Genomic DNA, 140,814 nt, shown 5'->3' with positions numbered 1-140,814 from the left:
ATTGTTTGGCTGATAATATGCACAGTTTCGTCCTGCCCGCTAACTTTCTCCGTGAGAGCCTTGAAAAGCATCTTGTAGCTACTAGGATCGAACTGTCCGCAAAAATCAAGAGACGAAGATGATGAAGATGAATGTGCTAGGTGCTCAGAAACGCTGCCATTAACAACATCAACATTTGCTGAAACGGAACCAGATAAGTCCCATGAAAGCTCCATCTGGTTTTTATTTACCAGTTTCCTTGGATTATTACTGGCAGAAAGAGCGCTAATTCTCAAACCCAAATCTGTAGTCACAGAGGTTGCTGATGTGGGAGATGCTTGACTACCGTCAGCCACGCTTGAATTGGAAAAACTACGAGGAATCCTGAGATCACCTAAATGATGACCTTCTTTTGAAGGTTTTCCCCAATGTTTGACATTTTCAGTGTATGCAGCAGAAGCTACAGAAGATGGCACACCGGATTGTGTTGCTGAAATCTTCTGCAGATCAATGGGGACATTCCTGCATCGACCTTCATCAATTGGTGCATTTAGATTGTTGCTGCTATACTTTTCGGCATCATTCATTTTGTCTTCTACCATACGAAAACCGGCAATAGAAGGAAACTGAGAAGGATGAGTGTTTGATCCTGGTAGTTGAGGATGATGGAGACGCTGGCATATGCTATCCCATTTCTTTTGCAGGCCTGCAATTTTGGCACTCAACATGACTCCATCCTCTCTTGTCTGCACTGAAGAAATCGAAGCTGGTTTTTACATGGGTATGGAAAAGATTCTTCACAGTTTATTTGATTATGTCTTTACGAGTTATAAGCATGTATCTTTGACAAAATTTAACTGTTAAATTCCTCATAAAAACCAATCATCCTTGGTTCCCATTAAGAACACGGGCATGATATGTTACGTGCCATAAACTTTAGAACAAAGCTGGGAGCTATATATACATTTCTTTTGAAATGGATGTTAAATCTAGATTATGCCTCGAAGAAATCACATAAATATAACCATGCAGATGTGAGATGCTCACAAATTCTACTTCGGAGGAGAACTCTAGTTAACTAAATATACAATTATTTACCAATTTCAGAGGCTTAGTATGAACACAAGTATGTTTACACTCTAAACACTTGGCATGTTTTTCACTCATAGACTCATAGTCTATATTGCGCTGAAACTTGTCGAGTCCTACGTTTTGGCGTTTCATTTCCGGAAACGCTTCTAAATCTCCAAAACTTTTTTATACCCAATTCTAGTAAAAAAATATTGTTTTTCCGTTTCCATTTCAATGTTTTAAGTTTTAACGTTTCCGTTTCCATTCACCATAGAAGCAATTCTTTTTTGGACAGCATATAAAAGCAAAACGTACCTTCACATCAATTCCTTTGTTTGTGCCGATTTCAGTCATTTGCAACCAAGAAGGTAAGTTAGATTGGTAATGATCTGCTACTGAAGCAACAAATCCTCCATTTGCAACAGCAACTACTTCCTGTTCACACTTCTCATTGCACAGATGACAGCGAGGTATGCATTGACTTAAGGAGCTATTCGACTCCGTCGATGTGGAAAAAAAGCCACCGAATGGAACAAATGATTCCATCAGGCTGCAAGTTTAGCAGAACAACTATGAGTCAAATATCGAAATAAACACCTCAAAGATACACCAAAACTAGATATTCCATCTAAATTGTGGTTTATTCTAAACTTCTTTTCTCCAAAACATACAAATCGACTATAAAACCGCGACTATATTCTAACGTTATACTAGTAAACAAGCAAGGCACTCGATGATCAATGTCCTAACTATAAGGCTTATATACACTTCATGCTCTAGGCATAAAATTAATCGAGTTTCTAGATGGTGAAACTTAGAGAAATGGCATGTCTCAGGCAACCGAGTTTCGCGTAAGCTATATTATCCGAAACTTCCAGCGACACAAATAACAAACTCTTAAGACACCGGCTCTCTTTCACGAATCCTCATAAAAACCAGCTTTATACAATTCTAAAACAGACATTAAAATAATATAATCCATTGCAAACAACAAAGACATAAATAAATAAACAAACCTATTTTATATTCACTACAAAACAAAGCATGTTCCCAATAACAAGATTATCCTAAAACTGATCAAATTCTCATGACAACAATAAACAAATAAACTCACAACTTAGATGCATCATATAATAATATTAAAACTCTAAAAAAGTGCAAGAATTTTTTTAAACCATCTCACCTTGACCTAGGATAAGATCCACCCATTGAAGCTCTAAAAGAACTTATAGGTAAAAGCTGCAAATCCCAATCCTTTTCAATTGAAGCAAATTTCCCAACAAATTTCAAATAACTCTCACAATTTTCAGTTGCACCCATAAACCAAATTTTCCTTTGATAAATTTTTAACAAATTTGTCAACTTTTCAACTACATATCTCACTAAATTTTCATCATTTTCATCATTGATGAACACCTTCAAATCACCAAGATTCACCACCAACCCGGGTCCTAAATTTCGCTCTATAAACCGACCCATTTCGTCAAATTTCGCATCCAAATACCCTTTATCAAGAATTTTACTCACAAATTTTGAAAAATCAATTTCCATTGAAATTAAACTTAACCCATTTAACTCCATAGGTAAAAAGTTCTTATCTTTTCTCTCGAGTAGCTCAGTGAAATTTGCGAGTGTATCGAAAGCTGATACACCCACAAGCAGAGGATTCCTCCCTTTACTTCTGATCAGAATCTCACTGATTCTGACCGAATTTTCATCTCCGTTGAACAACCCGGTTGTAAATCTCGAAAACGGGAAGCTAAATGCCCGACCCGGATCCGAGTTATTCGGATCCAAATTGCATAAGAACATAGGCGGACCTTTATAACGTGGGAGTTTATAAACCGGACGGACAATAGCAAGCTTAATCTCGGAGCTCCGAAAACCGGACTCGCTGAAAACCCGACTCACAACCGGGTCATCAAGAATCGATAAAACTAAATTCTGCAGCTCAACTTTTATACACGTAATCGACGTAGTAGTGGTAATACTCTGCTGGTGATATAAATGAAAATTTTCCGGCTGCCGGCGCTGGTTCGCTTGAGATCGTTTTATGGCGGCCATGAGTGAGTTGGAAACGGGCGGGTCATCAGCGAGTTGATTCGACGGGACTCGGTCGAGTGAGACGCTTAGGCAAAGCTCTAGGGCTCTGAACTGGAGACGTGGGCTGTATGCATTGTTCTTGGCGCGAAGACACGCGTCGCGTAGGATGGAAATTGAGGGGATTGTTAAGAGAGCTGAAACGGCGTGGAGTGACGTCGTTTGGTTGTGTCCTCGCCGTATCGCGACGGCTACTGCTTCGTCGAGGATTTGAGCGGATTCCGGTGTTAAGCATTGCCTGGCTGTTGTCACCGGCGTAGGCATTGCCGGTTAATAAAAAAATGTTTTGTTTTTTTTGGAAGTAAAATAATGAGTAAGAGATAATTTTAATTGAGTTTTAAAAAGAAATGATAGATTTGTATAAATATTGGGGTGATGGGGACTGGTGGGGACAGGTGGCGGTGGACGGAGGCGGAGGAGGTGGAGGTGGTGGTGGTGGTGAGAATAGATTCTATGAAATCTAATTTAGAGATCTTCCAAAGTGTTGTAGAGAGAGAAAGTTAGAGAGAGATGCTGTGTCCACTTACTTTTTAGGTGGGGCCAAGTGTTGACAGTCAACGTCACTGTCGGATGACGTGGCAGTTCTGATATGGAGTATCTGATGTTTTGGAAGGGTCAATTGAGTTTAAAATTAAAAGAAAATAATGGATTGAGTTGACTCGTTAATGTGTTGGATAACTCACTCTTGATAAATTTTTTGATTGGTAAAATTGTATTTGAAAACCTTAACTTATAGTTTCTTTGATCCAGAATCCTAAACTTTATTTTTGTATTATCTTGATTACTCAATTTTTTTTTTTATAAAACAAACATATACAAGTAGGTAATAACTTGTTTTTTTTTTTTAACAAAAGCTAAAAGGTAATAACTTGTTAACTCTATTAAGGCTTAATTACTTAAAAAACCCTCACCTTTAACTTTTTTTTCGTTTATACCCTGACCTAGGAAAATTGTCACATATACTCATGACCTTGTCTTTATGTTTCACCTCTACCCTCGAGGTATTAAATTTACCTCTTTTCATTTGAAAAAAAGTTTAAAATAGTCCTTCATTTTTAGTATATATTCTAATTACACGTCAATGTTATTAACTATACAAAAATTGAATTTTTTTTGAAAATAATAATATTGGCGGTTTTTAATTTTAGGATTTATTTGAGCGTTTTTATAGATGAAGTATTTGTTTGCAATTTTTTTATTAGAAAAATGTATAAAATAACCCTTATATTTAGTTATTTTCAATAAATCATCTTTTTTTTTAAATTTGGGGTAGAGGTGAAAAATAAAGATAAGGTCATGAGTATTTGTGACAATTTTCCTAGGTCAGGGTATAAATGAAAACAAAATTAAAGGTGAAGGTTTTTTAAGTAATTAAGCCCTCTATTAATGAGTATGTTTGTTTATTGGTGCACTATTTTTCTTGTTTTCTTCTACTTACATCAAAAGTGTTGAGACCTTTTATACAAGATTGTTATCCCACACAACGGATATGCCACGTTATCTTTATAACAAGCCAAAATTATTTGCGATAAAAATCTTTATTTATTATTTATTTTTTTATTATTAAATATTTGCACATGACTAACGCCTTATTGATTTGTTGCACGAATGACGTGGTGCACCGTTGCGTTGTATAATTATTCTTTGTAAAAAAATTCTTATGACATGACTTAAATTCAAACAAAAAACACAGTTTAATATCTTATCCAATGATCAATTCTAATTAAAACACCTAACTAAATGGACATTAAAAACGTCTCATACTTTTTTAAATAAAGCAAGTTAAATTAAACAACAAATATCTATTTTACATTTTAAATATGGCATAGAAACCAAATAAAGTCAAATCCATAATTTTAAATAAAAACACCTTTAAAAAATATTGTCAAACTTATTTTCCTCATCAACTGAGTTGGCAAAAATAACTAGTTAAAATGGTAAAAAAAACTATTAATCACATACGGTTTTTGACTTTTGAATCCTCTTGTAAGAACCCCCCCCGATGTTTAAAAACTCTCAAAATACCTGCTGATGTTTGTGGCGACGCTTAAAAAAACACCCTGAAACCAAAAATTACCAAAATTTATTAACATAGGTGACATGTCGGTGATTTTCCTACTCGGCGTATGCATGTCTGTTGACACCTCACCAAAATTCCAAAATATCCTAATTTTTCAACTCAATCAAATCCAATCAAACCACTCACCCCCTAACTGCCATCGCCGCCTCCACTATTGGAAATTGTTTTCTCTTCTTTGATTTGTTCTTCGAAGGAAAAACATATCCTAGGTGTTTCCTTATGATGAATAGAGGTCGGAAGGCGGTGGATGGAAAGCGGCGGGTGGCCGTCAAGGGTTGAGTGGTTTGGTTGAGATTGATTGGGTTTGATTTTTTAAATTCTTTAATTGAATTTAGGATATTTTGGGTAATTTGGGTTTTTTTGTTGAGGTGTCAGTTGATATGTCCTATACATATCTGACATGGGAGCAGAAAAATCGCTGTCACATCACCGTTTAATAAATTTTTATAATTTTTGGTCTTATGGTTTTTATAATTGTATTTTGGGTAATTTTTATAATTTTTTGGTCTTAGGGGGTCATTGATATTTTGGGTAATTTGGTCTTGTTTTATATTTTATACCGAATTTGAGGATTCTTAAATCTAATATATGTATTTAATAATTACTGATCTGAACTTGTTTTGTGGAAGCAAAGGTAATCTGAGTTAGTGAGCGAGTTGGGAATGGGAAGAGGTCACTTCACAATGTAAAGGTAGAGAAAGACATGGTGCACAAAGAATACCCAAGTTGCACCCACCACCGCACACATACCATTCATCATCATTATCAGTATCACTCCCCACTCACTCACCAAATCTTGCAAACTAATTATTTTGAGTCTTATTTATTTATTTTATACATTAAGACAATTTATTTTAATTTCAATTTAATTAAAATTATGAAATTTCTCTCTTTTTAATTGGATTAATCAAATAAAATTATATAAAATTCGTGTATGATATATTCTAACTTAATTATTCTAATTCATAAAATTAATGGAACGAACTATTCAAATTTATCTTTATAGATATACCAATGAATAAAAGTACATAATCAATAAACTAATAGTTATATAGTACGTGAGACTTGACAATTTTAAATATAATGATATGATACAAAATTAAATGTGTTTATATTTGATATAAATAGGTTATATTACAAACGGATCAATCATTTTATAACACTGTTAATTTTATATAAATAGTTAAACATGCATAATCCATTACAAATGATTAAACATTGTTTAATTTAAATTTTAAATCTCTTAATTATATTTTACACTATATAATTATAATATAATTTATTTAAATAGGCATTGTAAATCAAAATTAATAATTATATTATTTAAATAACTAAATATATTTAAACATGTTTTTTTGATGGAATGATCAAATAAAATATCTAATTAAATTTATTTATATATATCGTATCATTTAACTCGCATTATAAATATATAGTAGTTAATATATATATAAATTATATCGTATTTATATTTAATCTATTTGTATTTTGTGGTTTGACACATGATTCTTATACAATTCGAAAAATACAAATTGTAAAGGGTAAAGGAAAAAGGTGTTTGATTGAACATGTCGTTTTGTTGGTATTCCTTCTTTTGTTTACTTTTTGCAATTCCCTTTTAGTTGCATTTTGCCTACCCTAAATACCAAACAACTACCTTCCTTCTTCCATGAATAAAATGACCTATCTTCTATTTTTTTGATTGGGTTTAATTAAATTTTGTAGAGAAATTAATCACACTGGGGCGGCTATTTTTTATAAAAAAATTATAAACTTTTGTGAAGATTTAAATTATAAAATAATTGACTAATAAAAGCATTTAAGTACTAGGACAACTAAGATAATAAGTCAGATAAAATGACTTTTAAAATCTAAACATTTATGTTTTTTTTATCAATTGCAACTAAATTTTTTAATTTTTAATAACTGTGTCCAATTTTTTTAAAAAATTACATGAGTCAAATTTTTAAATTTTATATTATAAACTCAAACCATTATATCTTTTATCAATTATAAAAAAATTAAAAATATTATCCAATCTTAAAAACGGTTGCAAAGAAAGTTTATTTGCAGTTAGTAAAAGGTATAAAGAGTTGGATTTAAAAAAATAAAATTCAAATTGGTCGTAATTATAAAAAAACTGATAATTATTAATAAAATATGCAAAGATTTAGATCTAAAAAATATTTTAACTTCCTATATATATCATATTAGACCGACTTTCAAATAACTATTACTATAACCAAACGAAATTTTATTTCAAAAAGTTGATTCAATTGTGCAACTCAATTTTGACCAAAAACTACACAACTCTACTTCTAAAAAATTATTTATTTTATTTTTGATAAATATTTTTTATAGATTTAGTTTGAATTAGTCATCTTTGTATAAATATCAATGTTGACAATAGTCAAACAAACCTTACAATTATTTGATTTGTGTGCTAACATTTTAGAATACATAGAAGTGAATTAGAAGGGTCTAAATTATAAAATTAGTGAGATTCATTAAGAAAAGGAATTGAAGTGTCATTTTCAAATAACAAATAATGTAGCCAAAGAGACATACATTCTATTTCCACCAAACAGCCATGAATGATGAAAAAAGTTGTAGAAAGCAAATTTATGATAGAGAAAGCAAATAAAGAATCTTAGAGTGGAACATTTCTTTGGTATGCAAAGAATCTTTCACTTCTATATTTCTCTTTTTCTTTTTAATCTTGCTAAATATGAAACAATAATAATTATTTATTAATTATTATTTAATTTTAATAGAATATAAATTAAAAAATCAATAAATTAACTGATTCGGTTTGATATAATAAATATATATATACTTTAAATATTCAATTTCGTTTGATTTTAAAGAAATTTATTTAATAAAATTTCAAGTGAAGTTCATGCTACTTATGTATAGAGACGGTCATTTTATTTATTAGATGCTGATTCGTTGAGTAAATTATTTTATATTCATGTACAATGGCAGAAATATATGTGCATATGGAAATATTCTTAAATTATAAAATAAATTTTTTTATTAAATTATTCTCATAATTAATAATTTTTCTCATTAGATAATATCCCTCAATAAAAAAAATCAACTTATTAATTATTATAAATAATTTTCTCTCTCTTTGGCCTAGCAAATATATATTAAAAAATCATTTCCGATAGCCGGTCACTAAATTTTTTTTATTTCTTTAAATTATGCTATACTTATTTTTGTATACTCATTTATGTTTCTTTTTTGAGAAGACTCGTCTATATTTTCTTATTAAACCGTTTCTGCACTTAAATAATTTTCTCATTATATTATCTTTCTCATTAATTTTTTAACAATTAATAATTATAAATATATTTATTTTTACATACTAAGTATAAAGTTTTCTCTCCTCTCTTGACTTTCGAGCAAAGGATTAATCCGGTTTCGAATTTGTATTATGGATTAAATAAATCTTTTGTAACTTTTTTTAGTCAATCAGATTTTTACAGTTGTATTTTTTTGGCCAGATAAGTCATTTTAACCTTTTAATCAGTTAATTAAATCTCAAACTCTCTTAATTTAAGTTAAATAGCTTTTAATTTGTATACTTTAGCCCTACGGGAACCACGATGCCTCCCCCTATCCCCTACCCAAACCCTAAGCCAAACACCTTCAACCACCAAATTCCGGCCACCTCCAAACCTTCTTCTGTTCATTACCAACACACCTATGATAACGACACGCTACTTCGAGAATTATCCAGACCATTGGTTTTATTCGGATTTGCAGCATGCTTTCGAGAAATTTGGGGTTTTCGGCAAAGTCATTATAACGAGGAGAAAGAACAGGATGAACAAACGATTTGGATTTCTTCATATCGACAGGAATCAATCTATTGCTGAGGTGGTTAGTCGAATGAATTCAGTGGCGATTGGATCCTTCAGAATTAGGGCCTTTGTTTCAAGGTTTCCTAAACCTTTTTTTCACGTCAATAAAGGGAAAAAAAAGGAATTCATGCAAAACCCTAGACCTGCAAATAATCAAGATTTTTCACGCAAAACCCAAGCTACTTACAGACCAGTGAAGGATTCAACCAGAGACTCAAGATCGTACGTTAATGTTCTTCTAAACAAACCTGTGATTTATAAATCTCCATCGCTGCCCAAGGAATCAACATTGAATTTGATTGTTTCGGTTTCAAATATTTTAGACCTTCCTAAGGTGAAGTTGGCCCTCATGAACAATGGATTCTCCTTTTCGTATATTTCGTACCTGGGAGGTCGTCAACTATTACTGCATTTTGATGAGTCTGCTCACTTGGAGGAGTTCAAGTTCAAAGCTGCAGATTTTCTGCCGTCCTTTTTTTCAAATATTCAGCCTTGGGATAAACATTTTGTGGCCAAAGAACGCTATACCTGGATAACGTTCACTGGGATCCCTATTTGCGCATGGAACGCAGATTTTTTCACTATGCTAGGGAATCGTTTTGGGGATGTTATTTCAGCTGAGAATATGTTTTTAACTAAGGAACGGATGGATGCAGGTTCGCTCCTCGTGTCTACAGCATTGCCTTTCATTGATTGCTCTTTCCCAACTGTTATAGATGGAAAGGAATTTGTGATTAAGGCTCGGGAATCAGACTTACCAATGGTTTTGAAGTTGGAAGATAATGATACGGCAGATTATTCTTCGACAAGCTCAGATTCAGTTTCTGATAATCCAGAGATCCCTCCGGGCTTCAGATGTGCAAAGACTACTTCATCTACTGCAACTCATCATCCTATTGGCAGCCCAGTTTTTATTCTGCATTCACCCACCACTACAGCAAAAACGAGTTCAGCAGCTAAGGAGACAGATCCACCTCCAGCTCTTGATAATATTACGATCAGGAAGAAGTCTAAACAATTATCTAATGGAGGAGATGCTATGTCAGGAGAAGCAGTTTCAAGGCGTGTAGATATGATGGCAGGAAACACAAAAAGTAATTGTGTCCAGAAGGTTAAGGAGGCTAAAATACAATCTGATGTAGAGGAGGAAGTTCAGAAAACTTGGAATGTTGGATTTGATCTGGGATTGTTTGAGGAGGAGAACAAAGAGCAAATTATCTCTCTTATCTCCCAGGGAATTAAGAATCTCTCTTAGGGAGTTTTCTTCTCCAGGTTATCTATTGCTTATGTCTTGTAAATTTAATTTTATTTCTTGGAATTGTCGAGGTGGATTGTCTTTTGCCAGGAAAAATCGATTTATCCGTTCTTTGGTTTCTTCAAATAATTTATCTCTTATTGGTCTTATTGAGACCAAGAAAGAAATTTTGGATGACTTTATGATTAGGTCTCTTTGGCCGAACCTTGATTTTAGTTACGCTTTTGCTCCTTCTTCTGGTGCTTCAGGAGGTTTACTTTGTATTTGGAATCCGAAATTAATATCTCCTTCTAGAATTGTCAAAGCTAATAGGTGGATTAGCTTGGATTTCAGTTGGTCTAATTGTAACATTAGATTTATTCTGGTTTATGCTAGCAACTGTCCTAGAGATCGGGCTACTTTATGGTGTGATATTCTTGCTGAGCTCGATACTGATTTGCTTTGTATTTTAGCTGGTGATTTTAATGAGATTTTGGAGCCTTCAGAGAGACTTAACTGCAGCGGTTACTCTTCATCTATGCTTGATTTTTCAGCTTTTATTTCTTCTTCTAATCTTGTTGAATGCAGTCTTCAAGGCAGGTTCTTTACGTGGCATAACAGTATTTCAAGATCAAAGATAGACAGATGTTTCATGTCTCCTTCTTCTTTTTCAATCTGGCCGAATGGGGTTCTAAAATCCATGCCTAGATCTTACTCTGATCATGTTCCACTTCTCTTTTGCTCGGACATGGAAACAGATTGGGGACCTAAACCGTTTAAGTCTATTAACGCGTGGTGGAGTCACAAGGAATTTTTCTCGTTTGTGGAAGCTTCTTGGCATTCTATATCAGTTCGGCTTCTTGCAGCTAATTTGGTAGTGAAGTTAAGGGAGCTTAGACATGTTATTAGAACTTGGAATCGTGAGGTCTTTGGAGACTTGAATGTTAAATTGTCTACGGTGCAGTCTGATATCTCGGTTTTAGAAGCAACATCAGATTTTCAAAGTCTTTCTGAAGGAGATGGATTGAGACTTGTTAGTCTTAATGCTGAGTTTTCTAAGCTTTCAAAAAACATTGAATCTCTCTGGCATCAAAAATCAAGGGTTAATTGGAATCTATACGGCGACAAGAATTCCAAGTATTTTCATGCAGTGGCCTCTATACATTCTAAAAGCAATGTCATTTCTGAAATCACTATTGATAGTGTTAGCTTCAACAATCCTTCAGAGATTAAGCACCGGGTTCACCTATTCTACAAGGATCTTTATCGGCATTTTCCAGCTATTCAATTTTCGTTGGCATCTCTCCCTATTCGGCCTCTCACAGATTTGCAGTCTTCTTCTCTCTCTGCCCAATTTACAGAGGAGGAAGTCTTTGCTACTCTTTTGGGTTGTGACGATAATAAAGCGCCAGGTCCTGATGGCTTTAATTATTATTTTTACAAGAAGGCATGGAAAATTCTGAAAGGGGATATTATGACTCTATTTCATGAGTTTTTTGCTACATCTTCCTTTCCTATTGGTTTAAATACGGCATTCCTGGTGTTGATTCCGAAATTTCATGGAGCTTCTGAGATAAAAGACTTCCGTCCTATTAGCTTGATCAATGGAGTTTTTAAATTGCTCTCAAAGGTTCTGGCTAATAGACTTTCTCCGATTCTTCCTTTGGTTATTTCTGAAAATCAATTCGGATTTATTAAAGGCAGGAATATTCATGACTGTCATATGATAGCTTCTGAGATCATTCATCTTGTTAAGCGCAGAAGAGAGCAAGTTTTTCTTATTAAACTTGACTTCAAGAAGGCATTTGATACTATTTCTTGGCAATTTATTTTGCAAACGCTGCATAGGATGAATTTTGACAAAAAGTGGATTGCTTGGGTTTCTTCGTTCTTTGATTCAGCTCAGCTGTCAGTTCTTTTGAATGGCTGCCCAACGGAAAACTTTTTCATGGGTAAAGGAGTTCGGCAAGGGGATCCTATTTCTCCTATGTTATTCGTTTTAGCAGTTGAGAACCTGCGAGCTATTCTTGTTAAAGCTTCCACTTTGGGCCTCTTAACGGGTATTCATATAGATGGCTTGACTGATCCGGTATCTATCCTGCAATTCGCGGACGATACTCTTTTATTTGTCCCTAATGATCTGAGCATGATCCATAACCTGCTGCGTATTCTGAGGTGTTTTGAGCTGATTTCTGGCCTTAAAATCAACTACAACAAGTCTTCTATTATTGGAATTAATGTTGATCAAGCTTCTTTGTCTATAGCTTCTGACATCCTTAATTGCAAAATAGAGGAATTACCCATTATTTATCTTGGATTACCATTATCAGAAAGAACAGTTGGTGCTAGGCTGTGGGATCCGGTAGTTTCCAATTTTACTTCGCAACTCTCTACTTGGCGAGGTAATTTACTTTCCCCTGCGGGTAGACTTACTCTGATAAAGTCTGTTATTTGTAGTTTACCGGTCTATTTTTTGGGTTCTCTTTGTATTCCTCAATCTGTAGTTGTTTCTCTTGAGCGTATTATGAGACGCTTTTTATGGACGGGTAGTTCGGACAAGCAAGGATTTAGCAAGGTGGCTTGGGAGGATGTTTGTGTTCCGTTCAGTTATGGAGGTCTGAATATCCCCTCTCTTCGCACTAAGAATCAATGTTTACTTTTAAAATGGGTGTGGAAATTAATGGAGTGTGATAGGAATTCACTTTGGTTTTTAGTTATCTCTAACAGCTCTACCATTAATTTTTGGTTCGATATAGAGTCGGTTAATGTTTCGAAACTCTCTCATTTATGGAAAGGGATCTTGAAAACCTGTGTTAAAAATGCATTCATTTGGAATTGCTTTTCTGACTCGGTTTCAATGGCTCTGGGAGATGGTTCTCGTATTCGTTTCTGGAAGGACAAATGGCTCACTGAACCGCTGCACACCCGCTACCCAAATCTGTTCAGACTTTGCAGAAACAAGGAAGCTTTGGTGTGTTCGTTTTTTGACAGCAATAATTTCTGTTTTGGCAGATTTAATTGGTCTCGCAGGTTGAGGATTGGAGAAAACAGTCAGTTTTTATCTCTTATTCACCAGCTTCCATCTCCTGGGTTACTTTGTAATCAAACGGACAGCTTTGTTTGGAGGAATTCAAAGATTTACTCTTCATCTTCAATGGCAGCTCTGGTTGCCGCTGCTTCTTCAAGCCTTCATCAACATCATTCCTTCTTGGTTAGTCGGGTCTGGAAGGAGAATTTACCCCCTAGAATTCAGTTCTTCATCTGGTTACTAGCAAGAAATCGCATCTCGTCGAAAGCTTCTCTGGTTTACCGTGGCCTGCTGCAATCAAACCAAGCTTCTTGTGGGTTTTGCGGGGAGATAGAAACAGGTACTCACATAGTCATTCACTGCAATTATGCTTGGAAATTTTGGTCGATTATTCTTTCTAAATGTGGCTTCAGCTGGGTGTTTCCTGATTCTTTAGAAGGTTTCTTTGTTGCCTGGGTCTCTTTATCGGATAGTAGGCATCGAAAACTATGGAAGCTTATTTGGTTCTTTGGCATTTGGCATTTGTGGAAAGCAAGAAATGGTCGGGTATTTCGAGATGAGTTGATAGATTTGCATTCTTTGGTCTTCAAAAGTATTTGCAAAGCGGTTGAGTTTCTTCGAGATCAAAAGCATAGTTTCCCTTATTCTGGAAATGACGTTTTTCGATCTATAGATTTTTTCTGTAACTCCACCTAGACGTTTTTATTATTTTTGTCTCTTTTGCCTTCCACTACTTTGTGGTAGAGCTAATACATCGATCATTTATCTAAAAAAAAAATTTGTATACTTCAAACGCATGGTTTATTTGATTATGAGACACAAATTTAAATATTTAGTTGATACAAGTGATCTATTCGATTCCAAAATAGAAATTTAGCGATCTAGTTGACTAAAAAACAAATGACTCATTCGATAAGATACAAATACGAAAACCGGGTTCATTTTTTGTTCTTTGAATTTCTAACTCCACTCATGTACGTATATGCCACTAATAATTCTAGTCATTGTTTGGAGAAAATTAAATTTGATATAATATTCTATTTAAATTAAGAAAAATAGATTCAAAATAGTTAGAAATTAGTTGAAAAGAAATTCAACTTTTCTGTCACTAAAAAATTGAAAACTTTCTGTTCATTAGCACCATTACTGAGTAAGCTTTTCATATAAAGAATGATGGGATTTGACTTTCAATTTTTCTTTTTCTCCTTTAATGCGCATTATTTTGAATCCTATTCCCAATTTTAGTCTATATATACACATTTTCTCATTCTATATATATAGTTAGTGACTCAGTGGGTTCTATATATATTCTTCTTTCAAGTGATGATGATGACGATTTGACTCAGCCATTAATTATTGTATTTTGGTTGTGCAAATGATGCATGGTCCATGGATAAGTATTACTCTTTGTATACACACATTTTTAGTGGTATAATTATGTAACTAATTATTTCATGAATTTTTCATTTATTTTATTATCTTATTAGCTAGCATTTTTAGTACCAGCACCGTATGATATTCGGAGTTATTACTTCGATTGACCTGGAATGAACATGAAGAAACTCTCCCTAAAAATGTTTAAAATTACTCCATACCGAAGACTCAAATCCAAGACTTTTGAATAAGACGGAAAAAGTCATTGCCCCATTTCAATCTCATTGATACAAATTAGCTAGTACATTTGAATGTATATCATCATGTTGATCTCACTCGAAAAAGATGGATGAAAAAAGATATTAAAATAATTTTTCAGTCGCATAATCAAAAAATTATAAAAAAAAATAAAAAAATGATCGGTGATAGAAAAAAAAGGAAGCTAAAAAGATATTAAAATGAGGATGATTAAATATTAAAGAATTAGAGTTTATTTTTGTCATACATATATTTATGATAGTATCTCTTTATATAAGTTGTTTATGAGATTATTCTATTTTCTTACAGTTGTAAGTTATTGCTGCCGGATTAAGATAATAAGATAAGAATATTACATTAAAAATAATAATTTCAATACAATACAAATTAGAAATATCTTGAAATCTTGTAAAATCATAATTAGTGGAAACTAAAATAGAAATGAGCTCATGAATATATTCAATGTTGCTATCACTCGTGAGATTGAATTATCTGTCCAACTAGGACCAATGTCCATACAAGCTTGTCGCTAAAAGTGTAGATTAGTATAACCAATTATTATTATTTTGCCTTTTTCTCCTTTTTCATTGTTTCCCAAATAGACTTTGTTCTATTTAACTTAGTTTCTTTTAGTTTTCTTCTATTTAACATCTCAAAATTACTGGTTTGTTTTGTTATGATATAATTTAATCTTATATAGTACCTAGTAGTTCATTTTTATCCCTAATAATAAAAAATAAAATTTAATTTCAAACTTCAATCGCAACACATATATGAAAATCACGCTTCTCATATGTAAAAATTATTCGCCATAAATAAATACATTACCACCAATTAAATATAGATATACTAGTGCTTAAAACTAAATCCTTGGTCGAACCAGTATGACCGCTGATTTAAAGGCCAACCAGTTCAATTGGTTTAACAATGGGGATGTAGCTCAGATGGTAGAGCGCTCGCTTAGCATGCGAGAGGTATGGGGATCGATACCCCGCATCTCCACAATGCAATCAATTAGTAATTTTTTTACTAGATTGTGGGTTCAAATCCTCCTACAAACGCTCTCCCTCTCAATTATAAAAAAAATATTTTTTATTTTTAAGAGAAATCAAATTGAATTGACCTTTAATTTAAACCGGTTGAACCGACCGGTTTAGTTCTTAAAAAGTGACTGTATCCAATGATCCGACAACAAAATAAGTGAAATTTGGCACCATCTTTGTAGACATACATTAAGAGTTTAATTTCCTTATATATGAATATACATAAAAATGATTTTGCCAAAATTATAGTTCCATTTCGGAGAAATACATAAAGGTGGTAACTTAAAACAATTATGATCAATCCAGCTGCCATAATAGTTATTATTGGCCTACCAAGCCAGATTTTGCCTTGTGTTGTCCTATTTTTGTTATTACATTCCACATAAGTTAATAAATCTTATACAAATATACATAAATTATTTAAAAAACTACTTTATTATTATCTTGCTTTATAATTGCTAATAAATAGATACTTTGAAAGAGATATGGAGCAATATATTTAACTCCTTAAATAAAATTGTATCACCATAAATTTTGTATACTAAAATGTTTAAATTTATAAAAAATAATTAATTCAGTGATAAATTTAATATGATTTGAGGTATTACTTCCAACCGGTGGCGGACAGAGAAATTTAATATAAGATAGATAACACTGTACAGAAAATATATAAGGGGAATAAAAATAATAAAATATAAATTTAAAGTGGGCCAACTATAAATTTTAAGGTGACAATATTATATTATTTAATTTTATATTAATATCATTTTTAAATAATTAAAATGGACAATTGTCCAACATACTTGTTTCTAGGTCTGCCTCTGATATCAACTAACAACTAATTGATTGATACATTGAAGAAAAACTATGTTGGTGGTTTTTTTTTTAAGTAGTACATTAAAATTCATAATAATAAACACCAATACATGAAACTCTAATCTATCTTACTATAAAACAGCATGCCTTATTAGTGAATATACAAACTAAACAATAAAATTTTACCACAACTTGAGTTGATGTGATGACAATACCCCTATTTTGATCACCATTAAGTATTCCTAATTGCATAAGTATGCTGGATTATTGGGTCGGGTATCAGCCCGGTCCGGATTGGACTCGAGTACTAAATTTTTATATGAAGTACGGTCCGAGTTTTTATAGATATGTTTATAATAAGGGCCAATCCTGGCTCGATCTAAATCCGCTTGATCTCGGTCCATGAACATTTTAGACATAAATAGGGGTGTGCATTCAGTTAAACCGAACTGACCGAACCGAATTTTTTGGTTTTTTAAAAACCAAATCAAAGTTCTGAAAAAATTAAATTTTTTAAACCGAACCGACAGTTATTTCGGTTTGGTTTGATTTTCGGTTCAGTTTCCGTGTAAAAGTGACTGGAATTTTTTACTCCCAAAATCAAACCGAACCGACCAACCAAAATTATTCTACTTTTTCAAACCGAACCGAACTGAATTTGTCAGTTCGATTTGGTTATTCGGTTTCGGTCGGTTTTTACACACCTTAGACATAAGTAAAGAATATAGTGAACAACTCCTTTATCATCATCACAAATTATTTTTTTACTCGTTTGTAGTATTTATTCTTTTAATGATTTTATTTTTATTTTTTCAGTCACAAACTATTATTTTTTTCATTTTTATGATCGATGTTCATTAGTTGATCATCATAGTATTAATAAATATTATCGTTACATAAGATTAAGCATGTCAAAGGGTATAAGACCAACTAAAGTCATAATGGAGAATTAAAGACTTCTTATCTTTTAACTAGAAATTTCACATTATTCAAATTATAAATATGAAACAATTTTAAAGATGTCGAGACAATAACTCCGGACATCGTACGGTACCTGTACAAAAAAAGAGAGTAATATGTGTTAACCCTAAGTTAAGCAATATGAATATGTTTAAACTTGGAAATTTATTTCCTAAAATAGGTACTTTATATTTATATGAGATGATAAGACACTAATTTGATTACCAAAAGGAAGAGAAAATAATATGCCAAAGTCCAAAACAAGAGACATCTCCATTATTGTGTTCTAAAGGGCTAAGCTTCTCATGCCAAGAAACCCCACTTCAACAAAATTTAGAGGCACCCTTCAAATCACACTAACCTAATTATAATTGATATTACTATTAAAATGGCAATTGTTTCTCTCTCTCTCTCTCTCAATTTTTCTATTTTAAATTAAAAACAAAAGAGAAAGGAAAAAAGAAAAATGTCCTATTGATATTGTTTGCCTTGTCCCCATCAATAAAAATCACATTTTCATTTGGGTTCATTGCAAATCATCTAAGTTAAGCCAATTCATCCTACTATTTTATAATTTAAATGGCAATTCTCTCTCTCTCTCTCTCCCTCTCTCTTAATTTTTCTATTTTAAATAAAAACAAGAGAGGAAAAAAGAAAAAAATCCACCAAATCTTTTACCTTGCACATCAATGTAGAAAACACCTTTCCCACTTGTACATTCTCTACTATGAATTTGGTTTACTTGTGTCCTATTGATGTTGTTTGCTTTGTCCCTACCAAAAAATCACATTTTCATTTGAGTTCATTGTAAATCATCTAAGTTAAGCCAATTCATCTTACTAATTTATAATTTAAAGATTATTAGTAACCGGTAGCGGAACCAGAAATTAAACAATAATAATAAATAATGCCGATAACTGATAAAATGAATAAAATGAGACGATTGAAAAATGTCAAAACAAAAAAGTTTAATGGAAAATATTGATGCTAGAGAAGCTTCCGCTCATCGTAATTTTTTTGGCCCCAATGCTAGTATTAACCACTAAAATTGAACAAAAAATAATATGATATATTTTGACTTTCAAATATGTTACTAAAAAAATTATACCGACAGCGTCTGGATTTTTAAAATTTGCTAATTAATGCTTTATTTATTTTAAATTAATGTTTCAGTCTTTTAAAATACATCAGAAGTAAAAGTAATCTAAAATTTATTGATATTATTTTCCATTTTGATTCCACATGTATATGTATAGCATTTGCATAAATTATAAATATTTTTGCTAATATGGCAGTGAAACTTAAGTAAACATGAGAGTTATGTTATCATTTTAGCACACCGATGGTTGAAAAATGACTAAAAATAATTATTGGATATATTTCAAAAAAGTTAAACTACTACTTTAAAAGAATAAAAAACATTATGCAAAATGATAGATTCACAAAAATTCAGACACCAATTACAGTTTTCATTCTTAATAAAATGGATTAGATTTGTAATTACTAGTAAGATATGCCTATGGTGGTGTCTAAGCAAAATGAATTGATCCATGAACTGTGGAAAAAGTTTTTCTTTTCCACGTAAAGAAGCAATTATTGAGATGTTGAAATGTAAAAAAGAAAACTTGAATGATAAAAAGTGGACACACATGTAAAATAAAGTGGTGTTGGTAGTGGCTAATTAAGTGGACAACTAGCCCTTGGATTTTACCATAAATAGGAATTTATGTTTTTCTTATAGTGGAGGAACCTAGTTCTTTTCCTACTATTAATTTCCAAACTTTGACAAATTTTTACTTTCTCTAAAATGGATATACTACTTTTAGTATTAAATTAAGGGACTTATTTGCAAAGAATCCACTAGTTTTTAGAAATTTAGCCCACTTTAATTTGCCTCCATGTTGCTACTCAATTGGACAATGTATATGAATAATTTAATTAGTCAATATATTAAGATTTTTTTATTGAATATTAAGATGACATGTTATGACCTCAAGAAAGTGAAAAGACTAAAAGAATGCATTAAAAATGGACTATTTGTTATGGGCAAGTCTTGTAGATTCATATTAAAATTGGTTGTTTTAAATTTGTACTTAAAACTATATAGTTAATGCAATGTTTTTGTACCATTAGGTTCTCAAACTTGTTTTTTCTTCAATTAACAACTAATAAATTTAAAAAGTAACTAGTTGCCAATAATGGTTTTTTTGAAAAGCATAAACTACAAAAAAGAAAATGGACCAAAAAGTAATGGAAGATGAATTAGGCAATTTTTGGTCATGTCTAGCTATCTTTTGAGTTTGATTGCATGTACAATGTACATATTTTTACATGAATATCTCCCTAAAGGCCCTTTCCCCCCTTACATGCACCTAAACTGGATGATGGGCCGAGGCCCAACCCAACCAGGCCCATTTTTCTTGAGTCGGATTTGGACAATTATTTTTATTTCAATCATGGATTAGGTCAGAGTTCATTTTAAGTTTGATTTTTATGGACGAATTTGAACTTTTATAATAATCAAATTCTAATATAGGCTTAAAACCGAGTTCAAACCTGTAAAATATAACGTACGAACCATATTTGAATAATAGATATAAAGCTAAGGTCGGACTTGGACTTGAACTTATTTATAAAAAGTCAATTCCGGTCATGTTTGGTTCGAATCCATCCAGACCCAGCCATGAACCGTTCTACATGCACCACAAAATATTCTTGCAAGACAAATAGTTCATTTAACTTGAAAATTTGGGTAAATTACATGAATCATGTAATGATCAAATTTCTAGCTTAATCAATTACTATCACCCACCACTTAATTATTATTTTTTGGAATACCATTAATATCAAAAACATTACACATTTTATTGAAGAAATTGGACAAACTAAATATTTGAGTTTCCAACATTTTTCATTTACTTTAAGAGATAATACATAATTATTTATATCTTGACAAGCTAAATTACATACTCAATAATTGATATTTTTCAAATATTTTAAGTGGGAGAGATAAATAATAGCTAATTTTAAGACAAAATTGGATACAATGAACTTAAAAAAAATACATGACCAATAAATAATGAACTGTGTAGTGTTTCCAAATATGTAGGGTTTCATTTCACTTAACTAAAGCCTAAATTGGAGGAGGAGACTCACATTCACATAGATTGAAATGTGATAAGCAAAAAATTAGGTGAAATGTATTATTCAATTTACAAGATAGACTACTCCTTAAGGAAACTCTGGCCCATTATGGGCTCATTATGGGCCCATAAGATATGAGGAGTAATCTTACATGAGAAAGGAAATGAGAGCCCACAATTTTTGAAGGATGGCCCATGAAGTCATATATAGGTAGAGCAATGCTTGCAAGAGACCCTCTATCAATCAAGTGGACTATAAAAGATCAGACAAGATTGGTTTAAGGTTTAATTTCTTAAAAAACCCCCCACCTTGCATTTTTTTTTCGTTTATACCCTGATCTTGTAAAAACACCATTTGTACCCAATTTTGAGTTTTTATGTTTCATCTCTACCCAAAAGCATTAAATTGTACTCTTTTCATTTGAAAAAAAGTTTAAAACAGTCCTTCATTTTTAACTTATATACGAATTAGATATTAATGTTATTAATAGTACAAAAATACCATCTTTTTCAAAAAATTAAAAATAAGAATAATTTTTTTTATTTTTTTTTAAAATATTTCGAATTTTTTTAAATTTTTTTAAAAATATTTCCGACAAAAAAAATTAAAAATAATAATAATTTTTTTAATTTTTTATTATTTTATCAAATTAAAAAAATTAATTAATTATTTGGATGTATTTGATTATTTTTTAAGTTTAAGGATATATTTGTATATTTTAAAATAGAAAAAAGTATGTTTTAAACTCTTTTACAAATGAAAAAAGTACAATTTAATGCTTTTGGGTAGAGATGAAACATAAAAACCCAAAATTGGGTACAAATGGTGTTTTTACAAGGTCAGGGTATAAACGAAGAAAAAGTGCAAGATGGGGGTGTTTTAAGGAATTAAGCCTTGGTTTAATAATGCAACTTCCACAATTTATCTAGACAATCATCTTAAATCTTAGGCATAAATCACATTAAAAAGGTAACATTAATGCATATGATAATAATTAAAATGTTGAAAAATGAAATCAAATATGGGATATGGACCAAACATTGTTGTTAACATGAGTAATGAGTTGGTAAGACATTTTTTTAATCTAAATGCGATTACAAGTTAAAACTATATACAACCGTTTAAAATTTGAGGTAGAGTTTTTTTTTAATAACAAAAGACCTGTCCGGTTCAAATAAAAATTAATTTGCATTGAAAAAGTTTAATACGCTGTTTTATAATTGAGACTCTATTAAGACACTTTGGGGTTAAACTAAAAAAATAGTATAATTGTCAATTAATGGAAAGTTAAGGTCTAACCTAATTGTTAGACTACTACACTTGCATTCTAACATCTAAGATTTGAACCTCGTCTCTACAACTTTAAAAGGAAGATACAATGTAAATGTGTTGCATCTGTTTATCCAATTTAAAAAATTTACATTTTAAAAAATTATGAATGTTTTACAACTCAAAATGTAGAGATTTTCAAAGTAGACTTATATGTATGACATTGATATTGATATTTTTTCGAATCATATTTGTACAAGACATGTATAAAAAGTTATAAATTTTAGATAACCACAGTAGTCTAGTGTATTATAATTTATAAATAAAAAATTTCAGTGCTTTTAAATCTCTCATATTATTTATAAAAATTAAAAAGGATCGAATGTTTCAGATATCATTTAATTGTGCGAGAGAAAAATGGTCATTTGTTTGTTCAGAATTGCTATGTGTTTTTAAGCTATCATTTTTAATATTACAATATTTTGTTCCATACTATTAAGTAATTAATATACACCGTCCCAACATTCACATTTATCATAATTATCGAAAAAATATTCGTGTTTCGAATTATAAAATTTATAGTTCTTATCTGACATTGTGTTCATATTATAATTACAAAAGTCGCAAAAATTAATAATTTATTTTCTAATTAACCCTTTAAATTAAAACTTTATCATATAATATTAATGATATATTCATATCTTGATAAAAAGATTGGACTATTTATGGTGATCATATGCCACAAATGAATGGAAAAACAGCCACAACCACCATAACCAAAAATAGCCAAAAATAAGATGTGTTGGGTGTACAGTTAGATGGCAATAAAACTTCCAATTCAATGAAAATATTAAAATGAGTAGCTAGAACTTAGTAATCCATTCGATGATTGTGGAAGAAATAATTATTAATTACTCATACTATTAGTAGAGAATTCATTTTGTCTCTAAATTTATGAGTTATATAATTTATAAAACTAATTTTTATATATTTATTTGATATTTAATTATCATTGTAGGTGCTGAATAGTCTGAATTAGTATAATTCTTTTTATCAAAATTTCCATATATTAAAAAATTAAAATCAAATGTATGGTTAAACTAGAGAGTTATTAATTCCATATAAAAATCACCATATTTATAAGTTTTTTTTTATTTTAATCGCATCATTTAAATGTGTCAAATATACCTTTCGAATTGATATTTTTTTTATGGAAGTTGATTTTGTTGGTTTATTATTCAAACTCAATTAGTTTTAAATTTGATTCATCATAATTTAACAAAGCAATATTAAAAATTATTATTATGTTTTAATTAACTGAATTTGTTTAAAGATTTGATGATTGAATATTTTAGATTACAATAATATGGCATAATATTTATTAGTAAATTCAAAATAGAGTAACTAAGAAGAACATTTTTTGTTAAAAAAGCTGCATTTCCCATTTCAAAATTCATACAGGACATTTTGTGCTATTTTGTAAACAATAAAAAAATTAAATACTCATTTCCTATAAAAAAAACCAAAAACATTACCTAAAAATGAAAATTTTAATAAATTACTCATTCATAATTCATATTATCTATAATAAATTTTATTTAATTTTTTTGTTGAATTATGTTATATTTTATTATATTATAATTTTTTTAAAATATTAATTTCAATTATATTTAAACAAATTATAGATAATATATTGTTTTTCTATGAGCTTAACTTTTGAATATATTTAAATAATATGTTTCATAAAATTTCATAAATGTAAAATAAATTTAATTTATATATAGTATATTCATGTATTTTTAATATTCACACATTTATTTTCAAGTTTTTTAGCTTTTACTTTATAAAATATAATTTTTTCCATATTATTTTGATAGGGAAAAGGGTCATTTATACCCCTAATGTTTGACTCGAGGATCAAATAAGCACTTAACGTATGAAAAAGTTCAAATATGCCCTTAACGTTTTAGAAAGTGAACAACCATAACGTCCAATTTTGAAAATTATGCCCCCAATTTCTTATTTATGAGTCAAAATCGGGGTATTGTTGTTCACTTTTTAAGACGTTAGGAGCATGTTTGACCTTTTTTTGGCCGGTAGGGATTCATTTGATTCTATAAATAAATTTTAGGGTATAAATGACCCTTTTCTCATTTTGGTATGATGTTATTTTTCGCTTTCATTTTTGTGGTACTTCGTAGATTAATGGTATGTAGAATCTTTTGACCAACGGCTATATTAGATAAAAGAAACATCAATTTCAAATTTAAAGAACAATAATCAAAACATCCAAAAATATAAAAAGAGGAAAATAAAAGAAATGATGGTTAATAATATGGTATCAAAAAAGATAAAAAAAAGTGAATGTTTACTAAAATCACATGGAAAAGAGGATAGAAAGTGAAAAGCCGCTTCTGAATGTCACACTATTCATGGAGAAACAACATCATTCTATAAGGTGGATTGATTTTTTCCTTTTCAAAATTAATTATTATTCATGATAAGGAAATTGTGCCAATAAAATGAAAAAATTCCATGCCAAAAAAGAAACTGTACATGTGATTAATTATCAAGAAAATAAAAGATAAATTCCTCAAATAAAAATTATTTTTTGTAAATAAATTGTTTTTTATTAAATTTTAAAGTGATGGTAACTATTTAAAAAAAAAATTATATTTTCAATGAGAATTTTTTTTAAGATGATCAATTATTCACCATTTGTTGTATGTGTCTTCTCTCTTATTATTATCTTATATTTTTAAAAAAATATTATTACCATCATAAGAACATATATTTTTGAGAAGAGAAAAAAATCGCAATAAAATTAAAATGTTATTAGTACAGAGCAAAACAATATTTTCTCCACATAGTTACAAATTTACAATGGAAAAAGTCTACCACATTTCCGTTGATTTATGATTACTTGGAAATGGAAAAGTTAATACTACAATTTAACACTCATTTTCCAACTCATGAAATCAAAATACTTAATAATTACAATTGAATTAATTTTTAATCCATATTTTAAATCTATAGCTATGTCTATATATTTTTTATCTTAAAATGTTTAAAACCATGAAAAGACAATTTACAATTTCTGTTTCCTATAAAAATTATAAATTCTAGATAAAATCTATCCTAAAGTCTGTGTATCTTTTTTTATTTCGTCTTTAGACTTTTACCTGATTCTTGTATGTTCGAAAATAATTTATAAAATCCTTTTGTTAATAAAAATGCGAAAGTGTGAGGAAATAAGTAAAATTGTTTTTGAAAGTATAAGAATCAAATAATAAAAAAAATTATAAAATTATTTTTGAAGTACAAAGATCAAGTAAAAAATAAAAAACGCTTAGTATAAAATAAAAAAAGTATAAAGCACATGAACCTTACGATAGGTTAAACCTAAGTTTTATATGAATAAATAATATGGTAGTATGAAAATTTTGTAAACTTATCAAATCTTAACGGTTCTCAATTATGAGATCCGATTTTTAGTTGAAAATCATCGTTCCTTCATCCATATATATGCATGTTTTTCATTAAGAAATGATGTTACGTGGTTCTGTTTGTTGGTGTGTTCTAAGACTATTTTGTTAGAGATAAAATCTTAAAACTATAAATCTAGTTCATTCTTTTTTTTAGGGAAAATCTAGTTCATTCAGAAGATAGTTTTAACTTACAAACTAATTTGTAAGTTTCAACAAACTAATTTTCTTTCAGAATTTTTTACTATATGAGTTCTGCAACACTGAAATAGACAATATTAGTAGACTTATGTTATCATTAAAATTAAAAATTATGGATAAAGATTTATAATAAGTAGTATAATTTTTTAAAATTTTACATGTAACTGTTTTTTTTATCTTTATCATGTTGATTTAATGAAAAAGAAGAAGTAAATTACTGTTTTTTTGTATAATTGTAAATTACTAGAATTTGCCACAAAGACACAATCATTAAGATAAAAAAAGTCCAAGCAATAATTAAACTTTAATTAGGAAAAAAAACACTCCATGTAGAAATTGAAATTCCTTGCCCCCACTCAACCAAAAAAGCATCATAAAAGAAAAAAAAAAGCAAATTAGATATCTAAAAAAAGAACAAATCAAAGAATAATTCTTTAATCTTAAAAAAGTGGTCCCAATTTAACGACTACCCATTTACAATTAGACACACCACCAAGAAATCACAAAAACAATCATCCACGTGTACGTCCAAGACAAAGTCCACGTGTACTCAAATTGACCCCACCAATCGCCTAAACCCGCAAAAAACCTTCGTCACTTTTCAAAGGATTTAACTTGCAGTTTACTCCTTCAATTTACAAATAATACTCGACCAGTACAAATTTTAATTATATGCTCAATTTCGTCCTAGATTTGACTTTGTTTTAGGCCTATCATCCATAAATATCCCATTTTTCTGATTATTTTATTTATTTTTGTAGTCTCATCTTTCAAATTCTCAACTTCAGTATATTTTTATTTTTATTTTTAGTTATAGCCATTTATTTAGATTAAAGAGAAAAATTGTAAATATATTTTTAAATTGTTCACTTCTGAAATATTTTATAATAAAAATATAAATTGAAATAATAATATAAAGTAATATAAAAGAAAATTTTATTTTATTCCACTTTAATTTAAAAAAAATTACTATATTTATAACCGAAAATTAAACAATAGTGTAAACATAAATAAAAACAGTCGAAAATAAATATGACTATATTGAAAAAAATATTAAAATATATGTTAATTGGTAATTGCTTATAAGTTGAAGGATCAAATTAACAGTTAAGTCCTTTTCATAGTTGGTAAGAAAGACATAAACATAACACCTTATTGTCTTCATTTTTCTCTGTAAGAATTCAGAATCATAAGCGAGCATGCAATGCAAATAAAAAACCATGAACTTATCATTAATTTTCCCACTTAATTCCTCTTCAAATTCTAATCATAATCACAGCCATGGCAATATCAGAACACACGGAATCAGAATTGTCAGAGTCACCGCCAGCACTAGTAGTCAACCACCGCCACTCTGAACCGCCGGACATGGAGGCTGTGTTTGATTTTCTACGCAAAAATGGCTTAAAAGAAGCTGAATTTGCTCTGAAACAGGATATGATTGAGAGGAATGAACTTGGTTCTTTTGACTTTGAGAAATTCTTGTTTGTTTTGCCTCCTGTTAAGATTCCGGCGAAGCTCCGGTTGCCGGAGAAGGTTTCTGGCGGTGGTTTTAATGATGGGGGGAGATTGAATTCTGGGTCTGGTTCAGATGATGATGAGTTTGTTAGCTTGGGATCTTCTACTAGTGAGTTGTGCTCTTCAGGTATTACTAAATTTTAGATTTTTAATTCATTTTTATATTAGCAAATATTTAAAATTTTGCTTGATTATGTGAATTTTGATTATAATTTAGTTTTAAAAGTAAGAATCTATATATTTTTTTTAAGTTCTTTATTTAGATATTTAATTGATTTTTGTTCTGTTTGGTTGTGGAGGATCTCACTAATGGAGCTTTCTAGCAAAACCAACAAAAACAACAACAGTTGATTGTAATTTTCTTATTTAATTCTAGGGTTATGAATTGGTGTATTATTAGGAAATTAGAAACTTTTGTAAATGATATCTAAGAAAAAAGTACTTCAGAAAAGTTCATAGGATTAGAGGAAGTAGTTTGGTTGGACGAAATGATATAGGAATATCCGGTAACACGTCTACTAGAGTTTTGTATCGGAGTTCATAAGAAGCGGTGGTGAAGATAGTGTAACGGAGGTTCTGCGGAAAATTAACTCGATGCCGGATGATAAGGATAATGAAAAGTTAATGAATGTTTCTGGCTGATTGGTATAATTGTTCTTTCTGTATAGTTCTTTGCAGACACAGGATGCTGCTAGTTTATGTTGCACGGAATGGGAAAATTGAAACGAGAAATGCTGAAGCGGAAAAAAATGAAACAACGTGTTGTAAAAATTAGTTAGAAACGTAAAGTTTTGGAGTTTTACAAGCGTTTTGAAAACTGAAATGGAACGCCCAAATGTAGGAGTTGATAAGTTTCTGTACAGCATAAGTCTTATAATCAATGCATATTAATTTTGTTGCTAGTCACTTCAACATTCTACTGCTTTTCGGTTTCTGCAGAATTTACAAATCCATATGGACTTCGTTCTGCATCTCAGGCTAATTCAGAAACATCATCAGATAGATTGTCTGAATTTGGCACAGCACGTGACTACCCGGATTTTGATTTGCAAAATGACTTTTATTGGCACGATAATAACAATGAAGGAAGCTTCATGAGTCCTTCCTTTAACGGTGTAGACTATTTCGGCGGTCCAAGTGAGGATAAGTTTGTCATGACATCCGAGCTTGGGAACCATTTTGAAAATCCACTTGATCTTTACGGTAAAAATGAAGAATTTGAAGCAGAAGCAAACAATGATTACCTGGACAAGCCTTGTCTTTTTAATATTAAAACTGTCAAAAATACAATCGAAGCTCAATTACTTGACTACTATCCAGTAAAGCATCCGGAAGGAAACGTTGACGGACATGAAAGTTCAGTTTCCTTTTGTAAATGTTGTGCAGACAGAAGGGGGTTATACGGTGAGTGTCTTACTGATCCAATTTTCTCAAACTCCAAAGAAACAGATTTGAGTAGTTATCGGCTAGAAGTTGGAGATGATCTCACTGATTCAAAAACACATTCTGGAGATGGGTGGATTAAAAATTATAAAAATTACTCCGAGCTAATACCAAATGGAATTAATGACTATGAGGATGGAAATGTTAGAGAAGCGTATGAGCTCACGGCTTCCGCAGAAAAAGAGGACGCAGAAGTTAATACAGATGAGGTTTCGATGTTTGAAAATCAGGAAGATGAATATGAAGTATTTGATCTACGAATCATACACCGGAAAAACAGGTTAGTCGAAGATAGTTAATTCTCTGAACTTTCGTTGCATTGATGTTTTGTGCCCAGTGTTTGAATGTCAGTTGAACTAGTCTAAACTTTATCGGACTTCGCAAGCAAGTTGTCCATGTTTAAAATCTATGTAAATCTGAGACTTCCCTCCATAAATAAACAATTGATTATTATATTTTGATCTTGTTGTTGCACAATTCGGCTGATGTTGATATTTGAATTCTGTGCATTGTCGACTCGATATGTAAACTCAGTATATTATCCGTTATGCTATTTGCAGGACGGGATTCGAGGAAAACAAAGATCTGCCTATTGTTCTTAATACTGTCATTGCAGGCAGATATTATGTGACAGAATATTTAGGCTCAGCTGCTTTCAGTAAGGTCGTGCAGGCACGTGATCTTGACACGGGAGTAGATGTTTGTCTGAAGATTATTAAAAATGATAAGGATTTCTTCGATCAAAGTTTAGATGAAATTAAACTTTTAAAGCTTGTAAACAAGCATGATCCGGCTGATGAACGCCACATTCTGCGTCTCTATGACTACTTTTATCACCAGGTATATAATAAAGTCTTATGGTATTGTTAGAAATTGTAGTAATTGCAGCCATTATGTCATTGGCGGAATTTTTTTGAACTGCCGATAACATTTGTGTTGTCATATGTAGGAGCATCTTTTCATTGTTTGCGAACTCCTCAAAGCAAACTTGTATGAATTCCAGAAATTTAATCAGGAATCTGAAGGTGAACCTTATTTCACGCTAAGCCGGCTGCAGGTTAGTTCATTTTAGTCATTAAACTATTCTATTTTTGTAATTTAGAAATTTTAAAATTTTCCGTTTTAGAGAAGGAATTTCCAGAGCCAGCCTAGTCGATGATTGTTATTAAGTAATTCGGAAACCAATCCTTGAAAATGCGATTTCCGCAATTGTAAATTTAACAGCACGCGACATGTGTAACTGTGAGTCATTGACTGTTGCCACCGCAGGTCATAACTCGACAATGTTTAGAGGCACTCGAATACTTGCATCATTTGGGAATCGTTCATTGTGATTTGAAGCCGGAGAACATTTTAATAAAGAGTTATAGAAGATGTGAGATAAAGGTTATTGACCTCGGAAGCAGTTGCTTTCAATCAGACAACTTAAGCCTCTACGTACAATCTCGTTCCTACAGATCCCCCGAAGTCATTTTGGGTCTTCCTTATGACCAAAAGATTGATTTATGGTCTCTCGGCTGCATTTTAGCGGAGCTATGTTCCGGAGAAGTACATCTTAGCTTAGCTTAATTAATAATTATATTTCATTACATGTCAAAGTTTTAATCGCCTCTACTATCAAAGTATTGTTTCTTATCAGTAATTTAGTTAGCAAAGTAATATTTATATGTATCTGTCTCTTTACCAGGTTCTATTTCCAAATGATGCTGTCGTAATGATCCTCGCTCGCATGATCGGGATCGTGGGACCTATAGAGTCGGAGATGTTGATGAGGGGGCAGGATACACACAAGTACTTTACAAAAGAATATGACCTCTATTACGAAAATGAGGTTTGTCTTCTGTATGCTTCCTTGTTCACATCATTCTATGTTGTCGGAAATTTATAGAATCCTACGTTTTGGCATTTTGTTTCCTTTATTGAAGCGCTTACGATCTCCCTGCACTTATTGTGTTTTTGGCATTGGATCTCTGTACTTCTATTTGTCAACAGTGAGTTCTTACATTTTAAATTTATAGACATTGAAGTACACGTACTTCATTTCCGTGACAGAGGGATCTAATGTCTACAAGAATTAAAAGTTTAGAGACTTAATGCTGTCAAATTAAAATGTAGGGATTCAATGCCAACAAGTGGACAGGTGTAGGGATTGAAATATGCGCTTTTTCTATTTATACCATATTCTTGTAAAAAATGTTCTTTTGGCGTTTGAGTTTCCGTGCTGCATAGGCAGCTACGTACTGCATATTTATACATCTAATTGCTTGTCCAGGAGACAAACCAACTAGAATACATAATCCCAGAAGAATCCTCATTGGAACATCATCTGCAAACTTCCGATGTGGAATTTATTGACTTCGTAAAAAGCTTACTCACAATCAATCCCGTGAGTCGCCCAACTGCAAGCGAGGCACTACAACACCCTTGGCTTTCTTATTCATACGAATCCGATTTTTACTAGCTCTTACACTCTTGTTGACATGTGTTCGTCTTGTTTTCGATCTTTGACGAGATTGCATGACCGGGATGTATATTTCCGATATCAATTTTGGTTTTATGTGCATTCATACACTTCTTTGTCAGCACATAATTTATTCTGTACATATCTTCTTTAACCCCTTCGAGTCGTCGGAATTTGTACGAAATGTAACGGGTGATTGCTATAAAGAAAAGGCAGTATCAATAAAATACAGTATTATATGCTTTTCAGTTTTAATCTTTTTTTTATTTTCTTTATGCAGATTCTTTTGTGCCTTGTGTATAAAGTATCTTTCTGAAACAAAATTAAAGTAGGGTTTGTTTTTATTCAATTTTTTGATTTGATTCGGTTATTTTTTTATGTTGATTGAGTTGGTTTGGTTTCTTTTAATTAAAAACTATAGTAAATTGAAAACTGAACCAAAACTCTGTGTGTGTGTATATATTTATACCAAACCAATATATTTCGGTTTGGTTTGGTTCTACTCATGAATTTGGTTTATACAGTTTTTTAGTAACTTGGATTTTATTCGGTTTTGACTATTAGCAAATCTTCACCATCAACAAAGAGTTAGTTGAACCACTATTTTGATTGGTCCAACAATTCCTTCTGTAATTTCTTTTTAATTATATTTTCATGTTATATATATACACGTATATTACGCTAAACCAGCCGATTTGACCACAAATTTAGTCAAGTCCGGCGGGTTAAATTTGACTAGCTATTGATTTATAGTTCAACAGATTGAACTTTGATCGGTCGGTTCGACTTTTATAAAATTAAATATCATAGATTTTAAATGCAGCCCTATAAAGGGCTTAGAATAAATTCCTAGTGGGATGAAAAAATAATTCATAACCCAAAGAATTTTTTAGGGATTTTTGTGAGCAATAATACATAAAGCCAAGATGAGAAAAATAATGATTAAAACAGAAAAGTTTATTCTATGTTTATCTTGGATTCTAAGTTATCGATAATTTGATACAATTAGAAGTAAAGCATGAGATTTGTAGAAATTATTATATTAATAGTATTTTAGTTGGATGGATGAAGTAGTTATAATGGATTTTTTTGCAGTTATACTCGATTATTTTATTTAAAAATTCAACTAATTAGAGATTAATTGTTTTTAGAGGGTATATTTATTTATTTTTTGAATGGTCTATTTTGCTGATAGATGGGGCAAGAAAGACTTAGTCATAATTGTTTCCTTTTGGCTGCTTCGATATTCTTTTACTACAAATCTAAGTCCAAGTTGGCCTAAGAAATTTATAGATAAGTTAACTATGTCATTATATTGTTATTATTAAATAATTAAAGTAAAAAATATTTTATAAAATAATATACCATCACATAAGATGATATATTAATAAAATTTTGTGAAAGTGTAAGATTCAATAATATTATTTCAATTGAAATAAAAACAAAACTATATTTCATATTTTTTTTTTTGGTAAATATAACTATTACTATTATCCTTATAGTATTTTTTTTAATATTTAGTTTTTAAACATTAATGTACATTTCCAGTTTTGTCAGCATTCAACTGCTACAACAGTTGAATATGACTTCCCATTTATTTAAACATTTATTACAAAATATAAAATAAAATCAACAATCAGAGTCCCACACATTTTATCTACCAAATTGCTAAACAAAAATAGTTAATTTTATATAAAATCACCACCTTAAATTTTTTTTTATTTTAATCATATTTTTTAAAAATATAAAAAAAAATTAACACCATTAATTTTTTTGTAAATCTATCACCAATAAAAAAATACGATGTCTTTTCTTTTAAATAAATGTCATAATCTGACTAATACCCTAACTAACACAAAAAATACCTTCATCTTACTTTTTTTTTGTTGATTCCGGTTGTCGAATCAACAAAAACACGTCGAACTTTTACATTCGCATTCGTGATAGATTTACAACAAAATGAAAGATGGTGATTATTTGACATTTTCTAAAAGACATGATTAAAATGAAAAACGTGTAAAGATAGTGATGTTATTATGGAATTAAACCAAATAAGAATGAATAAAGGGTCAACGCGCCCCCTAAACTTATGACACGGGGTCATCTAATCTAATTTATACTTTTTTTAAGCAAATAACTCCAAAATTCTTTATTTCTGGATCAAATAACCCCATAATTGTATTTTTAAAACGTGTAAAATACCAACCGGAAATGAGAGATGCAAAAAAATAATTAGATACTTCCCTAATTGTTGCGATATAATTATCCTAAATTCATTTTTTGAAATAAAAATATAAATTATGGAATATCTGACTTAAAAATGAAGAATTTCGGAGTTAATTGGTTAAAAAAATATAAATTGAGTTATTGTAATAATTTTAAAAGGCACGTTGATTTTTTGTTCAAATAAGAATGTATTCATAAAGTTTTTTAAAAATTTATAAATGATATTAAGAAATATGTGGTTTTGCGTGAGAACGAGTGTAGGAGATCTGAGCTCATGTGGCATCAATTTATGACTAGGACAAGGAACAAAGTCATTTCTAAAGAGCCAAAAATAATTGTCTCTTCTGATTGGCTGATTGGATTCAATAGAAACTCCCTCGCTTGTCTTCTTTTAATGTTTTTCCCACCATCTCCTATAAGCGCGTGCATTACCCTTCCTCAATCATTGCTGCATTTTGCTTTTAAATTGGATTTTATTACATTAAATCAGCCTAGTTTAGCTGCGTTTTCAAACTTAAAACTTTAAAAATGCTTTTGTTTAAAATGTCCAACTTTTGTCCTAAATTTTAGGTTTCCTTACTTTTCTAAATTTATTTAGTTGCATACACTTTTTTAAATAATTAATTAAACATTTATACGACAGCTATTTATAATTTTACTAATGAAAAATATTTTATCTTTTCTATTTAAAACCAAACATATAAAAAAGTTAGAGTTTATTTATTTGAAAACTTCACTACAAAAATGATCATAATTATCAATTGGATACTTAAAATTTAATATAATGTCTCGAGTAAAATGAACCTAACACTCAAAACAATTTTAATATATATTTAAATTTGATCAAAACTAACAACAAACTATATGTAAATGTTTCCTTTAACTCATTAACAAAACACAACATGCCTTCCACATATACAATGATACAATTATTATTTTATTTAAAAATATTTTAAAGTCGAAAAATGGTCAATTCGATCCAATCATAAATCAAGAATGATTCCATTTAAAACGATACAAAATTTAAAAAATTAAATTTATTTTAAATCCATCTGTTAAAATTTAGAAATTAAATTAATAAAAAAATAATTTTAAACAAAAATAAAAATAATATATTTAATAAATGAATTTGATCCATCAAATGCAGTTTGATTATCGATTCGATTTTTAAAATAACATCACAAACTTCCACTAATAAAACAACAAAACTTAAACACTCAATCAAATTAATCAACTTGCAAGAAAATTCAACAGCCAAAAAGAAATTTAACCACCGCCACCAGTCCACCACGCCCCAATCAAAGCGTCTGGGCCACACTTTTAAAATCATATCTTCTCACCTTCTCTCTCTACACTAATTTTGTGATCATAATTATTTTTCCCTCACTACACATTCCCCGAACATCAATCATTTCTCACCGCCACCATAACCACCGCAGCCACCGCATCCACCGCCGTCAAACAGTAAAAATTTTCAATATGAGCGAGTTAACTCAGAGCGAGATAGTCTACTCACCGTCGTCAACAACTCGGTCAATTCAAGTATGGCGAACGCTATGTCAGTGGCTAGCTTTCTTCTTTCAGATCTTCCTTCAGATCCTCAGAACTTTAGGCCATCTTCCTCTGCTCTCGTCTTCTAACTCGTTTAAACCGTTGCCGGTCATCGAGTTGACCGAAACCGAAACCGAGACCGAGACCGAGAACGAGTCGTTGACCGATACTCTTGAGATCGGTTCTGGTCAGCATCATGAGTCACAGACTCCGGTCGATCATCATCAGCGTTTAAAAAAACTCACGGTAATGTAAATTTCAGTGAATTTTTACTGTTACTGATAAACGGTGTAGTTTTATAAGTAGACATTTTTTTAGTTTTTAGTTTAGATATTTGTTTAGTTTAGGTTTAAATACATAACAAATTTAGCTTGTTCTTTAAATAGCTAGTTAGATAAATTTATGGCTTAACTAGTTAGTTATTTTTGTTCATTTAGGATGGATTAAAAGAAGTGTAAAATTTTGTAAATTGAGCTTTGTAAACAATTCAATATTTGCAAGATAGTATGGATTTTGACATGATTTTGCAATAGCTCAATTTGATGAATAATTATATAACGTAATGGTTGTGCCACGTCATTCGTGCAATAAGCAGGATACGTTTGCAATATTACGATATTTAATGATAAAGAATATAATGATTGAATATTTTACTATCGCAAACATTCATGGGTTTAATGTAGAAATGACGGCACAACTGCTGCGTGGAATAAACACTCCAATTTGAAAGCAGTCTCTTATCAATGATTTATTCCAAACAAGTCCTTATATTTTTACGACTCTTGTTGGTTTTACATTCAATACTTGAACATTTTACGAGGTTGTGTAGTTTTAAGGTTATTGTTTGTTAAGTTTTCTTGTTATTGTTATGAATGTCATGCTATTAAGTTTTTTTGGGGTCTTTAAGAGCTTTGATGATTAGTAAGTTTTGAGTATTGTTGAGTGCTGAATGATGGGAATGGAATGGAACGCAGGTGGTTCTTGATTTGGACGAAACTCTAGTATGTGCATATGAGACGTCTAGTTTGCCAGCTATTTTGCGTACTCAAGCAACAGAAAATGGAGTTAAATGGTTTGAGCTGGAGTGTCTTTCTTCAGACAAGGTATTGTTCATAGTCTTACTATCATTTCTGTACAGTAAGTGTGTAGTTAATGTTTAAATTATAATGGTGATTATGTCGTCTTTTGAAGGAATCTGAAGGAAAACCTAAGATAAATTATGTCACGGTGTTTGAACGTCCAGGGTTGTCTGAATTCTTAAAGCAACTTAGTGAATTTGCTGATCTTGTTCTATTTACTGCTGGCCTTGAAGGTTTCCTTATTACTACTCATATTTAGGCTGCTGCTACATTTTGTCACTAACTTTGATTTTGTAAGGTAATTATTATCTATGCTTGATTGTAGGTTATGCTAAACCCCTCGTGGACAGAATTGATACAGAAAATGTATTAAGTTATCGGCTCTATCGTCCTTCAACAATTAGAACGTAAGTTCCTTTGCTCTTTTTTTCATGCATCTTTTCTTTTGTATCCATAGTTTTAAAATATAGACCCTTGAAATTTTTATTCTTTGTTAGCTTGAATAGTTTGATGTTTTAGAAAATAAGCCAGTAAATTCACTAGGATGGAAGGTTGAGCATACAAAGTTAGACAAGAAGCACGAGTCTTAAACTATGCATAGAATGACTTTGAGTAAAAATAGATAATAACATCGTTTCCTTTTTGCTAAAATTTCCATGTCTAAATTACTAATCCATACAATTTAAACTTGGTCAACATTTTTTTAAAATATTATATGCTTTTGAAACGAAATACTTTTATGAAATAGATATTTTCTTCTGCTAAGTGCTACATCTATGTTTAGTTAGTCTTCTACATGGTCAGACATACTTCTGAACTTTCGTATTAATTCTTGCAAGTTAAATCATAAATGTAAATTGTCTCTTGGGTTTTTTTGTTGGTCAAAATATGATTTGAGTTATTTTTGTTGTGTCTCGGTGATGAGATTCTTTGGGTTTGAATTAATTGTTACTTCTCAGAAGGATCATTTCTTTAGTGCTTTAGTAGATAATTTCTCTCGCATGGCTTTTGTCTGTAATCGATGTTCATGTACTAAGTCGATTAAGAAAGATCATGATGTCACTGCATAAATTAGGATGATGTCATGAAGTATTTTTTCATCCTTTATCGTTTTCTAACATAAATTGTAATTTATTCTAGTCCAGATTTTCTTTTCATACAAAATTATTGTATAACCATTAAGCATGAGTAGTTTTGCACTTTTAAGCTACAGATAGCTCTTTTTCATTTTGGCAAATTGCTCACGAATAACGTGAAACAGGCAATATCGAGAGCATGTGAAGGATCTCTCCAGGCTAACTGATGATCCTAGTCGAATTGTTATAGTTGACAACAACCCGTTTAGTTTCTTATTGCAACCTCTGAACGGAATTCCATGTGTTCCATTTTCTGCTGGTCAACCACATGATACCCAAGTAATCTTTACAGTCATACCGAATCATTTCTCAAAACTTATTTTCTTTATTTGCTAATAAGTAATAACCTCTCAATCTATCTCTTCTGTCTGATCAGCTTCTCGACGTTGTTCTTCCACTTCTAAAGCACTTGTCTACGCAGTGCGACGTCAGACCCGTACTCTATGAAAGATTCCACATGCAGGAATGGTTTCAGAAGCAGGGAATTCCCACTTCTAGTTGGACATAGTCGGATAAATCGGATTGTGTAGGAGACGAGATTTTGTATAGCATTAGTTCCTATGCTGGAGGCATGGCAAAAAAGACGAAGTTTGTGAAGTTTCGGAGGAGGATTCGCCCCGCTGCCTTCATCGGTTCAATAGGTACTATTATAATTATTTCTGTAGATTCGTTAATACTTTGATTCTTATTGTAATTTTGTTTATATTTTTTTTCTTCTATGAGTGTTTATGTATGTCAAAGTTGTGTAAATTGTACTTTATCAATATGATCATTGTTAGTTCACTCATTTGTTGCTCGCAAGGCTCATAACCTTACTGACTGCAATTGTTTTATTGATTCATGAATTATGTTGCACGAGAAATAGAAATGCCGAAATGGAAATGATAATGTTAGAATCCTTTCTAGTATAAACAAATATAGAGTTTCGGAGTTTCAGAATTTTATGAATATGATTCAAATTGAGTCAAACCGAATCAGTTTTTTTTAATCAATTCGAAGTGAAATTTCAAGAAATTAAAAGTTTTCAAACGGAATAGAACTAGTATATTTGGTTATTTTAGTTCGATTATCAGTAAATTAATTAAATTTCTTTTTTCGTTCAAAGCTAAACGTAAATTTTCTTATAATATTAAATTAAATTTGTCTCCATTCAGTTTGGTCAAATTGTAGACACCTTTGAGCATGGTCAATTTATGTCCTACATATAGGAAGAAGTTAACCAAGTGTAGGTTATCCCCTCCTATTGTTCTATACACCATTCATATAGCTGCCGCCGGTTAGGTTTCTCTCAGCCGCTGCTGGTTAGGTTTCTCCGCCCAACTTCAACCCTTCTAAATTCGAGATTAAAATGACGGGACAAATAGTATATTGATAGGGGATTTGAATCCAATGCTGAAAACAATCAACATATTGACCATATGGTAAGAAACATTGATTAATTGCAGTAAGAAACAATCAACAAATGTTCTCTCTAATTGTCAAGAACGAGTTATGATATGTGCGTAGAGTAGCTCGTTCCATGTATCCGGCAACCCTGGAAGACACCAATGTACACAATCAGCATACTTCAACGGATCGAATCTTTGCTCCGGGGACAGTAACTTGCCATCAACAGCTTGGTATATAGAGGTATGAGCATCTTTCCGGTATTCGGATGGTGTCGTTACATTCAGGAAGTAGACCGGTACTATCATCGATCGAGTCACGTTCACGGCAGTCCTGAAAAGCTGGTGGTTTGAGCCAACCTCCAATGATCTGGTCTTGTTCAGAATGGGTGTTGTTTCTTTAGCACATTTGATCCCATCAGGTTTGTCCCAATCCAAACTCCTATATTATTGAACAAGAGTAAGGGCTAATCACCCGAACAAATGTGAAACTATTGAGCTTTATAATTTACAATCCAATTTTTAAAAGTGTTTTTGAAAACGAAAATAAAAAATCTCGAAACATAGAACTCGAGAAGTTCAGTATGTTCCGATCCGTCCGGAGATTTTAGAAGTACTAGAGAAGATGAATTACTTGAGATGAGTAGGAGACATGCTGGTGAAGAAAACTGAAGTATGCATAGGATCAACATTGTTGTCTACCCAATTAGCCCATGTCTTCAATGTTCTCTCATATGCTATTGGCAATTCAATTTCATCATATGCCGTTGATCCTTCATCGAACGATCCTCGTCTTTCCTCATCAACTCCATTAGAAATATTAAATCAGACTCATGATCATGTCATTGAATATACGAATTAATTGTACTAATTAATCATGGTTTAATCATTTGAAAAAAGCCAAACGTGTACGTATTATTTTAATTCTAATTAAAGGTTTTGAAATTATCAATTTTTTAATCTATTTATCAATTTAAATTTACAATTGTAGCCATTTTTCAATTTTAATAGTCCATTCATCTAAAAAGACACATCTTTTTGATTTTTTTCTTCAATTCAACCCAAATCTGATATTTTTTCAATTGAAGCACATAAACATGATTTTGCTCATGTGACAATCATATTGAATGATTATCATCTCTGGATTAAATTGGATATGTTTAACTATGATAGATAATTATTGAATCTCAGCGACTATGATTGTAAATGAGTCGAGCTAATTCATTAGCTATTGGACATTGACTGAAAAAATATTTGAAATCGACTCGATTAATATCAGTCGAGTTATAGTTTGAACTGCTCAAGTAATCAAATGAGTCAAGCTCGAACTCTGAAATAATTTACACGGAAGGCTTGCGAGCCTTATCGAGCTTATCCAATTCTACAGTTTTACCGTTATATATTACGATATATTTCCTTCTACATATAATTAAAATTCAATTGTTATAATATCATCAAAATTATTTTTAATTATTTTTGGACCAATTTATTTTAAGCTCGAACCCAACTCGCACTCGTTAAAAACTCAACATTTTTACCAAGCTCGAGCTCGTGTTTGACTTTGAGTTGTTTAAAGCTCGACTCTAGCTTGAACTCGACTAATTAGACCGTGCTCGGATTTAAATATGTAAATACTCAACTCGGTTTGAGTCACTAGAATTACTTACTTGGGCAAATGACAATCTCTAGGCTGCCATCTCCAATTCTGATACAAAGAATCCAATCTTCCAGAAATTCACATTCATTTTCTTTATATAAAGGATGAGTTTTATTATCAAAAACCCATTCTCCGTCAAACAAATTACAATCTTCCATATTTTCTTGATTTTCTACACTGATTTCTTGATTTTGAAATACAAATTTGCTGCCATTTTCTTGGATTCTTGAAGTGAAATTTAAATGTGGATTGAATAAAAGAAATGCAAAGAGTAAGAGAGATAAAAGAATTAAGATTTGTATGAAAATTGTTCTATTTCCGCTGTTGTATAGAATACTAATTAAAATAAAATATTATAACTATTTAATGAATACTATTTTAATTATTTTTTATTATATGAATTTTAAATAAGATAAACCTTTTCAATAAATTACTATTTTTATTTTTACTTTATATCTTTTTTTTAATTATCTATAATTATAAAATTTGAGTACCAATTTAAATTTTTAAATAATTAAAACCGTCATCTAAAGTATTAAATAAGATAAACTATTTCAAACCAACCATTATTTTAAATTTTATTTGATAATTTGACGCGTCAAACTACGAGTCACGTGTGAAACATGTAAAATGAAAAGCATGGAGGGGGGGGGGCATGGAAATTTACTAAGACACCCTTTAAAATTTATTACTAATTGATGCTAAATTAAAAGTTATAATGTTATTTACTATTTAATTATAAAATTATAATATTTATTAGAAAATACAATTGGAAATTTAATTAAAGTAAACGACTACTCCTAAAATAAAGTAACTATTGTTTATGTAATCAAGGTAACTACTACATGCCTACAAATACAATTCATGTAATAAAATAAACTAGATATGTTTTCAATAAACAGTCATAGTTAATATATTCTACGTAGCAATTTTTTCTTTACTCCTAAAAGACCATGGTTCTTCCTTTTTAAACTAAAAACACATCAATTTGAAACAATTTGATAAATAAATATTTCTTTCATTATTAAAATTAAAATATTGTTAGATTGCCAAAATACGTAAACCACCACTGCTACTCACATAATAATTTATTAAATACAATTATTTATTAATAATTGATATGTTAAGTTAAAGTTTTATGATAATTTACAGGTTTACTATAAATTAAATTATTACAGGTTAACGATGCTGACTCTATTTATTGGTTCACTTTACTGAGATGTAAGTCATTCTTAATTAATGAATGAGTGACACGTCAGCACTGTGATTGAATTTGGAAAAAACATAAAAATTGGTGTATTTTTATGAAAGGTTTTAAAGAACGTGATTAGATTGAGAAAACATGTAAAATTGATATATTTTCATGACACTAACCCATAAATTTATGCGGTTAGGTATTTTTGGCATACATAAATTTTGATAATAATAAAGAAAACCCGAACTAAAAACAGATTTAATACGAGTGTGAGCTAAACTTGATGAAAAAAATAGATGTTCAATTCTAGTCCAGCGAGGGCTAGCCTTGATGGTTAAAGCGCCTCCACACCTTTACAACTAACATTTAACAATTGTGATTTTAGCAGTGGAAACTTTATTTATGTAGAAAAAGGAAATTTGATCCAAATTGATTAGGTACATGTGCGAATTAAACTCAATTATTTTAATTAAGCGGATTTAAATGTAACTAAAGTAATATTATTCAAGACCTTGATGTAATTATGATGAATACCATCAGAAGAACACAGTTCATCGGCACATAGGAGTCGTCGCCGGAAATGTTTTGTCATTTAAGTAAGAGTTAATCACCAAGTTGACATGATAATATTAAGCAATTCTATAGTAACATTTTGTATTTCCTTAAAGCTTGTAAATGTCGTAACTATACTTCACTGCCGACCTAAAGCTTGTATTGTAATTTTCTATTTGTAAATCATTGGTAAGATTGAAGATGTTTTTGTCTTAGTCATACTTGGTTTAGATTGATTTGAGCCCGAATTTTAGAACCGGACTGATATGATCGACCACCAGTTAGTGGCGGAATCAGAATTTATTTTCATTTTGTACTATATTTTATTGGGTTAATTTCATATAAAATCACCACATTTACACGTTTTTTCATTTTAATCACGTCCTTTAAAAAGTGTCAAATAAAATCACCACCTTCCATTTTTTTGCAAATCTATCATCGATGAGTAAAATTTGATGTCTTTTTCCTCCCAAATAAATGTTTTAATCTGAGTAATGCCCTATTAACACACAAAATACATTCCTCTTACTTTTTTCTTTTTGATTCCGGTTGTCGAGTAAATATAGATACACTGTTTAGTCCATTTCTGACATACGGTCGGTTCTGTTAAAATCAAGCTGAATTTCCAATAGCCGAGCAAACCAAAACCGACAAGAACGAAACCGAGATGGACAGAAGGTACACTTTAACCAAAATGGAATTGGTAGAAAAATTAATAAAAAAAATCAAAACTGAATCGAAAACCTGATTTTTTTTTTGAAATATATGGCAGTTTGGTTAAACCAACAAAAATATAAAAAAGATTATAAGATTAAAATAATCAAATGTTTGGTTATTTAGTCGGTTCGTATATTTTTGATTTCCCAAAGTTAGAATCAAAAGTAAACTGAATAATAAAAAAAGATAATAACCAAAATTGAACCAGGCTAATTTTTAACCGAACCAAACCGACATAATTAAAGTCATCAGTTTGGGCCGTTAAAATGGTCGGCTGAATATTTTGCTCGCCCCGTATTTTAGATGGTAGTTCGGGTTAACTTCTACCTTAGCTATAAATGATTCCGCCAACGGTAACCAGTTTAGCTTGATAAATAAAAAAATACAGTAATAAATATTTAGATTACCTATTTAAATACAAATACACAAAGATTTAACTAGCAAATGATTGAAGAGTTAATAAATGGATCATAGTTTAACTAGTAAAAAAAAGTAAACAATTTTTATGATTTAATCGATTCATTAATTTTCAATTTTCGCATTCCTTCTCTGCTCAAAAAAGTTGAATCTGGCTTTAAAGGAAGAACTAGACGACGTCGAGCTTTGATTCATGGTCAGACCAAATGAACCAAACGGTTCTATTCGGTTTTTAAAACACTGAGTTGAGCATTCTCTAATTTTATATCTCATGCTATACCAATTATTCACTTTATGTCTATTCTTGGTTTATGCTGTCTTCTTGCTAGGAATGCATATTTGCATTCATAGATTTTTCAATCTTGAAAAGAAGAATAAAATAGATTATAATAATTTTAGTAGGTTTTAGTTTTTATTTTTGTTTTGAAAAAGTTCCCTTTAGATCTGTCATTGCTGAAGACAATTTTTATAAACTAGCACAATTAATTAGTAGTTGTGACCTTTATCTTTAGAGAGTATGTTAAAAAATAAATTTTACATAGACAGGCAAAAAGAATCATATTAATAAGAGTAGTGTTGTTTTCAGTCTTCACAACTATTACAGAGAATAAAAATAGTTAACAAAATTGGCTGCAAAATAGAGATTCTTTAAAAATGAAAAACATAATTTCCGAAATATATATTTATATGTGAAACATATTTTACGGGGTTGACAAGAATTTTTATAATTATCAAAACCAGATTTAAGAGTGAGTCTCTATTGTCAGTTGAATCGATCAAACTGAATCGAATTTAAAAATCGTAATTTTTTTTTCCTGATAATTTATAGATATGTTTTTGTAAGACTATAGAAATATGGCAAAATGATTTATATCTTCCATAATTTAAAGTTTTTAATAAATAAATTTCTTAATATTTTTGGATAATTTAATCCATTAAGTTATCGAGGTTGAATAATCATACACAAATTCAAATTCAATCGAAGTAATGAAGTTTTTTTTCTTCTAAATGAACTAATCAAATAAATTCACATAGGCAATACGTTCTTATCATAATTTATAAAATTAACGGATTAAGTTATTTTTTTTAAATAATCTATCAAAAGAGTCAAGATTATAAATATATAAAAGTATTTTGCCTAAAATAATACATGCTTCATGTTCTTGTATTCTGCAACAGCTATGATTACTATCACTAGCTACTCATAAATTATAGTTGTAGCTTAAAGTTGATAAGTTATTTATTTGTTTATGTTTAGATAATAATATCTTTAAATATATATATTTATGTCAATTATATCCTTATTATATTTTGTAATTCTTCTTCAAATTTTTAAATCCATCACACTTTATGTCTACTTATATGAGCTGTTCCTCAGATTCCCTTACCAGAAACACCTTTTATTTTCTAAGAACTAAACCCTTTTGATTAGTTTAAATTAATTTTAATTAGAGTATGCTGAAAATAACATTTTTCCTACTCTTTTGAGTCTATAAACTTTGATAGTCCCTTGAATTGTGGACTTTAGAACTGGACTCTGTAAACTGTAAAGCATGCTTAAGATTATGCATACAATATGTATAAAAAAATAAAAAAATTAAAAGTATGACGATCAATAATAACTAATAAATTATAATTTAAATAGTATAATCGATAAATAGCAATTCTGCTAGGTCGTAAATTTCTTTTTTCTAGCAAACATTTTTTTCCTCTAGTTATTTAAAAAAATAAAAGGGAATGACAATATTGCGATAATGATGCTAATTTAGTAACAGTTTCAGAATTATTATAATAACACATAGTGACAGAGTCAGAATTTCTATATCGGGAGTCAAATCGTAATATGCACTATCTATAGAAGATTATTTTTTTTTAAATTGAGGAGGGCCAAATTGTAAAAAGGAAAAAAAAACTTCACGTACTAGTTTAGCTATTTTCCAAAATTCAGGGAGGGCCAAGGCTGTAATACCCCGTACGTTTGCCGTCGCCGAAGTGAGCAACGCAATTTAAATTAATAGTCAGAGCGACTAGAAAAAGGAGTTAGCGAAGAAATTAAGTAATTAAGAACGAGGATAGGTCGATATTGAAATTTAAAGAAGGAATTTCAATATTTGTAATGCCTAAATTAATTAAACGGGACGAAGGAAAAGTTGGAATTAAAAGTAAGATTAAGTCCCCGAAAAATTAGAAAATAGAATTTTATTGTCCGAAAAATATTAAATAAATAAATTATTGACGGGAATCAGTAATTAAGAAAATAATATTGATAATTTGGATATCAATATTCATAAAAGAAAAATAAGGACGAAAAAGTGACGGAAATCGTCGTTTTCGCTCAAATTGGAAAATTAAGCGTTTTAGCCAAAATTTGGCAAAATCGATTAGCGGAGTCTAAATAGTGAGTTGGCGGAAGAGTATTATTTATTTGGACATAAATAATACGAAATTTATCGAGATTTAACGATTGAGTGATTTTTGGACTAAATTGAGCAAAGGAAAAGCTTAGGACTAAATGTTGAGGAGGTGGCTTCATTAAGGGTTCAAGTGCATTTTTGCCATAAATATATATAGTTAATTATATGATTTAAGATCAGAATATACACCCATTTTCTCAGCTCAAACCCTCACCATCTTCATCTTCTCAACTCCATATGAAAACCAAACTTCAATTCACCATAACTTATTCGTTTTAGCTCGGTTTTGATCGATTCTTGCGGCAACGGAAAGAGGAGAACCATACCTAATGATTGAGCCCAATAAGTCAAGGTATAAATCTCATCTTAAGGTTAGGGTTGCTGCTGTAATTTTCTGTTTTGGTGATAATTGTTGAAAGTGATGTTATAAGCTTAGAATTAATAGTTTTGGCATGATTTTGGTTAAGTTTAAACTAAAATTAAGGGTGGTTGAGTGAGGTTGTGAGAGTTGTGTTTGGGTTGATGATTTGGTGAGATTAAAGGGTGTTTGGTGGCTGTTTTCCAGCCATGGTGGCCGGATTTCTCACCGTGCCGAAGCACGGTGAGTTGCTGCCGTGAGCAGCAGCCCTGGTGCGACGCACCAGGGCATTGGCCGGCCCCTCCCTTGTCAAAACAGGGGAGGGCTGAATTGAGGGGGAGGGGGCTGATGCCACCCTCCGTTCGTGTTCGAATGCGTAATTGTTTCGATAGTTAACGGAGTTACGAAACTAGGAATCGAACTAGACTTTAAAAACAGTTTTTGGAGTAAAATGTTAGTGAATTGTAATTGAAGTTGGTTTAAGATTATGACATGATTAAAAATGAATACATAGGTAATTATATTGAGTTATAGGCTGATTTAAATCGATTAAAACGTTGAAAGAATAATCATAAAATTGACATTTTAAACGTAGAACGTAAATGACGAAACTTATGTTAAAAGGGTGATATCAAAATAAATAAATAAAATGGTTATAGAAGGTGTAATAGGGCTGTACTAAGTTGATAATAAGGTTAATGACTTAGGGTAATAGTGGTGCTAAACGAATTTCAAATGTTGTTTTTGTATCGTGTTTGAACCGAGCAAGAATCAATAGAAAACGTTTAGCGAATTAAGTGCGTTTCGACTAAGGTCAAAGGGGTGAACCTAAAGTAAGGACACTAAGGATTGTATTTGCTGTTTTAAACTCAAAATTCTAAGGAAAAATATATTAAGGTTAAGCATTTTCAGATTTAAAAACGAAAAGGCGAAATTGACGTAAAAACGCGACGAAGTGAACTTGGACGTTTGAGAGGATTCTAAGGGATAAATTGAGCGTTATAGATAGGTTGAAGTTAAGGGAACTTAACTTAAGATATTAATTTAGTAGTTTTGATTTTATAATGCCAATTTAATTTAAATGCATTTTTTTGAACCTCGTTTGTGACAGACAAACCGAGAGGCGACGGGATCGACGGTTTTGGCCTAGGAGTATTCGGCCAAGACTAATGCATGTAAATGATTTGGATTGGAAAGCAAGGAGTGAGTATACTTTACTCTCGCGTATTATTACGCTATAAGCATATTATTAAATATTTTATTTATAAGTTATAAAAACACATCGCATTATATGATGATTTGTTGTGATTTGAGATTGTATGAACTAAATGGTTATTCTACCGTGAGATACACGGAGTATGAATTATTATATATACATAGATGAGTATATACATATGTATACTAATAGCTTATGTTTGATAGTTAAATTGTGAATTGATTTATTATATACTTGAGAATGAATTACATGTTTGGTGTTGGATCAAATCGTGTAGTGTTTTGTTGTTGTTTGTTCTATGTTTGAAATTTTGTATATCGTTTTGTTGCTATTTGTTCTATGTTTGAAATTGATGTGTGATCCGAAGAAACAAGCTACCTATTGGGCGTCAATAGGCCGTGTGATCACCGGTGTTTGTAAGAGTCTAGATATCTGTACTCAGAATTGTTTGACATGAGCTCATTAAATATTGATCATATTTATGATTATGAAATGGAATATGTTTGGGTATCGGAAAGGAGGATTATAATTTTGGTAGATACGAGGTAACTCGGTCGAACTATCTCGGGACCCGTATCTGGTGAGTAACTCGGTTGAACTATCTCGGGACTCACACCTTGGGATTAAGCAGTGGCATGATGTAACTCGGTTGAACTATCTCGGGACTATGCCACGTGGTAACGAGTAACTCGGTTGAACTATCTCGGGACCGTACCACTTGGACTACAATGATTTGATATGAGTACGATACATGTTAGAAAAGGTTAGGAGTTTAAGATTAATGTTTCTATCGGATCAATTCTTTGTTTGAAATATAATGATATTATGTTTGTTTAAATAAATGAATTTCAATTGCGATGTTATTTTTGTGATAATACCGTTAGTAAGGTATATCTCACTCAGCTTAAGCTGACCCCGTGGTTTTCAAACATTTCAGGTACCTAGACTTGGAGTGACTAGAAGTCTATCGTTTTGCCGGGAGTCTGTCTTGCCATGTACAGTCTGACTTCCTTGACCGCTGCAGTAGTATATTGTGTGACAAGTTATGACCTAGGATAATGTTATAGTGTTGGAAAATGTTTATAATTGCTGTTGTGTATAAAATGAATATTATAACAATGTTAGATATACATAGTCAGTGTTTATAAAATGGCTAGTAATGTTTTCATAATTAAATGCTTCCGTGTTATAACATAATTGCGAAAAATTTATAGTGAATTTCAGGCTTGCTACGGGATTCGGAACTACAATTCCCATTCTCTAGCGCCGGTCGCGGCCCTCGATTTTGGGTCGTGACAAAGGCCATCCCCAGCCCACCCCTTCCTCCGTTATTGATAACACGACAACATAGAATTTACAGTTTCGATTACTGCAAAAAAAAAGCTTATAGAATTTTGATTTTATAAATGTATGATGGTTTAAAAAATCAAATCTTTTTGTTTTATTGCAAATTTAACAGAAGTTTTTGATTTTGATAATTTGATTAGATATACAAAATTAATTGTATTTAACCAACTGTAATCATTGTTCAATACAATTCGACATGTATGTTTACTGATTTAATTTGATTAGATATACAAACTTTGAAACTTGGCAATATCAGTAACCAACTTTCATTTTTTGGCAAATTGGTACACCGACCAATCACGCAATGACATATGGCGGTATATTACAATGTCCACGTTAGTGTTTTTCGTGTTTGGTGTATCGATTTGCCAAAAATATAAAGTTGGTAACTAACATTGCCAAGTTTCAAAGTTTATATTATAATTGCAAATTAGGATAAACTTCATGTATGAATTTCCAATTAACCCTTTAAACTTTTACTTCATTTTGTATTTTTACACATACAATATCTAAAAATTAAATATTTGATACATAATATCACATATAAATTAAACAATTTTAAAAGTTGGGCTAGAATTGTTTTCAACTTTTAAAATTGGGCTAAAATTATCAAATTAAAAGTTTTGACTAGATTTTCAAAAAGTTAAAAAAGTTTAATTTTTTTATAGTCATTGGCCATTTAATAAGTTTTATTAAAATCATTGCATTAACAAGTAAAATATGAGGTTGGGTTCTTGCAATTATAATCTGGAATTATCAGGTGTGGGTTTGCGGGCGGTTCATATCTCAGAAATAATAATACGAGTTTCGGTTCAGTAAAATGAGTCCTCGTCACCCGGCATCAGAAATATAACATAATAGCAGACACTATTATACATTTTTAATTGGACTAATACTAGTATAATTATAATTACCTTAGCATGCGAGTAGAATAGTCAAAATAAGTAGGTAAAATTTTGATTTACGTTATATAATCCTTAATTACGTAAAAGTTATGATCTACATTATGAAAATTCTACATGTTACATAATTTGAATTTATTTTAACAAAAGATTAGGTGAAACTTAATTCTTTCTTTTATTAGGAAAGGTGAAACATAATCTATTTTTACTTGGAAGGGCAATTAAGACTGGTCAAAACTTTCTCATATAAGGAAACGTAATTAGATGAAATTAATCACTTATGGAAAAGATAATAACAATTATTTTTTCAAGTAAGCACGAAATGTCATTTAAATATCTTGAGAGGGTAATATTTACGATCTATACCGTTTATTGTAAAATAAACGGTGAAGATAAAAAGATACAACTTTAATCAAATTAATCTATACCATTTATTTTACAATGAATGGTGTATATTATGAACATGACCCCCTCAAATTTTAAATGTTACATGAAGTTTTTTTATGTGACTTTTATGTTCTCTTTTCATATATCAAAATTTTATTAGTGATCACCTGCTATATACTTTTGTCTAATTGAAAAAAAAAACATTACGATATTTGTATTAAATCATTAATTAATTTATTTATAATATTTAAATTACTAATTAATTATAAAAAATAGATAAAATGTGTTTATCTATTCAAAACTTTGTCATTTACCAATAATCATATTTTTAAGATCGTATTATATACACTATTATTTTTTAGACCATTACCAAATATATCTTCAATCGATTTTGATATGATGCGACACGATGTTATACACGCCATGTAAGATTAATTTTATACACATACGCGAACAACATCACGCCACAACAAATTTAAACTGATTGTGGGTATATTTGGTAAAAGTCAAAGATAATGGTAAATATAGCGCGACTTTTAAAATATGGTATATTTGGCAAATATAATAAAGTAGTGGATGTATATGGACATTTTACCAAAAAAATATTTTACATTTTTAAGGAATTTTTTTATACATTTTAATTTTGATACCATTCGAAATGAAAGCATCTAATTTGGATTTTAGACTTTGGTCTTCAATTTTTGGTCAAGAAATGGGAGTTTAACTCATGATGTCACAAATTTGAATGATATAACTTTACTTGATACACTAATTCTTCTAAATAAGTTGACCAAGATATCATGATTAGAAATATGGTAGAATTATGTGTGGCAGCACAGCCTTATATAACTCTTATAAAAAAATCAATAGATAAATGTTTCATGTGTCATAAAATAATATGACACAATATTTTTATTACAAAGAGAAATAAATATAAAATTTTCAAACTAGATAATATGTTTCTATCATTGTTTCAAAACTGAGTTGGTGGTCAAATCGGCGGCTCTTAATAGTTTTCTTTTAGATTTAATTATTTAAAAACCACCCAACTTGAACCTTTTTTTTTGTTTATACCCTGACCTAAAAAAATTCATTTATACCTGACGTATGTGTTTATGTTTCACCTCTACCCCGAAGCACTAAATTAACCTCTTTTTATTTAAAAAAAAGTTTTAAATAATTCTTATTTTTAAACATTTTTAAAGATGAAGTATTTTTTGTATTTTTTTAATAGAAAAAAGTATTAAATAATCTTTATATTTAGTTGTTTTCAATAAATATTCTTCTTTTTTTGAAATTTGGGGTAGAGGTGAAACATAAACACATACGTCAGGGTATAAATGAACTTTTTTCTAGGTCAGGATATAAACGAAAAAAAAGTTCAAGGTGGGTGGTTTTTAAGTAATTAAGCCTTTTCTTTTATCCTAAAAGGTTAGAAGTAAAATCCATCGATGAATAACATACAAGATAAAAAAAAAATTACAAAAATAAATTATATGGGATTTCAAATTTAAGAACAAATACTAAAAATTAACTGATTTATAAGTAAAATAAAATAACTGAAAAAAAAGAAAATCAAGAATATAAATCTTGCTAAAAGTGCATTCTTGACGCTTTTAAAATTATTAAAAATATATAATATATTTGAACTTAAAAAAAAGCATGCATAATGAGCAAATTTATGAAAATTGTCGTGTTTTTACGGTTCAACTAGTTTAATAGTTTATAGTAATTTACAGTCAAATCAGTTAAATTGTCGACTCGATCTTTAAAATACTATTTAGGTTGCTAAATTATATTTGATGAATGTATACACACATCACCATCTACTATTTTAATATTTTTTATTTGAAGTTCATATTATGTTCTTAGTATATATTATTAATTAATAAATGGCACAAATAGCTATGTTTGGATCACATTTTCTTCTACTTATTTTTCTTGCTACTAGAATCATAAGAATATTCTAAATTATACTCTAGTCTCTAGTCGTTTTTGACATGGTCAGAGAGATAGTATAGTAGATAAATAACTGCCATCAAGAAATAATTTTCAAGCAATTAGTTCCTCCTAATTTTGATACAATCAAAAATAACCGTTGTGATTTTCTTGACTCTCACTAATTTCTTCATCGAAAATTAAGGAATTAGTCATTTACGTATGAAATGACTACATCATCTTAAAAAGTGCAATTTAAACATGTTAAATTAATTTTCATGACCAACATAAATAACTAAGTCAAAGTAATTGTGGTTATAAGAACATCTTAATTTTTACAATAAAATATAATATTGTTATGCTACTAATTGTTATATCAGGTGTTACGTTATATAGTGCAATCCAATTAAAATCTAGTCCCATTACAACCTTAATTTATCGGATTTGACCCGACGACCCGACCCAAGTAGAAACAAGTAGCAGGTTTGGTTTTATATATTAGATGAAATATATAATTAAGCAAAGGTATAATCTGGTTTTTAAAATGTGGTGCGGAGTTAAATAACTCATCTTCAATTATTTTAATCAATTAAGGATAGTATTTTTAAAAATAAAAAGTACGGTTCATAGAAAGATATGATCAACTCATTGATTGTTGGAAACTTTCATTTTTCTATATTCAAAATACCTTTTAGGAGCATTACGATCTGCCGCTCAAATGGTCACTTATGAGGGTCTTATTTTTATTCTCTTGTGAGCGCGTTTGGATCCGTGAAGGGAATTGCTCGGATGTTCGCCTAATTTCCAACCTGGAAACAAATAGGAGGGAACTGTGGCATGGGAAATGTCCGTATCTTGTATTGTATAATTTTAATTGACCCAAAAACATATAACAATATTATTAATTGATCAAAATAAATAAAAATAAATAATCTAATTAACCTCGAGGCATAATTTAAAGATTGGATTGACCCTTTACTCTGTATATATTTGAATATCACACGAATGGCGACATATTCTCGAATGGTGGATATTTAGGAACATTTAGTGGATGATTTACTATATTACGTGGCGAACTAAATTCATACAAATTTTTCGAAGCACTCTTTAATCATTGATTATTACCAGTTATTTTATATTATTTTTTAATCTCTTTCGATATTATTTTTGTGTTAACCATTCCATCTCCATATTATTCTTGGGTCATCAAAAGTATTTTATTTTATGGAAACTTCTCTTCTTTCACTTACTTTTCAATTTCTCATTCACACTCAACCAAACAGCTCCCATAAACTTCATCTAATTCGACTCAGTTTTATAAATTTACGAGTCTTAAATATATCTACAGCAGATAATTTTTAAATTACTTTGAAAAGAATCTTGATTAACATGAACTAGATTATATTCTTGATAATTAATGTATAGTTAATCATTAAAACAAGATTTAGATAGAAACAAAATAACAACAAAAATAACCAGAAAATACTTACCATAAAATAAAATATTTTAAAATAGATAATAAAATCATTTTTTTCCCTTATTGGCTACGTGGTCGTGGAACAAGTACATTATGCATGCATGTATTTTTATTAAATTTATTATATTTCTTTAAAGAGACTGAAGGCGCGTAATGGACACGTAGGATTTGTCAAACAAGGTAACGCGTCTCTATATTTGGCACGTGTACTTCACTTATTAATTTTCTTGTTTTGCCTAACAAACTTTTCTTTTTGTTTGTTTTGATCATTCAAAAAATGAGCCTTTTCAAAAAAAAATATTAAATATTTTAAAAAAGAATGCAAAAAACAAATTAATCCTTAGGTTAGGTGAAGTTTACATCCTAATCCTTCTGTTTTCAAAAGAAAAGACTACTAACTTTTTAGATGAAGTCAATAATTATTTTTACCAAATCGAGTTCACATGTAATGTAAGTTAGTTTATGTCTAAATAAAAGAATTTTGCTATACAACATTATTAATTTAAAGGCACAATATTTTATATCCAATTTCTATTTTAAATTTATATTCAAGAACATAATTCTCAATCTAGCTACATTTACTGTAATTTCATAATGCTTTATAATCTAAATTTACTATAATTTCATAATTCTTTATAATCTATATAGAAGTGATTTATATATATTTTTTTTTAAAATTAACACTTATAACTGCTTAATATTAATGATTTTTTTTAGTTTAAAAAAAATTCTTCATAATCTAGAATAAAAAAGTAGCTCTGTAATATGAAATTCAAAAATTAAATCAACTATGAAAATACTTTTTTTTAAATATAGATTAAATATAAGTGTCACATGCTGTAGAATTGATAGGTCTAATCGTTATAATTATTCAAGAAATTTATTTTTATCATTTTAATCAGAAATATGAACATATCAAATTATTCTGCCTAATTTAACAAATGATCTTTCATGATATAGATAATATGGTCCAAATTAAAATTTATTTAATGAATGATGAACAAAGTTAAATAATGCTTAAAAAAACACATTTAGTATAAAATCCATATATCTAAGTTATGAATCTCTTTAACAAAGACTAACATATCCAAAACAATTTCATACAATGAAAGAAATATAAAATTTATGAAAAGCAATGTACTTGTTATCATGTTATGTATAGCAAATCAAACAATTACACCATAAATGAATAGAACTTTACAATACAAATCCTTTTGAGTAAGTAGATCTCACAACTTCATTTTGAGATTTGAAACCCATAAATTAAAAAATCTTTTCATTAACATAATATTTTTGATGAGTCAAATAGTTCATGACAACAAAAATAATTTATTATTGGAGAAAATGAACTTGCACATGAGCTACATTTTTTTTATCGTGTTGATATAATTAATTTATGCATCAAGAGTCTAGTTTTATAGTTTAAATAAAATCACATGGAAATCATCATTTAATGACGTATTTTAAAAAAATTAGAACAATTCACAGATGACGGTGAACTTTATTTTTTTTATTCAAAGCTAAAATTTTAATTACATAATAGCAAAAATTACATTTATTGAACGGTTTTTTCAATAAATGACGGTGAACTGAGTCTATTGAAAAATTTTCTAATCACAAATAATACTGTCAATATAATTTCTTAATTTTACTTTTTACATTCAAAAACTAATTTCTTTTTAAGAAAAAAATACTCTTTTAGTTTATCTCATAAATTGTAAAATTTTAAATTTAAAAATAAATTCCAAACACATCCTTAACAGTCTTTTTCTAGAATGAACGGTGTAGATCAATTTAATTAAAATTGTATCTTTTTGATCTACACCGTTCATTTTATAATGAACGGTGTAGATCTGAACATGACCCCCTCAAGTTGAAAATGAACTTGAGGGAATCCCAATCCCTTTTTCTAGTGTTCTTCTCAAAGTCTTAAACTGACACCTGAATTTAAACTATTTCATCTCTCAACAAATACATTTCTCCTCTCTCTCTCTCTCTCTCTCTCTCTCTCTCTCAAACAAACCACCAAATGAAGCTGCTCACCGGAATCCACCACCGCTCCGGCCACTGCAGATTTTCATTTCATCAATGACAAAACTACCCTTCTCCTCCATCATCACCCTCTTCACATTTCTCACTCTTTTCTCATCCAAAACCCACTCCCTAGGCTCCGGTTCAACCATTGCCGCCACCGCCTCCGCCATCTGCGGAATAGCGGCGGCGAGGAATACCCAGTACATAGTTTGCTATAAAGATGGAAACTCCATCACCGTTGAGCCGACCATCTCCTTCTCCGCCATCTCCGGAGGCCGTGATTTCCTCTGCGGCATCCGGTCCGGCGGCTACGCATTTTTATGCTGGGACACGACCAGCTCAAATTCTCCGGTGGGTTTTAATAACCCACAAAGAGTTTACTTTAATAGGACTGTTTTATTACAGAATTTTGCCGTTGGTGGTGACCAAGTGTGTGGAGTTTTAAACGACACCGTTTTGAATGATACCGGAATTGTTCAGTGTTGGAGAGGAGACGGTAATTCCGGTGAGCAGTTGGTGGGTGGTGATAGATTTGAGGTAATTTCATCTGGGTTTGGTTTTAATTGTGGGATTTTGAAGAATACTAAGAGAATTAAGTGTTGGGGTAATAATACAATTGCTTTAGAAATTGAGGGTCAATTTGCAAATATGTCCATGTTGAGTATTTCAGCGGGTGGTTCACATGTTTGTGGAGTGAATTCAATTGGGTTTTTGATTTGTAAAGGTGATAATAGTTTTGGTCAGTTAGATATTCCTTTGAATTCTTTAGCATTTGAGTATTCACAATTAGCTCTTGGTGTTGATCATAGTTGTGCTATTAGAACGGGTAACGGATCGGTCGTTTGTTGGGGCGGAAACGGAGCGTATTCGGTTAGTGGTACTGGTGGCGTTGCATTTGAGTCGATTGTTTCGAGTTCAACTTTTAGTTGTGGATTGATTACTAGTAATTTTTCGGTTATGTGTTGGGGTCCTGGTTGGTCTAATGTTGATGATTCGGGTGTTCAGATTGTTCCGTTGCCCGATGAAATTCTTCCGGGGCCTTGTGAACAATCTGCTTGTGAAGGTCGGAAAATGTATCCTGATTCTGATAGATTGTGTTCTGGTTCAGGGAATGTTTGTTATCCGCCAGGGTTAAATGTTTCGAGGCTGTTTCCATTATCACCACCGCCGGTTTCGCCATTTCCGCCAGCTGTATTGCCTTCCCCGTCGTCTCCGTCAAAGGAATTGACAACTGGGTTGTTGGTGTTTTGTGTAGTGGGATCAGTTGGCGGTTTCGCTGGCATTTGTACGATTATCTATTGCTTGTGGGCTGGTGTTTGTTTTGGTAAAAAGAAGGTGCATAATTCAGTTCAGCCTACAATAACTAGAGGCGGTTCGAATGGTGGTGGAGCATCGAATAATAGTGGTATTCTTTCGAGATCGTCTACAATTATGCGCCAGGGCTCAAGGGCAATGAGGCGACAGAGGAGCGGAACTTCATCAAAGCATCCTGATAAAGCTGAGGAATTTAGTCTTGCTGAGCTAGCTGCTGCTACCAATGGTTTCTCACTCGAGAACAAGATTGGTGCAGGGAGTTTTGGTGTGGTTTATAAGGGTAAATTAAGCGATGGTCGTGAAGTGGCGATTAAGAGAGGCGAAACGGGGCAGAAGACGAAAAAGTTTCAAGAGAAGGAGAGTGCATTTGATTCTGAATTGGCATTTTTGTCTAGGGTTCACCACAAGCATTTGGTAAGGCTCGTCGGTTATTGCGAAGATGGCGATGAGAGGCTTTTAGTATACGAATACATGAAGAACGGAGCGTTATATGATCATTTGCACGACAAGAACAACATTCATAAGAGTAGTGATATGATCAATTTCTGGAAAGTGAGAATCAAGATTGCATTAGATGCTGCCAGAGGAATCGAATATCTGCACAATTATGCAGTCCCGTCGATAATTCATCGAGACATTAAGTCATCAAACATCTTGCTGGACGCGAATTGGGCAGCGAGAGTATCCGATTTCGGATTGTCAATGATGGGGCCTGAATCCGAAAGAGATTACAGGCCAACGAAAGCAGCCGGAACAGTAGGTTACATCGATCCAGAATACTACGGATTAAATGTGTTAACTGCAAAGAGTGACGTGTACGGCCTCGGTGTGGTGTTGTTAGAACTTTTGACGGGGAAGAGAGCAATATTTAAGGGCGATGATAACGGAGGAACACCGACAAGTATAGTTGATTTTGCAGTGCCGAGAATAATGTCGGGTGAATTGAATAAGGTATTAGATCATCGTGTTGGTCCGCCGGAACTTAACGAAGCGGAAGCCGTAGAATTAGTAGCATATACAGCATTAAATTGTGTGAATTTGGAAGGGAAAGATAGGCCAACTATGAGTGACATTGTTGCTAATTTAGAAAGAGCTTTGTCTCTCTGTGATAGTAGCCATGGCAGCATCTCTAGCGGTACGATGTCGATTATTTCGGAATGAAAACGAGGCGAAAACAAAGCAAATCCATTTTTTTTTAATTTTTCTTAGATAATTTCTTCATTATACTTTTTGAATTGATGTAAAGAATTAGGAGATTTACCTTTTATTAATTTATTTTTTGGATAAATTATTAGAGGAATTATTAGTTTCTTCTAACATTGAGCTGTAGTTTAGAATTTTATGAACACTGACAGCAATGAGAATGATTATTTGATTTATTTTCTGTTCTCATGAAGCATGTTCTATAAAAACATAATGTATTCTTTTATTTACAAAACTATATTTTTTAATAGTTACAGTATTATTATTTTATTTTCTGGTAAATTGGAACACTAATCAATCATGCAAAAATAGAAATACGGAAGTGGTTGTATATTATACTATTCACGCCAGTGTATTTTTAGCTCAGCGTCCTGATTTACTATAAAATAAAAGTTGAGGACAAATGTTGTCAAGTTTTAAAATTCGTGTTATAATTGCAATAATGCTAAAGTTCGTTTAAATATTAAATTAAGAAAAAATTATTAATTTTAATTTAATTATTCAATTTAGTTAAAATTTGCACATACCAATTACTAATAGCACACAATCTTTTAAGTCCACATATTTGGAGATGGTAGCTTTTTTGACTTTGAAAATTCAATGTGAAAAGGAGTCAATAAGAATTTGTGATTTGGATTATGTTTGGTGGGGCTTAAAATATTTGACACGTGTCAATTCGTGATTGAATCTGCATTATTTATTTGGACTTTTCAATCTTTTTTGCTATTAAATATAAAAACACAATTATATTAAAAACAGGCGGTGCCTCGCCAATTTAATACCAAGGTCCAAATGGTTACTATATTTAGGGAGTGTTTATTGTGGGCAAAGCGAATTAATTTTTTTATCTATTAATTTTAAATGGAATTAATTTTTTTGAAGTAATAAGTGTTTTAAAATAAATCCAATTAAATAAATTGAGTTCTGTCAATTTTTTATTTAATTTATATTAAATTTATAAACTCGATTCGATCCTCCACAACCCCTAACTATATTTTAAACATTAATTTTGTAGGCTACATTTAATACGCGTAATTTAATTAAGCACTTAATTGGAATGGGATAACAATTTATGGGTCTTATTGGCGGTGGCCGGTGAACTACCTCAGACCCCACCACCACCACCACCACTACTATCACCATTAAATCAGCCTCTCCTTTATTCACATTTATTTAGATGCTTGGGGTTGTAAACGTGTATACATTTATGGATATCTTTATTATTTCTCAATAAAGGCCAAATGTTTCTTTTTTGGTCATATAATAAAGATCGAAGGTTACATAATACTAAATTTAATTTAATTTTAAGGTAATAACTCTTGTTTCATTATGTTATTATCACGAGATGAGGGCATCTCCAACTCAAAACCTATTTTTAAATTTCAATTTACCCATTTTTAAATTTGCTACAGTGTTTTTATTCCAACCCATTACCCCATTTTTCACACCAAAAGAATATTCTCTATATATTCTCTTTTATATTTAATACTACTACATTTAACCATTTACCATTTCACATCTATATTTATATTTTTTTTTGATAAACTATATTTATATTTTAAACACATACATCCTCATCTATTCATTTATTTAATAATGCTTAAATAATAGTATTAAATTAAATATTAATTTTTTTAATATTATTTAATGTCCAATTATAAAAAATAAAATAAATAATAATTAAAATTGAAACAATAAAATTATAATTATAATAACACATTATATTAAAATATTAATAATAAAATAACACATTACATTCAAATATTGATAATAAAACTACAATTGAAACAATCTTCTTTATGCCTCCGCATTAGTATATTTTTCTCATAAATGATCAATCAAGTCATTACGAAGTGTAAGGTGTGCATTTTTGTTCTTGATTTGTCTGTGGCGAGCAAGAAATTCTTCAAATCGAGCATTATCATTTAATACCATTTCAACTTGCGGTATTTATCCTTCCATTGAATTTGTTATTGTTGCATTTAAATCGCGTTCATCCTCGATTATCATATTGTGCATTATTATGCAAGATGTCATTATATCATGCAATACATCTTTTTTCCAAAAACGGGCCGGTCCTACAATAATTGCAAATCGTGCTTGTAGAACTCCAAATGCTCGCTCAACAATAGTCCAAGACAAGTTCATCGATTACCACGTTTCAACAATATTTCATCCGAGTCCGAATATTCTCCTTCTGAATCTCAAATACCGAAATCTCCCGAGGAGTCACTATTTTCTGATAATTTAGAAGATCATAATATTGATGGTTTTTCACGGCCCATTGGAGTCAAAAAAGCTAAATTGAAGAGAAAAATGACCGAGCAATTTTCTACTATTGTTAGCATTAAAGAACAAAATGATAAGGTTATAGAGTTGCTTGAAAAGTCCGGTTCAGATAGGTAAGAACAAATGAAGATGCAAAACGAGCAATTTCTCTTTCGAAAAGAGAAAGAAGAAAACAAAATATTATTCATAGACTTGAATACTATTTCTAATCCGAGAATTCGGGCCATTACTCAAGCTGAACAAGAGAAAATAATTCAAAAAAGAGAGCAGCAACAAATGCCACCGTAACAAGATAATTTTAGCCAATATTTTCATGATATTGGTGGATCGAGGGGCAATTTACCAGATTATTAATTAAATAATTTTAATTTTAATGTTTAATGCTGTTTATTAACTATTATGTTAATTTCCGTTCTAGGATTAGTTTAATTATAATATTTATCTACCCGCTTTAATGTTTAATATAATGTAATGTTTATGTTTAATGTAACGTAATTTTTATGTTTAAATAAAAAATATGTTGTTTAAATTTTATGTATTTAATTTAAAGAATTTATTTTATTTATTTTATTTTTACCAATAAAAATAATTTGGATTACATTATTAAAAATTTGATTGGTATTTAATGAAAAGTTGGACCAAAATGAACATTTACAAAGTTAGCTATATAAATTATAATTAAAAAGTAAATATCCAATTAACCAAAAAATGGGTTTGTGTGAATAGTGCATACCAAGAAGTGGGTTGCTATTATTCACAAACAAAGAAATGGGGTGGGAAGTAGGTATGGGTTGGAGTTGAAAATCAAGACCCAAACCCAAAAATAGGTATGAGTTGGAGATGGTCTGAGTAATGTTATATAACTGTTAGCAAAAATACTAACTTGTAGTAATCCGGAAATACGGAATCGATCCCACGAAGACAAGAGGTTTAAAGTGAGCGAACATGTAATTGGAAATTCAATTCGGAAAGCAATGATCAATTGGAATTATAGTAATGACTACGGAATTTAAAACTAGTGAAATCAACACTTTGAGCAATTAAAAACTAAAGCAATTAATTAATAACGGGATAAAACAATAGGAAAAAGGCGCTCAAAGGTTGTTAAATCATGCCACTAACGAATCCTAGAAAATTGGGTATAGTAGTGTTATCGGTTCGGGTCAAGTTTTCCTAGATTGCCTAATCCGCTCTCTCGAGTCCGCAATTAGGTCTAATTGAGATTAGATTAACAAGTTGGAGTCTAAATCGCTCTCGCGTAATTAGAATTCAACAATGACAATCTAATCCAATCATGAAGCTAACTTCTAACCACCTATTCCCTAAACCGCCCTAGCGTGATTAGATTTTAGGTTTGTGATCAACTAAGTCCGTCTAATTAATTGACTCTCGCCTAATTAACTAGTCTCTAAACATAGATTAATAGATCAAGTTAATCTAAGCATTAAGCCCCAATAATCACAACAAACTCCCAACACAACTCAACCCTAATCAACTATTCAACTAATCATGGCAATCATCAACAACCCCCAAACAAGGAGTTTAGCTAGCCATTATCAAAACTAAAGCAATAATTAAACAAGAATTAAACATACTATTAAGATGTAGAAAGATTACCTTTAATAAGTAGAAGAAAAACATTCAACAATAACTATAATAATGAAGCTTGAATAATAATAATCTTGCATTAATCACCAAAGTTAAGAACAAGAATTTGGAATTAAAACTAAGAACAATTGTATCTAAAAATCTGAGAATAGTAATAGGAAATGGGGGCTACAAATCTAAATCTCGTGCATAACCCTAAAAAGGGAAAATAAGGTATCCTTATATAGTACTACTCAAAATAGGGAATAAAAGTACAACCCATCTAGAATGTTTGGGCCCAATAGAGAAAGAAAGCAAGCAAAAATCGAAATCCTACTGATCCCCTTGTCTCGATTCGAGACACCCAACTTAGGGGTGTGTCTCGAATCGAGACACATCTTGAAATGTCTTCTGTTTGCTATTTTATGGTGTCTCGATTCGAGACACCCAAATAAGAGGGGTGTGTCTCGAATCGAGACACCCTTTCTGCTGCACAACCACAAACTTCAAAACTCCATAACTCGGTGTAGAAACGTCCAAATGAGTCGGTTCTTGAACCGGTGGAAAGCTTGGGATGTCTACTTTAACTTTCATGAAGAATACAAATTCATTTGAAGCTTCTAACTGGTTCCAATTTTCCAATTAGTGCAGCGGGGTCAGATTTTCAGACTTGTAAATGAGCTTTCGCCTCTTTTCCGTCGACTTTTCCATCTTTTGCTCATTTTCCACTATTCCGGCCTCAAAACCTTTCGTATTGCTCCTAATTCCCTGAAACATAAACACCCTCTATAAGCTAATCAATTCATATAAAAGCGGGGTGAAAACGCATAAAAGCATACGAAAAGACATCCTAAAGATAGGAGTATTTTACTCCTATCAAACCTCCTCACACTAAAACCTTGCTTGTCCCCAAGCAAGAAATGAATCTCACTATCAACCGCAACAACTAATAACCTTGGTGATTGTAAACACAAAACAACATACGAATTCCCAACCAATGAAGGCACCAGACAAACTTCTAGTGTTAACAATCGCAAGCGATGCAACCAATGATGAATGCAACTACAATGACATAGTCCAATGACATTGAGAATACTATTGGTAAGGCATTTGTGTTAAGCAAATTCGAAGTTACAATCATCTACGGGACATGCACACATTGGCCAAAATGAAATGGTAAATCATGGCATTATTCTCATAGAAACCAAGCAAAACATAATGAAACTCACAAGATGTCATTCCAACACACAAGTGTTTAAGGTAAACGATTAAACTCACATCGTGCTTATTCACCATAAGCTTGCTTTTAGTCCCGAACTCCACTATTTGGTTCGGTAATTAACAACTATCATATGGACTTGTGAGGGTTGTAACTTGGCTATGGGTTAGGGGTAGGTAGATTTGGATACTTGGCTAAAACTTGATTTGAACGACTCTTTTCTAATATACTTTCGACCTAGCTCGGATTTTCAACACTTGTGAACTTTTCAATTTTTATTGCCTTTGTTTATTCTTTCTTTCTTTTCTTTTCTTCATTTTCCTCTTTTTCTTTTGTTTTCTTTTTCTTCTTGATATTGTTGTTATTCTTTCTTTCTTTGATTTTCTTTTTCTCAAGGCAAATTTCTCTTCTTTTACCACTTCACATTTTCATTATAATCATCAAGCTAGAGCCACATTTTTCTCATCATTAGGTCATTCAAATCAAATTGGGTGTTTTAAGAGGTAAGTTGTTGAAGGGAGTTGTGTAATTTGTGTTTTGACAAAGAAGGGCTTAGGCTCAAAATGGTGATTCTAAAGGTAGAGGGTAGGCTTTTAAGTGATTTAGTTCAAAAATTTGGGGTATTCCTAAATGCCATACTCATCTAGTCATTAACACTCAACCTTTATAGTTTTGAACGGACACCAAGCAAGTTCTAGGAATCAAGCATGCAATTGACACTCACAACAACAATTAGGCTCAAAAATCACTCAATAAAAGGGTGTCATGCAAAAAGCTCAATTCCTATGAAAACATGCCAACATCCTCAAATTTTCAACAATGGCACAACTTATCACATTACAAGCACACATCATGCATCCGTATTAAGCACTTCAAACTTATCAAAACACAACACCAATTAATCATGTAATTAACTCGAATTTCATTAAACCATGTCATACAACTTGCATCTTATTTAAACACATCACAATTGATTGATTCACACTAGAAAAATGCACTCACTAACTTCATTGATCGGGAATCAAACTTTTCATTTCACACATTCACCAAAGTCACTAATCATGCTTCAACATACACAAGCCAACGATTTAGTGCGAGGTGACTCAAAATAAACAACATAAAACAACAACTAGACTCCTACAAGCAAACATCAAAAACAAAGCAATAAAATCGAGACTCTAACGCATTCATATTTTCAACAACCCCTCCTCACACTATTTCTATGCTATGTCCTCATGGCAATGAAATAAAACGGAAAATTGCATGAGTTAGAGTTGAAGAAAGCAAATCTTCGAGTTCAATCGAACTCGGGTGGCTCCGGTGAAGGTGTAGGCGGGCTAATATGCGTCTTGTAAAAGTCCTATATCGCGCCACATCATCAATCCAAGTGATAATTTAAAGATCAATGAGAAAATTCGAGTTCTTCCCTCTTAAGTAGAGTGTCTCGAATCGAGACACCCTTGTTACTAAGGTGTCTCGATTCGAGACACAGAAGAAAAGGGGGCAGATTGATCTGCACCCCCTGTCTCGATTCGAGACAACTTACTAAGAAGCTTGTCTCGAATCGAGACAAGGTTTAGCAGAAAAAACTGCTCCTTTCTCTTTTCGTGTCTCTCGATTCCTCGCTCCGTTGATTCCCCGGACTCCTACACATCCAAAAACTGAACACACCCGACATCAAATCGAACATAAATAACAAAAAGAACAACATAAAAAAAACACAAAATTAAAAGCTAAGAACATAAGATAAAAGGTAGAAAATCGAACCTCTCGGGAATGCCTCCCGAGCGCGCTTGTTTAAAGTCGAAAGCTCGACTAGCAATCTTCAAAATCATGGAGGATCAAAAAGAGCGACTTGCTCACGGCCCTCATTCCTCAACACTCTTGGATATGGTTTGCACCATTCCCCAAGCACCTTAAAAACATCTCCATTGTCCCCCTCCAACTCAATCAAATCATCCTCCAATTTGCGTCGTGTTTTAAATGGTCCGCTCCATTGAGAAATCAACTTCCCCGCATGCGAATGCTCTTGGGAGGTTCGAACTTGGACGTACTCACCAAGAGTAGCAACTTCCTTGCACATTTGTCTCTTGCTTGCGGTTGCTATCCCATTGAGCTTCAACTTCCATGATGCCCAATGTCTTGGTTTTCCCTTCCGTGGCTTGACATGAGGTGTCATGTTAGTTTTGGCACACCCAATTTTGGGTTCTTTCTTATGAACCTCCTTTAAAGGCACATGCAATGTGGGTTTAATGGCATCAATCTTCATACATTGCTCCTCCTCACACTTGCTTTTTCCATGTCTCATGTCAAATTCCATGCTCTCGTCATTCATTCTCAATGTTATCTTTCCCGCATTCACATCAACCAATGCTCGTCCCGTATTTAGAAAAGGGCGCCCAAGAATCATGGGGCAATCTTTGTCGACCGCATAATCAAGCACAACAAAGTCCACCGGAAAGATGAACTTGCCCATTTTTACTAGCACGTCTTCCGCAACCCCGTGCGGTCTCTTGAGCGAATGGTCGGCCAATTGGAGCATCATGGAAGTTTGTTTTATCGGTTGGTTTCCACATATTTTCCTGAAAAGACACAATGGCATTAAATTTATACTTGCACCCAAATCGCAAAGACAATTAAGAGAAGTAGAAGTTCCAATTGAACAAGGAATAGTGAAACTCCCTGGGTCCTTTAGCTTTGTCGGTAGATCACTTTGGATAATAGCACTACAATTCTCCGTGAGGGAAATTGTTGCGCTTTGTTCCCAACTTCGCTTGTTCATTATTATGTCCTTCAAGAACTTTGCGTATTGGGGCATCTCTCTCAAAGCATCCGCCAAACTCAAGTGGATTTGAATTTTCTTGAATATTTCAAGGAACTTTTTGAACTTTTCATTGTCCGGAGCTTTTCTTAACCGGCTCGGAAATGGAACCGGAGGCACAAACGGTGGCGGTGGTACATAAGGCTCTTCGACTTCGATAACCACCTCCTCACATTCCCGAGGCAACTCTCGACTTGAACTTGCTATGTCAATTACCACTTGAGGCTCATCCTCCTCAACAACTTGTTTCTTTCCATTGGCTTTCTCCAAGTTCCGCCCACTCCGAAGCTCTACAACTTTGATGGCTTTCACATGCTCCCTAGGATTAGTCTCCGTAGTGGAAGGCAATCCTCCTTGAGGTCTCCCTTGAAGGTTGATAGCAAGTTGTGAGATTTGAGTTTCAAGCATTTGATTAGTGGCGGCTTGGTTCCTCTCTCTTTGTCTAGCATCAAGCTCTCTTTGCTTGGCTTCAAGTTCCATCCTATCAAATCTCTCAAGCACCTTAGCAAGCAAGCTTCCCTCATCCGGACTCCGTTGTTGTTGGAAACCGGGAGGGTGTGGAGGTCGATTGCCCAAATTGTTCCCTTGATTGTGATTGTGGTTCCCTTGATTGTTATGATAAGGGCCTTGATAAGGACCTTGTTGTTGTGGAGGCCTATTATTGCTTTGAAAGCTTGAACCCGCATGATTAGACCCTTGAGCATTGCCTTGCCCTTCTTGATTTCTCCACCCGAAGTTTGGATGATTCCTCCATCCGGGGTTGTAGGTGTTAGAGTAGGGGTCATTAGCTTGCCTTTGTCCCCCGATGTAGTTGACTTGCTCACTCAAAGCTTGACCCGTAACTAGGCATTCTCCTCCCGAATGGCCAAAATCACCACAAAATTCACAACCTACTTGCACATAAGCCACCGGAGCGTTTCTTTGCATCGGAGCGACTTGTTTCTTGAGAGCATCCACTTGAGCTTGAAGCGAAGCATTTGCGGCTTTGATGGACTCCATCTCCCTCACTTGATCAAGAGTCATGAGTGACTTTTGAGTAGGTGGCGCTCTTCTTTCCATAGGACCCCAAGTACTACTAACCACGGCCAATTTCTCCACCAATTCAAGGGCTTCCTCATAGGTCTTTTGCATAAGTGAACCCCCCGAAGCCGCATCGATAGTAGCTCGGGTAGTGACATTCGTCCCATCATAGAAGATTTGTATAACATGCTCTCTATTGAGCCGATGATGGGGTACACTTCGTTGGAAATCCTTGAACCGCTCCCATGCTTCATGAAGTGATTCTCCTTCAAATTGGACAAACTCAAGTATGTCTTTAGTCAACTTTGTAGTCTTGCCATGAGGGAAATATTTGTTAAGGAAGGCTTGAGCCAACTCCCTCCAATTGTGAATGGACTCATTAGGTAGAGAATGCAACCAAATGCTAGCCTTGTCCCTCAAGGAAAAAGGAAACATCCGAAGTTTAATTTGGTCCGCCGTTATCCCATGAAGCTTGAATGTGTTTAGAACACCCAAAAACTTGGCGATATGCTCATTAGGATCCTCATGACTCAACCCAAAGAAGGCACAACGATTTTCCAAAAGTTGAATGGTACTCGGCTTGATCTCAAAAGTTGCCGCTTGAACCGGCATTGCGAAGCATCCAAAAGTTGCATTGTCCACATCCGGCAAGAAAAACTCACCCAAAGTTTGTCTTTGTTGGTTTGGCACGTGTGCGTGCGCTTGGGGTCGATCATCCCTTGGGTGGTCTTGTTGCCTTGGTCGGTTCACATTCCCTAATGGAGGAGCGGGTGGATATTGTTGTTCCCCTCCATCCATTAGAGGATTGAACCTCCCCTCTTCATCATAATTGTTTCCCTCGTTGTTCATAACTTCGGGTATACGGGCTCTTCTTCTTACACCTCTTTCGTAGTTACCGAGGTTATCTTGGAACGGTTCTAGTGGTAGATTTGCTCGTCGCGTATTGTGCATACACAAAAATCAAATTCCCTACACAAACAACAACAAGAAAACCGAGTGTAAACCACGAAAGATAATTATTAACAAAAAACCAAAAACAGAAAATAACGCTAACTCGACCGAATTTCTCAATACTTTCAATCAATTAAACGCAACCTTGTCCCCGGCAACGGCGCCAAAAACTTGTTAGCAAAAATACTAACTTGTAGTAATCCGGAAATACGGAATCGATCCCACGAAGACAAGAGGTTTAAAGTGAGCGAACATGTAATTGGAAATTCAATTCGGAAAGCAATGATCAATTGGAATTATAGTAATGACTACGGAATTTAAAACTAGTGAAATCAACACTTTGAGCAATTAAAAACTAAAGCAATTAATTAATAACGGGATAAAACAATAGGAAAAAGGCGCTCAAAGGTTGTTAAATCATGCCACTAACGAATCCTAGAAAATTGGGTATAGTAGTGTTATCGGTTCGGGTCAAGTTTTCCTAGATTGCCTAATCCGCTCTCTCGAGTCCGCAATTAGGTCTAATTGAGATTAGATTAACAAGTTGGAGTCTAAATCGCTCTCGCGTAATTAGAATTCAACAATGACAATCTAATCCAATCATGAAGCTAACTTCTAACCACCTATTCCCTAAACCGCCCTAGCGTGATTAGATTTTAGGTTTGTGATCAACTAAGTCCGTCTAATTAATTGACTCTCGCCTAATTAACTAGTCTCTAAACATAGATTAATAGATCAAGTTAATCTAAGCATTAAGCCCCAATAATCACAACAAACTCCCAACACAACTCAACCCTAATCAACTATTCAACTAATCATGGCAATCATCAACAACCCCCAAACAAGGAGTTTAGCTAGCCATTATCAAAACTAAAGCAATAATTAAACAAGAATTAAACATACTATTAAGATGTAGAAAGATTACCTTTAATAAGTAGAAGAAAAACATTCAACAATAACTATAATAATGAAGCTTGAATAATAATAATCTTGCATTAATCACCAAAGTTAAGAACAAGAATTTGGAATTAAAACTAAGAACAATTGTATCTAAAAATCTGAGAATAGTAATAGGAAATGGGGGCTACAAATCTAAATCTCGTGCATAACCCTAAAAAGGGAAAATAAGGTATCCTTATATAGTACTACTCAAAATAGGGAATAAAAGTACAACCCATCTAGAATGTTTGGGCCCAATAGAGAAAGAAAGCAAGCAAAAATCGAAATCCTACTGATCCCCTTGTCTCGATTCGAGACACCCAACTTAGGGGTGTGTCTCGAATCGAGACACATCTTGAAATGTCTTCTGTTTGCTATTTTATGGTGTCTCGATTCGAGACACCCAAATAAGAGGGGTGTGTCTCGAATCGAGACACCCTTTCTGCTGCACAACCACAAACTTCAAAACTCCATAACTCGGTGTAGAAACGTCCAAATGAGTCGGTTCTTGAACCGGTGGAAAGCTTGGGATGTCTACTTTAACTTTCATGAAGAATACAAATTCATTTGAAGCTTCTAACTGGTTCCAATTTTCCAATTAGTGCAGCGGGGTCAGATTTTCAGACTTGTAAATGAGCTTTCGCCTCTTTTCCGTCGACTTTTCCATCTTTTGCTCATTTTCCACTATTCCGGCCTCAAAACCTTTCGTATTGCTCCTAATTCCCTGAAACATAAACACCCTCTATAAGCTAATCAATTCATATAAAAGCGGGGTGAAAACGCATAAAAGCATACGAAAAGACATCCTAAAGATAGGAGTATTTTACTCCTATCAATAACCCAACACTTTTAATTCATCTTTTTGTACCGCCTGACGTGACAATCAAACAGTGAATTGATTAATTCTGTTTTTTTTTGAGATATGCACTTTTGGGTGGAAATTGGACGAATGAAATCTTGTCACGTAAGGTGGGTTAAAAGAATTGAGTTAAAAAGGTGGATTATAAAGTATTTTCCTTACGAAATTTTTATTTAACCTTATTAATTTAATGTGTAATGAATGAGGTATATTGAATATAATAAATCTTTGACTTAATCGTCAAATAATATGCATCTTTTTCGATTTTTTTTTGTTTATAATTCCACATTCCAAAATTTTCAATTTTTAGTTTTGATTATAGTCATTTTATTCAAATTAGACCGAGAACAAATTTAAGTGTGCTTTTTATATTTTTTTGCTTTATCAAAGATAACGATATATAAATGTATAGAAAAATGACTATCCTATGAAGAAAATGAGTCATTCTTCAAATAAATAATAACATGTGGAGTTTGAGCCATCCAATTATACATTCATTTAACAAATTAAACCAAAGTTTAAATTTAAGTATGCCTGTTATATTATTTCATATTGCTTCAATTGTATTTTTATTATAAAAAATTTCAAAAATAAAATAATATAAAAGGTATATTTGATTTTTTTTCACTTCAATTTTAACAAATGACTATAATTGAAATTGAAAAAAAAAGACTAAAATCAAAAAATTTAAAAGATGAGATCATAAATAAAATTTTGAAAAGATGGATATTTTTGGATGATTAAGCCTAAATCTTTTACATAACTAGTTTATTTTTTTTATTGATAAGAAATTGCTACAATAAAAAAAGATATTTAACCTATACAACGGATAAATTATGCTTTCTAAAAACAGATAGTTTATAGTATTTAAATTTAATAAATGTTTTGCAGCTATTGTAATTAAATAGTAATATTAATTCAAGGAGTATTAAGTCAAACACGAGCTAAGTGGGCGCTGACGTGCAAGTAGAATGCTACTTTGAGACCGACGGCTATGAAAATAACAGGAAATGTTAGTTCTGTATTTTCTACAAATTTCTTTTCATATTAAAGTCATTATATTCGATTATTATTATGAGTAAAGAGTTATTCCGGTCTTTAAACTTATGGCCATGTTTGATTCATGGAATTGAATAGCATGGAATAGAATAGTTATTCCATAAAGAATGGAATAGCCATTCTTTAGTTTTTGAGAGGAGTGTTTATTCCACAAAATCATGGAATAGCAATTCTTTGGAGAACAAAGGATCACTTTACCCCCCGAACTTGGCACAAAGTATCAAAAACGTCCAAATTAGCAAAACGGGATCACTTTTACCCTGAACTTGTCAAATTTAGTACAAAAACCCCCCTCCCCACTCTCACCTTAGAGAGTGTAACTCACTCTCCGGTTTTAATAGTGGTTTTGGTTTTCTAAGGTGGTTTTTGCTTGAAAAAAGTTTAAAATGGTCCTAATTTTTTTTAAACGTTTTAAATTAATACCTAACAATTTTAAAAAGGGACAATTTCATCCTTTTAATTTCAAATTACAAATTAATCCTCCAACTTTTACATATATACCAAATTAATCCCTAAAATTTATATTTTTAATAAAAAAAAATCAATTTATTTTTAAAAATTTCCTCCGGCGAGGAGGAGCTGCTCCTCTTCTCAGGCGAGGAGGAGCTGCTCCTCCTCGCCTGCTCCTCGCCTGAGGATTGCTGCTCAGGCTGAGGAGCAAGGAGCAGATCTGCTCCTCAAAAAAACGAGGAGCAGATCTGCTCCTCGTTAACGACCCACCGCGCGGTGGGTCGTTCAAAGCAGACCCACTGGTGGGTCTGTTGTTAACAGACCCACCGGAGGGTCTGTTTGTAACAGATCCGACGTCGGCAACAGACCCGACGTCGGGTCTGTTGTTTACAGACCCTCCGGTGTTGAGTCTGTGTTAACAGACCCGCCGGTGGGTCTGTTTTTGAAGAACAGACCCGCCGGTGGGTCTGTTCTCCTTCAAACAGATTGGCCGGAAAATTTTCCGGCCAATCTGTTTGAAGAAATTAAAAAAAAAATGAAATTTTTTTTGTTGGGGAAAAGATTCAAAAAGATCCCTGATGTTATTTATTTTAATTAAAATTTAATTAGAATTAATTAGTATTTAAGTGTAATTAATTAGAGTTAATTATGACTTTTATTAAACTCACTCTCCAATTAAGTGCCACGTCAGCATCGAGGGGGATTTTGAGCCGGTTTTGCCAAGTTCAGGGTAAAAGTGATCCGGTTTTCGCAATTTGGACGTTTTTGATACTTTGTGCCAAGTTCAGGGGGTAAAGTGATCCTTTGTTCATTCTTTGGAATACCTATTCCATGAACCAAAGTTAAGAATTATCATTCTATACGGAATAGCTATTCCATTCCGCACCTATTCCATGAACCAAACATGGCCTATCAGTCAAACTCGAATAAATTAAATTTGATATATTTTATTAATTTATTCCCTCCGGTTTGTAACATTTGTTGCATTTAGCCATTTCATATAGATTAAAAAACTAATATATATGTCTTGATTTGTATACATTTTTACTCAATTGTCCATATTTAATTATCACTAGTTTTATATTTGGCTAGTTCTTTTAAGTTTACTAAATTATTTATTCTTGGGGAGAAATTTAGAAAAATAATAATTAATGTTTTCTTAAAACTCTGATATGACAAATATTATGGACCAATTTTTTTTTCAAAAACAATAAATATTATGAATCGGAAGGAATAATTTATAACTCTTTAAAATAAAACTATTCACGTTCACTGTTATACTTTCAAAGTGCATGAAAAGTACTTTTGAAATATTTATTATTTTAAGTCAAATTCGATATGTTTTTATTTTTTATTTTTTGTTTAATATTTTATGTCATTGTTTATAATAGCTTCACACTTATTTTCGGAGAGTTATAAATTTATTTATTAAAATCTGCCAAATTAATTTATTATGTGTTTATTGCACACGTTCAAGGACCAAGATGGCATAAGATATAACTTCAAAGAAAAAGTAAACAGCATAACCTTTATTGAAAAAACACAGAAATAAAAAATAAAAATGTCATATTGTATGCAAATTTCTTTGTTTGTTTCTTCTTGGTTAATAACGAACTAGAAATGTTCAAACAAACATATTTATAACATTTAAAATCCCATTTTATTATACATAGCAGAAAACCAAATTTGAAAATTTTCTGCACTCTTTCCATGTATTGTAAATTTGGTCATAAAAAAACATTTGTTTAGCTTCTGGTAAAAAGAATTTTGGTGATGGTTTTATCAGTGTAAATGGAAAGTATCTAAAACTGCGCAGCGTACGGCTTAGGAATGATTAGATTCGGGGGTATTTTGTCCTTCGTTTTTGTCCTTCCGCTTCATTCATCCAATCGTTAAGCCACATAAGACCCTTGTACCCAAAATATCCGGCTGCCATCAGAGTTGCCACAATGGTGACTACTAGAAGAAGCCATTTGATGGTGGCGGCGAGTTTCTGTTTCCACAGAATAGTTTGTCATACAAAGCAGAAGGTTGTTAAATTAGTACATGCTATAATATGACCAGCTGAAGTAATAGTACCTGAAATCTCGATATCTGCTTTGATTCGTGTACTCGATCCCGTCGTTTTCTACGCTTTGGTGCATGCTTTTCAGTATCCGCCTCCTTTTCCTTCAAAAATAACACAATAAAGAATCAGATTTCGGATCACGCAAGTGCATAAATGTCCAGCTATGTAGCACGGAAATGAAAACGTTGAAACAGGAAACTCCAATATGAAAAAATAGCGAAAGGACATTTTTTAAGAGATCAGATTGTCAATATAGAGTTTTGTAGAAACAATATGTCAAAAATATTACTCCGAAAAGTTTCCATATAACACATGCTCAGCAGCATCAATGATGCCAAGTGATCAAAACATGGAAGCGTTAAAGATAACCTTGGCAATGGTATGGAAAACTAAATTTTACTGCAGCTAATGATCGACAAAAGTTACTTGTAAAAGTTACCTCCAAGTCTTTAGGTTTACGCAAATGTAATTCTGGCTCAACAACTTTTATTTTACTCTTGCAATCCGAATTACAAGGAAGAAGTCCAACTCCGAATTGACTTTTAGACGCATCTTTCGGATCACGACCTGCTTTTCTGTAAGCTACTTGAACATCTTGACATAGCCACTCCTTTTTCAAGGTTTGGCATGCACAACGCACATTAACCTAATAAAGAAATAGTTAACACAGGAAAAGAATATTAATAATAGGCAGATAAATGTTAATATGCATCAACCAGAAAAAGATTATGTCAAAATAGCGACTATGTAAGTTACTGATCTTCATAAATATGGCGATTTAACTGAACTCATTACCTTTTTGCTGCACTTGTCAGATGATGAGCATGGACCAGGATGACAGGTCTCCGGGCATAAATGTGTACAATTCGGCAACTTCCTGCAATAATAACATTCTATCAATTCTGAAGCTATTAGGACTGAAAACGGAACTCGCAGATCCCGAACAGTACGAAAACTCCTTACCGAATATTAAGATAGTCATGCAATGAAAATAATATGAGGCCACACACTTAACTTGCAGGTATAATAAATAGGATATAAATATTACCTATGGCAGGGTCCAGCACATGAGCGGACAGCCATTTGCTTCAATTCCGACAAACTGTTATAGTACAAGCACTCGAAAACATGGACCATAGCTCCACAATGACAAGATCGTTTCACGAGAACTTTGCATGAGGGGCAATCCCCAGGATGACATGGAAGAGGACATGAATGTGAACAAGTGGGATTCCTCTCCTGAATGAATTTCAAAAGAATATCACCTAGCTTACAAATTTTAAACCAAATACTATGTCGAGGTGGAATATAATATGTATTCCAATAAATATCATGATGAGGAAAAATTGTACATGGCATGTCATAAACTCGTAGGGGAAAGGAAAAACACATATTTGGATCCCCACACCTTTTCACTTTTTAGCATTAAATCCTTAAACTTTTATTTATCAACATCGAGTCCCTACACTTTTAGTTTTATAGACAATAAGTCCCTAAATTTGTTTTTTTTTTTGTCAAAATTGACACCGTTAACACTTTCTGATGAAAGGACCCAATGTCTATAAATTAAAAGTGTAAGGATTTCATGTTGCCAAAAAGAAGTACAGAGATCCAATACCAAAAACAAGACAAGTGCAAGGACCAAAAAATGCGTTATGCCTAGGAAAAATGATAATGAGGGGAAACTAAAAAGATCATGCTCAATTAAAAATCAAACAGTACAAAGTTTTAAACCTTTTCACAGGGAAGACGGCACTTTTCACAAGCCTCACTGTTGCGTTGAACCAATGATTTTGGGGACTGGCTCTTCAAAGCATGGCAAGTTTTTGTACAATAGTGATTGCCACAAGGCAGAGGATTTCCACACAAATTATCACAGGCAAACAGTGATATCTGAGAGCAAACCATCTGAAATGAGAAGCAAGCAAAAGGATAAAAGTATATTAGTCTAAACGTCATACTCATTAGAACAGATTGATAAACTACTTTAAATAGAAAAAAAGCAAAACACATATTTGGATTCCTACGCTTGCCCACCTTTTGGCATTGAATTCATGAACTTCTGTTTGTCAACATTAAGTCCCTACACTTCTAATTTTGTACGTATTAGGTCCTTCCGTCACAGAAATGAAGAGCATGTACTTCATGCCGTTTATGACTTGGTGTGACTGCGATAAGTTTCTTATTCGTTTTCATACTTCATTAATATTTAGTCCATGTATTTTTCTTTTGGTTGACATTAAGTCCCGAAATTAGTTTTTTTTCTTCGGTCTGGATTGACGCTATTAACACCTTTTGTTATGAAGAAACCCAATGTTTATAAAATTAAAAGTATAAGGACTCAATGTCGACAAATAGAAGTTCAAGGATCCAGTGTTAAAAAGAAGACAAGTGCAAGGACCTAAATATGCATTTTGCCTAAGAAAAATAATCTAATAAATGATACCAACCATCCGCTCTGCTCCAAGATGCTGGCCAATGCAAGACCTCCAAACAAGTTCTGGGCAAGGAGGACAGGGAGATCCTGGAGTACACTCACTCTGATGATGATGTTTCTTTTTCTTTGGTTTCAACGAGAATTCTGGGTTAGGCGGGGGTTGTGGACCATGACAGCTAAAACCATGAAAAACAGAAACATCACGAAAAAATCATATCTGGAAAAAACCTCCAAACACAAACATGGATATATCGTTCACAAGTTCTCGGTATTACAAACCTTAATTTGCACTTATGACCACATGAATATTCTTCCTCACAAATTAATCGACACGGAGGGCATGCTCCATAATGGCATCTATGTGGCTGGATAAGACACAAGCAAAGTTTCTTAAAATCCTATTCAGAAAAGTATAACAGGGATAATGAAAAACGAAAAAGTTACAAGGTATATGAGTTACACGTACATACTTCTAAAAAACCAATAATACAAAAAAGATATGCCATCCCAACTGCCGAACAAGGGTTTCAACTTCTACTCAATGCAATTTTACAGTTGTCTTCATAAACATTGAAATTTGGATTTATAGGCGAGACAAAACTTGGAACACATATGGTAATAGTTACCAAGAACCCAAACATCCTCCCATATTGGAGAATTTAAAAGCATACGTAGTTTGGACAGGTGCAAAAGTTTGCATATTACAAGCCCTATTTATTTAGGGCACCCAATTATATTTGTGATAAATGCATTTACATGCGTATTTGAAGTTCATTAACACTCAATATCAAGCTCCACAACCACATATTGAGAATGATTATTATGTTTATTCTATGTAGCCGTGTATTCAATAATTTAGATATACAGAACTATATATCCCAAATTTCAGTGAGCAAAATATACCAATAAGCATATGAGACAAAATACGATCTGGAGCTACCAATAGTACCTTGCGATCTGAGCGATGCCTGCATAAGGTAGGTTGACCACATAATTTACGACATTTTGGAGGCTTTTGATCCATCTCAGTACCACAGGGAACCTAACAGAATTTTACAAAAAAAATCAGTAATACATGCGATTATTAGAATTGACATACAAATAATCAAGTGTACACAAAAGAACGCAATATCAAAATCTCAGTGGGAGTTTCAGACCTATTTTACTAAGGCTACAATCCAATCAAATGAATTGTAATCGCAAAGCAGGTTATAGTGGAATGATGCAAAAAGCTGGAAATCAAACATTCAGGTAATCTACAGGCTGCTCCTATTCAGAAATGAAGAAACGATACACTGTAAACAAACACTTACATCGAAGTGTTTTTCACCACACAGACAAGAGATTGTAACCATCACAGGGCAAGGAGCACAGGGACCTCTACAAAGACAAAACCAACTATCAATGTTGCATTTCAAAAATTAGACAATAAATTTAACACAATCGTCATTTTCTAAAAAAAGATTGATGTTAAAGGAAATAAATTTTTAGATCAATACTTGCAAGTTTGAGACTAATCTTTGTCATTGCATTCCTATTAGACTCAAAGTCAACCTTGTTCATCTAGTTAAGAGCGTACATACCTGTGGCACGGCGCTGGGCATTTGTGATTCTTACATCGAAGCCTCTTACCACAGATCTGAAATTTCAAACATTTATTACATAGTTCACAATGAAAACAGTATAGGAAAATAGGTACTGTGAGACACACCTCTGCGCATGGCGGGCAGTTCCCATCACAACATCGTTTTCTACAAGCATGGCGTCCACAATCTCTCAGTGTCTGACACTTTCTCTCACATGCCAAATCTTGATAGCAAGGAACCTAATCCAAATTCAGTTAAACCATCCCTAATTGAAAGAAAATAAGCTTGCTAACCAACAAGAAACACTTATAATAAGTAAAATATATAAAAGAAAACAATGTTCTTTAAATCAGAATCATATCAAAATACCAGTTTCTAAAACACAAAGCGCTAGCATTTCCATTGCAATACTCTAATTAGCAATCCAATACATAATGTGACATTAAGATGATTTAAATATTTCCTAAATTAAGCAATTACCTCTTTCTTGAGGCCTCCACACCGACATAACTTAGTAACAACGCGTCTACAAGTTTCAATACATTGTCCTTTATGACACCTCTCATGACACCTATGAAAACCGCAACTTAACGTTTTATCACAAGTACCGCCACAAACCGGGGCAATCACATCACAGGCCATTCCTTCATAAACCCTTTTCCCACATGGACAACTCCTCTTCCCTTGGAGAGGACACTTCCCACACTCTCCTGAATGACACCCTCTCTCACACACATGCTTCCCGCAACCGAGCATTCGCTCACACGGATTTTCACATTGAAAATCTCTCTCAAAACACTTCCTTTCCTCCTTTTTCCTCCCACAAAAACATCGATAAACGCCTTGAGCTTCACATGGAGGACAATCCCCATCATGGCAAATCTCATTACACCTATGAGTCTTACAATCTAACAACTTCTCACATTTCTTATTACAAGAAAAAAACTTAAACCCACATCTTTTAACATCCTCAATTTTACCACAAAAGCACTTGACTTTAACTAATTTAGGACAAGAAGGGCAAGGCCCAGGATGACAAAGCAACAAACAGAAATGCCCACAGTTAAACTTCAAGGGCCTATTACAAATTTCTCCACAAGAATGTGGCAAAATCCAAGGGTTATCAAATGGGGGATTCTCAACCTCACCACAGAAGCAAAAATAGCTTCTGGGTATTTGAGATTTTGCAAAAACTGATCTGCATTTGGGGCAATTCCACGTGGAAGTTTCCGCCGCTTTTTCCGCCGATATTGGGAGGCGCGTGGAGGCGCGTAAAGCGGCTAAATCAGAGGATTGGCGGGCCCATGATTGAATACAGAGGAGATGGAAAACGTCGTAGCATGATGAAGTGCAGGACCAAGTAGGATCGGAGGGTTTGATCCGTTCGAGGCAAATGAGGCAGGACAGTGCTCCGGCCGATGAGGAGGTTAGAAAGGATTGGATTTTTATGAGGTCTTGGGAGGTGGGTGATTGGGTGTTTTTGTTGGTGTGGTCGAAGTAGGATTTGAAAATTGAGTTTGAGAGGTCGGAGTGGTGGTGGCGGTGGTGGGGGTGGTCGGAGTCGGAATCGGAGTCGGAGAATGGTTGTTGGTCGGTGGTGGTGGAGGAGGACATGGTGAAGATTTGGAGAAGTGGAAGTGAATTGGATGTTTGTTAGCTGTTATGTTATGTCTGAAAGCTGGTTTTATATTTGGTTAATTATATATTTAGATCCCTGTAATATCACATTTGATTTTAATAGATCCCTCCTTGTTATTTTTTAAAATTTATTCTCTAAACTTTAAATTTGGATTTACTTATTTTAAGGTCGCTTAACTTTACAAGTTTTTTTCATCAGATCTTTAAATTTTCATTTGGTATTATCTGATCTTTTTAATTTTATGTTTTTTTTATCTGTTACGTCAACTTTCATTTCATCTTATATATCCCCGAACTTTTTTTTACTTTCTCAAGTCCTAAAAAACGTAAGATTAATAGATCAGATATGACCAAATAAAAATTTAGAAATCAGATTAACAAAAAACGTAAAAATTAAAATATCAAATAAAATTAAATGGAAGTTTATGGATCACATAAACAAAACAAAATACAGCTAATGTTGAAAATCTTAAAATAAATTAATCCTTTTAATTTTCCTTACGCACCATTAGTATGATTGAAATTAACCTTAATAGAAGTAAACGTTCATTTCATAGTTGCATTCCAATTGATACCTGAATTAAATTTAAATCTTTTCAGAATCTTAAATTTGATTTTCATTTCAGATAGTTATTCCGTCAAAATTTGACATGAGCTTTCGCCATCAGCTGCCACAATTACTGCCACATCAGCAATAAATATACGTTTCAATGTCGTAGCGGCTGATGGAAAAGGCTAAATATAAGATATTTTGATGATATGTCACGTTAGTTGTCATATGCCACATAGATAAAAATTGGGTTTTAACTGACATGGCGTCTAGTTTAGAATCTAATAACGCGTGTTCAATTGACATTTCTGTTAATTTCGTTTGAATTTTTAAGTTATGGTCATATGAAGTGTAAACAAAATTTAAGGCTCTGAAAGAATAAATGTTAAAGTTCGGGTATCGACTTTATATTTAATATTTAAAGTTTGGATGCTTATAATACAATTAACCCACAAAATGTCAATGCAATTCTACGTAAAATAAAAGGCTTAATCTATTTAGAGCTCCCTGTACTTTATATTTTTTTTGTAGGTTCTTATATTTCATTTTTGTATTATCTGATCCTTCTATTTACATATTTTCAGGTTTTTTTTGAATTTTTTGCAGTCCCTCTATTTATAATTTTTTTTCCTTCCATTTAAAAGGACTGAAAAAAACTTAAAAAAAACTTGAAAAACAGAAAATAGACAAGTGGAGTGATCAATAATATAAAATTAAAATATAAGAACCTCCGGAAATAAGTGTAAAGTATAGAGATCTATTTGTCCAAAATAAGTTTACTTTGACTTTTCTTAGCAGTGTTTTCAAAAGTCTAATTTTTTGGTTTACTTTTTTTTTTTGGTCTCTGTTTCCATTTTCCTCCCATCTTCAAAGTGTGAGAAGAGGAAAAAAATATCAGAATTTGTTCATCTTTTTTTTTTTCCCTTCAAATTATGGCTGAAATTCTGAATATAAAGGTTGATGAAGATTTTCATGGCAGTGATAAGGCACACACCAAGACAGATTTACTTAGTCAGAAGGTTAAGTCAGTACTGAAACATTAAGTTCTATTAAAATGTTATGGTGCGTTTGGTTCAAATGAATTTCATAAATTTTATACAATTTATTTCTTAATGAATGTATTTGAGTTTGATTTATATGTGAATTTGGTGTGTTAGATTTGAATGAATTCTATAAAATCTTATGAAATTTCTTTATAAATGAATCTAGCTGTGTTTGATATACTTCATAATTCATTTAGTAACTCCTTTTTATAGAATAGATTATGTCAAAATCGATTCATTTGCAAATAATGAATTCTACGCTAGAATTAATACAAACAAAGGGTTTAAATGTTTGAGCCAATTACAAAATAAATTACGAACACAGCTTGTTTTGTAAATTTAACACGATCTTTCAACGAACTATCAATATTTTACAATTCCGAATACCGAACAATATTTTGATAAAGAAAATCATACTGATGTGAAGGCGGAACAATATTTATTCTAATGTTACACAAAAAAATATAGTTTGTATTTTGAATTGCCAAAGTTGAAAGGACGTAATAAAATTGCAAAACACGCTAAAGTTCGTGATTTATTATGCGGTTAACTCTAAATGTATTCCTTTATCCTTCAAGCTACTGATATTTAATTCTTGTGAAATAGGCTGAAAGAATCTTACTTGTGGCGAACGTCATGCTAGAGCTACCATCAGCTGTTTTTGATCAGCTATCCTCAGTGCATAAGCCCCAATTTGCACTCTTTAGTATGTTAATATCTTTCACAGTGTAGATCATCTCCATTGTTGATCTTGTCTACAAGGGTAAAAAACAAAGAGTCAGCTGGAAGAAAACGGGATTGATACCTTGGTTTTATTGCTCGTATCCGAATTCCGAGCCTTTCGGAACATTTCCCGACATGGTCGGAATAGTTTGTGCAATCTTTCAAGTCATTTTTTCAACAACAGCATATGTTTTTCTGTCTCATAATGTAGATAATCCTGTCAAAGTCTCTGTTTGGCCGATAATCTTCGCCTTTGGTTTACTGTATTCCGGACTATTAAGAGATCTTCCGGAAAAAAATCTGTCCGCGAGTTCAAGAAGAACGGGTAGAGTAGAGAAATATACTCTGGCTGAGATTTCGGCTGCCACAAATGATTTCGCGCCTCAGAAAGTTATCGGTGTGGGGAATTTCGGTACTGCTTATAGAGGAAAACTAGTGGATGGCAGAGAAGTCGTCATAAGAAGAGCGGAAAGAGATCAACAAAAAGAGAGTGAGTTTCAAGCTGAATTGGAATTCTTGTCCAGGCTTCATCACAAACATTTGAATAGTCTTGTTGGATATAGTGAAGATGGAGACGAGAGGCTTTTAGTTTACGAGTACATGAAAAATGGAGCTCTAGCTAGTCATTTACATGACCGGAACAATCATGAAAAGAATCGTAGTATGATCGATTCATGGAAGATGAGGATCAAGATTGCATTAGATGCAGCTAGAGGTATTGAATATCTTCACAGTTATGCAGTCCCGCCGGTAATTCATAGAGACATCAAGTCTTCTAACATCTTGCTCGACTCAACGTGGACTGCAAGAATTTCGTGGTTTGGATCGTCACTCAAGGATATTGAATCGAAACTTGATTCCAGTTCACGCAGTCCTGAGTGCTATGATCAAAATGTGTTAACTGCAAAAGTTGATGTGTATAGTTTCGGTGTGGTATTATTAGAACTTTTGACCGGAAAGAGACCTTTGTTCAAAAATGACCATACACTAACGAGTTTAGTAGAGTTTTCCGTACCTAAAATTGTGTCTGGCGAGCTGGTTAAGGCTTTGGATCGGAGACTCGGTCCATTGAAGCGTAACGAAGCAGAAGCAGTAGAGGTGATGGCATATACTGCACTTCATTGTGTGAATCCAGATGGGGAAAATAGGCCGAAAATGAGGGATGTAGTTGGTAATTTGGAGCACAGTTTGTCTCTGTTGGATGCTAGCAAAATAGAGCAAAACCAGTTAGAGTTGCCAACAGAAATAAGCACTTAATACGTTGTACACAAAATGCACGTCCGTAGATAGCTTTTGTTACCGCTATTTTGCACGAAATAAAAACAGAATCGCTACAAAAAGAAATCGAAATCGGAAATGGTGAAATATTATGTTTATAAGAATAGTTTAAATATACAGTTTTGGAGGTTTAAAAGCGTTTTCAAAAACAAAAACTAATCGTGAATAACGTAAGACTCGGATAAATTTCAGTCCAACATAATAGAAGTTGACAGCCTTGACTTAAGTTAAAGTACTTGAATAACAGGTTCAAGACTTCAATTCAAAGAAAGAAAAAAAAATCTTCAAATTCTCCAAACTGTGTCAAGCCACATATGGCTGCAAGTCTCTGTCACACTTATTACAATAGTATAAGCATCGACTTACGTCTATCGATTTGCTTTTACTATGTTTCAGATGTTAAACTTCTTCTTGGAGACTAATAATTGCAACTTGCAAAAAAAGAATACATGGCTGAATCCATACATATGGATGCTAAAGATGATGATATTGGTAGTTATAAGACACGTGCCGCCGCAGATCGCTTCAATCAAAAGGTAATATTAACATGTTCTGTATGTAATTTAATATATATCATTCTGTTGGAAATTTGAATGAAACATAAAACTCAATTATTCGAATAGATTAAGAAAGAAATGATTAATATAGTATATGATATTATAACTTAACTTAGCAGAAGATATTGATTAAAAAAAACTTCTAATTTTCTCTTCTGAAACAGGTAGCAAAATTAGAAAGATTATTCCTGATCTTTAGTGTCATCTTAGAGCTTCCATCAGCAGCTTTGAATCAACTATCATCTGTGCATAAGCCTCAGTATGCACTATTTAGCATGCTACTGTCTTTCACAATCTTGATCATTTCTATCATTGATCTTGTTTACAAGATTCAAAAGGAAGGAGTAATTTGGATGACGAAAGGACGGATTCCCTGGTTTTATTATCCATATCCAAATCTAAAGCGGTTTGGAAGATTTCTAGACATTGTTGGAGTAGTTTGTGCAATCTTTCAATACATTTTCGCAGCACTGTCATATGCGTTTGTGTCTCGATAATCCAGTCAAAATTTCCGTTTGGCCTATGATCTTTTGCTTTTGCCTTACTGTGTTCAAGATTTTCAGGAAATCAGAAGACAACTCGAAAGATAAGGAGATTTACAAGAGCTGTAGAATTCAGTTTCGAAGAGCTTTCTGCTGCAACCGATGATTTTTCACCACGAAACAAGCTCGGTGTAGGAGTTTCTAGCATTGTTTATGGAGGAAATAAGAAGTCAACCCCAAAGGTAAGGAGATTGCATAGAGCCATGGAATTCAGTTTCGCGGAGCTTGCTGCTGCAACTGATGATTTTTCGATTCGAAACAAGCTTGGTGTAAGAATTTCTAGCATTGTTTATAGAGGGAAACTAGTAAATGGCAGTGAAATAGTGGTAAAAAGAGAGCATAAAGGTCATGAAAGGAATTTTTCTGAGGAGCAACACAAAGCTTTTGAATCCGAATTAGAGTTCATGTCAAGGCTTCATCACAAACATCTCATTGGTCTAATCGGATATTATGAAGACGAAAATGAGAGACTTTTAGTCTACGAGTACATGAACAATGGCGATCTGTATCGGCATTTACATGACAAGACATTCAATGAACATAGCAAAAATATGATAAATTCATGGAAACTAAGAATCAAAGTTGCTTTAGGTGCAGCTAGAGGAATTGAATACCTTCACAACTACGCCGTCCCACCAGTAATTCACGGAGGCATCAAGTCTTCCAACATTCTGCTCGATATGGATTGGACTGCGAAAGTTGCAGAGTTCGCATTTTCGGTGAAGGCTCCTGAATCAGAATACAGTTACAAGTCAATGAAGGCAGCAGGGAACATTGGATATGTCGATCCTAAGTACTATACGCGAAAAGTGTTGACTACAAAGAGCGATGTGTATAGTTTCGGAGTTGTATTGTTAGAGCTTTTGACAGGGAAGAAACCTATATTCAAGGATGATCATGATGATGATTATGATAGTGGAGTAATAGCACGAAGCGTAGTGGACTTTGCAGTGCCTAAAATATTATCTGGTGAAGTTGTTAAGGTTTTAGATCCTCGGGTTATTCGACCGGAGCTTAAAGAAGCAGAGGCTGTAGAGCTGGTGGCATATACTGCACTGCATTGTGTGAATTTGGATGCCAGCCTGAGGCCAAATATAGGTGATGTAGTAGCCAACTTGGAGCGAAGTTCGGCTCTCTGTTATGCTAATGATCATGATGTTTAGTAGTTTCCACTCGGGGCTGAGCAAAAATCGAACTATACCATTTTTAAGAAAATTGTAAACTTAACTTAATTTGGTTCGAGTTTTGGTTTGATTTCGACTTAAGCTGAATGAACACCCTTATATCATTATGACCCGGGGTTAATCGAGCTCTTGCTAGTCGGTTATGTGATCGAAACAATCATGAAAGAATCTATCTATATCTATATCTATATCTATATCTATTATATAATTCTGAGCTCTCAATTAGCTTTTAACATAACTTCTGAGCTCTCAATTAGCTTTTAACATAACGTTAACAAGTGACGCTCTTTAATCCAGACATGTGAATTATTCAGATTTATTAACCCTCTTTAACTCTCTTAAATTTTCAATTTTCAAAAAAACTCTTCAGCACACTCATAACGTAAAACCTCATTCCTAGATGTTATGCGCCGTTGAAGCTTCTACAGCAAATTAATGTTCACTTTATATTGCACCACAAGCAATTCTACATTATAAATATAAAGAGAAAACATTTTGCGTCAAGCAAAGGGGAACACATTCTGAAATCAAAAATCATTGTTTTTGCAGTGCAATTTATAGGTCTCTCTAATTCTCTCTTTTTCACAATTTATTTGTATGATTGATCACCAACTGTTTGTTGAAATGCCTCATTGAAGTATAAATGATTTTGTTAATCTATTTTGATATGGGAAATTCAGTCATAAATTGGAATTCCAATCTATACAACATGTTGTTAAGCTTCAGTTCGTCTTTCATGTTTTTAACCTCTTGGATTTTTTATTTTGTAGATATTCTTCATCATTGATGTGCTTAATTAATCATAAGAGGGTTAGTTTTTTGAATCTCCATTCATCATCAAAACTGTCATTAGTTGATTATTCGTAAAGTTTATGTTTACGATTATAAATAATATTTTTTTATCTATTACCTAAGGATATTTCATATTATGTTCAACATATTTAATTCAATTAAATTTATATTATCTTGAATATTCAGTTTTTTAAAATCCGTTAAATTATTATATTTAAAATCTGAACTTTTCTTATGATACTTTATCTACAAATCGAATATTACCCAAAAATAATATTTATATTATTAACAATCAAGTTAAGTTATATAAAAAACATACATTAAAGAATATTAAATTTATTTAATTTCATCCGCGCAACGCGCGGTCATCGACCTAGTATTAATAGTAGTTTGATCAATTCATGGAAGGAAATGCTACAACAGAAAAAGTTGAAACCGAAAATGGTTAAATACAGTCGACTCTAATAATTAATATACAGAATGGATTAAAAGTTTATTAAAATTTTCAATTTATTAAATATTACATGCGAGTAATATTGAAGTTGATTCCCTGAAATTTTTTTAATTGTTAGAATTATTAACTTACGGTTGACTGCAATAAGTTTATAATAAAAAAATTCAGAGTTTTAAAAGCGTGATTAATTTAAAAATCTAATACTCGATAAATTTCTGTCCAACATAAGAGAAGTTGACTGCCTTGACTTAAGATACAGTTCTTGAATGTTCAAGACTTCAATTCAAAGAACCAAAAAATATCTCCAAATTATTTAAACCGTGTGGAGCCACATATTATTATAATTTTCTCTACAATAAACTGGTTTTTTGTTTTGCTTCTTCTTCTTGTAAACTAATAATTTTAAAGAGAAAAAAAAGATGGCTGAATCCATACATATTATGGATGTTAAAGATGAAGATGATATTGGTAGTGACAAGACTCATGCAACTGCCGATCGCTTCAATCAAAAGGTAAATATCATCATGTCTAGTATGATTTAATAGCTTAGCTTAGTCTTTAATATGCAAAACATAGTAAATAAGAATCGGAATATAGGCGTAAATCTACGTTGCACGAAAACGGAAACAGACTCGACGGAACGGATTTTGCTGAAATATAATAAGAAACAAAAACATGGGAGATACATATAAAAAATAAAAATATAAGAATATTTATTTACATCTAGTGTGGGCCTAACCTAGATGGTTAAGGTGTGTCATGGGTTTGAATCCTGCTACCGTAATTAACAACTAACAAATGGAGACTGTAAGAGTCGTAAGCTATCTTGTCGTAAGCTACCTTTGAAGCAAAGCTTATAACAAATTCTAATTTTATTTTCTGGGGCAGGTTACTAAACTATTCCTGATCTCCAATGTCATCTTAGAGCTTCCATCAGCTGCTTTTGATCAACTTTCATCTGTGCATCAGCCTCAGTATGCACTATTTAGTATGATCTTGTCTTACATAATCTTGATCATTTCGATTATTGATCTTGTTCACAAGATTCAAACAGAAGGAGTAACTTGGATGATGAGAAGATGGATACCCTGGTTTTATTATCCATATCCGAATCTCAAGCCATTCGGAAGATTTCCGGACATTGTTGGATTCATTTGTGCAATCTTACAATGCATTTTCGCATCACTTTCGTATGCGTTTGTGACTCGACATATCGATAATCCAATCAAAATATCCTTTTGGCCTATGATATTTGCTTTTGCTCTACTGTATTCAAAATTTTCAGTTAAACAAAAATCAACTATGAAGAGAAGGAGATTGACTAGAGCCACGGAATTCAGCTTCGCAGAGCTTGCTGCCGCAACTGATAATTTTTCGCCACAAAACAAGCTTGGTGCAGGAACTTTCAGCATTGTTTATAGAGGGAAACTAGTAAATGGTAGTGAAATAGTGGTGAAAAGAGGGGAGAAAGGTCATGAAAAGAATTTTTCCGAAGAGCAACACAAAGCTTTCGATTCTGAATTTGAATTCCTGTCGAGGCTTCATCACAAACATCTAGTTAGACTAATCGGATTCTATGAAGATGAATACGAGAGGCTTTTAGTCTACGAGTACATGAAAAATGGAGATTTGTATAGGCATTTGCATGACAAGAAATGCAATGAAATGAGTACTATAAATTCATGGAAAATGAGGATCAAAATTGCTTTAGATGCAGCAAGAGGAATAGATTACCTTCACAACTATGCAGTCCCGCCTGTAATTCACAGAGGAATCAAATCTTCCAACATTTTGCTCGACTCGAATTGGACTGCAAGAGTTTCAGAGTTTGCATTTTCGGTGAAAGCTCCTGGATCAGAAAACAATAACAAGCCAATGAAGGTAGGAGGAACAACAGGATATGTCGATCCTGTGTACTATACTCGAAAAACGTTAACTCCGAAAAGTGATGTGTATAGTTTCGGCGTCGTATTATTAGAACTTTTGACAGGGAAGAAAGCTATATTCAAGGATGATCATGATGATAGTGGAGGAATAGCAAGAAGCATAGTGGACTTTGCAGTGCCGAAAATATTATCCGGTGAAGTTGTTACGGTTTTAGATCCAAGGGTTATTCGACCGGAGCTTAAGGAAGCGGAGGCAGTAGAGCTGGTGGCATACACTGCACTTCATTGTGTGAATTTGGATGCCAGAGAGAGGCCGAATATAGGTGATGTAGTTGCCAATTTGGAGCGGAGTCTGGCTCTCTGTAATGAAAATAGTGATGATAGTTTAGTAGTTTCGACTAGGGACCGAGCACAAAATGAAACTAGACCACTTTTAAGAATAAGTTGAAATCGGAAACGGTTGAATAATATTTCGTCTGTATAGAATTAAGAGGCTATATTTTTATTTTTGGTGTCTTAAATTATAGACCACCTTCTGTTTTTGGTGAGCCACGTGTAAAGATAAAAAAAATCATATTTACCCCTAATAAATATATAGTGATCATCAAATGAATTAATTATTTCATATTCCAATAAATAACAAATACTACACCAATGCAAAATAAACTGGAGCAGTCAACTTATTTGACAGATTATACACCATAGAAATTGTGAATGAAATATATCTAACTTGGTTATATTTTTTTAAGTTATGTACTTGTTCAAGCAGCCTGTCATTATGGGACGGAGGGAGTATATTTTATAAAAATAGTTTATAATATAGACTTCGGAGTTTTAGAAGTGTTTCCGGAAACGAAAACAAAATGTGAAAAAAGTAAAACTTGATAATTTTCGCCCAACAGAACAGAAGTTGACAGACTTGACTTAAGTTACATTTCTTGAAAAACAGGTTCAAGACTTCAATTCAAAGAAACAAAAAATATCTTAAAATTCTCTAAACCGTGCAGAGCCACATATAGCTGCAAATCTGTAGTTCAGACATTAAACTTCTTATTATGGCTGAATCCATACATATAGATGTTAAAGATGATGATATTGGTAGCGACAAGACACGAGCCGCCGCGGATTGCTTTAATCGAAAGGTAATCATCATGTTTTACATGTTATTTACTATCATTTATTTTGGAGATTTGAAAGAAACAAAAAACTCAATTATTTAAGGAGATGGAGAAATAAAGGACTTAACATGTTATGATTCAATAGTTTAAGTTAAGCTTTTATAAATATAACATAGGGATAGAAGTATATCCGCGTCTCTTGTAAGCACTTTTATGTATTTCGGATCTCAAAAATGACCCTTACGTCTTGAAAACGGATAAAAAACACAAAAATTGGACGGAGTTAAGCGGAAATGTTAATGGAGTTGAGATCTTTTGTGTTTTTTTGATGCGCTTTTTCAAGATATACCTCAGGGTCTTTTTTGGGATCCGAAATACATGAGGTGCTTACAAGAGACGCAGGCTATGGATTATCGTCATTTTTGCACTTTTTCCCAATTAGAAATAATAAGAACTTTCAAAACTAATTGACTAATCCTTGTAACAACTGTTAATTTTCCCTTTTGAAACAGGTAACTAGACTAGAAAGATTATTCCTGATCTCCAATCTCATCTTAGAACTTCCATCAGCGGCTTTCGATCAACTATCATCTGTGCATAAGCCTCAGTATGCACTATTTAGCATGTTAATGTCTTTCACAATCTTGATCATTTCGATCATTGACCTTGTGTACAAGATTCAAACCGAAGGCGTAATTTGGATGACGAAAGGATGGATACCCTGGTTTTATTATCGACATCCGGATCTCAAGCGATTTGGAAACTTTCCAGACATTGTTGGATTCATTTTCGCGATCTTCCAATGCATTTTCGCATCGTTATCATACGTGTTTGTGACTCGACAGATCAACAATCCGATCAAAATATCCTATTGGCCTATGATATTTGCTTTTGCCATACTGTATTCAAGATTTTCAGGAAATCAAAAATCAAAAAAAACTACAAAGATAAGGAGATTGACTAGAGTCACGGAATTCAGTTTCGCAGAGCTTGCTGCCGCAACTGATAATTTTTCGCTACAAAACAAGCTTGGTGCAGGACCTTTTAGCATTGTCTATAGAGGGAAACTAGTAGATGGTAGTGAAGTAGTGGTAAAAAGAGGGGAGAAAGGTCATGAAAGGAATATTTCTGAAGAGCAAGACAAAGCTTTCGATTCTGAATTTGAATTCCTGTCGAGGCTTCATCACAAACATCTAGTTGGACTAATCGGATTTTCCGAAGATGAAAACGAGAAACTTTTAGTCTATGAGTACATGGTAAACGGAGATTTGCATACGCATTTGCATGACAAGAAATTCAATGAAATGAACAATAATATGATAAGTTCATGGAAAACAAGAATCAAAATTGCTTTAGATGCAGCTAGAGGAATCGATTATCTTCACAACTACGCAGTCCCGCCGGTAATTCATAGAGGCATCAAATCTTCCAACATTTTGCTTGACTCAAATTGGACTGCAAGAATTGCAGACTTTGCATTTTCTGCTCCTGAATCAAAAAACGGTTACAAATCAATGAACGCAATCGAAGCAGTTGGATACATCGATCCTGAGTACTCTACTCGAAAAGTGTTAACTCCAAAAAGTGATGTGTATAGTTTCGGCGTTGTATTGTTAGAACTTTTGACTGGGAAGAAAGCTATATTCACGGATGATGCTTATGATAGTGGAGGAATATCAAGAAGTGTAGTGGACTTTGCAGTGCCGCAAATATTATCCGGTGACGTTGTTAATGTTTTAGACCCTAGGGTCATTCGACCGAAGCTTAAAGACGCAGAAGCAGTAGAAATGGTGGCATATACTGCAGCTAATTGTGCGAATTTGGACGCGAAAGAGAGGCCAAATATAAGTGAAGTAGTAGCCAACTTGGAGCGAAGTTTGGCTCTCGGTTTTGCAAATAGTAATGATGGTTTAGAACTTCCGACTAGGGGGCGAGCAAAAACAGAACTAGATCATTCCAAAGATAAAATCTCATAGTTCGCTTACACGACTTCTCTTAACAGAGTTTTCAGAAATCTACACCTTGTGGAAACTATAGAGAACGTAATTGAAGCTGCAGAGTTTGTGTCTATTGGATGCTAGTTGTATTCGTAATTAGACATGATCAGTCCTATTGTTGTTGAAGCTATAAAGCAGCAAAATAGAGCAAATCGAATTAGAAATGCCGAAATGGCAACTTGATAGCTTTTGCTGACCGCTATGTTGCATGGAAATAAAAACAAAAATATTAGTTCAAACCGTACTCATATATGCATCCGTTTAAAATTTGGGGTTAGAGTTGGCCTCCACAAGGAACCTATGCAGCTCAAGTGCAGATTAGTCTGAACATAGACATTTCATAGTTGGGATACCTCATGGACCTAATAACAAAAGCAACCAAAATATTTTAACAGAAAAAATTTAAATTGGAAATGGTTAAATAATATTTATAGATTAGTTTATGATATAGATTTTCGGAGTTTCAGAAGTGTTTACAAAAAAAAAAGTGAAATACATGAGAGTTGAAAAAATTGGTCCAACGTAACAGAAGTTGACAGCCTTGACTTAAGTTACAGTTTTTGAAAAACAGGTTGAAGCTGTCAATTCAAAGAAGCAAAACTATATTTTCAAATATTATAAACCATGTGGAGCCACATATGGCTGCAAGTCTTCCTCACATTTATTACAATAGTATAAATATTTCCTTACCTTTATTAATTTGTCTGTTTTTTCCTGTGTTTCAGACATTAAAACTGCTTTTGTGACATAATTTCAAGAGAAAAAAACATGGCTGAATCCATACATATTGATGTTAAAATTGATGATATCGGTAGCGACAAGACACATGGCGCCGCAGATCGCTTCAATCAAAAGGTAATCACCATGTTTTGTATGATATTTATCATTTATTTTGGAAAAGACTCAACATGTTATGATTCAATAGCTTAACTTAAGCTTTTATAGATAAAAAATAGTAAATACGAATCGCGATAAAACTTGCTTTTACCGGCCTGTCTTTACCTACTGGAATGCCTCCGTAGGAAGCCGATACCTTTCTCAACTAAGCGGGTGACCAACTTGTTATAGAAGTAGAAAATACTGCATAAATAATCTAAACTGAAATAGAAATTATAAACTTAATCATAAAAAAACTCGAGTATTATTCAAAACTAATCGACTAGGCCTTATAACTTCTTCTAATACTGTCTTCTGAAACAGGTTTATAAACTAGAAAGATTGTTCCTGATTTCCAATTTCATCTTAGAACTTCCATCAGCGGCTTTCGATCAACTATCTTCTGTACATAAGCCTCAGTATGCACTATTTAGCATGATAATGTCTTTCACAATCTTGATCATTTCTATAATTGATCTTGTATACAAGATTCAAAATGAAGGAGTAACTTGGATGATGAAAGGGTGGTTACCCTGGTTTTATTATCCATATCCTAATCTCAAGCGATTTGGAAGATTTCCGGACATTGTAGGATTCGTTTGTGCAATCTTTCAATGCATTTTCGCTTCACTTTCGTATGTTTTAGTGTACCAGCATATCGATAATCCAATCAAAATATCCGTTTGGCCTATGGTCTTTGCTTTTGCCTTGCTATATTCAAGGTTTTCAGGAAATCAAAAATCAACTCCGAAGGTAAGGAGATTGACTAGAGCCACAGAATTCAGTTTCGCAGAGCTTGCTGTCGCAACTGATAATTTTTCGATACGAAACAAGGTTGGTGACGGAACTTTTAGCATTGTTTATAGGGGGAAACTAGTAAATGGCAGTGAAATAGTGGTACAAAGAGGGGAGAAAGGTCATGAAGAGAATTTTGATTCTGAAATCGAATTCCTGTCGAGGCTTCATCATAAACATCTAGTTAGACTAATTGGATTCTATGAAGATGAAAATGAGAGACTATTAGTCTATGAGTACATGAAAAACGGAGAGCTATCGCGGCATTTACACGACAAGAAATTCAATGAAATGAACAATAGTATGATAAATTCATGGAAAATGAGAATCAAGATTGCTTTAGATGCAGTTAGAGGAATCGATTATCTTCACAACTACGCAGTCCCGCCAGTAATTCACAGAGGCATTAAATCTTCCAACATTTTGCTCGATTCGAATTGGACTGCAAGAGTTGCAGAGTTTGCATTTTCTACTCCTCAATCAGAAAATGGTTACAAGTCCATAAACGCGGCTGGTGCAGTTGGATACGTTGATCCTGAGTACTCTACTCGAAAAGTGTTAACTGCAAAGAGTGATGTGTATAGTTTCGGTGTCGTTTTGTTAGAGCTTTTGACAGGGAAGAAAGCTATGTTCATTGATGTTGATGGAGGAATAGCAAGAAGTGTAGTGGATTTTGCAGTGCCGAAAATTGTATCAGGTGAGATTGTTAAGGTTTTAGATCCTAGAGTTACTCCGCCGGAGCATAATGAAGCGGAGGCAGTTGAGCTGGTGGCAGAAACTGCGGCTCATTGTGTTAATTTGGATGCCAGGGAGAGGCCAAATATAGCTGATGTTGTAGCTAACCTGGAAAGAAGTTTGTCTCTCTGTTATGCAGAGAACAAAGGGTCGTTTTTCGCCCTTAATTTATCTAAAAAGATAAAAAAAGTCTATCCTAGTGATTTCAAACAAAAAAATCCAAAACTTGTTAGAGTTGATTCAATTTAAACCATATTGTGGAATTTGTGTTTGAAGTGGACGATACAGGCATCGGAATGCCGAAAGACGAGCTAATAACGGGAAAGTATTCTGTAACCGATAACACGCAGCTGACTGATAGAGTTTGTACTCCTAGCCTGACCAGCTGTTCGAACAGTCCCCGATTGTCTAAGCTAGGTTCTACTCTCAAGATTGGCGGATCACCTGCCGTTTCCCTTGATTCAGAAAACAGAAAGACTTGGAATTATGCAGAAATTTGTTGAAATCTTGGGGATAAAAGCATTGGTTGTGACCAAATGGCAACACCTTTCGTCTATGCTGACGAAAATTAAATGTAAGCAAGCTGTTTCGCCTTACAGTTCTTCACGAAATCTTGCACAAGCCCTTGCAAGGTTCTCGTTTGTATCATGTTATCCGTTGAGTGGGCTGAGTTTTTTAGTTGCTAAAGATAGTAGATAGGTGAGGAGGGTGGCTGAGCAAAATCTCTCTCGTCTCGGTGCATCTGTTATGGTTTGTGAGAATGGAGATATGGCTGTCGAACTAGTTCGTAGCGGTCTAGATCAAAGGAAACATGGAGTGCCTCTTTATGACTGTATTTTATTGGACTGTGAGGCGTCTAATTAGTACATCTGATAGCTATAACTCGAGCAACTCATCTCAATTTATGTAGAAGTTGCAAGCTACTGTGAGTGCAGTGTAGTTTAGTCTGGATCAAGAAGTGATCATTATTTTCTTGAAAACTGCCAGACTCATAGCTTTGGCTCGATATTTAAAATATTAAAATTTCAATTTGGTTCAATTTGAACGGAATATTTAATTACAAAAAACTTCATAATTACAATATATAATTAATGTAATATAATCGATAATCACTACAGAGACTATACTGCGAATTCGTAAAACAGCACACTAGCTTACAACATCAAATACATTCAAGAAGCTTCACAAATAAACCATTAACAGTCAAACAAAATTCCATAAGAAGTTCAAGATACATAGTTTTTTTAGTTACGATATAGTTTTTTTAGTTACGACTTTTCATCGAACTTTTTAAGTGGCGTAAATTTATTAAGACTTTTCATTGAAGTTGAAGCAACAAAAATCCATGATGAACTAGACTAGGATGAAGCTGTATCCAATAGTTTAAGATACATTGAGCCTACATTTATTAGTACTGAAAACTCGAAAATATAAATATTTCGATCAATTGAACATCTTGAAGAGAGATGACCTTGGGGTTCGATTATTTCCAAGCCAGTGCTGCATGTGGACACCAATGGCATCCAAGTAAGCTCCAGACCTTCCATGGAGACCAACAATTTTGCCCTCTGTATTTGCAGAAGTGAAAAATGTACCAACCTCGTCACCAAACGGACCATATTGGCCTCGACTCGTGTAAAATGTGAGCGACTTCACCACAGTTGACTTCTCATCAGCTCCATAGTAACCTGATATACGTATCAGCACTTCATGCGGGTACTCCAATTTCACCTGCAATATATAATTTAGAGATGAGGCAAATAAAATCACAATTCACTCTCTCTTCCACTAACATTTCCTTACCCTGTTTGTGGCAGTTCCCCCGGTACCTCCGTGCCTTACGGACCACACAGATTGTCCGTTCCGATCATACTCAATCTGCACTGAACAAATAGCCTCAGCTCTAGTCACAAATATCTGCTTTATCCCAGAAAATACTCCATCATCCCATGGTTTTCCTCCATTCCCACCCCAAGGACCCGGACCAAATGGCGCTGGCTCTTTGACTACAGCACAAGCTACCTGAAAAAAGTTAGCATATGTGGATTAGAGGTAATTAATTCAATCCACTGAGGGTCTTATGCCTATAAGAATCAGATCTTATGTATCACCTCTTCGATTGGTCCTCGTTTCGCTATTACTAGCTTATTAGACCAAGGAGAATTATCAATCTCAGTAACATCAGCTTCTGCTTTAACAATTGCATCACTGATATAATGCCTAGAAGATTTAACATTTCCTTCCATCACACTAACACCGATAGCATCTAGGAATAAACCCTCCTTCCCATAGAACCCGACAATCTTGCCTTCATTCGGTTTGGACGAAAAAGAAGGCCCTTGTTCTTCTCCAAAAGGTCCATGCTTCCCCTTGTTGGTGTAGAACGTAAGCGACTTGATGATCATAGGTCCCATGTACATGAAGGGACCATAAGTTCCTGATATATGCGTGAGTATTTCAGATGGATAATCGAACATTATCTGCGGAAAGAAGGAAAAAGTTTTAGTGAAAACATTCACAATTTGATAGTAAGAGCTAGAACTAGTTAAGCATATTAATTCATACGGATATTGCATTCACCTTATCAGTCTTAAATCCTCCAGTCCCTCCATGTTTACTTCCCCACACAGCTTGACCGTTGCGATCATATTGAACTCGGACAGATACAATTCCAACATTACGTGACAAATAGATTTGTCTGATCCCTGTGTTGATCCCGTCATCAAAAGCAGAGCCACCGCTACCACCCCAGGGTCCATATGTTATCAGGCCTTCAGGTTTTGAATCCATGCTTCTAACCTTAGGAGTCTGAATTGAGGTTTTTATTCAGAAACAGCACACTGGAAAGATATAATTCACCATAGATTTTAAGATATCTCACCTTGTCATTGGCATCTTCACCGCTAGAATCAGAAGAAATTTGTTTCGGGGGTGGTTTGTGTTGTAGAGGGCTGCTATATTTCTCCTTCTGCTTCACAGCAACAACTATGTCATAATTATTGCCTGCAGTTCCTTGTATCACAGAGTAGCCAATATTTTCAGTCCCAGCATAGACAGAACTCTTTGGTAGGACCAAAGCTTTGGAACTCTTTTTTTGTTGGACAGGCTTCAAATAAATACCGATCGAATCAAGAAACCAGCCACTCTTGCCATGAAATCCAACAATTTTACCCCCAGTCACAGGGAAAGAAAAATATGTTCCTTGTTCAACACCAAATGGTCCATATGTTCTTTTATTGCTTTGAAAAGTAAGCGAAAGAATAAAAACCGATCCCCATTGATTTAAGCTACCGTAGTGACCATTTACGGAAACAAGATATTCTTCAGGGTAATCAAGCTTCACCTGCAATCAGAATTTATAACAGGAGAAATAGCATCAGAAATTTAGTTAATAGTTATTTGGTACTAAGTTATAATCAAGACACTTGCACTAAATTCTTAAGCATGTCTAACTTACCTTGTCTGTTCTGATACCTCCACTTCCCCCATGCTTTTCTGACCATATCGAGGTCCCCTTCTTATCGTACTCAAACTGGATTGAGTCAATGCCCGATCCATGAGCTATCACCAATTGTCTTACTGTAGAGTGTACTCCATCATCCCATCGATGGCCATCTTGACCACCCCATGGTCCTAGTGCAATAGGTTTCTTCTCACCAGCCTCAAAGCTCTGGAGTAGCATCGCAATTGATTAGTCAAGTATACTTCTTACAAAAATTACGTATCTCTAGATATAGGAGTTCTTACCATTTTCGCGGTGACACCAGAAACAGACCAAGAAGGTGAAGATAGAATAACACAAGAAATGGTTCTAGTGTTTTATGGAGCAGCAGTGAAGATGAGACTGGAATTTATGAACAAAAAAAGATGATTTGGTGATTAAAATAAAACAAAGTACGAAATAGTTGTAATGCATTTGTAGAAGAAGCAAATTCCCTAGTCCACTAAGGTGTAAAATAATTGAAGACATGAGAATCAGATCCTGAGATTATTCATTTTTGATAAGAAAAAGGAAGCACTACCATTCTGAGGTGGAAAAAGTCATATGCATTTTTGCCCGTCACTTTTGGGTTCTATCACGATGTCACTGTTAGTATAATGGAGATGCTAACAGCTCAGCCATTATTATGTTCCTTACAAAAATTGATATTCAATATCTTGGTAATATGATAATACCTGGGAATAACGGAGTGACAATCGTACAGTCACATCATGACGATGCAGCCAAATGCGCAAGGTTCGATTTATTTATTCCCGAGCCACCCACACGAGCTATTCTGAAGAGCCTTTTAACTGCAGGCATCTGCTTGTAACACAACACTTTGGTTAACAGTATGCTAGTGGATACAAATAGAATCTTTCCTGCAGAATTTAAATGATATTGTTCCTTTTTGCACCTTGATAAAATATCCGATATAAAAGTCTTTGCGAATGAAATATATCTAGAAAATTGCAAAAAGATAAAAACGAGTAAAACAATAAAGAAACTGAACTTTATTCTCTCATTTACATTTTACGTCAGTTGATTACACACAAGACTGTTTTATACACAAATAAAAGCATTTACAATGCCCTTTTATTCAGTCTGTCCTAATTTTCAGATCATTTGTTGTCTAATCAAAAATAAAACAAATAATTTTTGAGGGAATGCGCTTCCAAAAATCCAAAACACCTGCAATCGAATTCAACCATAATTAAACGTAAAACTTAAAATAAAAACGTAAACAGAATATATCAAACAAACAAGGGTCCCAAAACAAGTCAAAGACTTAGTTTAGATATATAGTGATGCTTTTTAACTCCTAGCTCCTGTGTATGAAAGATGAAGCTGATAACACAAAGTTTCCAAGTTTTTCAGACCCTGTCCCCATCACAAAGGTACACGACAAGAGTATTGTTACACTCGATCTGGTACAAAGACATGAAAGGCAACCAATCAAAGCAATCAGCAATACTTAGACTCAAATAATCCAATAATTCCACAAAAAATGCAGTGATCCTAAGTAGGTTCTCCCTATAAGCAGGAACTTGGTACCAAATTCTATACCTCAAAACATGGATATCTCATCACCACCATAGTTAGCCATTTCAGCAAAAACATAGCACAAATTATCTCATAATCAATCAAATTAAATGAACGAAAACATAAGAATGCTAGGATAAGGCTCAGAGAATTAACAGCTCTATCAATCAAGAATTTTCTGAAGCAGAACTGGCTAAAGCTGTATATAGATCTTCACTGCCAACTTAACAACTAGGTAGCACGGACACGGGACACTTTGACACTGTGAAACGGCATTATTTTATGGTTTTCCATGTAAAATGGAATTCCCTGTCCGAAATGTAAGTGTCTGATACGTTTCTAAAATGGGACATGTTGATTAAACTAGGTTAACAAAGATACACATATCAATACAAAAAATTCAGCGAGGCATTTCCGCAAATGACTTAAGCAGATATAAAACATGACCTAAAATAACAATATTAAGCAGTTGGTTTTGACACAGATGAGCCACGTAGGGAAAGGTACAGAGGCTAAACTACAACACTATACAGCACAGTTCTAGCACGATTTTTGGGGCTTCCACAATCAATCAGAATTAACTTCAGAGACGCCCGGGACACTCTGTGCAGAGAATTACTTTATCAAAGAACCAATCTTTCACATTTGATTGACTAATTGATGGAACATTAAATTATTCTTGATAGTGATTGTATAGTATGTGGGAGATAATTGAAAAATATATACTCACTATATATCCACTGATTAGTTGATAGTGATCTGATAGGGAGAATACATATATAAGTAAGCTCATGTGTCTTGTCCACACATAAACACTTGCAATATAATACAATAAAAGGAACCTTATAGCAATTTGAATTTATACCTGTCCAGTATATCTGTTGATGGATGCACGCTCTTTGAGAAGAGCTTGTTCTGCGGAGCCATCACCATCTACCAAGTCTAACCTTGTCGTTTCAAACTCCCTAAAATCCTCAAGAAGTGAAGCATGTTATTGCTTGGCACTCAGGATGGAATTAAAGGACCAAAAGCGTGCTGCAACTTTAAGCAGCAGCCAGATCTATGTCAGCCTGAACAGTATCCAGAGCACTCAAAGAAAATTGCACTGGAACTGGTATTGCGATAGTAGAGCTTAACTGTTCATTAATCACTTTACCAATAATCACGGCATGAACAACGGCCAGATTTAAAATGGTGCAAGCAATTTGAGTCGCTTAAGATAATTTCACGCCCATATTTCATGGAGATATATTTAGCCATCCTATGGCAATCTCCGCACATTTTCATATTTTTCACTACTCTTATACTTTGAGGTGAAGACGGTGCACAAATAAAGGCAAAAGCAAATGCAAGCTTTTCACTATGTACACCAATGATTTCTTCCTTCTCCTCTTCCTCAATGCTATACCCATGCTGTAGATCACATGCCTTCATTTCTTCTAATATGCCTTGAACCCAAGAAACTAAAATGTTGGTGTTAGATTTCGACAGATCACCAGCAGGAAAAGAATACACACTGTTTTTTACTTCAATCCAGCTTTGCCCAATAACTTTTGGTAGTTTGTTATCTTTCTCAAGTCCTTTTACTTCTAAAGCATCTTCAGACCTTCCACATAGAGTGTATGCCTGTGAAACCAGGTGGCGGATCACAGGATTTTCTGGCTCCAAGTTGAGTAAATTTTCCCCTGCATGGATTGCTATACCAAAATTGCCATGAATCAAGCAGGCATTCAGTAAGGCAGACCACACAGAGAAGTCGGGCTCTATTGGCATTCTCTCAATAAATTCCATTGCTTCTTTCAGTTTAGCAGAACGGCCATATAAATGTACCATAGATGAGTAATGTTCTAAACATGGTTTAATTTGATAGTCTTCCATCATGCTAGAGAAAGTTTTCTCCCCCTTAACAACTGCTCCAGCAAGACCGTATGCAAGGATAATACTAACAAAAGTACTTTTGTTGGGCTTAAGTCCTAGTTTTGTCATCTGATCGACAAGTTTAAGTGCAGCATCTGAACAACCAAATAAAACATAACCAGCTATCAATGAGTTCCAGGTGATGAAATTTTTGGCCAACGTTCTATCAAATATAGTTCTTGAATATCCTATGTTCCCTGACTTGGCATAAATGTCTATCAGTGAATTCGTAATGGGGAGTACAGACTCCAAATTTCTACGTATCACACAACAATGGATTTCTTTTACCATTTTCAGAGCAACTAAATTCGCGCAAGCAGGTAAAACACTCAGAATAGTCACAGAATTGGGACTAATACCAAAAGACTGCATTTGTCGAAATATGCTAAGTGCCTTGTCTTTCTGTCCAATTTGCAGATAACCAGAAATAAGAGAGTTCCATGTGGCAGTATCACGCCTGATTTTCCCATCCTCTTCCATCCTTCGAAAAAGATCCATGGCTCGATCGTCATCACCATGGTGTATATATCCCCATATCATATTATTCCATGTGATGGCGTTAGGTTGTGTTTCAGATTTTTGCATTTTCATGAAGAGCAAATGAGCTTTACCGCAATATCCAGCTTGACAAAAGCCCCCAATCATGGAATTCCAACTATAAACATCTTTCTCCGGCATCATATCAAAAACCTTACAAGCATTTTCCAGATCCCCACACTTTGAGTACATGTCAATGAGTGAATTACAAACTAGCACGTCTTCCACAAAACCCATCTTAACTGCAAGTGCATGTAGTTCCAACCCTTCATTGTACACTTTCAAAGAAGCACATGCTGATATTGCACTACTAATCGTGACTCCATTCGGCTCAACCCCAGCCAAAATCATATCATTGAACAAATACACCGCCTTATTCGTCATATCATTTTGTGCCAACCCTGAAATCATAGAAGTCCAAGTGAAAACATCAGGTTTCACCCCAAGAATTTCCATCTTCTTCATCAATCCCATCGCAACTTCACAACACCCTACCTGATTATAACCCGATATCAGTATATTCCACGTCACTAAACAAGGTTCAATCCCCTCCTCACACATTGCATCAAATAATGTTCGAGCTTCCTCAATGTATCCGTTTTGGCAATACCCGGATATCATAGCATTCCAACTCACAATCTCCCTCCTCTCTATCCTATCAAAACACTTCCTAGCCAAATTCAACTCCCCACACTTGGCGTAAATCGCCAAAATCGAGTTACTAACAAAAGGATAACCGTCCACTCCACATTTAACCGCCAAACAATGCACCATCTCCCCGGCCTCAACATCTCGAAAATTCCCACAAGCTTGCAATATCTTAGGCAACAAGAAAGCATCAGGCAAGCAATTCTCCTCCATCATCAAACCAAACAACTCGACAACTTCCTTCCACCTATGATCTCTACAAAACCCACCAATCATAGCGGACCATGTGTACAAATTTCGCTCAGGCATTTCATCGAACACCTTACGTGCATCCCTTAAACTCCCGCATTTACAGTACATACTCACTAGCTTGGTCTGAAGAAACGGATTGACATTGGTTTCCTCGACTAAGTGAAGATGGGCATGGAGCTTCCGGCCGAGCGTAAGCGAATTGAGTTGGATACAAGATTGGAGCAAGTTTATGAAGGTTTTAGATGATATTTTAGAATTACTTTGTTCAAGAGCGGTTACTGCCTCGTTTAACCGGCCGGTTTTGCAGAGGTGGTTTAAATGTGAGTCGGTGGGTTTGGATTTGATTGGTTTGGGTGGTGGGATAATGTCTGGTTTGTTGTTGAGGATTGAAGATAGGGGTGGTTTGGTCATTATAATTAACTTCTCCATTGTCTAACAGAAGTGTTGTCTGGTTTTTCTGGAGAGTTTGTTGTAAGAAAACTAAGTTTTAGATAGATAAGGCTTCTTTGCCAGCGTCACTTGTCATTTTTATTTTCAGCGTCGTAATTCACATTTTAATCTCTTCTGTTCGAAAATCGTTAACAATTTGGCCTTTTATTTATGTCAATCCTTTCATTCATTTTTAGCGTTAGTCAACGGAGTCAAATGACTTGTGGGTACATTAGTTTTCAAATATAAGGGTCGAAATCGTTGACGGAAATAAAAGTGAACGAAAACAGAGCTTCATAATTACAATGTATAATTGATAATCACTTTTACAACAGAGACTATACTGTGAATTCCCAAAACAAGCAGGCCAGACATTATTATGTTACACAGCAAAATGTGAATTAAAAAAACAGCACACTAGCTTACAACATCAAATACTTTCAAGAAGCTTCATAAATAAACCATTAACAGTCTCAAACAAAATCGAATTTAACGAGGAGCTTTACGTTGTTATATTTAACTCCTTTACGGTCATGGAGTGGGATTGCTCGGATTCCCCGTCGTAATTCCGACACGGGAAGGCATGTTTGCCCTCCGAAATCATCCTTTTCAGACATATCGTACTCATGTACCTCGACTCGAAGTAACGCCAATTCTGGAACAGTTAATGGGAACTCGAATTCTTCGTTCCACACAGGTATCCAATTGTCCTCCAGTGTTTTAGTCTTCTTCATTACAGTATCTGCAGGGACTCCGGCAATTCCTACCTGCAAAGAAACATTATATCCGAATGGTTATCGATTATTTCCATAAGTTGGATGAAGGAAGTATCCAATCAAGTGAGCGGAAGAGGAAAACATGCTACAGATGAGTACAGAATAAACTGCCTAGCTGGAATATAAGAATAACGACCCCCTGATATAACAAGTAGGAGGGCGTTCATTTTTCAAAGTGAACCGAACTGAATATTTGACTTTTCGAAACCGAATCAAACGGTTCAGTTGGTTTTTTTGTTCGGTTTGTACTAAGACTTAACTGAATATTTTTACGTCCAAAAACAAACCATAAAACCAAAAAGAGAATTATAATAATCACTATGAACTGAACTGAACCGAAGCAACAAACTAACGTCTCGATTGTTCATAATAGCTCAGAAACTATTAATAATGGAAAGAAAACATTCAACTTACTCTTGCATAAAAATCCGGAGGGGAATATGCATCAAAATGAGTACGATGGAAGTCGTAGTACCATCCTTCACCCATGTATACTTTAATCTTCGGAAAAACAAGAAGATTAATGTTATTCTTCAATACAATAGAAAAATGAACAATAGAAAATGATAAGAGTAAATGAGCAGAAGGCCTCAAATATCAATTCAAGTACAAGAATCAGCCACTGCGGCTATAAAGCAATCACCTTTAATGTTATCTTCACAGGCAACTTAGCTCTAGGATCAAATACCTCACCATGTGGCCCAGCTTTCAATAAAAGATCTGGTTTCTTCACATAACCACAACCACCATTAGCTCTGAACATACCTTGCATCAACCAAAGTGATCTTCCATATCCCTGTCAAGAACAATTTGTCTTCACTATTCAGCTGATGCTAAGTAGACAATTAAAAAGGAAAAGAATGCGCACAAAATACTCTGCGCAACAAGTGTCAATAACAACAACAAATTATACAACTTTCATTACTCTCTTCTGACTTATTCCAAGGCTGAAACACAGTAGTCAAAAACATTACATGATTTATCATTTACCTACGGAACTTTTAGCTTAAGACACGCCTTTAGCTTTAGGTTAATCTAGAGATGAAATTAAGCATACCATACCTGCATGTTAAAAGCAACCATTTGAGCTCCATGCATCCAGCCAATCAGTGGGTTGTAGTTGGACGAGTTTACACGAATACCCTTTGGGTATACTCTGAGTATATTTCGCTGGGTAAATCTAAACAGAAAGAAACCAATCAGAATGCTTCAAATTGATTCTGTAATCAATCCAATTACAGACATCTCATGGGATTGCATAAAACATAACAGTTTAAGCCAGCCAAGAAGTTCAAACTCCACCAATAAAACCCCTTTCAACCATGAAACTATAACAAAAAAATAGCATTGATCACATTTAGAAATCTTGGAAAGATAAAGGCATCTTGAAACAAATCTTATAGAAACTGTCCGCACCTGACAATTTGTGTTGCATGAGTTTCTGCAGTCTTTTCAAGCTGTGGTTCACTTAAGCTAAGACGTCTTACTTTATTAGGGTCCACTTTCAGACACTCTTCTATTCCACCTTTAGGTTTGCCAGCATGAATAGCTATCAAATGCTTATATTCCGGTGCTATATGTTGTTGTGACTTATTGTCTCCATCGGGAGCATCTTCCTCATCGCTTTTATCTTCATCCAATTCATTCTGCAAGAAAAATGACAGTCAGGAAGCAGAATACGAATATTTAGATTGCTATAACTAAATCATCATGTCCGTGCACCTTTTCATCGCTTTTGAATTTGCCTTTAAGGTTGGGAATTTCTTTCCCCCAAGCTTCTTCATCGGATCCGCCCTTCCCACTCTGTGAATCACCACCCTCCCTCTCCTTTATTTGTTTGGCTTCAAGGTATTCTTTTGGAGGTTTGGTAGATATCATAATTCGTTTCTTCAAGGATTCTGGAGAAGGAAATTCCTTTAAGCTTTCTGATCCAGGAGTAAACAGGATGTCTCCAAATGTTTGAGTGATCATCTAGATGAATCGAAGAAAAACAATCACGAGACTATAAGAGCTTCAAATCCCTATGAAATAGAGATTAACTCACCTCAGCCACTTTTGCCTGAAGATCTGGAGTAAGATGATCTTCAAGAGTTATAACAACCGGATAATCTGATGCAGTAAAGGCATGCTCCTTGATGGATCTCAAACATTTAATTAGTTCTACAGGAGTTGTAAGTGTCCTATATCAAGAAAATAGAAAAACTAGTTTAAGGACAATGTATGCATGATTAAAATTCTTTTCAAGTTCACGAAAGTTCTAGTTTCCTATAATACAGAAATAATTTGTCAAATCAATGTACAAGTTTTTCGTCATTTCTACATTGAACTTTCTATGTACCAATTTGAACAACAGTTTCATACCCGCCATGCAGAACATCCACATTGTCTTTTGTGGAGTTGGGCCATATATCCAATTCAATTACTCTCACACCTTTGTGCAGTGCTTGTATGATGGGAACGTCGCTGCAGTCGCTGCTGAGTTGATTCCCAGTTAAATATGAATTATGTCCAGTATATATGAAATAATGGGACAGTGGGCAAGTCATATCATGTTGGACCTGAAATCCAAAAAAACCACACCCGAATAATCAAACAAATAAGGAACACAGAATCATGTAAGAAAACAAAAACTGCCACCATATTGACTGATAAATCCAACTGTTAAATAACGAAACATGTCTAAAAGACATAAAAACTTGCATTTTTAAAATAATCCTCATGAAGTAATGAATATTATTTTTAACTTAATCATTCATATCCGATCACCATATCGGTTTGAGCCAGCAGCACCACATCAGCCTCATAGCTCACTCTACTAAGTTTCAATGCTGCAGCATTCTTATGATTAGAGCTCAAGATCTATGATTAAACTAGAACAAATCATACCAGCTGATGAAACACTTGCTGGTTGAGTAATTAGTATTCGAATATACAAATTTGTACAAAAGAACAATCAATGCAGTTGAATACCACTCATTAAACTAAAAAAAGAAACAATCAAAAATCTATAACTTCAAGTTGCTAAAATTCTTGCACAATACTACACATTACACAATCTTAAGTTCTTGAATTTCATTCCTATTTCAGCAAAACAGATAAATAAAGAAAACAAACAAAAACAACCCTAAACCCCAAAATTTAAAAAAGAAAAAAAACATCATTCAATCAATGTGCCCTGTTTCATAAACATTTCGGATACTTGACTTTTCGGACAGAAACTTCATTGTTTATATAGAAAACCTTAAAATAACCCCGTTTTCCCATGTCTGTATCAAAGTGTCCCGTTTCCGTGTGTCTATATCTAAGTATCCCGTTTTCCGTGTCCGTGTCCGTGCTACTAAAAAACTCTATCTAACCCAAAAGCAATTAACAAACACAAACCCAATTCACAAAAACCATCAAAGACTCAATCTTTACAACAAAAAGAACTTACCCCACGTTTAAAATCAATGGGAGGATTAATATCACCAAACAAATACTTAAAAAAAGCCTCAAGATGAAGCCCTTTGCGGTGAAAAATATTCAAAATTTTAAGCTCATGAAGACTATTCAAAACAGCTTGAGCATCATCAACGGTAGCATTATCTTGTTTTTGAATCTCAACAAGAAATCTCTGAAGATTTTCAACGGACATAATGCCATGATTATCAGAGTATTGATTGAACAAAGATTTAATCTCTTCTGGTGCCTCTGCCACTGCTAATTTGAACCTTCTTCTGAAGCAGAAGCAGACACTGTAGGTTTGCTTTGACATTTTAGAGAGAGAGTGGGAAATGAGCTGATTTTAGAGAGAGAAGTTAGGGTATTGTGTGGAGGATTTGGTTTGGTTGTTTTATTGATGAAGATGAAAAGATGATGACGGAAACAAGAAGATGGAAGATTTTAATTTTCGGTTGGGGAAGTTAATTTGGAAAAAGGGTCAATTCGGCCCTTTAATTTATGTCTCGGAAGCAAATAAATTAATTTTAATTTTTTTAGTCAATTAAATCCTAAAATTTGTGTTTTCGGATTAAATAAGTCATACTTTTGAAGTATACAAATTAGGGGTTACTAAATTTTAGTTAAGAGAATTTGGGATCTAACGGAATAAAAAAAGAAAAATTACAGAAATATAAAAAAAGAGTAAAAAGTTCGAAAATACATAGTTTTAAAAAGTTTTTATTTAGTATCCAAAACAATTAAAAATACATAAAAAGTAGGAATGTGAAAAAACAAACAGAGACTAAAAAACCAAATTGAACCGACAAATTCAGTTTGGTTTAAGATTGTAAAGAAATTTTGGTTGGTCGGTTCAGTTCGGTTTTGAGCATAAGAAAATTTCAGTCAGTTTTCCATGTAAATTGAACTGAAAATCCGACCGAACTAACCAGTTTGGTTTGGTCGGTTTGGAAAAAAATATTTTTTGCTAAAATTTTGGTTTTCAAAACAACAAAAATTTGGTTCGGTTCGATTCAAACTAATTGCACACCCATACTAAAAAGTTTTCGCTTTTATATATACCATACAAAAAATGTATCAATAATAGATTTTTTAGGTATTAAATATATACGAAAACATATTTTTATCGTAAAAAATAAGTACGTAAAATGTGAAAAAATTAATTTTTAGATAAAATGGAAACTGTTTTGACTTAAGATTTATTTATGATAATTAAGTGATCTTTTAGGACAATTTTGTAAATAACTCAATAAAAAGTCCAAAATAAATTATTTAATATTGAGATATAAATATTGGGATTAACTGATTGAAAATTGTCAAATGTGACTTATTTAAATCTATAGGTAAAAATTTGAGGGTCGGGTTGTCCTTTTTGCTAAATTTAAATTTGTAAGAAGACAAAAAAGAAAGAAATGAGGTGGACCGTGTAGAAGTCGTGTGGGACCAGCTTCTGCTTTGTGAATTATTGGGTGGGGACAGACAAAAGGACACCTAGGCGTGAGTTATTGGAAATTAATTTTAGATAAGATCTATGACTATTAGTTTGTGTAATTAATGCAAATCTCTACATTTGTTTATTTTTGGACTATTTATTATAAAAAGTTAAATAATTGTTTGCTTAAGTGATAGAAATAGGATTAGAATTCTTTTACGATTCAAATGAACTTGACATAGTCAAGTTCACGATATATACCGTTTATTATAAAATAAATTATGTAAATTAATTTAATTAAAATTATATTTTTTTTATCTACAGCGTCCATTTAATAATGAACAATATGAATTTAATAAATATGATTATTCAAGTTCATTTAAACTTGAGAGAATTCTAATCCGATTTTAATTTATTATCATAAATAGCAAAAATTGAATATTAAATGTTATACTTACATGAAAATTATATTTTATAATTTTCTAAAAAATAAAATTCTGTCAAAATAAATTATTGTTTATTGATAATTGAGAAGGGTGAGCGCTTATGGAAGAAATCGAAATCACAACCTAAGAGTTTGTTGTCAAGCGCTTATATCATTTGAGTTATAGCTCATCGATTCAAGCCAATTATTTAAATATATATTTTATTTAAAATATGAAAATCAGCTATATTTGAGACTGAGGGGGTCATATTATTAATTAAAGACACATATTTGACTAATTATTTTCAATTACATGCAAGATAAGACAATATCTATATAATATTACATATTACATCAAAGATCATCACATATATAGTAACATTAGAATATGAAGAATACGTCCAAAGTCAATTAATTTTGTGGTGAATTTTTTGACTCTTTTTTTTATATATAAAAACATGCATATGATTGGATGTGATACACGTGGCTCATTTTTAAAATGTTTTATTTTCGTATTACGTTTGAAATTTCACAAAAATGTTGTTTCATGTTGAAGTTGGAATGATTTGGAGCTTTCTTTTTCATTTATTGGTTTTCTATTAAAAAATTAAAGTGAATACCAAAATATGAAGCATAGTATATGCGTAACTTAAATTAATAATATTCATGATTTCCTTGACTTTAAACTTCCTTGTTTATTTATTAAAGTTTATTCCATTGAACTTTAATGAAGACAAATGAATAATTATATCTTAAATTTATTTATCTATTTATAAATAATTGCATGAATACTAAGGCTTTTCTCTTTTATAAATAATTTTTTGGGTTTATATACGTTTTTTTATTATTTATACTAATATGAATTTTTATTTTCTTTACAATATTATTAATACATTATTCATCGTTAAATCCATCAACGAGAACGATATATGACCGTAGAATTCAAACTCCATAGTTTTTAATGGCAATATATAGTCAAATTTGAAGAAAACAATTGCTCCAAATGTCGGAATGTTCAAATGGTCAGAACTTTTTCATTGTCGATCACAATATCGTTGCAATACTGTATATTGATGGAAGGAGAGAGGGGCATAGAATGGCCATATCCCCCTTCAACTTTTTAAAAATGTCAAGATTAGTATCAAATATTTTTATATTTCACGATTTAGCCCTCTTTATTTTTAAAAATTGTCTCTTTCATGTAACGCATATTGCGATTTGCCTTTTTTAATATCGAAATTCTCGCTCCGTCACTGCTCCACCATTTGATTATTATTTTTCTTTACCATAGTAGGAGTATAATTTATGAATGTAGGTCCATATATAAATTATTTTACAACTTTAGGTGACAGCAATACTATTTGATGCATCATTTGATCCAGCATAATTGCAGCTTCTCGGCTGGCATCCACCTTCTGATTCAATAAATGAGTTTTTTCTTAATAATGTTCAATGGAAATGAGAGAGCACTAATATACAGTAATTGTAATTATCCTAGTAATTAATTAACATTGATCAATGTAATTATATTTGTGTACAAAACTTAGGTGGCAGTCATGAGTTCAGATTATCATATGGACACCAAATTCATATTTTGTTGGTGACTTTAATCAATAAAATGTTAAAAACTCATAAGTTAAAAAAAATGATTTTTTCAATATTAATTGATTATATTTAAATGAAGAAATGAATTTCTATTTTATTACAAAAGGTCCTTTAAAATAACTTTTTAGTATTAGTTTCTACAATGAATGATAAAATCGACTTTATTGATACAAATTAAGTAAATTTAACCGTTCAACTTATTTTTAGTCTAAATTAATTTAAATATAATTGATATTACAAAAAATACATGGTTAAATTATTGATAATTAATTAATTTTAAATATTTTTATGTACTGAATTATTAAAAAATATTATAAATTGTTAATAAATTTTTATATTTCTTATTTATATTTGATCTAATTAAGACTAGAAAGGATGACTAAAATGTACTTTATAGAGATTAATTTAGTCCTTCAACTGATTTTACGACATGAGCCATTAAAATCGACATGAGCCATTAAAATTTGTCTAACAGGTTCAATAATTCACAATCGTAACAACAGCCGAACCAAATAAATCGCGAATAATGACGCCAAAAAGCTCTCATTTATAGCTAAACCTTACAATGCCTCTTTACATAAAATTTATGGCAATCACCTAATCTGGAGCAAAACCTGTCAATGCTGCAAGGACAAAGACTAGTGTATTACTGCATGTAGTATTTACTCTACAAACACTACAAGAAAGAAAAAGTCTATCCTGACGCCTTTTGTCGACACATTTTAAAAGCGTCTCTAAATAAATAATTCATGTCTGCGACACGTTGAATAAATCCTTCCGAATGAATGTTGTTTTATAAAAACTCGAATTTCATTAGAAGCCTTGCATTGTTGAGCTTCTTTCCTTTTTTATCATGAAGAGGAACTGATCGGATCCCTGGTCTTAGTTCCGATACAGGCAAACATGTTTGACCGCCAAAGTCATCCTTTTCGGACATGTCGTATTCTCGTACTTCAATCCTAAGCAAAGCTAGCTCAGGAACTGTTAAGGGGAACTCAAACTCTTCGTTCCAAGCAGGAGCCCAGCTGTCTTCGATTATTTTGGTTTTTCTCTTGGCAGAATCAGCCGGTACCCCAACAATGTACACCTGAAATGGATTCAATATTACCATGGATAATTGAATGAGTGATGAGCTAAACATGTTTCAAGAACAACAAACCATATTGAACTGGGTCATTAATAGGTCCCAAGATCCTAATCTAATCACATAACTTATATCTCATCTACAATGTGTCTTTATGTTGTTCAGAAATTTATCGACCCTTATGTTTTGGCGTTTCGTTTCCATTTCCGATCGATTCTTGTAAAAAGGGTGGTTTATCCTATTTTGTTTCAAGAGTTTTACATTTCAGCGTTTCCATTTCCCTTTTCGTACATTACGCAACATAGTATATTGCACTGATACAAAAATACTGAAATGAGAAACGACAAAACAATATAATATAAAGATCAGAGTTTTGGAAGAGTTTATGATGTATTAAATGAAACGCCGAAACATAGTACTTGACATGTTTTGATGCAATGCAACTGCATGTTCCTGTCGGATGTGCAACTAAGCTGCAAGACTTTCCTAATAAATTAACATAATACTTGAATCAGTCTAACCTTAGTATAAAAATCTGGTGGTGAGTAAGCATCAAAGTGAGTGTGGCTAAAGTCCAATCGCCATCCATCACCTAAATATACTTTCACCTGTTAATAGGCAGAGACGCTATATAAGAATCCAGAGGACGCGTATTAGACAAATAAAAAGGAATTTCAAGCTGATGAAGTTATGGACTAACCTTCAATGTCTTGAACAATTCCCGGTCATTCTGCATGAGAAGATCAGGTTTCTTCCATATCCCTCCATTAGCCCTAATTTTCCCATGCATCAACCAAAGGGATTTACCATATCCCTGTTCAACGAAAAACTCCAACATTAGCAAAAGACTTCTAATGGTCGAGGTGTCGTGCTAAATAATGTGTTAGATAATGTTGCTTAGATCTTCAGAACAAGACCATTGCTAGAAGATAAAGGCCTACAAGGCCTACATTACGCAGAAACCAAAAAATGTTGAAACCGAAAAATGCTGAAATGGAAAACGGAACAATACTTTTTATAAGCAAAGATTATAAATATAAAGTTCCCGAGTTTCAGAAATAGTTTCGGAAATGGAAACGAAATGCCGAAACGTAATGTATGATATAGATGAAGGCCATGCAAGAATAATGTATTGTAATTTGTACAGCACTGGGCTTCATGCAAAAAACCTACATATTGAATGCAATCATTTGAGCTCCATGCATCCACCCATTAGGAGGCTTGTGATTGGAGGAGGTTATCCGTGTTCCTTTAGGATAAACTCTCAAGATATTCTTCTGCGTAAATCTGAACAACATAGTAGAATACATTGGTATCAGAGTTATTTGCCATTTTATGCTCAAGGGTAGCAATAAGAACTTCTTTCATACTATGTTGCACGGAAACGTGTCAAGTCCTACATTGTGGCATTTCGTTTCTATTTTTGGAAACACTTCAGAAACTCGATAACTTTATATTTATTCACTTATAAGAAAATATAGTTTTGCAGTTACCCGTTTCAGTATTTTCTGCTCCAAAGTTTCCGTTTCCGTGCAACATATAGCTTTCAGGTATAGCACCAACAATAAGCATTGATGTTACTATTTAATAAAAAAAAGATTATGAACAATAGAACATGATAAGGTAAATGAGCAGAAGGCCTAACATATCAACTCCTATACAAAAGAATCTGCCAGTGTGGCTATAAAGCAATTACCTTTAATTTTGTCTTCACAGGCAACTTAGCTCTAGGATCAAATACATCACCATATGGGCCAGCTTTAATTAGAAAATCCGGTTTCTTTACATAACCACAGCCCCCGTTAGCTCTGAACATACCTTGCATCAACCAAAGTGATCTTCCATATCCCTGTCAAGAACAATTTTGTCTTCACTATTCAGCAGAGGCTAAGCAATCAGTTAAAAAGGAGAAAAACTGCGCACAAAATGTTCTCCGCAGCAAGTGTCAATAACAACAACATTTAATAATCCTTTCAATTAGCCAAAAATATTACCTGATTTACTATTTATTCAAGGAACTGTTAGCTTAAGACACACCTTTAGCTTTAGGTTCTTTGGTTTAAGAAAAATAAAATGAATCTTAATCTAAGCACACCAGACCTGCATGTTAAAAGCAACCATTTGCGCTCCATGCATCCAGCCAATCAGTGGGTTGTAGTTGGAGGAGTTAACACGAAGACCCTTTGGGAATATCCTGAGCATGTTTCGCTGGGTAAACCTAAATAGAAAGAAAATAATCAGAATGCTTCAAATTGATTCTGTAACCAATCCAGCTACAGGCACCTGATGGCATTGCATAAAAGATAACAGTTTAAGCCGACCAACCAATCAGTTCCAACCTCTCCGATAAACCCCTTTTAGACTATGAACACTAGACCAAAAAAATACCATAGATCACATGGTGACCACTAACTTCGTCAGCTATGTATTTTCTTTAATGTCATAGATAAACATTTAAAAGAACTTGGAAACGTAAAAGCTTTTTGAAATAAATTTTGTAGATAATGTCCACACCTGACAATTTGTGTTGCATGAGTTTCTGCAGCCTTTTCAAGCTGTTGTTCACTTAAGCTAAGACGTTTCACTTTATCAGGGTCCACTTTCAGACACTCTTCTATTCCACCTTTAAGTTTTCCCGCATGAATAGCTATTAAATGTTTATATTCCGGTGCTATATTTTGTTGTGACTTGTCTCCATCAGGAGCATCTTCTTCATCAGTATTGTCTTCATCCAATTCATTCTGCAAGAAGAATCAAAGTAAAGGAAGCAGACTACAAATAAAAATCCAGTTTGCTATAACTAACCATCATCTTCGTGCACCTTGTTATCAATTTGAGATTTTCCTTTAAGGTTGAGAATTTCTTTCCCACGAGCTTCTGCATCAGATCCAACCTTCCCACCCTTTAAATCACCCTCCTTCTCTCTGCATAAAAGATATTCTTTTGGGCGTTTGGTAGATATTATAATTCGTTTCTTCAAGGATTCGGGAGAAGGAAATTCCTTTAAGCTTTCTGAGCCAGGAACAAACAGGAGGTCTCCAAATGTTTGAATGATCATCTAGATATGAATTAAAGAAAATAATCACTAGATGATAAGAGCTTCAAATCCTTATGAAATAGCAATTAATTCACCTCAGCTACTTTAGCCTGAAGATCTTGAGTAAGGTGGTCTTCTAGAGTTATAATGACTGGATAATCTGATGCGCTAAAGGCATGCTCCTTGATGGATCTCAAACATGTAATAAGTTCGACAGGAGTTGTAAGCGTCCTATATCAAGAAAACAGAAAAACTAGTTTAAGGACAATGTATGCATGATTCACTTTTCTTTTCAAGTTGATCATAGTTCTAGTTTCACATAATACAGCATTTGCACCGGAAAATTTCAATCAAACAACAACTATAGCAGGCCATTAAAATTTAATATTGTAACGATCCTCGCTCTATTTAACCAATAAAATTTGGAAATGCTGTTTGATCTTTGCCTATTGAGGTATAGATAGTGGAAAGAAATGTAAAGACAATGGTCATGATTTGATCACCCGGCTAGGATCAAACATGAAACTTTAACAGAAAATTGTCAAACCCTATGTACTAATTTGCACAACATTATCATACCTGCCGTGCAGAACATGCACATTGTCTTTGGTGGAGTTGGGCCATATGTCTAATTCAATTACTCTCACACCTTTCTGCAATGCTTTTATGATGGGAACATCGCTACAGTCGCTGCTAAGTTGATTCCCAGTCAAATATGAATTATGGCCAGTAAATATGTAATAATGTGACATTGGGCAAGTCATATCATGATGAACCTGTAACCAAAAATCCGCATCCAAATAAATGAACAAACAAGGAATGCAGAATCAATAAAAGCATTCTTATAATTTGAGCTCGAGATCTCTGGTTAAACTAGAACAAGCCTGTCCTAATATTTGAATATACAGGTCTAAGTAGCATGGACTCTTCATTCCATCAACATTTCCCGTTTTGGAAACATGTAGGAGTGTGAGAAACTTGATGTTTTCAACATGAATCATCATTTTTAACATACAAAACCTTGACTTAACACGTTTTCACAGTACCCGTGTCTACGTGTACCGCTTTGCAGTGTCCGTGCTACATATAGGTTGTACAAATTGTTAAAATCTATAACTTCAAATTGTTAAAGTTCTTGCCCATACTACACAATCTTGAGTTCATTAAATTTCATTCCTAATGCAGAAAATATATCTAGTAATCTCTCTCATTATTTAAGAGGCCAAATGTCTTAAAAATACACCACCTTTTACATTTTCTTTCAATTATAGTCTAACCTTCTAAAATCGCCAATCTTACCCAAATTGCCACCTTTGTCTTTCAATTATATTAAAAAAGGAAAATTTGGACTCTTTTCCACTTGAAAAAAAGTTCAAATAAGTCCTTCATATTTCACATATACTCCAAATAGACCCTTAATGTTATGAATAGTACTAAAAAGCCTTCTTCCACGCACATTTTTTTGGCTTTAGCTAAATTTCAATTCATCGATTAAAACACCACCTTTTTTTTTAAAGCATATCTTAACCTTCTAAATACATCAATTTTATCCAAATTCCAGCCTTTAACTTTCAATTCTACCCTAAAGGACAAAATTAAACTCTTTTCCACTCGGAGAAAGTTCAAATAAGTCCTTCATATTTAACATATACTCTAAGCAGACCCTTAATCTTATAAACGTTACTTAAAAGCCTTCTTCCCAGCGCATTTTTTCGCTTAGCTAAATTTTAAAGACAGAAACCCAATTCACAAAAACCATTAAAGACTGAAACTTTATTAACAGAACCGTAAAAAAAAACTCACCCCACGTTGAACATCAAGCGGAGGATTAATTTCACCAAACAAATACTTAAAAAACGCCTCAAGCCGGAGCCCTTTCCGGTGAAAAATATTCAAATGTTTAAGTTCATTAAGATAATTAAACACAGCCTGAGCATCATCAACGGTAGCATTCTCTTGTCTTTGAATCTCAACAAGAAATCTCTGAAGATTTTCAACGGACATAACGCCGTGATTATTAGAGTACTGATTGAACAAAGATTTAATCTCCTCCGGCGGCTCTGCCACCGCCAGTTTGAACTTGCGGCGGAAGCAGAAGCAGACGCTGTAGGATTGTTTGGACATGGGGAATTGATGGGTGTGATGGGATTGTAGAGAGAGAGTGGGAAATGGGGTGCATTGTAGAGAGAGAAAGTAGTGAGAGAATTGTGGAGAAGGTGAAGAAGGTATTGATTTTCGGTTGGGGAAGCTAAATTTGTAGGAGAAAATAGTCTACAGGTTGTAAGAAATAGATATGGTTAATAAATTATTTTAGTCCTTGGATTTAGACTTAACCCATTCAAAGTTCCTCTACTTCCAATATTTTTTAATTGATCCTCTTTAAAGTTTATAACGCATTAGGTTCTAATGGGTGCTTTATGGACGGAAATTGTGAGCATGTAATTTAGTCGTTGTTAAATGGTTAATAATTTCCACGTCAAAAATAATTGAAAGTTCATATACTTTTAAATTTCATGTGGTCCATTTTATCAACGTATCTATTTAGGTGGATATATAAATTCGGCCCAACACACATTTTACGGTACGTTCCTTTTTCATTAAAAGAAGACTTAAAATAAATTAAATATAAAGATTAGATAAATTTAAATTTTTAAAAAATGGATAAATAAAATTGTATAAGTACATGACGTATAAATGAGTTTGGCGTTAAATTATAAATCTAGTCAAATCAAAGTTAATATATTTTGACTATTTAGCATATATTCTCTTTAAATAAATACAATCACATCAACTTGTGTGTTTCTATATTGCATAAAAATAACAATAAAAAAGTTAATCATAATCGTATTAAAGTTAGTATGAAATGTTAAATATAAAGGTTTTTATGATGAAAAATTATTACACGCAACCGTTGCGCCATGTCATTCGTGCAACAAACCAATGATGCGTTAATCATGTAGAAAAATTCATAATAAAAAAATTAAATAATAAATAAAAGATTCGCTATCGCAAATTTCCATTGGCTTTTATGATTATTGTTTATAAATTCTGAAAATATAAGAATGAGCATAATTTAATTTATTTTGGAGAATTATGTGCAAAATTGTTAAAAATACATTTTAATTTACATCAATCTTCATGATCTACGTTTTTTATTTATGTTGCCCTTGAATATCTATTTTATTTTTATAATCTATATCAATTATATCCTGATCTAACAAGTCCTTTCTTATGTTCATTTGGAGCCTGATCTCAAATATTTTAAAGTACTGATTCTCTCCTATTTTACATTAGTAAAATTATCTTTATCTGAATTAATGATTAATAATTCTACCAATGAATTATAGCTCTAACCATTAGAGCTATAGTTCATTGGTAGAATTATTAGAGCTGGGCAGCATTCTGCTTAAGTCGCGGGTTCATTTTTTCTTACAAACGCTTTTTCTCTCCAATTATTAAAAAAAAATGACTAATATTCTTCTTACGAATTTAAGACGTTGAGCTCGTATGAAAAATCAGTATTTATAAGTATATCTACTCCTCTATCAAATTAAGCCATTGTAAGTAGCAAACAGTTCATGAGTCTGGATACCCGTACATCCACACAATGTGCCAGAGAATCACAGGAAAGAACTGTATAATCAATGTAATGTCCGTACAATACGACAACCCTGTATTGGATTTAAAAATCAATCTCAAGATTCAAGTCCGACTTAATCCGACATAGCATATGGTTAGATGCGAACCCGTATAATCAGACAATGACAACGAAAGTTGTTACGAATTTGAGCCGGACTTAAAATTATCTTTAAAATTCTGAAGTTCGATTGGTCGGGTCCGAACCTGGTCAGTTCCATAAAAAAAAAAGCTCATTTACAACTATTACTTACAATGCCTCATTTATACATCAAATTTATGTCAATCACCTAATCTAGAGCAAAACCAGTCAATGTTGCAAGTACAAAGACTAGTGTATTGCTGTGTATAATATTACTCTACAAGCACGCACAACGACGCGTTTTATAAAAACTCGAACTTCACTAGAAGCCTTGCATTGTTGAGCTTCTCGCCTTTTTTATCGTGAAGAGGGACCGCTCGAATCCCTGGTCTTAGTTCCGACACAGGCAAACATGTTTGACCGCCGAAGTCATCCTTTTCTGACCTGTCATATTCTAGTACTTCAACTCTAAGCAAAGCTAGCTCAGGAATTGTCAAGGGGAACTCGAACTCTTCGTTCCAAGCAGGAACCCAATTATCCTCGATTACTTTCGTTTTTCTCATGGCAGCATCGGCCGGTGCCCCAACGATGTAAAGCTGCAAATGAATGCAATGTTACTATGAATAAATGGATTACTGATGGTCTAAACTTATTTCATCTACAATGTGTCTAATGTTGCAAGTAAATTTGTGAATTTTATGCTTCAGTGTTTTGTTCCTATTTCCTGAAAACGCTTTTAAACTCTGATTTTATATTTATGACCTAGTTTTCATTGCCATTTTGCGTTTGTTTGAGCGTTTTGCTTCCGTTTCTGGCTATGTTGCACGACAGCAGAAAATGCAAACGAAAAACATGGAAAAAGAAAACGGCGAAATGCCATTTTTTACGAGAGTAGTAAGTAAAAATAAACTTTCAGAGTTCAGAGTTTCAAAAGCATTTTTTAAAAAAGAAATGAGATGCCGAAACATAGGACTTGACACGTTTCCGAGCAACTATGTATTCCTATCGGATTCGCATGAATCGTATGTATCGAATGAAAGCCACAGAACATTCCTAATAAGTAAATATGATAATTGAATCAGTCTGACTAACCTTTGTATAGAAATCTGGTGGGGAGTATGAATCAAAGTAAGTGTGGCTAAAGTCCAATCGCCATCCATCACCTAAATATACTTTCACCTGTTAATAGGCAAAGAAGCTCTATAAGAATCTAGAGTAGGGGTATCTGCCTAAGTAGCACGGACACTTCATTTAATCAACATTTTTCCCGTTTCGGAAACGTGTCGGGAACTTAAGGTTTCGGATACAGACTTATTTTTAACAAAAAAAACCTTAAATAACACTGTTTCTTTGTGTTTGTGCCCAAGTGTCCCGTTCTCCGTATTCGTGTCAGTGCTACTTAAGTATCAGGCAAATAATAAGAAATACCAAGCTGGAATAATGGGCTTAGGGCTAACCTTCAATGTCTTAATAACGGATAAAGTTTTCTTAGGATTGAACAAGTCGTGGTCTTTCTGCATGAGAAAGTCGGGTTTTTTCAAGTAACCACACCCTCCATTAGCCCTAAACATCCCGTGCATCAACCAAAGTGATTTTCCATATCCCTGTTCAACGAAAACTCCAACATTAGCAAACTAGCTCGTGATCGAGGCATTGTGCTAAAACAATTGTTAGAAAATGTTGCTTAGACCTTCATAACTTATGCAGCACAATAACGGAATGCTGAAATAAGAAATGTCAAAGATGAAAAGAAAACGGCAGAACAAAACAAATTGTGTTTACATGTTATAAATATAGAGTTTTGAAGTTTGAGATGTGTTTTCGCAAAATGGAAACAAAATGCTGAAACATAGGACTCCACAAGTTTCCGTGCAACACAGTTCATAGTAAGAACCACCACTAGAGAAGAAGGCCATGCAAGAATAATTTAAGAGTACAGCACTGAGCTTCAAGCAAAAAAACCTGCATATTGAATGCAATCATTTGAGCTCCATGCATCCACCCATTGAGAGGCTTGTAATTCGAGGATGTTATTCGTGTACCTTTAGGATAAACTCTCAAGATATTCTCTTGCGTAAATCTGAACATAGTAGAATACATTGGTATCAGACATATATGCCATTTTACGCTCAATGGTAGCAATAAAAACCTCTTCCTGAGTTCCTGGCTATGTTGCACGGAAACGTGTTGAGTCCTAGATTTTGACTTTTCATTTCCATACATGGAAATATTTCTGAAACTCTTAAACTTAAAATGTATTCACTGTTCTCGTAAAAAAAAACAATTGTTTTGCCATTTTCGTGTTTTCCGTTTCCATGCAACATAGTCTTTCGGGTGTGTATAGCACCAATAAAAAACGTATGATACATGCCTCACTAGATCCATTCCATTAGTCGCTGCAGCCTTCTCAAGCTCTTGTTCGCTCAAACTAAGGCGTCTAACTTGATTAGCTGCAACATTGATTGCGTCTTTTAAGGCGCCCTTTGGCTTCCCAGCATGGATTGTAATTAAACGTTTGTATCCGACATTTCTTGATTTGATTTCACACTCTTCATCGTCTGGATCACTATCACTCTGTTGTTCATGAAAAGATCCATTAAACAAGCACTTTAACATTCAATTTTAACGAGAAAGATTCTTATCTTGCTTACCCTACAATCAGCAGTACCTTCTGGTTCAGGAAGTTCTTCTTCTTCGTCAGATGAATTCCTTGCATTTGGTGAGCGAGTTTCCTTCATCCTGATACTATTAATACCACTGGATTCAAGGTATTCTTTTGGCGGTTTTGTTGAAATCATAACTCTATGTTTTAATGATTCTGGTGAAAGGAATTGTACTAAACCATCTGATTCAGGATAATACAACATTTCTCCAAATATTTGCGTAAGCATCTACAAATACAGAAAAAAAAAAGACAAGGCTATAAGAAATCAGTTCGTGTTAACTGAGAAACCAAATCGTCCAAAATCAATACACACCTCTGCAACTTTTGCTTGTTGTTCTGCCATGAGGTGGTCTTCTAAAGTTATGATGACTGGATACGGAGAATTGACAAAAGCATAGTCTCTTATCGACTTAAGACATTTGATGAGCGGCACTGGCGTGGTCAAGGTCCTGAAAGATACGTTACATAATGAGATTGGCAAGAATCGACCTCTAGATCTTTCGATCATACAGGTCCTGATATCATATTAAATAACTAGTCCATTCAAAAGCGCAACTGAGACTCCAAAGTTCAAACTATGATTTTATTATCTCTAGCAAACAAACTAGACTATCTAGAGAATCAAAGAATCAATGCATACCTCCCATGAAGAACAAGAATCTCGTCTTTTGTAGAACCTGGCCATAAATCTAGTTCAATCACTCTTACGCCTCTTTGTAAAGCCTTTATGATCGGCACCTCACTACAATCACTGCTCAATTGATTCCCGGTCAGGTAAGAATTATGTCCTGTATATATGAAATAGTGTGCCAATGGAGCTGTCATATCATGATGTACCTGGAATTCAATATAATTTATCAATGTTATGATGAACCAACTTCTTAATATAACATCTTCGAAATTCTTGCCTAGACGGAAACCGTTAAATTGTGAAATAAACGCATGTGAAATATGGGTCCATGAAGAGCATCTACGCGCCTAATTTCTCATAACCTATTTAGTCAACAATAAGCCTCTAAATATCATATTCATTTGCTCAACTTTTAGCAGAATTTCTCCCATTATGCTGCTACTATTCAACTATCCATGCAACAATTTATCATCCATAACACCTAAAACTTAAAAAAAGAACACCAACGAAGGGGAGGTGTGAATACTTAATCTCGAGGATTGAACATAATGTCCCTACCACTGGAATAAGCCTCTAGGGACTAGATATTCATTTTCAATTACAACATTACCATAAAAACCCTCACATCATAAAACTCTACAACATGAAACAGTTCACTTTTTTCTTTATATACAACGAAGGGGAGGTTCGAATGCTTAATCTTGAGAATCAAACATAGTGTCCCTACCACTACATTAACCTGTGTGGACTAAAAATTCAATTTCAATTACAGAATCACCATAAAAAAACCTAAGATCATAAGACTTACAAAAAGAACGCCAATTCCATGATAAATCATAAATCTATAACTATCCTAAATGATCCCCTTTCTTTTTGTTTGATTAAACAAGGGGAGGTTCGAATACTTAATCTCGAGAATTGAACATAATGTACATACCATTAGATTAAACCTGCACAGACTAGATATTCATTTTCAATTACAAAATCACTCACGTCATAAAACTTCACAATACGAAACAAATTACTTTTTAACTTTGATTACAACGAAGGGAAGGTTCGAAAACTTAATCTTGAATCGAACATAGCATCCTATCACTAGATTAAACATGTGGGGACTAGATTTTTCATTTCAAATCACAAAATCACCATAACAAAACCCTCACATCATAAAACTTTACAATATTAAACAATTCATAAAATCTCTAGAATCGAACATAACGTCTCTACCACTAGATTAAACCTCCAAGGACTAAATATTCATTTTCAGTTACAAAATCACCATATGCAAAAACCCTCAACATTACAAAACTTCACACTTTGAAACAACTCACAAAACATTATTTGAATTTTCTCGCTATAAATTATTATCTAGGTTGCACGGACACTTCATTCAATCAACATCTCCCGTTTCAGAAACATTTCAGACACTTAACATTTCAAACACGAAACTTCATTCACACTTTAAAATAACATCATTTCACCCTGTCCATACCCAAATATCCCGTTTTCCGTGTCCGTCCTACCTAGATTATCATCGAACATTTAAAAATAAAAACTAAAATTAAAATTAGAAAGAGAGAAAAAAGAGTTGACCTGGGGAAGAATGGGCCCATTAATATCATCAAAAAGCAAGAAATGAAAAAAATCATCAAGATTAAGACCATTTCTTGCATACTTAGTAATATGATGTCTCTTATTAATCACATCAACCATAATCCTTTGAGCATCAGCCAACGTACAATCCATCATATCTTGATGTAAAACCAAGAATCTTCTGAACTGATCGGAGCTCATATGCCGGTCACCGGAGGAAAACTTAATGAACACGGATTTTACGTCATCAGGCGGCTCCGCCTCTGTAATCTTGAATTTTCTGTTGAAAATGTTGAACATCTTGTAATTGTAACTGCCAAGCTCATCCTTTGGCGGCGGCGCCGGTGGCTCCGGCAGTCTCTTGAATTTCCGCTCTTTTCTGTAGGTGTTCATTTGGTTTTTTATTGGGTTTTTTGGGGTTTCATTCTCTTTGTCTCGACGGAGACAGGAGTTCCAAGAAATGAGGAGAATATGAAGCGGGTTCGTTGGAGGTTAACTTGTTCTGTAAGAAAATGTTCAAAACGACATTGATGTGTTCAGTTTTAGGTTGTCGTTTTGTTTTGTTTTTAGAGACTTTATTTTTTGTTTCGGAACATTCTGATGGGTAAATTTTTACTGAATTTTCTTCTCTCTAATTATTTTTCTTTAATTTATAAGAACAGTCTCCATTAATTTCAAATTTATTTCAATGTAATTGCTGTATCCAGCTCTATTTCTATTGATTTATTATGACATGAAGCCAACTAAAGTCCTATTTAAAGAGTTAATCTTTTTAATCTGTGTGGTGCCATATTAACCTAATTTTTCAAATATAGAATATTGATACTATAAGATAAAAACTAATTACATTATAATTTATAAATATCATGTCGTTTATATTGTATACATTGTGTATACGTCTCGTCAGTGTGACGGAATTATGTCGCAACCGATACTTGTAGCATTTCTTTTTTCAATATAAAATCCTCAATATTCAAGTCTAGGCTTTTTTTTCTTCATAAAAATTTCTTTGCTTTCAACATTCATTTGTATGAAAAAGATTCATATAGTGCTATATCAACATTGTGTGTCATCTATTGTTTTGAAAATAAAAATAAAATTATTAAATGAAAGTTGATTTATCATCCATTAGAATTTAACAATATAAACTACACACCACATTTATCTAAAAGAACTATAAAAATTATTAAAAGAAAAATTCTCTAAAGTATAAGCTATTGGAAAAAAGAATTAAAATGATAAAAAAAATTACACATTTTACTCTCAAATAAGTTAATGTGAGTATGCGTTATCAAACTAATGACATTATAAAGCACAAAGTTATTGTTGGCAGTATCTCTTAGGACTTATAAATAAAAAAATAGATTATATTCTATAGTCATGATATTATTATATCTAATCGGACTACATATGCTCGAAGTTTACCATTTCAGTCATTTACCACTTTTTCGTAATATATATGTTATCTTTAGCATTTAAGTCATCGTCAACAATAACGTAAAACAGACCTAAATTTGGTAAAAACGCGTGTAAAATGATAACTTTAATTGTTGCAGGGATATGTCACGCTTGAACTGTAAAACTCGGTTTCTTCATCTCTTAAAATAAAAAATTTACTATTCAAAGTTATATTAGATGAAAAATAATCTAACTAAAACACTAAACTAGAAGTAATGTATAGATTTAGAGCAAAATTATTTTAAAAAATAAAAACTGAATTTGAGAAATAAGAAGGTGATTTTAACCTAAATTAGCTAAAAACCACATGTCAAATGGAAGGAGCTCGCTAGAGTTTTTGAGAGGCCTTGCCTCTATTATAATTTTTTAATTTCATTTTGAAAATAATTAAGTAGACAAAAAGTTAAAATTAACAAAAAATAGAATACATTAAGGTGTTTATCGGTTTTAAAACATACCGGTCGGGGCTTATATGATCCCCGTCCCAAACATATAGGGTCAAATTGGACCTTCTCCAACTTGAAACTAAAACTATGAATTTTTACGATTTTTATTGATTTTTTATTTTATTTTAAGAATCATAAATATCTGTTAGCTCAACAAACACACAAACGTACAGTAATGGCAACTAGAACACGATTGATCTCCGCAGCCCTTTTATGGATCTTAGTTCTCTTTGTCATTCTAGCTTTTATCCAGGTACAGTCATGCTTTCAATTACCCGTCACCATTTTCTGTTTGTTTCTCGAGAATTTCATCTAAAACCCAATTGTTTTCTTTTGATTTTGTTACAAGAATCGATTAAGCGATGGAGGGGTTGCATCAGATGCCAAAGCTATTGCTGACTCCAGACTCAGTGAGGTTAGACTCTAAATTTTGTTTCTTTTTTTAATTTTGTTTAGTTGGCTAATTTAGCACTGTTAATGTTGATGTAGTTGAAATTTAAGAAATTGGGTATCTAGGTAGCATGGGTTCGGACATGGCGAAACAGGGTTATTTTAAGGTTTCAATAAGTGAAAAATGAAGTTTCCTGTCTGAAAGGTTGAAATGTCGGAAATGTTTTCGGGACTGGACACGTCGATTGAACGAAGTGTCTGCTACCTAGTTGGGTATAGTTTGTTTGTGAGAATAATTTATATATGTGTTTGGTTGCTCAGAAACAGAAGATCAAATTAGAGGAGGATTTGGAATTAGTAACCCACAAAGTTTACTTTGATATTGAGATTGGAGGAAAATCTATAGGTATGCTTTCTTTATTACTCAGCTCAAAAAGGTAAAAGAAAGTTACTTTATTTAATTCTTATGATCTGTATTGCACGGAAACTTATTGAGCATTATATTTCAGTATTTAATTTCTATTTTCGAAAAAAATTTGCTTCTTATAAGAAATATCATTTTATCGTTTTTTGTTTCAGCATTTTCAGAATTGGTATTTCCGTTTTTGTTTTGGTGCAACATTGCTTGTGAATGTGGATTAGTTATTATTAGTTCTTGCATTATTGGGTATACCTCTGATAATCCTATATTTCTTCTATATATCAAAAAACATATGCCGTTTCAAGTTTTTTCATAAATATATCCGGGTATAATGCTGTATGATTTTAGAGTGAATGATTGCGCTTCCGCACAAAGTGTTGTGTTCGTAGCACCAGCATGGCAGCACGTCCTAATTTAGTTTGATGTTTATGAACATAATGATCATCATTTTTGATTTTTTAGGTTAGAGAGTGGAAGTTTTAATATTGCATGTTGTAACCAGATTATTCTTCCTGCTGTTTGGATGCGTTATATTGTAATTGACAAACTGATCGAGGTGTTGATTTTGCTATATTAAGATCTCTTTGCAACCTTTATCTTCCCATATTTTGTACATTTGTTCATATGCTTTCTATTTCTAATTGCATTGTTCATGACCTTTTACTCTCAGGTCGCGTTGTCATGGGTCTCTTTGGTAACACAGTTCCTAAGACTGTAGGTATGCTATCTAAGTGCAATGCGGAATTCTACCTCATGTCCTTCATATATTTTATTCCAAATATCATTTACTTACAAATTTCACATTTTTTATGTGCAGAAAATTTCCGAGCACTTTGCACTGGTAGCCAAGTAACTTTTGCTCCTTTTGTTTTTAATTTTCTTTGGGACTGATTTTTCGCTATATGCACACTTGCTATTAGTATAGCCATAATATTAATACACGTTTGGATTTAAAAAGACTAAGGTGGTGTTTGATAAAACTGAAAATTAAGTGCTGAAAATTAAGTGCTGAATTTTAAGTGCTGAAAATAATTATTGCTGAATTTTTTAAGTGCTGAACTAAATAAGTCTGTTTGATAACTGCAAGTCTGCAATTACTGAATATTATTGAAATTATTATTACATTTTAACCTTTAAAGATTAACTATTTTAAAAATAAAATTATTAAATATAAATTATATGTTATTTAAATTTTTAAAATATAAATAAATAATATATAAAATAAAAATATTATAAATATTACATATATCATAAATAAACTTATACATTTTAGTCGCATAGCTTGATAACTAATCCTTAAAGATTATAATGATGCCCCCCTTTAATTTAAAACTAATTCTTAAAATAAAATATTAGTTTTTAAAACTCTTTAAAAACCGTTTAAATCTGATATTTAATGCTCTGTGTTACAAACAAAAGTTTAAATAATGTTTAAGAGCGGAAAGATTAAATAAATGACATATAAACTATAAAAAGAAAAGTAAAATAAAAAATAAAATATTTATAGTGAAAATATAGTAATTTGTAATTTTAAGTGTTGATATTTGTAATATTAAAACAAAATAAGAGATAAAATATTTTTATTCAGATTAATAAATGCAAATAATAAGAATATAAAGTTTATTCAATAAAAAACTAATATTTAATAATATAATGTCTTTAGTAAAAAAAATAAGTCAAAATTTTTGACTTATTATTTTAAATGGTTTTTGACTTAATTGAATAAGTTAAGTTGAACTTTTTTGAGTTATCAAACCAACTTAAAACAATTAAGTGCTTAATACATTAATTTAAGTAATAAGTTGGGTTATCAAACACCCCCTAAAATTGGGATACTGAATAGTTGGATATATTTCTCTTCATCTACTCCTCAATGCAGAATCAGTGTTTCACTTAAAATACCGATTGATAAATTTCTCTTGCATGCTTTACGATACTTATTTTATTTGGAACATGAGCAAATTAAAACTTCTTTTTACAATTATAAACTTTGTCGTGTTATAGCTAGATAAGTAACAAAAATGCATCTGGAAATTATGACATCTATGTTTGAGTGAGTGATGCCCTGCCCTTGTTGTCGGTTTACCAACTAACTAACATTGGATCGAGGCTTATATATTGTGCATTTTATATACGGCGAACACTCTTGTTATAGGGGAGAAAGGAATGGGAAATAGTGGGAAACCTCTTTATTACAAAGGGAGCAAATTCCACAGGATCATTCCCGGCTTCATGATCCAGGGTGGCGATTTTACTCGCGGTGATGGGCGAGGGGGTGAGTCCATCTATGGAGAGAAGTTTGCGGATGAAAACTTCAAGCTGAAGCATACTGAGCCAGGTAATTTTAAAATCCTCAGTTACATTATTATTGCTGCAAATTATGTAGCACGGACACGAGTACGGGAAACTTGGATACAGACATTGGCGAAATAATGTTATTTTAAAGTGCCCTATTTTAACAATGAAGTTTTGTGTTCAAAACGCTAAGTTTGCAACACGTTTTCTAAACGCTAAGCGTTGATTAGACGAAGTGTTGGGCTGCAATTATGCAGTCTTAGAGTGGCAATACTTATAAATTCATTTTTTTCCTCCAAAAACAGGACAACTATCAATGGCAAATGCCGGGGAAGATACAAATGGATCACAATTCTTTATCACTACTGTAGTAACCAGCTGGTTAGTATTCTTTAAAATTGAATTTGTTACATAAAATCGTCATAAATGGGTTAACGTTAACCTGTGTATTTGTGACTAAACCGAGCTGACAAATTCGGTTCGGTTTGATATTATAAAAAATTGGTTTTTTAGATCGGTATGGTTTTGAATATAACTGTTTTTAAGTTTATTGCAAATCAAACCAAACTGGAAAATTATTCAGGCCCACTTGTTCAGTTTGAATTATTTTAATTCTTGGAAACTGACTAGTTCCCATTTGTTATTTTGCCCTCAAAAGGTTGGACGGTCACCACGTGGTGTTCGGCAAAGTGCTTTCCGGTATGGATGTCGTTAACAAGATTGAATCTGAAGGAAATCAAAGCGGAACGCCTAAAACAAAAGTTGTCATTTTAGACAGCGGTGAATTGCCTTTGTGACGACAAACAATCCTCGTCGATGAACTCTCCCTCGTGTAAAAACTCAGATGTACTAAAATATAGAGTTACACAAATTTAGTTTTGTAATGCGTGGTGTGGCTATAAGCAATTTACCATACATCTTTAAATTAAAACCTCTCTGTTATTCCCTTTCATCCCAATCTTATTAGTTTTTAGTTGGGGTGTTCATTCGATTCTAACCGAACGTAATTGATAATTTTTGTAAATTTCAAATCAAATTAAAATAGTCAGTTTGGTTCTATTCATACTGATCTTTTTTAAAGCAGAACCTCCATTTCTGAAACGCGAAACCTTATATTAACGGAATTTTCCTCCGTTTCAGCATTTTTTGTTTGCGTCTGATATAGAACGTAGGCGGTGGAGAAAACCGGAGACTTAAAATTTAAATGTATACAAAGAAATTGAATCATCAATCAAAGTGTACATCAAAAATGAGGACTGATTGCTAAATTCTTCTTATGAACTGTTACATATATGCTAGATAATCAAAAGTAACCAGAGATCATTGGACATAACATTTCGATTTACTAGCACAAATTATGCCAAGTTCCAGCTCGAAGTTGAATATATTATACAAGTTCGAGTTCTTGCTTGAACGACATCATTCAAGTCGAGCTCAAGTAAGCCGAGTTCAATATAAAGAATAATTATCAAACGTGATAATTATCAAAGAATAATTTCATCAAATGTCGATAAAAAATAAATTTTTGATTTATATGTATAAGAGTTTGTCTAGCTCGGCTCAAGATTAAACTCGACTGGTCGTACTTATAAGAGACTTGAGCTCAGCTTGACATTAACTCGAGTAGCTCTAGCTCTAGCTCGGCTCAAGATTAAATTTTGAATTGTTGTATGTGTAAGAGACTCTTGAGCTCGGCTCGATATTAACTCGAGTAGCTCGAGCAGGATTTGATTTTTCCGAGTCAATTTTAAACTCATTTTAATCGATTTATTCTAAGAAACACAAACACATTTATTTTCTTCATTTATAATTTCCAAATTACATACTAAGAAACACAAACACATTTATTTTCTTCATTTATAATTCAATCAAACTAAAATCGCCTACGTTCTACCACTACTATTACTATTATTCCCCGAACCGCCGCCACCGTCACGGTGGCTATGATAAGAGTTAGAAAAATTAGAATTCAAATCCGAGTAAAGCGACACAACTTTCGAAATATTACCGTTAAGCTCCTGAATCAACGCCACGTTTTTCACCATATTGTCAGCAATTCTCGACTGATGATTCTCGTTAACTTGCTGAATCAAGCTTCTGTTCCGATCCAACACCGACTGTACTTGCCGGAACGTTGTGTTAAACGACGCTAAAACTTCCGGATCTCTTACTTCGTCGTCGTCGTCGTCGTCTTCCTCGTTGTTGTGGTGGCGCTGCTTCTTGTGCCGCCGCTTTGAGTTTGAGGTCGGATTATCCATGGTTGTCCGGGCGGCTTGTGGTGGGAGATGGAGTTTGACCCGGTGTTGATGGATTCTGGTTTTTTGGGTTGATTTTTTGGGGAAGATGAAGCGGTGGTGATATATAGAGGTTTGTTTTTGTTATGGATACGCGCGTTTTGAGCGAGTGGTGTGCAGTGTTTTGTGGATTTGTTTTATTTTGTGATTGGGAGGAAAAGAGTGAGGTAATGTCTAAATCACTTGGCCACTTTTTACTCCACTAGGAATTTGGTATCTTTGAAAAAAATTGAGGGATGAAAATTCATAAATTTTATACTTTTTTCGTCTCAATAGAGTTGTCAACTTTAAAAAAAAAATTATCCCAAAATTCTTATCTATTTTTAAAAAGTAACAATTTTTACACTCAACTTTCCTATATTACCCCTATTTAAAATCTATTAATTAAAATAAATTGTAAGTGGACTCTATATTAAGTAAGATATAACAAAAAAAGTAAGAAAAAATTTACTAGACTCATAAACAATGATTGTTTTTCTTAAACTGTGTGATAAAGATAAATTGGATCTAATGGGACGGAGGGAGTATAATTCATGAAATTGAATAAAATTTATTATTTTATAGAGTAAAGAATTGTGACAATCTATAAATTTTTAACATTGCTCATCTTTTAAAATTGGTCATTTGAATTTTCATCTCCACGGTAGAAAATTTGATACACATCTTTTTCAAATAACGATGCTGTGTTTTGAAATTTTATTATTTTAAAATATCTTCATAAATTCATGAATTTTATATTAATTCAAATATTTGAATTTATAAATCTATAAATTTTATATTCCGTACATTTAATAAAATTCATGAATCTCAAAAAATTTCAAATCAAACTGTTTAGGGACTTTTGATGACTAAATTCATAAATTTTTAAAAATTCAATCAATACATCATTTGGTACAAATTATAGCACAACAATCTATGAATTGTGAAAATTTATCGTACTCAAAAACTCTAGTTTAAAATATCTCCGTTTAGGTGGAAATATTGAAATATTTTTTTTATAAATGATGAATTGTGTTAAAATTAAATTATTTCAAATATAACTCTATAAGTCCATAAATTTTATATTTGATTCAAATAATAAAATTTATAAATCCACGAATTTCACATTTATGAATAAAAAATTATGGATGTTGAAAACTTCTAATCTAATCGGCGTCTTAGTATTTGTTGAAACATAATTAATTTTAATTTTAAAATAAAAAAACTTATGCAAATTTTAAAAGTTGAAGTGAAATTCAAAATCTATTAAAGACTTCAATCTATTTAAATTTAGTAAATCCTGAGTATACAATGCAATAACATCATAAACTAAATTATTAATAATAGAACTATTATGAAATAAATTTTACAGTCGCATTTTTGAGATTATAAAATTAAAATAAACTAATAAAAATTATAAACTATCATTGTGTACATTATACAGTAAAAGAATAAGTCTATGTTTGTTGTACATTGGATTTTAAAAACTCCTAATCTAAATGGTGTCTTGAAATAAACAAATACTCCCTTCATTCTAATATAATTGTCTACTTTGAAAAAAAAAATTATCCCAAAATTCTTATACTCAGTTTTTTTATATTATCTCTATTTAAAATCTACTAATAAATAAATTAAAATAAATTGCATATAAACCCTATTTTAAATAGGGGTATGACAAAAAAATAAAAAAAATTATACAAAGCTTATAAACAACAATTGTTTTTCTTAAACTGTGTGATAAAGTCAAAATGGACAACTCTATTGAAACATAGAGAGTATAAGTTATGAATGCACAATCATTTTTAAATGATTATTATTATGAATTTAGGAGATATTGAAACATGAGGCCAAATACATGGCTGAAGTTTTAAGAAATACTCCCTCCGTCCCAATAGAGTTGTCCACTTTGAGAAAAAAATTTGTCCCAAAATTATTGTCCACTTTCAAAAAGTAACTAACCTTTACATTCAATTTTACTTTATAACCCCTATTTAAAATCCACTAATGAATAAATTGAAAGTAAATTGTAAGTGGACCCTATATTAAATAAGGGTATGATAAGAAAAGTAAGAAATTTTTTATAAAATCCATAAACAATAATTGCATTTCTTAAACTGTGTGATAAAGGTAAAGTGGACAACTCTATTGGGACGGAGGGAGTAGTTGAAAATTGGAAAGTGATTTTATATAATTATAAAGTTTAGAAAGAAAATTTAATATATCAAAGTTTAATAACTTTAATACAAAATTAATTGTATTGCATCTATTCATAAAAAAAATAGAATAAACTAGAGCATAAAATGCTTGCCTCGAAGCATTAAAGTAATGCACGCGCTGAGAGGTGTGAATGGGAAAGGAGTGAAAAGAAAATATCTAAAGGTGGAGTTAGATTGGAAGAAAAGATATCCAAAAAGGGCACAGATTTTGCCACGACAACAAAAAGTACATTTTCTTTTTCCTTGTCAGAGCCAGATATTTATGTCCAACAAAATATCTTTTCTAGATATTTGTTTTTATGAAATCCATCAATTTAACTAATATTAAAATTATTTTTATTATTTTTTTTACTGAATTGTTCAATAATTTATTTCAAAATAAATTAATTTATATTATAAAATATAATTTGATAAAACAATAATTAAAACATATTAAAATATTTGATTACTATGATTGACTATAAATGAAATTAACTAACTAGGTTTGATTCAAATGAATCGTTAAACAAGTTAATTTGATTTAAATTACCATTTTGCTCACCGAGAATTAGAGTTGGCAGTTCATGTTATCATGTCATCATCATATAAGGGTGTCATACACCTATTTAGATTTAGATTTTTTTTAATACGAACACGATCATTTAGCTAATAGTGAAAATATCAAATTCAAATACGATATGTTTATTAAAAAAATTAATATGTGTCGAAATATTATCCTATTTACTAAAAAAATTCATAAGAAATCGTGTATTTAACCTATTTAACTTATTTAACATGTTTATTAATAAGCGGTTTAATTTGTTTAATACATCTTTTTAACTAAATAAATACAATTATATATCAAACTTCTTAAATAGTCATTAATTTTTATACAACAAACAACAATTAATGAGATATATATTATATGGATATATATTGTCACATATAATAATTTAATCAAGTAATGTAACTAATAAATATATTTAAACATGTCTTAAATGAATTAAACATATTTAACTTGTTTAATGTACTATTCAACTGTATCATAAACGGATTGACAATGTTTATGACCAAAATCTATACAAATTAAATACGGACTCATTTATATTTATGTTTTGTCATGTAAACGGATCGTATTGAAAATTTTCAGCCTTACCCCTAACTACTAATCAGACAAACAAAAATTCATTTCTACATAGTTCCAATTTGTGTTCTGTGTCGCATTCTTCTTTTAGCTAAGAATAAAGGTAAATTTATAAGAATTTCTCAATATATTAAAGATGGTCCTTGTGAATCTTATCCATGAAAAAGGAAAAAAATTTAAATATCTCAAAAATTCCTTTTTAGATATTTTTATAACATAAAAAATATCACTGAAGAGTATATACCTATATCCCATTTCTATTTATTATTATTTTTTTGATAATTATTTCTATTTATTATTGCTACTGTTGTTGTTACTAAATTAATCAAACAGCTGAATTTTTACAAGAGTTGTACATTTTAGTAGATTTTATCAAAAGTATTAGCAATAACTAGCTTAATTCATAATAGCTATACTTTACGAACATTTATTTTATTTTTTAATTTTGAAAATGCATATAATTTTTTTAAGATTTATAATATATTTTCGTAAAAAATTATATTTTATTGCTGCAGTATTTTCCGATTCAACGTTTCCATGTAACATAGCAGAAGAGTAATGAAGACTAGACGTATGGGTAGCAAATATTAACCAAGTTAATTGATTTATTTTGGTTAGTTCAGTTAAAGATTTTTGGTTCATTTGGTAATTTAGTCGGTTTGGTTTAATTTACCGGAGATTTTGCTATGGTTAAGAATTTTAAAAATTGGTTAAGCAAATCTACTTATTTTATAATTATTATTTATACTTTTAACCAAATTAACTATATTAACCGACTTATTCGTTCGGTTTGGGTTTTGATTTTGGTTTATTTGGTTAATTCAATTGGTTTGGTTAAAAAGCTAAAATAATTTAGTAATTCAGCCGAACCAATCAAATACTCACCCTAGGTAGAAGTTCCATTATTGATTTTTTATCTTTAAACAGAAAATGGAAAACACAAATAGAGGCAACTTGATCCAATCATTCATGATCATCTTATCTCATGAATCAAACAAACATTTTTGATGCACATTTCTTGTCTCACCATTGTCTGTTCATCGTATTGAAGAGGCAGGCTCATACTTTTCGAGCTCGATCCCCACAATTACGCATAATCAGCTTCATAATGCAACATTACTATCGTAATCAAGTCGAAATAATTTCTATTAACAGAACTGCATTCAACGCGTGCGTGTTTAAATTCATGAGTGCACTACAAGATTGAATCGAACTAAATATATCATCGAAGTTCTACTAATTCTATAGCTACCTCAAACGCCCTACCCTCATTTCCGTATTTCGGATATACTATGATCTGGAAACTGGAAAAACATAGGCATAAAGATGGTATCACAGCCTATTCCCAGTGAATTTCCCGGTGAAATGTCCACTCGGAAGGATTTAGTGTTCTGTTCCCGTCAGCAGCTACGAGATAATATGAAGAATCTTCCGGAAATTCCGAGGGCATGGATTTCCAGTATAGAGATGGACTCCATTCAGCTTCTTTCAGCACTTTCAGTATCTCCTCCACAACTATTTTGCTCCCTTCAGCAGATAGATGAATTCCATCCCTGCGGAAAAGGATGAATATCAACATTTGAAGTGCCGATAAAGGAACCATGAATTCAGAATCAGAAGAATTTAACTCGTTAAACATCGGTAAAAAAACTTAATACTAATAGTAATACTCAATAGATCAACCTCTCCCTAAAATTTGCTGTTAAGCCGATCCGAATGTGAAACATTTCTTAGAACATAATCGTTCACAAGAATATCCATCAGGACCAGACCCTACTGACACATTTGACTAAATTGTCTCGTTTGTCCAGATGAGGAGAAAAGAACTACATCCAATCTCAATATATGAAGTTTACGGTAAATATATTCTTGTTTACGAATAAGAAAAAAACAGGTTGACTCACGGTTAAATCCAACATCTAAAACCAGGACCAGGAACTCCTATCAACCAACAAGAAAGATGGTCAACCATTTCGTTTATCATGTTAAACCATACATGTAAAATCATAAGAATCAAGCCTAATAGTTTCGGAGCGCATTTCTTAAATTTTGCAAATATAGCGCTTAAAAAGTCGAGGTTGCTTGCTTGAAACATTAAGCCTAAAGGGACGACTCACAAATGATAACGAAGCTTCTGCTCTGGCCATGTATAAAAAAATGATATCAACTTAAACTTTAGATTTGTATGAATATAAGAAATATCAACATGTTAACAGCATGTAAAAAGGTTCAAAAAGGCCAAGAGCGGGAAAATGAACGACAAAGATTTCAGTTATGGACATTCATAAGTTTCCGTAAATCGGATAAAGATATGGCCAGAAAGAACTTACGTAAAGCAGACAGTTTCCCAGTCACTTCTTTTTTGGAATCCCGAGAAAAGATCGACGGCCTTGACACCCAACTCCTGGGACAATTTTAGACAAGCTTCTGAATACTTTTGGCACAACTCATTCGTCCGTACTAGCTCGCTAAAAATTGCACTGATGTATGAAAAAAAAATCAGAATTTATATTTGGTGACAGAAATAACTAAAGCAAGGCGCGTATATGTAGTATCAGCGCACCTTGTGCTTGAACGAACCCTCTCCTCATCAACTGGAGGAGTGGTCAAGAAAATAACGCGTGTGTTCTCTGAAAGGCTCTGATTACAAATAAACATGTCAGAATAAACAATAAACTCCTATTCGATAAAATTCTTATGAGATCAGATTGCAACACAGACAGCCAATAGAACACTGAAGCAATCAACAGCGTATAAAGTAAGTTCATTTCCACATCAATCGAATTACTATCGTTGCTTCTACTTCGTGAAATTCAATTTTACTAATTTTAAAAACTCCATGCAAGCTACACGTGTGTTCTTTGAAAGGCTCTGATTACAAATAAACATGTCAGAATAAACAATAAACTCCTATTTGATAAAATTCTTACGAGATCAGATTGCAACACAGACAGCCAATAGAACACTGAAGCAATCAACAGTGCATAAAGTAAGTTCATTTCCACGTCAATCGGATTACTATCGTTGCTTCTACTTCGTGAAATTCTATTTTACTAATTTTAAAAACTCCATGCAAGCTACACGTGTGTATCGAATTTTGTTATGGAAAAAAGAAAAGAATACCATTTAATTAAATAAAATTAATTCCTTCTAGAAAACAGATCATGAAGCAGCCCATGATAGATTACGATTTTTTACGAGTATTAGAGTTATTGTTGAAATGTCTTACGTGACAGGAAAGTTTTTTTTTCCATTGTCATGAATCAGTTTTCATAGCTCTCTAAAATCATATTTTTATTATTATTATTATTTTAAGTCTAGAAAGACCTTGAGATGAAGAGCGATCTTCGTCATGTTCTCGATGTACTCAGCAAGTGGCACATGAGGGCCTAATCCAGATGAGTGAGGCCCCATTGAATCATTGCCACCAAAATAAACTATCACCAAAGCTGGCTGTACAGTAGCATCCTGGTGGATGCCAACCACAAAAGAGTAAAATTAAATGCACAGAGCTCCTAAAACTTTAAATAAAAAAAGTCAATTCATTTTCTATAGATATGCATCAGTCATGCTAAAGTGAAAAGACAAAGACCAGCAAAGAGATAAAAAAACGACGTTACTCAGTTCTTATGATATCAGAGAGACGATAGATCATGCATGCTGTAACTCCAAAGAGCAAACACAATGGTAATTGTAAATTCTAGCCTCACGAAAAATAGTTAAAAAATGCAACAATCAAAAGGCACTACAAGAAAAAGAAACATGTAAGCCATGTAGCACTGAAATGGAAACCAAAATGCCAAAACGAGAAACGTGCCAAAATAGAAGCCAACAAAATGATACTTCTACAAAAATAGGTTATAAATTTAGAGTTTTGAAGTCTCATAAGCGTTCCTGGAGTTTCAGAAACATTGTCCGTGCATTATCATTCTTAATGCATAGCAATTTGCAAGTTTTGTAGAAATATCCACAAACACATACGAATTGGTGAAAGCTAATCTCAAGGTCCATTGGCTCTATTCTAAGATGATAAACCTTTCAAAAAGTTCCACTAACTTCCTCAGCATGAATCTCTCATTGTATACTATGATTCTAACCTAAGTAGCATGGACACGGATATGGGAAACATGACACAAACACGGCAAAATGTGCATTGATTGAATGAAGTGTCCGTGCTACTTTACCTCAAACTAAACGAGACCGCCTAAACTTAAACACAACCAGAGTTTCAGATAGCGATTGCATCCATGAATACAACATTAATACCTTAGGAAAAATTTGATCAAGGACCTCAACCGCACGCCTTGAATTCCACCCATAGTATCCTCTCAGCACTATGTCTGCCTGTGATCAACCACAACTCAAAATAAGATTGCATTAGAAACAACATAAATTTAGTGATATAAACTCTGAAAACCCAGAGCTCAACAGGACATGGATTCTGTGCATTTCCATATGAAACTATACTAAACGTTTTAAACCAACAAAAATTGAGCATTTGGGTTATTCTAAACATTGGAAAACTCCATGAAAACACTTTCCTTCCCTAATAAACTAACAAATAACCGACCAACGATGGTATAAGCGTTGGGCAGCATTTTGCCAAATTTGTTGGTTCAATTCCTCCCGCAAACGCTCTATCCTCCAATTATTAAAAAAATAACAAATGCCCATTATCTAAAATCATGAGTAAATTTCTAAATCAAAATTAACTAAAACACTAAACAAATTACAGCAGAAATGAAAAGAAAGGTAAAGATGAATACTTTACGAGCATAGATATCAGAGAGATGAGAGCCCCAACCTCCATGGCTAAAGCTGAGCTGGACAATGGAAGATCCAAACAGCACAAACTGTGGCCTAATTGGTCCCACCATTTCTCTTTGTTAAAGATTCAATCTTTCTTTGATTTTGTTGAAAAATTTATAAACTTTTAAAGTGATCTCAAAAAGCTTCTCACTTTACATGAGAAGTGTTAAAATGGGGAACTTGTGTATTAATGGAGGTTTCATTTATTGCAATTCTACCTCTCCCATTGCTACATTAATATTGTGTTGGAAAATATAGTTAGACTTTCTCAAATACATGATTTCATTTCTCCTCCACAAGTTCATAATTTTAATTAAAAAAATGGAGTAAAATAATGTTTTCATTGTGTTTTTTCCCAATGTTTGTGGATCCCATTCTGTTGGTCCATCAATGATCTTTGTTATATGACAAAATCTTGTTCTATTATTTAACATTAATAGCTAAAAAAAAATAATTTCGTGAACATTATTCGGGGGTGTAACCCAGTCGAGCTAACTCGCGAGCTACTCGGAATTGACTCGAAAATGACTCGACTCATATCGAGTCGAGCTCGAGCTACTCGAGTTAATTATCGATTCGAGTTTGAGCTCCAAAATACTTGACTCGGTGAGCTCGCGAGCCTAACCGGGTTTTGGTTAATTTACCTTTTTGCCCCTTTATATATATATAAATATATAATAATACCTTTATTTTAATATTAAAATATATTTTTTAAATATTTATATAGATAATCGAGTCGAGTCAGGTCGAGCTCGAGTCTCAATTATTCTGTCAAGTTCGAGCTCGAGCTCCCAAAATGAAACTCGATCGAGCTCGAGTCGAGTATCGAGCTTAAGATTTTAGAGTCGAGTCAAGTTCGAGCTTGACAGTGTTTCCACTCGACTCGGCTCGGTTACACCGTAGACCTGTTCATGGGCCGTGTTTAGGTGGTTTCGGACGGGCTTGATTTTGTTTAATGGCAAGTCTACCCCAGTCCAAATCCGGTTTGAATTTCAAATATATTATTCAAATCCAGCCTTAATGCAATATTTTATGAGTCCAGGCCGGATTTTAACAGGCTTATATTGATTTTTTACGATACTAAAAGTCTGAGATTGTCCATAAAAAACGGTTTTTTCGAACTCAAGTTTGTGCGGAGCTTTGGATAAAAAAAATAGAGTCCAAGCCCGGCTCTAAGGGAAAGGACACGAGCCGGATATTCAAATTCATGAACAAGTTCACCGATGAGTTAGTAAAATGCTCTTCTGAATTAAGTGAAGTCGTGGATTCAAATCATATTTATATATAGTCGGTTAAAATTTAGAGTTAGAAATTCACCCGACTTGGGTAGAGATTAATCTGAATATAAAAAATTTAAAAATGTCATTTTATAGTTAAAATCCATTTAGGAACATGGTTTGAAACATATCATATACCATGTATCAAAAAATTGTGAATGTTCTAATTGCTGAATTTGAGATAGAATCAAAATGAATAATTAAAAAAAAAAACCTTTATTATAATTCTACGATATAAGAATAACCGTATTCAGAATGATCAATTAGACAAGTCATTCCTCTACTTTTTGTTCATTATATATATATCTTGTTTAAAATTAGATTTCATTATAATAACTAAGGTGAAAATATAAAAGTTTTTTTCTTTTAAATGTGAATATTTTTTGATTAAATATATGAAATTAGCTAAATATTTTTTTGAAATAAATATTAAAACTTTGCATCAATAATCATTAAAAATAAAATTTATGACGCTTAAAAAATTATCAATATTTAAATAATATATACAAATTATATGACAAAAATGACTTTCTCATTTGATCTCCATTAATCTTATATATAAAATAATTATATAATTTATCACCAATTTTCCTCTCAATATCGACCAATCCGCCCATTATTAATTGACTATAGTTTTTGAAGTGAAGTTGAGTCCATAACCTTCCATTTGCAATTATATGCATCTAGTAAAATACTATATGTGTACTCTATAATCTTATTTATAGCAAAACAATAGAAAGAAAGTGAAAGAAATAAATACAATCTCAATCAAATTCAATACTCCATGCTTCCTTTTCATACCTACCCACCCATCCACTTTTTATTTCTCTAATAAATTCACCCCATCAAAACAAACCAAGAACTAAGATGCCATGAATTAGATGGACCATTACAGGAAATTAATGATTATTAACTTTATTATTCCTACCTTGAAAATTGATAGCCGTTTAGGACAAGTTTAATATGAAATATTTAAGTTTTATTTAGTTAAAATGAGTTAATTTAAAGAAAAGCGCACTCGTTCTTATTTATTTAATATAGTAGTAATTTTTTATTCATTAGAAATCTATTTTTAATACATTGTACTATGATTAATAAACGTGTACTCCCTCCGTCCCACTCTAATTGACAAAATATGGAGTTTTTGGTGTCCCATTCTAATTGACAAAACTAACATAACTATAATTTTTTCCTTTAACTTTCCATCTTTAGCCTCATTTAAATTTAGACTTTTTATGGGGAAATGGTGAATATTTAATGAGAATTTGACTAATATACTAATAGCATTAATTAGCTCCATTATCAATAGAGGGGTATAAAAGTAACTATCTATGTCATTTATTAGTTTGTATTGGTTATTGTAATTTAGTTATTTTGTCAATTAGAGTGGGACGGAGGGAGTATATAATATGAAACAAAAAATAAAATTATTGTCTATGAATTTGGAACCGAGAAAATAAAATTTATGGCAAACATTAATGGCTACCATATGAGTTGTCTGATCTGTTCTTATGCTGATTCTCATGCTTGCTAATTAGCCGTTAGATGATTATATATTGAGATCGTCATTCTTTTCATAAGAATTGCATCAAATTCAGTACCTTTT

The 140,814-nt window shown here is 32.7% G+C and overlaps 17 protein-coding genes, 1 long non-coding RNA gene, 5 other non-coding genes and 2 pseudogenes across 33 annotated transcripts in view; 11 read left to right on the top strand and 14 right to left on the bottom strand.

Moving 5' to 3' along the window:
* The window catches only part of LOC126660392 (protein SMAX1-LIKE 8), a 4,987-nt gene extending 1,426 nt beyond the window's left edge, over positions 1-3,561 (bottom strand). The window contains exons 1-3 of the mRNA XM_050353866.2: positions 2,234-3,561; positions 1,366-1,600; positions 1-725 (exon numbers count right to left, since the gene is read on the bottom strand). The exon at positions 1-725 is cut by the window's left edge and continues 1,426 nt beyond it. Coding sequence (XP_050209823.1) covers positions 1-725; positions 1,366-1,600; positions 2,234-3,414 — 2,141 coding nt within the window. The 5' untranslated portion in view covers positions 3,415-3,561. The remainder of the gene's footprint in view (positions 726-1,365; positions 1,601-2,233) is intronic.
* A 12,361-nt stretch (positions 3,562-15,922) lies between these two features.
* TRNAA-AGC (transfer RNA alanine (anticodon AGC)) lies at positions 15,923-15,995 on the top strand. Its single transcript has one exon. It is a non-coding gene; the product is annotated as a tRNA-Ala (tRNA).
* An 11,087-nt stretch (positions 15,996-27,082) lies between these two features.
* LOC126660761 (uncharacterized) lies at positions 27,083-31,588 on the top strand. 2 transcript variants are annotated; one of them, XM_050354422.2, is made up of 7 exons: positions 27,083-27,556; positions 28,369-29,152; positions 29,433-29,712; positions 29,822-29,929; positions 30,142-30,420; positions 30,560-30,703; positions 31,145-31,588. In XM_050354422.2, exons 1-7 carry the CDS (start codon positions 27,193-27,195, stop codon positions 31,331-31,333), a joined length of 2,148 nt encoding a protein of 715 aa, XP_050210379.1. In that variant the 5' UTR covers positions 27,083-27,192; the 3' UTR covers positions 31,334-31,588. The 2 variants fall into 2 exon arrangements, with proteins under 2 accessions (XP_050210379.1, XP_055959944.1); XM_056103969.1 differs by lacking the exon at positions 27,083-27,556 and adding an exon at positions 28,101-28,266.
* A 3,304-nt stretch (positions 31,589-34,892) lies between these two features.
* On the top strand, positions 34,893-38,112 carry LOC126660918 (uncharacterized). The gene is made up of 6 exons (XM_050354637.2): positions 34,893-35,356; positions 36,085-36,213; positions 36,302-36,422; positions 36,515-36,596; positions 37,451-37,604; positions 37,702-38,112. Exons 1-6 carry the CDS (start codon positions 35,039-35,041, stop codon positions 37,831-37,833), a joined length of 936 nt encoding a protein of 311 aa, XP_050210594.1. The 5' UTR covers positions 34,893-35,038; the 3' UTR covers positions 37,834-38,112.
* A 562-nt stretch (positions 38,113-38,674) lies between these two features.
* LOC126662109 (xylan O-acetyltransferase 1-like) lies at positions 38,675-40,525 on the bottom strand. Its single transcript, XM_056104197.1, has 3 exons — positions 40,378-40,525; positions 39,345-39,537; positions 38,675-39,152 (listed from the first exon to the last, which is right to left on the bottom strand). The coding sequence occupies exons 1-3, from the start codon at positions 40,523-40,525 to the stop codon at positions 38,804-38,806; spliced, it is 690 nt and encodes a 229-aa protein (XP_055960172.1). The 3' UTR covers positions 38,675-38,803.
* A 5,332-nt stretch (positions 40,526-45,857) lies between these two features.
* LOC126661442 (uncharacterized) lies at positions 45,858-48,412 on the top strand. The gene is made up of 3 exons (XR_007635663.1): positions 45,858-46,014; positions 47,132-47,223; positions 48,174-48,412. It is a non-coding gene; the product is annotated as an uncharacterized LOC126661442 (long non-coding RNA).
* Positions 48,413-55,268: 6,856 nt separating this feature from the next.
* Positions 55,269-58,014, top strand: LOC126661433 (putative serine/threonine-protein kinase-like protein CCR3). Its single transcript, XM_050355290.2, has one exon. It carries the CDS (start codon positions 55,376-55,378, stop codon positions 57,794-57,796), a length of 2,421 nt encoding a protein of 806 aa, XP_050211247.1. The 5' UTR covers positions 55,269-55,375; the 3' UTR covers positions 57,797-58,014.
* A 6,750-nt stretch (positions 58,015-64,764) lies between these two features.
* Positions 64,765-67,209, bottom strand: LOC126662108 (uncharacterized). The gene is made up of 2 exons (XM_050355995.1): positions 66,548-67,209; positions 64,765-66,427 (listed from the first exon to the last, which is right to left on the bottom strand). The coding sequence occupies exons 1-2, from the start codon at positions 67,207-67,209 to the stop codon at positions 64,765-64,767; spliced, it is 2,325 nt and encodes a 774-aa protein (XP_050211952.1).
* A 5,444-nt stretch (positions 67,210-72,653) lies between these two features.
* LOC126661431 (NF-X1-type zinc finger protein NFXL2) lies at positions 72,654-78,800 on the bottom strand. The gene is made up of 13 exons (XM_050355289.2): positions 77,604-78,800; positions 77,249-77,362; positions 77,121-77,176; positions 76,851-76,917; positions 76,487-76,579; positions 75,817-75,902; positions 75,551-75,713; positions 74,835-75,008; positions 74,149-74,339; positions 73,896-73,977; positions 73,540-73,746; positions 73,112-73,201; positions 72,654-73,025 (listed from the first exon to the last, which is right to left on the bottom strand). Exons 1-13 carry the CDS (start codon positions 78,735-78,737, stop codon positions 72,867-72,869), a joined length of 2,616 nt encoding a protein of 871 aa, XP_050211246.1. The 5' UTR covers positions 78,738-78,800; the 3' UTR covers positions 72,654-72,866.
* Positions 78,801-80,146: 1,346 nt separating this feature from the next.
* Positions 80,147-82,434, top strand: LOC126661440 (putative serine/threonine-protein kinase-like protein CCR3; annotated as a pseudogene).
* Positions 82,430-84,745, top strand: LOC126661441 (putative serine/threonine-protein kinase-like protein CCR3; annotated as a pseudogene).
* A 1,374-nt stretch (positions 84,746-86,119) lies between these two features.
* Positions 86,120-88,318, top strand: LOC126661439 (putative serine/threonine-protein kinase-like protein CCR3). The gene is made up of 2 exons (XM_050355297.2): positions 86,120-86,396; positions 86,773-88,318. Exons 1-2 carry the CDS (start codon positions 86,304-86,306, stop codon positions 88,216-88,218), a joined length of 1,539 nt encoding a protein of 512 aa, XP_050211254.1. The 5' UTR covers positions 86,120-86,303; the 3' UTR covers positions 88,219-88,318.
* Positions 88,319-88,620: 302 nt separating this feature from the next.
* On the top strand, positions 88,621-91,124 carry LOC126661437 (putative serine/threonine-protein kinase-like protein CCR3). The gene is made up of 2 exons (XM_050355295.2): positions 88,621-88,912; positions 89,401-91,124. Exons 1-2 carry the CDS (start codon positions 88,826-88,828, stop codon positions 90,862-90,864), a joined length of 1,551 nt encoding a protein of 516 aa, XP_050211252.1. The 5' UTR covers positions 88,621-88,825; the 3' UTR covers positions 90,865-91,124.
* Positions 91,125-91,413: 289 nt separating this feature from the next.
* Positions 91,414-94,330, top strand: LOC126661438 (putative serine/threonine-protein kinase-like protein CCR3). Its single transcript, XM_050355296.2, has 2 exons — positions 91,414-91,740; positions 92,086-94,330. Exons 1-2 carry the CDS (start codon positions 91,654-91,656, stop codon positions 93,538-93,540), a joined length of 1,542 nt encoding a protein of 513 aa, XP_050211253.1. The 5' UTR covers positions 91,414-91,653; the 3' UTR covers positions 93,541-94,330.
* A 157-nt stretch (positions 94,331-94,487) lies between these two features.
* LOC126661430 (jacalin-related lectin 3-like) lies at positions 94,488-102,183 on the bottom strand. 8 transcript variants are annotated; one of them, XM_050355286.2, is made up of 9 exons: positions 99,180-99,441; positions 97,468-97,594; positions 97,039-97,135; positions 96,749-96,961; positions 96,173-96,634; positions 95,872-96,099; positions 95,403-95,771; positions 95,095-95,313; positions 94,488-95,022 (listed from the first exon to the last, which is right to left on the bottom strand). In XM_050355286.2, the coding sequence occupies exons 3-9, from the start codon at positions 97,039-97,041 to the stop codon at positions 94,735-94,737; spliced, it is 1,782 nt and encodes a 593-aa protein (XP_050211243.1). In that variant the 5' UTR covers positions 97,042-97,135; positions 97,468-97,594; positions 99,180-99,441; the 3' UTR covers positions 94,488-94,734. The 8 variants fall into 8 exon arrangements, 3 of the variants coding, with proteins under 3 accessions (XP_050211243.1, XP_050211245.1, XP_050211244.1); XM_050355288.2 differs by lacking the exons at positions 97,039-97,135; positions 97,468-97,594; positions 99,180-99,441 and adding an exon at positions 100,262-102,139; XM_050355287.2 differs by lacking the exons at positions 97,468-97,594; positions 99,180-99,441 and having other exon boundaries at positions 97,039-97,204.
* LOC126662387 (small nucleolar RNA snoR97) lies at positions 98,070-98,170 on the bottom strand. The gene has a single exon (XR_007635764.1). It is a non-coding gene; the product is annotated as a small nucleolar RNA snoR97 (small nucleolar RNA).
* Positions 98,250-98,366, bottom strand: LOC126662380 (small nucleolar RNA Z278). Its single transcript, XR_007635757.1, has one exon. It is a non-coding gene; the product is annotated as a small nucleolar RNA Z278 (small nucleolar RNA).
* On the bottom strand, positions 98,451-98,539 carry LOC126662443 (small nucleolar RNA Z223). The gene has a single exon (XR_007635815.1). It is a non-coding gene; the product is annotated as a small nucleolar RNA Z223 (small nucleolar RNA).
* Positions 98,773-98,925, bottom strand: LOC126662391 (small nucleolar RNA snoR134). The gene has a single exon (XR_007635768.1). It is a non-coding gene; the product is annotated as a small nucleolar RNA snoR134 (small nucleolar RNA).
* A 191-nt stretch (positions 102,184-102,374) lies between the features above and the next one.
* On the bottom strand, positions 102,375-106,732 carry LOC126661436 (phosphoinositide phospholipase C 2-like). The gene is made up of 9 exons (XM_050355294.2): positions 106,307-106,732; positions 105,235-105,431; positions 104,918-105,053; positions 104,596-104,844; positions 104,290-104,519; positions 103,936-104,053; positions 103,517-103,669; positions 103,288-103,374; positions 102,375-102,864 (listed from the first exon to the last, which is right to left on the bottom strand). Exons 1-9 carry the CDS (start codon positions 106,625-106,627, stop codon positions 102,571-102,573), a joined length of 1,785 nt encoding a protein of 594 aa, XP_050211251.1. The 5' UTR covers positions 106,628-106,732; the 3' UTR covers positions 102,375-102,570.
* A 3,553-nt stretch (positions 106,733-110,285) lies between these two features.
* LOC126661434 (phosphoinositide phospholipase C 2-like) lies at positions 110,286-116,162 on the bottom strand. Of its 3 annotated transcripts, XM_050355291.2 has the most exons (10): positions 115,697-116,162; positions 114,473-114,669; positions 113,989-114,124; positions 113,678-113,914; positions 113,371-113,597; positions 112,957-113,074; positions 112,553-112,705; positions 111,557-111,670; positions 111,378-111,464; positions 110,286-110,859 (listed from the first exon to the last, which is right to left on the bottom strand). In XM_050355291.2, exons 1-10 carry the CDS (start codon positions 116,015-116,017, stop codon positions 110,566-110,568), a joined length of 1,884 nt encoding a protein of 627 aa, XP_050211248.1. In that variant the 5' UTR covers positions 116,018-116,162; the 3' UTR covers positions 110,286-110,565. The 3 variants fall into 3 exon arrangements, 2 of the variants coding, with proteins under 2 accessions (XP_050211248.1, XP_055960008.1); XR_007635661.2 differs by lacking the exons at positions 110,286-110,859; positions 111,378-111,464 and adding an exon at positions 112,030-112,143 and having other exon boundaries at positions 111,571-111,670; XM_056104033.1 differs by lacking the exons at positions 110,286-110,859; positions 111,378-111,464; positions 111,557-111,670 and adding an exon at positions 112,209-112,436.
* A 1,505-nt stretch (positions 116,163-117,667) lies between these two features.
* On the bottom strand, positions 117,668-123,035 carry LOC126661435 (phosphoinositide phospholipase C 6-like). The gene is made up of 9 exons (XM_050355292.2): positions 122,501-123,035; positions 120,917-121,113; positions 120,590-120,725; positions 120,263-120,502; positions 119,983-120,185; positions 119,574-119,691; positions 119,069-119,215; positions 118,704-118,790; positions 117,668-118,207 (listed from the first exon to the last, which is right to left on the bottom strand). The coding sequence occupies exons 1-9, from the start codon at positions 122,891-122,893 to the stop codon at positions 117,914-117,916; spliced, it is 1,815 nt and encodes a 604-aa protein (XP_050211249.1). The 5' UTR covers positions 122,894-123,035; the 3' UTR covers positions 117,668-117,913.
* Positions 123,036-124,516: 1,481 nt separating this feature from the next.
* LOC126660598 (peptidyl-prolyl cis-trans isomerase CYP19-4-like) lies at positions 124,517-128,573 on the top strand. Its single transcript, XM_050354164.2, has 8 exons — positions 124,517-124,657; positions 124,754-124,819; positions 125,116-125,200; positions 125,886-125,933; positions 126,033-126,056; positions 127,371-127,553; positions 127,816-127,891; positions 128,169-128,573. Exons 1-8 carry the CDS (start codon positions 124,580-124,582, stop codon positions 128,305-128,307), a joined length of 699 nt encoding a protein of 232 aa, XP_050210121.1. The 5' UTR covers positions 124,517-124,579; the 3' UTR covers positions 128,308-128,573.
* Positions 128,574-129,287: 714 nt separating this feature from the next.
* On the bottom strand, positions 129,288-129,854 carry LOC126660599 (protein EARLY FLOWERING 4). The gene has a single exon (XM_050354165.2). The coding sequence runs from the start codon at positions 129,766-129,768 to the stop codon at positions 129,394-129,396; it is 375 nt and encodes a 124-aa protein (XP_050210122.1). The 5' UTR covers positions 129,769-129,854; the 3' UTR covers positions 129,288-129,393.
* A 4,393-nt stretch (positions 129,855-134,247) lies between these two features.
* On the bottom strand, positions 134,248-138,212 carry LOC126661258 (GDSL esterase/lipase CPRD49). The gene is made up of 6 exons (XM_050355083.2): positions 137,889-138,212; positions 137,389-137,466; positions 136,450-136,590; positions 135,686-135,762; positions 135,453-135,602; positions 134,248-134,675 (listed from the first exon to the last, which is right to left on the bottom strand). The coding sequence occupies exons 1-6, from the start codon at positions 137,997-137,999 to the stop codon at positions 134,462-134,464; spliced, it is 771 nt and encodes a 256-aa protein (XP_050211040.1). The 5' UTR covers positions 138,000-138,212; the 3' UTR covers positions 134,248-134,461.
* Between the last annotated feature and the right edge of the window lie 2,602 nt (positions 138,213-140,814).

This window comes from Mercurialis annua, linkage group LG8, assembly GCF_937616625.2.
Source record: "Mercurialis annua linkage group LG8, ddMerAnnu1.2, whole genome shotgun sequence".
NCBI lineage: Eukaryota > Viridiplantae > Streptophyta > Magnoliopsida > Malpighiales > Euphorbiaceae > Mercurialis > Mercurialis annua.
Note: the sequence above shows the minus strand (reverse complement) of the source record. Positions and strands in the feature narration are given on the sequence as shown.

Bases quoted from the DNA above. Each gene is read 5' to 3' on its own strand.
- LOC126660761 (XM_050354422.2), top strand. From the start codon at position 27,193: ATGGCAATATCAGAACACACGGAATCAGAATTGTCAGAGTCACCGCCA. The intron at 29,153-29,432 runs GTTAGTCGAAGA...TGCTATTTGCAG, and splicing joins ATCATACACCGGAAAAACAG to GACGGGATTCGAGGAAAACA. The intron at 29,713-29,821 runs GTATATAATAAA...TGTCATATGTAG, and splicing joins ATGACTACTTTTATCACCAG to GAGCATCTTTTCATTGTTTG.
- LOC126660918 (XM_050354637.2), top strand. From the start codon at position 35,039: ATGAGCGAGTTAACTCAGAGCGAGATAGTCTACTCACCGTCGTCAACA. The intron at 36,214-36,301 runs GTATTGTTCATA...CGTCTTTTGAAG, and splicing joins AGTGTCTTTCTTCAGACAAG to GAATCTGAAGGAAAACCTAA. The intron at 37,605-37,701 runs GTAATCTTTACA...CTGTCTGATCAG, and splicing joins GTCAACCACATGATACCCAA to CTTCTCGACGTTGTTCTTCC.
- LOC126662109 (XM_056104197.1), bottom strand. From the start codon at position 40,525: ATGGAAGATTGTAATTTGTTTGACGGAGAATGGGTTTTTGATAATAAA. The intron at 39,538-40,377 runs GTAAGTAATTCT...GATCATGAGTCT, and splicing joins AGAGATTGTCATTTGCCCAA to GATTTAATATTTCTAATGGA. The intron at 39,153-39,344 runs GTAATTCATCTT...TCAATAATATAG, and splicing joins ATGTCTCCTACTCATCTCAA to GAGTTTGGATTGGGACAAAC.
- LOC126661433 (XM_050355290.2), top strand. From the start codon at position 55,376: ATGACAAAACTACCCTTCTCCTCCATCATCACCCTCTTCACATTTCTC.
- LOC126662108 (XM_050355995.1), bottom strand. From the start codon at position 67,209: ATGTTTCCTTTTTCCTTGAGGGACAAGGCTAGCATTTGGTTGCATTCT. The intron at 66,428-66,547 runs GCAAGCTAATGA...TGCGGGTTCAAG, and splicing joins AACTACATCGGGGGACAAAG to CTTTCAAAGCAATAATAGGC.
- LOC126661431 (XM_050355289.2), bottom strand. From the start codon at position 78,737: ATGTCCTCCTCCACCACCACCGACCAACAACCATTCTCCGACTCCGAT. The intron at 77,177-77,248 runs GTGTGTCTCACA...TTGAAATTTCAG, and splicing joins ACTGCCCGCCATGCGCAGAG to ATCTGTGGTAAGAGGCTTCG. The intron at 74,340-74,834 runs GTTTAAAACTTT...AAATTCATTCAG, and splicing joins GCCGTCTTCCCTGTGAAAAG to GAGAGGAATCCCACTTGTTC.
- LOC126661439 (XM_050355297.2), top strand. From the start codon at position 86,304: ATGGCTGAATCCATACATATTATGGATGTTAAAGATGAAGATGATATT. The intron at 86,397-86,772 runs GTAAATATCATC...TTTCTGGGGCAG, and splicing joins CCGATCGCTTCAATCAAAAG to GTTACTAAACTATTCCTGAT.
- LOC126661437 (XM_050355295.2), top strand. From the start codon at position 88,826: ATGGCTGAATCCATACATATAGATGTTAAAGATGATGATATTGGTAGC. The intron at 88,913-89,400 runs GTAATCATCATG...CTTTTGAAACAG, and splicing joins CGGATTGCTTTAATCGAAAG to GTAACTAGACTAGAAAGATT.
- LOC126661438 (XM_050355296.2), top strand. From the start codon at position 91,654: ATGGCTGAATCCATACATATTGATGTTAAAATTGATGATATCGGTAGC. The intron at 91,741-92,085 runs GTAATCACCATG...CTTCTGAAACAG, and splicing joins CAGATCGCTTCAATCAAAAG to GTTTATAAACTAGAAAGATT.
- LOC126661430 (XM_050355288.2), bottom strand. From the start codon at position 102,097: ATGGAGAAGTTAATTATAATGACCAAACCACCCCTATCTTCAATCCTC. The intron at 96,100-96,172 runs GTGAGATATCTT...ACCTCAATTCAG, and splicing joins GTGAAGATGCCAATGACAAG to ACTCCTAAGGTTAGAAGCAT. The intron at 95,772-95,871 runs GTGAATGCAATA...TTCTTTCCGCAG, and splicing joins GAGGATTTAAGACTGATAAG to ATAATGTTCGATTATCCATC.
- LOC126661436 (XM_050355294.2), bottom strand. From the start codon at position 106,627: ATGTCAAAGCAAACCTACAGTGTCTGCTTCTGCTTCAGAAGAAGGTTC. The intron at 104,054-104,289 runs GTGCGGACAGTT...CTTTCTGTTTAG, and splicing joins CATGCAACACAAATTGTCAG to ATTTACCCAGCGAAATATAC. The intron at 103,375-103,516 runs GTGATTGCTTTA...GTTTTTCCGAAG, and splicing joins CTGTGAAGATAACATTAAAG to ATTAAAGTATACATGGGTGA.
- LOC126661434 (XM_050355291.2), bottom strand. From the start codon at position 116,017: ATGTCCAAACAATCCTACAGCGTCTGCTTCTGCTTCCGCCGCAAGTTC. The intron at 113,915-113,988 runs GTGAATTAATTG...ATTCATATCTAG, and splicing joins TTCAGGCTAAAGTAGCTGAG to ATGATCATTCAAACATTTGG. The intron at 111,465-111,556 runs GTTAGTCCATAA...GCCTATTAACAG, and splicing joins AATTGTTCAAGACATTGAAG to GTGAAAGTATATTTAGGTGA.
- LOC126661435 (XM_050355292.2), bottom strand. From the start codon at position 122,893: ATGAACACCTACAGAAAAGAGCGGAAATTCAAGAGACTGCCGGAGCCA. The intron at 119,216-119,573 runs GTTTTTTTGCTT...TTCGTTGAACAG, and splicing joins TGATTGCATTCAATATGCAG to GGATATGGAAAATCACTTTG. The intron at 118,208-118,703 runs GTTAGTCAGACT...ATTCATTTGCAG, and splicing joins CACCAGATTTCTATACAAAG to CTTTACATCGTTGGGGCACC.
- LOC126660598 (XM_050354164.2), top strand. From the start codon at position 124,580: ATGGCAACTAGAACACGATTGATCTCCGCAGCCCTTTTATGGATCTTA. The intron at 125,201-125,885 runs GTATGCTTTCTT...TTTTACTCTCAG, and splicing joins GATTGGAGGAAAATCTATAG to GTCGCGTTGTCATGGGTCTC. The intron at 126,057-127,370 runs GTAGCCAAGTAA...CTCTTGTTATAG, and splicing joins TTTCCGAGCACTTTGCACTG to GGGAGAAAGGAATGGGAAAT.
- LOC126660599 (XM_050354165.2), bottom strand. From the start codon at position 129,768: ATGGATAATCCGACCTCAAACTCAAAGCGGCGGCACAAGAAGCAGCGC.
- LOC126661258 (XM_050355083.2), bottom strand. From the start codon at position 137,999: ATGGTGGGACCAATTAGGCCACAGTTTGTGCTGTTTGGATCTTCCATT. The intron at 136,591-137,388 runs GTATTAATGTTG...GGCATCCACCAG, and splicing joins TTGATCAAATTTTTCCTAAG to GATGCTACTGTACAGCCAGC. The intron at 135,763-136,449 runs GTCTTTCTAGAC...ATTTGTAATCAG, and splicing joins AGATCGCTCTTCATCTCAAG to AGCCTTTCAGAGAACACACG.